This window comes from Schistocerca nitens, chromosome 4, assembly GCF_023898315.1.
Source record: "Schistocerca nitens isolate TAMUIC-IGC-003100 chromosome 4, iqSchNite1.1, whole genome shotgun sequence".
NCBI classification, from domain to species: Eukaryota; Metazoa; Arthropoda; class Insecta; order Orthoptera; family Acrididae; genus Schistocerca; species Schistocerca nitens.
The window spans coordinates 701,832,926-701,977,104 of record NC_064617.1 but is presented as its reverse complement, the minus strand read 5'-3'; the positions used below and the strand labels follow the sequence as shown (position 1 = coordinate 701,977,104).

Genomic DNA, 144,179 nt, shown 5'->3' with positions numbered 1-144,179 from the left:
TATTGCTGCAGCTGTCTATCAATATCCTATGGAGTGCTGAGTTGCTTGCAAGGAACTGTGCACAAGGTAGCTTTGATTTGTGACAAGAAATCAGCTACTACTTTCTCCAACCCTTTTATGCACCTTATGTCTGTGGTGAACTGGCAGATTATCTCAAGCTAGTAGAACTGTCGTTGGGGACAGCTATTCTTGTGTTTTCTAAAGGTAAATGTGATAGGATCATGATCCATACAAGATTACAAAATGCCTGGCTTCGAGATGCGGGCAGAAGTGTCATACAGCTTCATAAGTAGCTAATACCTCCCAGTTGTGTGCCCCCCACCTGGTTTGAGCCTCCATGAATGTATGAGAGAAAAAATCCAAGGCTTGCCAATGCTTTCCTATATTACTGCTGGAGAGCTCCATCAATTGTTTGGTGACTAGTATCTACCACTATCACTAATGGTGCTTCACATACCAGATCGGTCAAAAAAACTTTCTTGCACACTAGCAATTATCTTTTCAAAGGCTCATTGCTTTCTCAGTGTCCATGGCAACATGCACAGTCTGTTGCATCATTACCTGACAGCCATCAATGGTGCTTCAATTTTTGCTGCTCCTGGTAGCTGTAAATGATAAAGATTGACGACTCCCATGAATCTTCTTAATTGTTGATACTCTGTATGGCATGGTATGGCCTTGATGACATTGATCTTGTCTTTTAATGGATAAATCCCACCACCAATCTACATGTCCAAGGAATGTTACTTGCTTCATTGACTGCTATACCGTATCTGCATACTCTGGCGAACACTGTTCTGAGGCGTTCCACTGCAGTGCCATCATCAAGAAACACAAAGCAGAGACTGAGTCCTGTGAATGCCTCATCTACAATACTTTGCGATGTCTGCACAGCGTTCTTCAAACCACATGGCATACGCAAATGTTCAAACAGACCAAACACAGTTACACCACAGTCTTGGGTACATTCTCTTCCACTACCTGTATCTGATTTTAAACTTTATTACAATTGATAATGCTGAAGAACATTACACCTGCTAATATACTTGTGAAATCTTTTATATTCGGTACTGGGGAGTTGGCTGGAATGGTGCAATAATTTCAGCAGGGCCTCCAGATGCCATCTTTCTTCTTGACCAGATACAGTTGTGATGCCCATGGGCCATATGGTCTGTGTATAACCCTTGCTTGCACCATCATTTCAAATTTCACTTTTGCTGGGGCAGAGTGGTAGGATGCCAGTCTTCTTGGCCACTGAAATATTGGCTGGCCAAGGGATGTCTTAATATGATGGGCTGAATCATGCATCACTTTTCTTATCTGGTCCCCACTTTTTTGTCTGTCCTCCTGCATAACTGAACTGCAGGGTGGGCAAATGGTGTTTGTATCACTTTGGCCCATAGAACCAGTTATGACTTTCCCATCCATTTTAATTTGCATATTACTGAGATTTACCTCTAGTCCTTGCCGACTAATAAAGTCTGCATCTTATATCGGCTCCACCACATCTGCAAGCATGAATTTCCAGTTGCACTTCTTGCTGCAGTCCAGATCGACTTCCACTTTTCAGTTTCCATATCGTTGTTGGTGAATTGTTTCCTGCTGTAAGATGAATGGGAGTGGCTATCATTGTGTTCTTGTCTTGGCCAACTGGTAATGTGCTCACATCTGACTTGGAGTCCACTAGGCCGCAGCTGCTCACTTTTCTGTCTCTTACATACAACTGCCGCAATAACATAAATAAGTCTGATTGGCTGTCTGTGCACTTGGGTGACTTGCCATTGATTACTGGACCAATTTTGAACCCGGTGTCCTGCTGAACTTTGTTCAAATGATTGTTGGCTTTTTCAAGATTAGTGTTGATTTCTTCTTTCTGAATTAGGCACTCTTGCAGAGTTTTGTGGCCTGCTGCACTTACTGCTGGCCACTGAAACCATTTGAGTACATACATGGGGGTGTACACCCTTGGCCCACTCACAGAAACATTGGGATACCAACATACTGTATTTGGTCAACTCTCTTGTGTCATTTGCCCACCTGCTTGATTTTTTGAAACAGTGCCTTCCTATGTCCTTCATTCCACCTAGCTGGAGTCCTCCCATCCACTGTTAGTGTTGACATTTGATTTTGCAACATGGCTATTTGATTTTTCAAACAGCTAGGCTGCTTTGCTGCCAAATAGCAGCTGGTTCTTCTGATTCAATTTCATTGGCTACATTCATCAACATCGATGTGCTTGATGGTCTATTGTCACATAGATCTCATCTGCTATTGTGATTACAGAACTAATGTTGGTTCTCTCACACATCACTACAGCTGCTTTCATTGGTGGTGGGAATTGTGCCAACCACACATACCATAACATCACATCAGACATTTCCTCCTCTCCAACAATGCTTCTTAAGTACCACCAGGACTCTGAAGGCATTCGATCCCCAATACATTCACTGTGTAATATCTGTTGTATGCATTATTCCAACGGTTTGCACAGTCAACTGATTAGTGTCTCTCTCTAATGTAGATAGTCATTTCTGAGGTGGCTTCAATGTAATATCTGAGAATCTAAACTGTTCACTGTTATTGAAAATTTTGTGTGATCATTGGTAACATTGTTCTGCATTAATGTTAAGTGCAACATCATGGATGATAACTCTGGTTTTTCGAGAAGGAACTTCAGAATTTGTACCTCCATCCATGGACTAAGATTTATCTCATCCTCATCGGACAACTTAATCAATTACTGACAGTGTAGTGTAAATGGATAGATAAAAAATCTACTCACCAAGCGGCAGCAGGAGAACACACACACAAAAAGGTTTAACTTTTACAACCTTTCAGAGCCAGTGGCTCCTTCTTCAGGCAGAAGAGTTGAAGACCTCCCACCTGGCCTTAATCTACGTGAATTCCTTCTGTCTCAGCATTTCTTCAAAGTAACTACTCCTTTTTCATTCCATTTTAGTGTTCTATATCTTTCATTTTCTGACCTGTCTGTTTTTTGTCGTCCCCCTTCCCACCTCTGTTACATAAAATGCACTTAGCTTTTCACACTTCTTAACTCATGCACAATGTTTTAGTAGTAATGACTGTCTTGCATATTATCCTGTCTTCCAACTTTAAGCTCTTAGGTTTTCAAATCTCATCTGGTGCAGTTCCCAATAATCAGTCTTTCCTTTTCATGCTGTCTGGTAAATCTCCCCTGACCCAGGGTTCTGGGTAACTTTTCTGAACTGTACTCCTTTCCCTAAACCTCTCCAATCATTTTACTTCACCTCTCTTCTTTCCCCTTCAACTCTTCTGCCACAAGAAGGTGCCACTGGCTCCAAAAGCTCATAGAAGTGTGTGTGTGTTCTCCTGCCATGGCTTGGTGAGTAGATTTTTCATCTGTCATTTACACTATATCATCAGACAAACTGTTTACCAAATTTATTGTGTTTCATCACTCAAGGAGATTATTCCATATTTTTCCACTTTTCACTTTTACCTTGGAGTATGTCGAAGTTGCATTGCCATGTGAATTTGTCTGGTGTCTTGATGTGAAGTCACCATATTCCCTTGCATGATCTCTGGGGTTTTTAAATATTTTAGTGTTCTTGGAGTCACCAAGAGCATATCAGCGTGGCCATTCTTGGACAGTACTGCAGCTGCAGTATCCAGGAGTGGCAAGAAAGGCTTCATGGGGTATTCAACCATTATGTCAGAGTGCTGGTATCCTAGCTAGACAACATACTCTACAGATGGAAAGAAGACAACTAAGGACAGAAACCACAGAATGAAGTGGTTTCTTAAAGATTAACATTGTGGTGGTGCAAGTATTTGCAGATGTTTGAATTCTAAGATGTAACAGGGGGTAGTGGAATAGCTTGTTATTGCAGAATATTGTTGATGTGCTGTGTGACACCCAAGGAATACGGCAGATAATGGATGCTGACAGGGTGTATGAGGGCGGATCCGGTAGTGGAAACAATCATCTACAGATAAATGCACCAAAATAAATGGAAACAGAAAAAACGTATTCTGTAGTGCTAACAGTAGTATTAGTAGTGGAGTAACTGATTACAGATTTTATAGTAGTTTTGTAGCAGTAGAAGTAGTTGTAGAAATAACAAAAATATCATAAATAAACATTAATATATAAATTATCATTGAAAAAAATGTGATTTGTATAGCCTATTTTAGCTTCTCAGATAATAGGTTATAATTGTGAGCAATAAATAAAAAGCCATCAGATTATACTGTGTTGCAGTTTTCTCAGCTGCTGGACTGATCAAGAGTTTCAGAGGCAACAAGTTTCCTTTTTCTTACAAAGCTGCTCTCATTAAGGGCAAGGACTTAAAAAATAATGACCACAAGTAGCAGTTTGCAACCAAAAGCATCTCAACTTACTCTTTGGGATTTAGGTTCGAAAATTATGCTCGGCATTACATGTACTGAAACACCTGCTGTTGGTGATATTTGTCAACTGTGTGGTCAAACATAGCTTTTCCTTAGGATTTATTCAACAAATTTTCTGCCTTTTTTACAACTAGCTTTTTATGGTTGTTCCACTTCAGATTCTGATGCATGCTGATGGATATTTATCAATTGTACCTGTTTCATGATAGATGATGAATCGTTCAAATAACCAAGAATTGATTAGTCTTTGTACCTATTTGCTGAGTGAGCACTAATTGTGTAATCAAATAGTAACTGGTCTTACAATCTGTTTGTACACAATGCGTTACATTTTCTTTTCACAATGTCAACAAGCAGTCCCCCACTGAGTGTTAATTCTCAGTATGTCTTCCTGCATGTTGCTACAATTTTCTGGGACCACAATGAAAGATGGACTGCACCTCAATAGCTTAGGCTCTGTGAACATCAGTAAAATGTTCACAGAAGTATCTAACATCCTAAAAATCAAGGAAACTGATACATTCTGATGCGGGTGACAAAATAAAGGCAGAAACTGAAAAAATAGGTGTAGGTACCAGAGAGAGGATGCACATGAAATTACAGTCAAAACAAAAATTTCTACTGATGCACTGGAATATCAATGGCTTAACAGCAGGACTACCAAATCTTAAATACTCTGAAGTTGATGGACTTAAAATTCTGCATTCTGAATGTGTAAATATCAAAATAATCTACCTAAAAGAAAACTGATTAACAGAAGGCTGTATACAAGTTTTAAACAGTTTTAATAATTTTAAGCTGGCTAGCATCTTTTGTGGGAGAAACAAATCTTGTGGAGGCTCCTGCAATCTTGTTGACTCTTCAGTAAGTCATAACTTAAGTATTTCAGAGTTTTATTACATGCCCTAGCACAACAATCCCGTGTTGTTTGGGCTCCTATCAGAGTTCATTCAACACTAATAGCCTTGAATGAACTGTGACAGGGACCTGAACAGGGAATTGATGTACTAGGGCATGTGTTAAAACTCTGAAATGCTACATTGATAGTGGCTAATTAATAAAGCCTGAAAGGAAAGGACAACTGATTGCTATTCTCCATCACTTTGAAAAATCTATTTCTTTAGTCATTTACCTGTTGTTTATGGAGGACTTGAATGCGGATCAAATAGTGGCAGCTGTAGCTTATGGTCATCCACAAGTGAAAGTTGTTCCCCCATAAAAAATACATCATTTTTTTTACAGCATACATGATACCCAGGGACTCTCTTTTCAATTTGTGAATAGTTTAACTGTGCAGGAGCCTAACATGCCAGTGCTGTGAGCCATCAGCATTTTTGTGCCTTCGTGCAACTCCAACACTACACTGCAATGTACATGTTACTGACACCATTTGTTTTCCTGGAGTGATAGTTGCCAGCTATAGCAATTACAATTGACAACACCAAAAATAATAAGTCGAGGCACTAGATTCTCATACAGTGATTGTGCTTGATGAGCAAGCTGTTGCTACCTCGAATTGTGATCTGCTGCCTCTGATTAAAATAGTTAGGCTCTAGACGTTATTTCATCTACTGTAGGGTCCTTAATTTGTATGGTATGCTAATGGATTTCCCTGGGAAGACTCGAATAGACAATGTTTCATACTAAAACATCCTTGAGGAAATATAAAGAACCATGATTTGTATGTTTAAAACTGCACTTAAGACTTAACTCACACAGATTGGCAAACCAAGCTAGTATGTCAGTCCAAGAATCTTCAAGTAGTTTGTGGAATCTTAAGATGACAACAACAGTGCATCTCTTCATGTGATAATATGAATAGAGTTTAATAGAAATTTGATTCAAAGAAAAGTGTGATGGGGTCTTTAGTGCACCCTCTTTAACAACTCATATGAGTGTAATCACAAACATGAGAAGAAGTAAGCTTTCTTTGCTTTAGGATCATATACAGGGTGGCGCACGATAAGCCACCTGATTTGCTTCATGAATAATACATTTGTTGTTGATAAGACCTGCAATTTATTGGTGTAGAAGTAAAGAATACAGCTTTGAAATACAACCTAATGAATCACATGTTCAATATGACTGCCGTTTTGGTTTACAACGTCTTCAAGTTGCACACGTGCATTTGTGACGACTCTCCGCACAAATCTTCTGGATGGTGCTGCATTAGTCCACAATGACGACCCTAAGTTGCACTGCATTTTCAGTTTTTCTGTGGTACAACTTCTCTTTAAGGAACCCACAAAGGAAGAAGTCACTTGGGTTAATGTCCAGGCTATGGGGCGGCCACATTTCTCCTCCTGCATAACATTCTCAAAATCTGTTTGACAATACCCTAAGGCCAAGTCTTTCATGTAGGAAATCAAGCACAGCTTTGGCAGTATGGGGGTGTGATCCATCCTGCTTGAACCATTGTCTCTGCAATAGAAGACATGAGGCTATGAGAAAAGACCTGGTTTCACAGCATTTGTAAATAGCATTCCCATTTACTGTGGCATCAAAGAAGAATGGACCGACGATTCCATGGCTCGACACCACATGCACACTTCTCCCCATAGGTGTCTTTCGTATGGATTATTCGCAGATGTTCATGTGCCCAGAATCGAACATTCTGTTTGTTCACAACAATGTTTATGTAAAAATAAGCTTAATCAGAAAACCATGTGTTGTGTAGCACTGCCTCTTGGTCTTGCTCGACTGCCCAACTCGCAAACTGCAGTCTCCACTCCTTACCTCTTGCAGTAAGCTTATGCACACCACAGTCATCTTGTATGGGTAGAAGCGAACGTCAGATTGAATAATTCTTTGTAAAGTCGGCATGAAATTTTCAACTCGGCACTAGCTCTTCTTGTTGATTTACTCAGACTACGAGTCAAAGCCACTCGAACTGCTTCAAGGTTTTGCAGCGAACATATGGTATATGCATGTGGCCGCTGACACTCCAAAATAGATCCGATACCCTCAAATTTTTTATGTAATCTGCATATTGTCTGTGGGCTGGGAGCCCAGAGTGTGCCAAAATAAGCACAAAACCTTCTCTGTGTCATAGTAATGCCGTTTGTTGCCACAAACAGTAACACAGTCTTCGTCTTTTATGCAACAGTCAACCATCCTTTGTCCGCCATTGCAGCAAACTGAAATGGCAGACTCACAATGCCAGCGACATCTGACCTAATTTCCATGAACTGCATGAAGTTGAATGCAGAATTTGAAAGTTATTGCCTCAATAGTATACTTGTAGGATCAAAATTCAGTCGGGTGACTTATCGGGTGCCATCCTTTATATGATAAGTATTATTGTAGGTAGGAGTCCCACTTTTCACAAACCTCTCAACAAAGGCCTTGTTGGGCGAAAGCTCATTTTGTGACAGCCTTTTTGTTGTGTCTATCTGCGACTCCGCACCTCCTTTTCGTAATATTTTACATTCTATCCTGGGTTTTCTGTTGTTTGAAATGAAAATTAAATGGACCAAAGTAGCTTACAATGAGCTGTTGTGGATGAACTGGTGCACTAACTGCATTGCTGTTTAACTCAACACTTCTGTTTGTTGTTGCTGAGCCTCCCATTTGCAACTGTTGCTGTTGCTAAATAAGTTGCATAACCTGTGAATCTGAAAGCTCTGTTTTAAGACTGAGTTTATTTCACAAGATATATTACAAGAAAAGAAAACAAGTAAATGAACGCGCTGCCTGGCAGTCACAGCACAAGTGCTGATATGTCTCGAGTTCAAAGAAATAAGTATACATGCTAGCATGAAACTGAGTCACAGCTAATGTAACAAAATTAAATTTCTACATGAACAGTTGTTGCTAAGTGTGTCCTTGAATTATCACTGTTTCAAACAAACAAATACTGGATTGTGATACTTGAGAGTGCCTCAAAATGATTCTAAGCTTTCATTTTTTCCATCTAAGGGCCACAAACCCCATTGGGAAAATACAGAGTTTACATAATTATGTACCCTACTAGTAGCATACAGTTAACATATGGTTTGTTAACTCAGGTAACTATTACGGAAGTAATTGCCATACGTATACACATGTTTATACCACTATGTGACAAGATAGTTGATGCTCTTATGGAAAAATGTTTGCAGTTGCCTACAGAAAAAAGATTGTATCTAGGTGTGTACATCTACACCCGAAGCAAATTGGTGGCCTCAAATGTCTTTCTTCAGAGCTCCAAAAATATGGAAATCACATGAGGTGAAATCGGGACTGCATGGAGGATGTGTAAGGGCCTCCCAACAAAATTTCTAAAGCGTAGTCGAAACAACCTTAGCACACATGTTGCCATGGTTGTTTCGACTACACTGCAAAAGTTTCACTGAGAAGTCCTTACACATCCTGCATAAAACCCCGATATCTCCCCATTATTTCCACATTTTTGGAGTCCTGAAGAAAGACATTTGTGACCCCTGATTTGCTTCTGATGATGATGATGATGATGATGATGATGATGATGTTACGTAGCATCTTTGGTTGATAAGTGGTGTATATTCAGAGCTCTCGTAGAGATAAGTCTTTAATTGCATAATAACAATTAATTAAGGCAACATTACATCATAAATAGCTAAATTAATATATATTGTAAGCTATCAATTATAGGTTTCACATTTTTTGTGTATTTTCTGGAAAAAGAAAACATTTCATAGGGGCGAATTTTGGACTAAGATTTATTTACGTTATTGTATATTGTAAGTTACGTGATTATTTCAATAAAGTAAAGTTTGTGTTGTTAGTGTATTCTTACACGCTATCCATTTGATTCTCTAGTAAGCAGTCAAAATAACAAATTCCAAAATAAGTGAAAAGTTTACATAGTGTGGGCTCAGTTCTTTGTTTACTTTGTGTTTCATCATGTAAACAATACAGGTTAAATTGTTTTTGTTTCTCTGGAAGTTTTGAATTAGTATCCAAACTTTAGGCCTAAACTTTCCAAGAAATGTAATACATTAATTAAGTAGTTTATGAAGTTATTCTTGTTTAACTTAGCTAAAGCTAAAATTTGTTTGCCATGAGTGAGAAGTGTATGACTTGCCATAGGATTGTTAGTTCTGGGGTGTGGTGTGAGAGTTATTGCAGTTTCTTTCATGTGGGTGACTGTAGTGGCGTGGGAATTAGGGAAATAAACAAGGCTCATTGGTTATGTAGTATTTGCTGTAGAGATAGATAGGAAGATAATGGAACAGGAGGAGAAGATTGCTGCCCTTCAGGCAGAAATAGGTAAAGCAAAACAAGATCTGGAAAGGTTGAGGAAGGAGAAGGGAAAAGAGAGGTGGAAAGTGACAACAGATTATAGAACAAATAGGAATAGGACTTCCTCAGACGGTGTTGTTGTGAATGTGGGAAACAGGTTTGATCTGTTGTCACAGTTGGAAACTGGTGAGCCACAAGTAAATGCAGGAGCAGACAGGACACAACAAACTTTCAAAAAGTGTTTGAAAAGTAAGAGGTCAGAAAAAGTTGTGAAGAAGAAGTAAGTTTTGTCGTTAGGTAGTTCACGTGGTAGACATGTTGGCCAACTGTTGCAGGATGAACTAGGGTCAGGTTACCAGGTCACAATTTTTTTTAAACCCAGTGCAAGTCTGCAAAGACTTCAAAGGAAGACACCATGGTAATAGTGGGTGGAGCAGGCAACAGCACAGACAGGAACTCTAATTGTTCAATTGAGAATGACCTGGTAAAGATAGCTTCAGCAACGAGACATACTGGTGTTGGGCTTGTGTCTGTTCTGGGGAATCATGACCAGCCTCATTTAAACTCTTCTGTTATGAGAGTTAATTTAGAGATGGAACGACTGCTTGGCTCAGGTATGGGGTCTCACATCAGTGTAATTCCTGTTGACTCTATCAGTGGCTGGGACTATACTAGGCATGGCCTTTGCAGGAAAGGGAAGGGAAAATTGTCTGGGCTATTAGCAAATAACTTAGGGGGGAGCGGGGGAGAGGCACTATCACAAGTGGTAAGGTACCAGCGGTTACAAGTGACAGATCAGCGATTTTTTTTATGGAGGGCAGAAACAAAAGTCTTTCGGAGACAGGTTGAAAATGACTTTCACATCGATAAAACATGCATCCAGAAAGCAAATTTTGAGGTACGCAGTTCATGCAGATAACCTCTGATTGAGATACTCAAAAGCTGACAGGGAAATTAGGTTCATCTAGTCGTAATTCAGCCAGTGCAAAAAATCAAGTTCATTTTGCCTCAGAATATCCGAGGATTAAGCAGTAAGCTTAATGAATTGCTTATTTGTGTTGAAGAATTAGGGTTGAGTAAATCGGTTGATATAATCTGCCTCTCTGAACATCATGTGACCACTGGTATAGATATGTTAAATGTTACAGGATTCAAGTTAGCTTCTTACTTCTGTAGAGAAAATATGGAGAAAGGAGGAGTTGCCACATTTGGCGGAAACTGTTTTGATTTCAAGAATATTGATATTAATAAATTTTGCTCAGAGCAGCACTTAGAAGCTTGTGCAACAGAAGTAAAATTTCATAATAAGTCCTTTATAATAGTAAGTATACACAGGTTCACCTTCATGAAATTTTAACCTCTTCATAAAAAATCTGGAATCTCTGTTGTCCCATCTCACAGTAAAACACAAGGAAATAGTGGTTGCTGCTGATTTTAATGTGGATTTATTGAAAAGCTCTGACAGTGAACAATTACTGCAATCAGTAACACTATCATTCGATTTAGTTCCTACTGTGAACTTCACAACTAGTATATGCAAATGCTCTGAGACTGCTATTGATAATATCTTTGTAGACAAATCTAGGGAAAAAAAGTCATATCACAAAACCAATCGTAAATGGGCTATCTGATCAGGACATGCAGCATCTTGTGTTAAATGCTGAAACTTGTCAGGATAAAAAGTGTATTAAATCTGAGTACAGGAAGGTAATAAATCAGTCAAAAATTGAGAAATACAGGAAATTGCTCAAAGACATGAACTAGATATATGTTTACAATATTGCTGACTCAAATGGAAAATAGAAAGCACCTATTAATTAAGTTACTTCCACTTTTGAAAATTATTTTCTCCGTCCCATAGTGCTCAGAGCCATTTTCCTAAAGGTAACTCAAATCACACAGAAAAAAAAAAAATAAACCTTAGATTACACAAGAAATAAAGGCATCATGTGGGACAAAAAGGAGACTCACTCTACTACTGAGGAACAGCTCCGATGTTAGCATTGTAATGCATCACAAAGTATACTGAAAAATATTGAAGCAAGTAAACCAGAAATGAAAGAAGCTTTATTATGAGGAAAAGATAATTACATCAGGCAACAAAATAAAAACTATATGGGATATAGTGAAGACAGATACAGTTGGGACCAAAAAAGAAGAGGAGCAGTTAGCTCTAAAAATAAATGAGACTTTGGTAACAAATGTATTTAGTGTTGCAAACCTCTTAAACAAGTGCGTCATTTACTAACAGCTTGGGGTTATCAGGTTGGGTGAACATAGCAATGGAGTATCTGAGACCAGTCTTTAAAAATAATTTCAGTAAAATGAGATTGACACCCACGTCTCCCGAAGAAGTAGCATCACCATAAAATCCTTAAAATCTAAGTATTCCAGTGAGTATGATAACATATCAAAATCGTTAATCAAAGAGTGCTCATGTGAGTTGAGTTCTATCTTAAGTTATTTGTGTAATCAATCTCTTATCAGCAGAACATTTCTAGACCGGCTAAAACATGCTGAAGTTAAGCCTCTTTACAAGAAGGGGGATAGAGAGATACCATAAAACCATTGACCAATTTCACTTTTGCCGGCTTTCTCAAATATATTTGAAAAGGTTGTGTTCAAACACCTTCTTAAGCATCTGGCTGTAAATAATATAGTCTTAGTCATAGTTTGGGTTTCTTAAGGGTTTTGATATAGAGAAAGCTATTTACACTTACAGTGAGAATGTACTTAATTCATTAGATAATAAATTAGAGGCTCCTGGCATTTTCTGTGACCTGTCCAAAGCCTTTGATTGCGTGAACCACAGCATTCTCTAAAGTAAATTAGAATATTATGGTGTCACTGGCAGTGCTGTGAAATGGTACGAGTCTTATTTAACAAACAGGAAACAAAGGGTGGTTTTGTGAAATACCTGTCCAATAAGTAGTCAGTCTTCATCTGACTGGGAATTACTTACATGTAGTGTTCCTCAAGGATCCATCTTGGGTCCGTTGTTTTTCCTTGAGTACATTGAATTACATCTCATCTGTTACATTGCCGGATGCTAAGTTTGTTTTGTTTGCAGATGATACAAATATTGCAATAAGTAGTACGTCAAGTACAGACTTAGAACTAGCTGCTAATCAAATTTTCACTGGCATTAATAAATGGTGTAAAGCTAATTCACTGACATTGAACTTTGAAAAGACCCACTACATGCAGTTCAGAACCTCTAAGAGATTTCCTTCCAGCATGTGTATATCATGTGAAGACATGAAGATCGAAGAGGTTGACAGTGTTAAATTTCTAGGATTACAACTCGATAATAAGTTCAGTTGGGAAGGGCATACCACAGAATTGCTTAATTGCCTAAACAAGTCTGTATTTGCAGAGAGAATGGTGTCATCAGATGTAGGGGATATATTAAAAAACCTTGCATACTTCGCTTACTTTCATTCTATTACATCATATGTATCATATTCTGGGGTAACTCATCAAACCGAGAAAAAGTTTTTAGTGAGCAAAAGTGTGTTATAAGAATCATTTGTTGTGTAATTTCAAGAACATCATTTAGAAACCTTTTCAAGGAACTTTGTATTCTAACCACTGCTTCTCAGTGTATTTATTCCCTAATGAAATTTGTTGCAAGTAATATATCTCTGTTTCCAACCAATAGTTCCATACATAGTATCAATACTAGGAATAAGAACAATCCACATAAAGACCTAAAATCACTTAACTTGGTCCAAAAAGGGGTCCAATATTCAGGAACATACATTTTCAAAAAATTGCCAGTAACCATTAAAAACTTGCATTCAGATAAAGCATGGTTTAAACCGCAGGTTAGTTAAACATAACGTTATTGGTATGTACCGCCCATCCAATACAGATGTGTTGTGCTATCTTGATAGACATAACAGGACAATTAGACAAACAGGCCCCACTGACCTTAGCATAGTTGGATACTTAAATATTGATGCAAACTCCTGTCGTATAACCTATTTGAAAATAATAGATATATTAAACGCATATAATCTCACAAATATCTGACACTAGAGTGACAGAGTCAAGCTCCAGTAAGATAGATTATGTAATAGTCAACAAAAATGTAAAAGACAGTGTTAACTTTCAAAGTGTTGATTATCTTTACTCAGATCACTATTGTCAGGTGTTAGAATATTTAAGGTTTGCTGTACCAACAGCAACTAAGATAATTGAGAAGAAGTGTATCCTGCACCAACTTCAGCACCTTCAAAACTAAGTTAGGAGAGGAGAAATTTGACACTATTTACCAAACTAACGGGTCAGAAAACAAATGGGAAAAATTTTATAGGACAGTGCTGAAGCATTTCGACTGCTGCTGCCCTCTCAAAAAAATGACCAGGGTATGAACCAACTCCCATCTTGAAAGTAATACTAGGTTGAAACTTACTCCTAGGCAGATTAAGTTAAGGCAGAATATATATTGATCTTGACTGTTCATACAAGGAAACAAAGCTACATATATTTAAGGAAAAGTACAATCAAGCCAAAAAAATTTTAAGACAGATCTCTTACACTTGAGGAAAACTATACAATGATGCAATAGAGCGTTCAGCCAACATAAGTAAGGCATTCTGGAGACTAATCAATAAACATCGAAAAGCCACAGCAAGGGACAGAGTGAATCAGTTAGCACTAGACACAAGGTGCATCTAGTAAAAGATCCAAATGAAGTATGTAATTTATTCAATAAGCATTTTATCTCTCCTTTTGACCAACCAGCCCCTATTATAGATCTACAGGCTGTCACACCAAATGATATCACGGATGGTACAGAGCTCGAATTTATGGAGGTGAATCAACAGGAAATATTTAACACAATGCAAAAGCTAAAAAAACAAGCACTCATCTGGATGGGATGGTATCTCACGTGTGGTGTTAAATAAATGTGCCAATGAAATAACTAAACACCTTACCTATTTTATCAACTGTAGTAGTAATGAAAACATATACCCAAATGCCTCAAAATGTTAAGTGTCAGTCAGCCAATCCATAAGAAGGGAAGTAAAGAAGTAGTTCCAAATTATAGACCACACTGCCCTACCTTCAGTAAAATATTTGAAATAGTTATCCAATCACAACTCAAAACATTTTTCTCAAGACACAAAATGCTTACCGAATCGCAGCATGACCACTGCTGTTACCAATTTCTTCCATGAAGTATATAGCAATATAGAATGGGGTATGCACACAGCCAGAATATTCCTTGACCTGAGCAAAACTTTTGACTCAGTAAACCATGAGCTTCTTTTTTTTTTTTAAAAAAAAAAAAAAAAAAGAGAGAGAGAGAGAGAGAGAGAGAAAGAAAACTGCGGGCATACAATATCAGTGATACATCAATGAAACTTCTAGCCACCTATCTGGTGAATCTGAAACAGTGCACCAACCTTACACATCAAATTGACAATAAGTTCTTAACCTATAAATCCACAAGTGAAGCAGTGCCACAGGGAGACCCTCAAGTTCAGTTCTTGGATCTTTTCTCTTTTTAGCATGTATTAATGATGTTGTACACCTCATTAACTTGCACATTGTAAATTATGCTGGCGACACCTCAGTTTATTTCACGGTAAACATTATGAGGAACTGAAATTCTCAGCAAGTAATGGGATACTATAATTAAGTTCATATTTTCGTGCACAAGGATTAAAGGTCAATGTAAATAAATCTCAGATGCTAATATTTACAACTGGCAGCTCACACCACTCATGCATAAATGAGGTAAGCAGTGTAGTGGCAGAGGAAGCAAACAAGTGTAAATTTCTAGGGGTCCATCTGGACTCAAATCTCCGATGGATTAGCCACATTACAGCTGTACGTAAAAAAGTCAGCAATGGACAGTATCTTCTTAGCCAACTGTCCGAAATGGTGCCCATCCACATGCTTAAAACTGTGTATTATGGGACAATCTATCCCCATCTTAGCTACTATATAGAAAAATGGGGGTTGTGCTGCAGACATTCACCTTAACAGAGTACTATTGCTAAAAGAAGAGGGTTAAGGATTATACATGGACTAGGCTCTTGCTGTGATGTTTTCAGACAACACAAGTAGTTCAACATATACTTTTTGTTGTTGTTGTTGTTGTTGTTGTGGTCTTCAGTCCTGAGACTGGTTTGATGCAGCTCTCAATGCTACTCTATCCTGTGCAAGCTTCTTCATCTCCCAGTACCTACTGCAGCCTACATCCTTCTGAATCTGCTTAGTGTATTCATCTCTTGGTCTCCCTCTACGATTTTTACCCTCCATGCAGCCCTCCAGTACCAAATTGGTGATCCCTTGATGCCTCAGAACATGTCCTACCAACTGCTCCCTTCTTCTAGTCAAATTGTGCCACAAACTCCTCTTCTCCCCAATTCTATTCAATACCTCCTCATTAGTTATGTGATCTACCCATCTAATCTTCAGCATTCTTCTGTAGCACCACATTTCGAAAGCTTCTATTCTCTTCTTATCTAAACTATTTATCGTCCATGTTTCACTTCCATACATGGCTACACTCCATACAAATACTTTCAGAAACGACTTCCTGACAATTAAATCAATACCCGATGTTAACAAATTTCTCTTCTTCAGAAACGCTTTCCTTGCCATTGCCAGTCTACATTTTATATCCTCTCTACTTCGACCATCATCAGTTATTTTGCTCCCCAAATAGCAAAACTCCTTCACTACTTTAAGTGTCTCATTTCCTAATCTAATTCCCTCAGCATCACCCGACTTAATTCGACTACATTCCATTATCCTCGTTTTGCTTTTGTGGATGTTCATCTTATACCCTCCTTTCAAGACACTGACCATTCCGCTCAACTGCTCTTCCAAGTCCTTTGCTGTCTCTGATAGAATTACAATGTCATTGGCAAACCTCAAAGTTTTTATTTCTTCTCCATCGATTTTAATACCTAATCTGAATTTTTCTTTTGTTTCTTTTACTGCTTGCTCAATATACAGATTGAATAACATCCGGGAGAGGCTACAACCCTGTCTCACTCCCTTCCCAACCACTGATTCCTTTTCATGCCCCTCGACTCTTATAACTGCCATCTGGTTTCTGTACAAATTGTAAATAGCCTTTCGCTCCCTGTATTTTACCCCTGCCACCTTCAGAATTTGAAAGAGAGTGTTCCAGTCAACATTGTCAAAAGCTTTCTCTAAGTCTACAAATGCTAGAAACGTAGGTTTGCCTTTCCTTAATCTTCCTTCTAAGATAAGTCGGAGGGTCAGTATTGCCTCACGTGTTCCAACATTTCTACGGAATCCAAACTGATCTTCCCCGAGGTCAGCTTCCACCAGTTTTTCCATTCGTCTGTAAAGAATTCGCGTTAGTATTTTGCAGCTGTGACTTATTAAACTGATAGTTCGGTAATTTTCACATCTGCCAGCACCTGCTTTCTTTGGGATTGGAATTACTATATTCTTCTTGAAGTCTGAGGGTATTTCACCTGTCTCATACATCTTGCTCACCAGATGGTAGAGTTTTGTTAGTCCTGGCTCTCCCAAGGCTGTCAGTAGTTCTAATGGATTCAAACTCTTCACGCAGTATCATATCTCCCATTTCATCTTCATCTACCTCCTCGGCCATTTCCATAATATTGTCCTCAAGAACATCGCCTCTGTATAGATTCTCTATATACTGCTTCCACCTTTCTGCTTTCCCTTCTTTGCTTAGAACTGGGTTTCCATCTGAGCTCTTGATATTCATACAAGTGGCTCTCTTTTCTCCAAGGTCTCTTTAATTTTCCTGTAGGCTGTATCTATCTTACCCCTAGTGAGATAAGCCTCTACATCCTTACATTTGTCCTCTAGCCATCCCTGCTTAGTCATTTTGCACTTCCTGTCGATATCATTTTTGAGACGTTGTATTCCTTTTTGCCTGCTTCACTTACTGCATTTTTGTGTTTTCTCCTTTCGTCAATTAAATTCAGTATCTCTTCTGTTACCCAAGGATTTCTACTAGCCCTCGTCTTTTTACCTACTTGATCCTCTGCTGCCTTCACTAGTTCATTCCTCAAAGCTACCCATACTTCTTCTACAGTATTTCTTTCCCCCATTCCTGTCAGTTGTTCCCTTATGCTCTCCCTGAAACTCTGTACAACCTCTGGTTCTTTCAGTTTATACAGGTCCCATCTCCTTAAATTCCCACCTTTTTGTAGTTTCTTCAGTTTTAATCTACAATTCATAACCAATACATTGTGGTCAGAGTCCACATCTGCCCCTGGTAATGTCTTACAATTTAAAATCTGGTTCCTAAATCTCTGTCTTACCATTATATAATCTATCTGAAACCTTTTAGTATCTCCAGGGTTCTTCCATGTATACAACCTTTTTTCATTATTCTTGAACCAAGTGTTAGCTATGATTAAGTTATGCTCTGTGCAAAATTCTACCAGGCGGCTTCCTCTTTCATTTCTTAGCCCTAATCCATATTCGCCTACTACATTTCCTTCTCTTCCTTTTCCTACTGTCGAATTCCAGTCACCCATGACTATTAAATTTTCGTCTCCCTTCACTATCTGAATAATTTCTTTTATCTCATCATACATTTCTTCGTCATCTGCAGAGCTAGTTGGCATATAGACTTGTACTACTGTAGTAGTCGTTGGCTTCGTGTCTATCCTGGCCACAATAATGTGTTCACTATGCTGTTTGTAGTAGCTTACCCGCACTCCTATTTTTTTATTCATTATTAAACCTACTCCTGCATTACCCCTATTTGATTTTGTATTTATAACCTTGTATTCACCTGACCAAAAGTCTTGTTCCTCCTGCCACCGAACTTCACTAATTCCCACTATATCTAACTTTAACCTATCCATTTCCCTTTTTAAAATTTTCTAACCTACCTGCCCGATTAAGGGATCTGACATTCCACGCTCCGATCCGTTGAACGCCAGTTTTCTTTCTCGTGATAACGACGTCCTCTTGAGTAGTCCCCGCCCAGAGATCCGAATGGGGGACTATTTTACCTCCGGAATATTTTACCCAAGAGGACGCCATCATCATTTAATCATACAGTAAAGCTGCATGCCCTCGGGAAAAATACGGCTGTAGTTTCCCCTTGCTTTCAGCCGTTCGCAATACCAGAACAGCAAGGCCGTTTTGGTTAGTGTTACAGGGCCAGATCAGTCAATCATCCACATTGTTGCCCCTGCAACTACTTAAAAGGCTGCTGCCCCTCTTCAGGAATCACACATTTGTCTGGCCTCTCAACAGATACCCCTCCGTTGTGGTTGCACCTACGGTACGACTATCTGTATCGTTGAGGCACACAAGCTTCCCCACCAACGGCAAGGTCCATGGTTCATGGGGGGGAATACTCTTTGTATATTTATAAATTAATTATTTTTTGTCTCAAAGAAAACTGAAGCAACTTAATGTATTGATATACATGACCACAACACCAGGTCCAAAGAGAATTACTGTCGACAGAGAACAAGATCAAAAATGATAGACCGGAGCCCATATACTAATGGACTGATGTGATATAATAAACTGCCATAGTCCATGAAAAACAGTAATAAAAAGCAATTCAAATCAACACTAAAAGCATTCTTAATAGGAAAGTGTGTGGATTCACTCAATGAATTTTAAATGGTTAAGTATAAGAGCTGTAAAATGATGTAAAAAAAAATTGGTTATATTAATATGTGTAAGATGTAATGTATTTTGACAAGCATCAATTTACTGTTTAATTACTAATTGTAAGGCTAAGATCTAAATGTATTTTATAACTGTACATATCGTTTGCAAAAGCCACCATATTGATGACTCCATGTGAAAAAATCTAAATAAATAAATAAGTCTGAAGGACTTTTTGATAGGCAACTCCTTCTACTCTATAGATGAATATCTTAACAGGGACTGTTAGACCAGCTTAATTAAAAATATCTGTTATATTTCAGTTTTGACAGCATGTGGTCGCAACAGTCAAGATTAATTATTTTATGTATGATAAATTTATTAAAGCTGCATAACAATGCTTCATTCTGACAGCATATTAATTCTGTAAACATTAGCAGTTCCAATTTACTGTAATGTAATCGCCTATTTTGACAACTCCTGACAATTGACCAGAATAGCAAGTATTATATTCAAATGTTTCATGTTTTTTATGTTATACTTTTTGATATGTTCCACGCCCACAAGAATCATCCCAATTTTTGGTCTATGGAACTAAAACTGAACTGAATCTAATCTAATCCCAAGTACAACCCTGGTTCCATACACAATTTCAAACATTTTTCCATGAAGGAACTGACCGTCTTGTCTCACAATGAGATAAATGTCTTAAGAGTTATGGTGGTTAATTTTGAAATAATAAAGAGTTTACTCACTTTTTTCTCACCTGTCTCATTTTCATTTGACTGCCCCTTATAGATTCGCCCAAAAAATTAACGTCTTGAGCTATTGTCAGTGCTGTGCTAAAAATGTTTCACATAACATAAAACTGCCACAGTATTTAAACAAGCCAACATTCAGCAGTTCCAGGTTTTTAAAGTGGTTTTTCATTGCATACAAGATGAATGTTAACACATAAACCCTGTTCATCATCATTTGCCTCCATAATCTGTTGAACATTTAACTGTATAAAATTTAGTGGCTAAAATTTATAAGTTTATTTTAACTTCATAACATATTTCCTTCACACCTAATGGTAATGACATAGAAGCAAATATGCTTAAATGTGGAAATTGGTTTGTATTTTAATTCATTTCAATTATGATAATGTCATAACTGATCATTTATTGAATTTTTGAAAAGTGTTCTAGCAAAACCTGGCAAGCAATTGCTGGTTAACACATCAAGTAAGGTATGTTAAATATCTACAAGTATCAGTTGCTTCCTGTGGCACAATCTGTAATTTCTCAATCTTCACATTGGTTTATGCATTTATTTTACCTGAAAAAACAAAAAATAATTAGAGACTTCAGGTCCTCTCGCATCTGGCTGGGCATGTTTGTTGAATTAATATTATCATGTGCATAATACATGAGCACTAAATAATAATAACAATGTCAGGCTACAGTACATCTGGAGAAGCTGACTTGTCTGGAGAAGAGTGAGAAATAACTGAGTAAGGTTAGCAACATGGGATGGAAGAAAGAAAGCTTGAGGAAAGCACAAATAATTTACTACGTTAAAGTAATATTAGTTTGTTGTTGGACAGAGGGAAGACAGCATATCCCAACTGAGATGTCCACTATGCTGATAACAATGGGTAAAGCTGTAAACGTCTCTTGAACGCAGCATGGTTTTGGACAAGACAGATTACTGGGTAATTTATTCCAGTATCATAGAAAAATGGAGGAAGATTTAGTGTTATGCATAGGAAAAGTCAAACTGCTGGCTGTATCAGATCTTGTATTAGGGTTATGCATTGTTGTTATGAGAGGACCTAAGTGACTAAGAAAATGAGGAAGGAAACAGAGCATATAAAAATCACGTCAACCATCCAGTCACATTGGCACTACTGAAGCATAGCAAAGGCTGATGTGATTGGACAACCGAATGTTTACACACACACACACACACACACACACACACCTAATTTTTCTTGTTGGAAATCTTTTTTTCTAAATTTTTGGACTGCATGTTAACATAAAAGAGATTTTACAAGTATGTCAAAAGCCATATTATTTTCTCTCTTTTGCTCCCCATATCACCATTTGTCCTTCACTTTGTTTTTTATTATTTGTTTGTTATCTAGATAAAAATGTTAACAATTTTCCACATCACTTTTATTTATTGGAAATGAAGTTATTTCATTTCTTTCATCTATTGTGAAAAATGGCACAATGATTTAGGAGCAAATCTTTATAATTCAAACCTTTGGCCAAATAACCTCACTTCTGTTTTTCATATAACATTGTAAATGGAAAGTAACATAGTTCCTTACAACAAACAATAGCTGTTTTCTTCCCTCAGCTAATCCTAATGACTTGACAGCAACAAGAAAACTCTCTCTCTCTCTCTCTCTCTCTCTCTCTCTCTCTCTCTCTCTCCCTCCCTCCCCCTTCTTATTTTCTCAAGCCTCTTAGATTTCGACATTTCTTAATTCATTATCCCCTCTGTCTACCAGTTATTTCATACTTGAGTGATAACCTAAGTATTTTGACAGTTCTTGAAACCAGACTATTCACACTGTGCCATGAGTTCTCTCTCTTTTTTCCAACCATCTACAGCTGTATCTCACTGAAGGCACTGTCAGCACATTACTTAACTATTGTTTTAAGACATACAATAAGTAAATAATCTGAAAGATCCTGTCGTTTTCTTTGAAATAATAATTCATTTATTTTTTGACACTGACAGAATAACAACATGTACCATACACTTTTATACAACAATGTGACAAAATAGCCAATGCATCTGATAAATATTTTGAGTATTTTGTAACTAACACAGGTTTTTTTTTCAGTACTAGTGTTTTGACAAAAACACTTGACAGTCTTTACTGGATGAATAGTATTTTTGCTTACAGACAATGCTTTATTAAATTGTAAAAATGTGTATAATGTAACAATATCACATTCAAAAAATAGTGCAAGCTCTATAATATGTAAACTTAAATCTCATTTCTCAGATCTAATGAAATGGTTATCTTACTGTGTAACCAAAATGTAAACTCCTGGATGGAGCAATATGTAAGACAAGGGAAAGGTAAAGGTATCTGTGCTGCTGTGTGTGTGAATGTATGTATTTCTTGAGAAGAAGGAGAAAAACAGTGTCTTCTGTTATCTGTTTCTGTGGTATACACATCTGCCCACTATAGGTGAGTGGTTGCTTTTCCCTTATTTTACATACTGAAACAGTTATCTTCATAGCTGTGCATATATTCACTGCCAAAACTATGTGAAAATGTAACAGAGGACTGGACATCAAAATTGAACTCTTTTCTTTTCCAAACATCCACTGCTTCATAATCATTTTATAATTATTCTAAACTTTGAAGGTTTATAAAAAATCATGGTCATAAAATTAAAACAATATCTTGAGTATTAACAAATTAAAATGTGTTTTATGAATCTGGCACAAGGAACATATGACCATTTGTATCAGTTATCATTAAGAAATCAAACAGACATCAGAATATTTTAATAATTTACAGAGAGCATCACAACCAACAATTTTTTCCTGCTTAATTTATCAAATAATGGAATGACCTCTGTCTGACCTAGAATGCCTTTTGCAGAGATGATAAACTCTACATCAACATACAAATAGCATATCAAGAAGTGATATAATTAATATTAGGTCAAGCCAGTGTGTCCAAGCACTGCATAGTCTGCATAACACAATTATATAATATAGATCAAACAACAATTTAGACTGAGTAATTACATTTTACAATGGATAAGAAGTCAGATCACAACTCTCACAAGCAAACAAATAATAATAATTAATTTAACACAGTCACATATGTGCAGGAACAAATGCTTATATCTTTGAGAAGCACAAAGTCAATTGTTGACTCCATTTTTGGCATGCAGCTGTACAGAATCTTAGAAAATCAGGTATTGCACAGTGTGAAAAAATACCTCACTGGTAATCTTTAACATCACAGCATGCACTGGAATAGTATTCCTTAAAAAGTAATGTCCAGTGTTACATAAAAATGTTAGATCATGCCATGCTTCACAAAATCACCAACACAATTCTGAATGTATGGATTAACAATTCTGGAACAATGAAAGAAAATCTTCAGAAGAATATCTTCCCAATTTGACATTAGTGTAATAAGCTGAAAGTATTAGCTGTGATAGGATAAAACTGCCTTCCTGAATAGAAATTAGTGAACAAGAGATTCAAAAGAAATTTGTCATAGACACTGTAGAAATTATAGTAAACCCCCTTATTTCAGAGAAGAAAATCACAACAGCAGATTTTATTCCAAAAAACCATTCACTCTCAAGCAATAAACATCTTGGTATACCACCAGTACTTACGTACCAGAACACATATTTCACTCCAAAACAGCAACAATATACTGTAAAACTAACAGTCCCTTAATAAAAAGGACGTGCAAACATTGCTACTGTTAGTTATATTTCAGCTGCAAAAGCCTTTTATAAACAAAATGACTGAAGTGTTAAAAATAACAGTATATATTGCTGATGATGGCACAGAACTGAATCTTGCTACTTGCTTTCATCATTTACCAATTAAATACATTTAGAATACATTCATAAGAATTTGAAAATTAAATTATCCGCACATTTTTAAATGTTACACTGGACAATAACAAAATTTTGTTCCATTCTTTTTCAATTTCACTTTTGCATGAACAATAAAAAATAAGTGCTCATCACTAAACAAAAGTTTGTTTAACAAACAAATTTATACTACTTTCACCACACTGATCTATCACATTTGCATATTCTAACGGTGTTATGTTGTGAATCACAGATTGCACTACAACTCATGTAAATAATCATGCATGTGGGGTACATTAAGCAATAAGACTGTATAACATAATAATGGAATAAATTTCTTAGCTGCTATTATATTTAAATTAACAGGTTACTTCACTACGCTGTAATCAGATAAAACACTTTATCACTAAACATGAGCTAAAGTTGTAACCTATTCCACTAATACACACTCCACAAATACAAAAACCACACTGAGACAAACACAAAAGAATAACTTTCAACACACCGCAAGTATGTTAACAGGGAGGTAATGGGTGATGGCTCTGAGCACTATGGGACTCAACATCTTAGGTCATAAGTCCCCTAGAACTTAGAACTACTTAAACCTAACTAACCTAAGGACAGCACACACACCCATGCCCGAGGCAGGATTCGAACCTGCGACCGTAGCAGTCCCGCGGTTCCGGACTGCAGCGCCAGAACCGCTAGACCACCGTGGCCGGCAGGTAATGGGTGACATATAACAACTTCTTTTTGAGAATATGAGTCAAATAACAGTAATACCACTGATACGAGAGTAACTCTGGAGTAATGCCCAAGTGAAATTAGAGGCACAGATGAAATATTTTACACTTACCTACTGAACAGCAAGACATAATTATATGAACATCAAAAATGTCACAAAAACATAAAAGAGAAGAAAAGTTTATTTTTTACTTTGAAGAACATTATTATAATAATACTATAAGGCCAGACAAAGGAAATGTTTCATGATTCATGAACAGGGAAGACTAAAAGAAAATCAATGAAGTGACAGTTGGCAGAGTGGGCATAGTGTTAATCCAAATCATATTCCACTATTTAAGATCAGGCCATTCAAGAGTGGAATGGTATGAAAATGGTTCAATGAACCCTCTGCCAGGCACTTAATTGTGAATTGCAGAGTAACCATGTACATGTAGATGTAGGTGGGAAAGTCACAGGTACTCTGAATGATTCAAAACTGAAATATTTTAATTATCCTCCTACTCCTATGTGTAACAGTTGGCTTTGTTTGCCAAATTATATTTACAAAATTCTGCTTTCAAAGGCTGTGAAAATCTCAAAACAAGTAACTACAACACATATCTGTAATCTGGTCAAGTGTTGTGTTGTAACACCCACAATTTCTAGATATCAATACACGGTACACTGAAATCCAATGAATACCTATCTCAGGTGAGCACACACCAACAAAGAGGACAGAATAAAGTGATTATTGGCACATTACCATATCAAATGTGACAAAAAACTGATGCTGCTCATACTGAAGGGAAACTGCTGTTTAACAATGATATAAACTCCTCAGACAAAACGTTTAACTGCAGAAGCAATTATAATTAATGAAGAAGAGAACTAGTTCATTTAGGATATATGCAAACAAGCATTATCGATTTTAAAGGGGTGGAAATTATGACCTACTTGGAGGGGAAAAAAACAGATATTTACAATCAGATCTGTGCAATAAAGTATAATTAAAACCTGTTATGTTCATAGTCCCACAGTGTCTGGTGTGCTACATTTCTAGTACACAGCAGTTAGGGTAAAGTGAGGATAACTGAACCACATTTGGAAAAATTAACAAGTAGAGAAATTTTAATCATTAGAAAATTTTGCTGAATTGGATGCCTTTCAAATCTCCAATTCATCTCAATTCAGCTCAGTACTTAAAACCACATGTGCTGTATTATTATTATTATTATTATTGATTTAACAAGGTTAAAAGTAATTTCTTGCCATTTTTATTTTTATTCTATTTGTAGTTATTGACTACCCATTACACGTGTGACAATGTCATTGCAAAACATGCTTTTAAAGGTTTCATTTCACATATCATTTCCAAATGTTCTTTTGGCCATGGTTACTCTGATGCAAAATTTATTTCATCAGTGTTTGTGAGGTTAACTGAACCACACACCTTGGGGTTAACTTGTCAATAGTTCATTTAAATTCACAAAAACTGTGTGGCCTAAGTAGAATAAGTGACACACTACTTAGTGTGAAATTCAACTTTGTGTCCTGAGTATACATGCACTGTAACTCACAGATGTTGGCTAGGCAAAAAATGAGGGTATTGTGGAAACTTTTAAAATAAAGTTGTCCACTGCAGAAGAGATATCTTTGACAATGCATATTTGGTCTGATACTGTAAATAAAAAGCTTTTTAGGCATGACTAACCATTTCAGTTACTTTGCCATGTATGAATAGTTCAAAGATACACATCATAACGTCTCACTGAAACCCTCAAAAAGACTGTAGCCACATGGTCAATGCAGTAGAATTAATGTTTGATCAAAATAAACACTTTTCATGTTCCATGCATGCATTAAATGTGTTAAGTAAGGGGGTCATACCATGCACCAGGTGGCAAAACCTTATTTCTAAAATAATAATAATTACATCATTAACAGTAACTAGGTTTTAACAGCATTACACTATTAGTAACAAACTGTGCAAAGCTGCTGTTTCGGAGACATAACTGCATCCACTAACTGGAACAGTACTTGCTACATGGTACAAAGCTTTTTAAAGCTGTGAAATGTTGAAAATGATAGTCTTTTTTTTGTCACACTAATGCATCTACAATGCTTATTACACATCACAAATATCCATTGTTTTATCAGTTCGCAACATATTTCAACATTTAGAGGCATCTACAAAACAAATTTCTGGTGACAAATGTTGGACAATTAGCAAAATTAGACCCTTAGACCGCTGTATGCTTTATAAAATACTATTCTTTTCCCCTGAGTCTTCGTTTGTGTAAGCATTCGACACATATATTGCACACATCTGCTCCTCCCCCCTGTGTGTCCACCTCTTCCTCCCATCACTACCTTTCCATCTCCTCTCTCCCCCCCCCCCCCCCACCCCCGGTTTGTACATCCCTGCCCCCTCCCTTTTCACCCTATCCTCCTCCGCTCCTCCTTTCCCCCTCTTCTTTTCCACCAGCCCACTCCCCCTCTACAGCTTCCACCTATAACCCACATCTCCCTCTCCCCTTCTCTGACCACCTCTTGCTCCCCCTTCTCTCTGTCTGTCCTCTCACCATCCCTCTCTCTGTCCATTTCTTCTGCCCCCCCCTCAATCTCTACCCACCTCCTCCTCCCCACCTCTCCTATTCATCTCCTCAAGCCCCCTCTCCCTGTCCACCTCGTCCTGCCTCTTCTTCCTATCCATCTCCCTCTGCCCCATCACATTACACATCTGCTCCTTCCCCTCTCCCTATTCATCACCTCCTGCCACCTTCCTCCGGCCCCCTTGTCCTAATTTCTCCCTACCCACCTCCTCCTGCTCCCTCTCTCCACCCGGACCCTCCTCTAACCATCTCAAACACCCCCCCTCCCCCCTCCCAACCATTCCCATCAGTACATGTAGACCCTACAAAACAGTTCGATAAAGCAGGCCTATACTATAATCAGACAACATGCATGTTGTCCAGGATAATCTATATGGCAGGGGCTGAAAAAATACATTTTTGCCCATATTTCCACTCCTATTGGAACTAGGAGGTTATAAACCCCACAGCGCTGATACTCGAAGTTTACCGTTGGTGTGCCAAAGGTGATCCCAGACATACATACATGGAGTCTGCCTTATATTACTTCACCCATTGTTGCAGATCCAATGGTCAGAAGAGATGCAGAAACTTGCTCTAAATGAAATAACCACAAGAATGGGCCCCATACTGAAACTGCCAACCACTGAAAACATTTTACGCTACACTTTAAAATACTGCACTTTATTGGTGGAATAGCTTGTGCAAATGCTGTAACTAAAATTTAAAAATTTTGTCCACACTGATCTGCATAAAAAAGAAGAGACCTTTTTACCACAGAGAGATGATCATAAAGTAATACATGAAATTGGAAGAGGAATAAATGTGATACAGTTTTACTGATGAACTTGCACTTTATCTAAAAACTCCTAAAGCAAAGACTAAATGAAATTTGGAAAGATCATAAAATACAATTTCCAAAATTATATAAAATCATGTTTAGATATTTTACAATGGTCAGCATATTTGTTCCATCTGACACACTATTTATCACAGTGGAGCAATTTTTGAATCTGCAACAAAATCAACAGGAGGATAAAAGAAAGAGTAAAATTTTGTTTTTCCAAAGGACAGATAAGAAATATTGGGATTTTTAAAAACTGAGTCAATTTAAGGCATATCCAAACCACATTTGCATTCAATTCCACAAGACAACTGATACATTGAAACTTTGATGTATTTTTTTGATATAGCATCATAGCACTGATGTCACAATGTGATGCATGCGCATGCGCACCCGTGCGGCCCCCCCCCCCCCCCCCCACACACACACACACAGACAGAGAGAGAGAGAGAGAGAGAGAGATTGATGTATTTTTTTTTTTTTTTTTTTTTTTTTTTTTTTTTTTTTTTTTTTTTTTTTATGCTGATCCCTACTTTACAAGGGCAAATTAGAAAGTTTACTCTAACAATCTGGTTTTAGGCCTGAACTGCAAGACGTAAAATCTGGATGATACAATGGCAATCAATGTTTGGTAGCCACCAAATGTAAACAGTCAGCCTTGCTGCAGCAATTGTATAGGCTACATGGGCTGAAAAAGGTATACTAGTGACAATGGTTACAATAATTACTGTGTCAGGAAGAGATGTACCATATTCATTGTTTCCTAGGGTTCATTTTAAAGATACTGCCTGCTGCACAGTGCCTCACTTCATATTGGGGGTGAAGCTACAGTCTTAGGTTGGATGAACAGTGAATTACTTTCACAATTTTACAGCATTCCATTAAATACGAAAGGCTCACAAAAGAACATCCTAAACTCATGATACTGGACAGTCATGAAAGCCACAAAACTATAGCTGAAGTATCATGTGCAAAAGACAATGCTATTATTTTGTCTACTCTATTACCTATTGACTGAAAATTTTTGCTTTTTTCAAAAAATTATGTAATACAGTGTGTTGTGCTCTTATTGCAAGCACTGCAATCACTTTCTCCAATCAAAATATATGGAATGGTTGTAGAGCATGCAGTACTGAATCACAAACAGACACACTTTTGAGCCTGAGGACTATCTGCCAGGTTGTTTTACTGATAAGCCTTGGCCAAGTTAATCAGAACAATGAAATGATTTGCCATCTAATCTCACTGTTGATGTTTTTGAGAAGATCATAACTGCAAATTCTGAGCACTCCTCAGTCTAGTGAATAATTGATTATCAGTTGGGGAGGGGCTGGGGAGGGAGGGGACCTCCCAAGACATTCGCACTCAACAGAAAGACTATATCCAAACAAGAAAACAAGCAAATAACTAAAGCAAAGATTCTGACAGATGCTCCCACCAACAACTACTTTGAGAGGAACCTGCATTAACAGAAGGAAATAAATGAATTAACCATGTATAAGAAAACAATCCCTAAATGAATGGAATAAAAATTTAAAGAGAAAGCTATTTGACTTGGAAGAACATGAAGAATATGACAGAGCTGTTTACTTATGATAATTCATATTCAGCAGTTAATCTTTCCCTGTCAAAGGCAGCATGCTCTATTCTGTGGAGTACTATGTGATTGTGAAAGTCTATACCATACATTTGAGGACTTTCAGGCGTGGTTGCTAAGTTTTTGCAGATCCTAAAAGTTGCAGCTCAAGTGCCTTTTTCTGGTGTCTGATTGGAGCAAAGACATTTATGCTGACATATGAAAGATCGTTTGCACGAGTCTGATGTTATATTGAAATTACATAACCGAAATCAACTATGAGCACCTCGATACACTAACCTGTTGTCTTTACATTGAATCTGGGTGCCTTCACACTGTATTAGCTATTTACTGGCCTCTTTTTAAGTTGATATTATTCTGTAAGATGTAGTCTGGATGTAGTATATTGTATTCTATACACTACACTCACTAGCTTCTTTAACATCCATTATACTTTTGAACTTAAGCCAGTTAATTGCAGTGGTCCATTTAATGCTATTGCATGGCTCAGTTGCCCTCCAACATGATGTCAAGTGTACCATTTCTAACTATATTACATTCTGTTCTCCCTTGTGACATGTTGAACATTTGCCTATTATTATGAGGCCACAGTTGGTATTAGTGCACTGTTTCCGTTGGCAATAAGAGTTGAATAATAAATAAAGTAAGTCATTCTTTATGGCCTGTACTTTATTATATTCTTTTTAAAAAGATAAATCCCATATGGTGTCTCAAAGAATGAAAGACAATCCCAGATTTTAGAAGTTAATGCTGTAAATCTGGGGAAGAAAAAATTGAAATTTGCAAGTGGAAAAAAAAAATACTGTGCTTCTCCTGTTCAGGTCATTAGGTGAGTGAGTGTAAAAAGAAAAGATAACAAGAACAAAACAGAATGCTCTAAGAGTGGTAAATACCATCTGGGAGAGTGTTGGGCAATCGAAGGAATTGTTTCCATGTAAGTTGTGCAAAAACACAAATCACCCAGCTGGAAAATGTTACTATGAAAAGGAACATGAGGAAGAAAACAGCGAAGACAGTTTATCTTCCAGAAGTGTTTGCGACAGAAAATCGAGAAGAGAAGCCTGATAAAATAGATAATAAATTTAATGTGGGCACTGGTAGTAACAAGCACATGTCACGTGAAAGGAAAATTGTGACAGGCTGTGAAGATACAAAAATTAAGACTGCAAATGGAAATTTCGTGTATTCTTATTTTGTTGGTGAAGTTGAAGCAAGTAGACTCGGCCTCTGCAGACAAGTGGAAAACAGTGATGGGAAAAAAATGCATTCACGAAGTAAAATCTCCAAAAATTGTGAAACTTCAGTGCTGCAACCAAATGCAGCAAATTATGGAAGAAAGTGATCACACGAACAACTACAGTGAGGTAGTGGAAAATAATGACCAATGCCTCACAGTAATCTCTAAACTCCATAGTGAAAAATTCTCAAAGAAACTTTTTGAATGAACCTAATATTATGTGCACAAACAGATCTAGTGTGTTATCAGAAACAATGAAAAGCCTAAGTGATGCAAACGTGCAACCGAAAGTTTCCAAATTGAATACAAAAAACAATAACAGTCAACGTGTAGAAGATTCTGGCATTATTTACTTGCTTTCTGATAGTCATTATGAATGAAAAACGAATAAATCGAAGTGTTGTTGGATTTGTGAAACCATGTGCTCCACTACGAGAAGTTACTCAATACACTGACATGTACGTTAACCAAGTTGTAACTCTTGCATTATTTTAGCTGGAGCAAACGATGTTTACAAAAATGAGACACAGTTTACTTTGCTATCTTCTTTAAGGGAAGTCACCCAGAACAGCGGGTCGGGGGAGACTTACCACACGGGATGAGAAGGAAAGTCTTTCCTTCTCATCTTGTGCAGTAAGTCTCCCCTGACCCACATTTCTGGTTGACTTTCCTGAAATCTGCCCCTTTTCTTAGACCTCTCCAGTCCTTTTCCTTCATCCCTCTTCCTTCCCCTTCAACCCTTCTGCCTGAAAGAGGAGCCACTGGCTCCAAAAGCTTGCCAATTACAACCGTCTTATGTGTGTGTTCTCCCACCACTTGGTGAGTAGACTTTTTATCTATCCAATTAAATTATGTTGTCAATAATTGAATACAGAAAAAAACAGAAGTGACAGAGGAGGAGAGAGTAGAAGTACTGCCCTTAATGAATGGTGTAGAAAGAGAGCTATAGTGATTAACTACACAGTTAGTGTGCGTCCTCAAATGAACGATAAGACAAAGAATAAATTTTACTATCATGAACAAATAAGGATCATGTTTGATTCAAAAGTCAGAAACAACATGTGGGGCTATGTAGATCTGACCGGAGCTTACCTCATGAACAGATGTCACACTACAGCTACTTATGTGACACTATCTAATATGTGGTATGGAATAAAATCAAATTTGTCAAAATTGGGTTATTTGAATATGTGACATTCATAAAACTTCTTGAATATTTACAAAAATAAGTGTAAGGGGTGAAACGTGTTCTAGTAGGATATACAGACAATGGCTATGTATTGTGGAATCCTAGAACTGGAGAATTTTCTGAAGCAAGTGATGTTTACTTATCAATATGAAGAAGAGACAGACAACATCAAAGAAGAATGAATAAATCTACCTATATAAAACCAAGTTTTTGAAGAAGAAGATAAAAAATCAAACAAATTTTACAAAGAGATATGATTAAGTAATGCTCATATACAAGGAGTGCATTAAAGGTGAAGGCAAGGAAAACTTGATGAAGGCTGTCACGGAATAGAAATTATTACAGGAAAATGTATTTTCAAGAAAAAGGATAACAGAAAGTACAGAGCTACACTAGCTGCAACAAGATCAAAGAAAACTGGATTTTGAAGACATTTTTAGTTCTGCTGAATCCTTGATTTCAGTATGCTCCCCCACAAAGAGCAACCCACGAATCATTTATTTTTGAAATCACAGATTTATAGAATTAGGTGCCCAGAATGTCCATCAAATATACTAGACAAATGGAAGGGTCATTTACTGTTAGATTCAGTGAAGGCCAAATTAAAAAATATCCCCCCTTCATTGAACATCTAAAAGTTTTAGACCCTCAGTCCCCTACTTTGGAAAAAAATATTTTTGGAAAATCTTATGATCAAGCATGTAGAAAATAAAAGGGTGAAAATTAAATTTGCTTGAGGAATTCAAAATTTTGAAACATACTTGCTTCAAACCACTGAAGCTTTTAAATGAACAGCTATTGTTGAAAAACCAAACAGTTTTCTGTGCTATGATGTGCATCTTCAAATTAGTTTATGAATTTCTATTACTTCAGACACTGGGCATTATCCATTATTATTTACACACAGCCTTCCATTGTTTGAAACTGTAGTATCACCGTCTGGCAAGCTTCCCAGTACTATGATATAATAGTCATTAGTTTTCATCTAGTTAGACCAGTGCTAGCACATAAGGTTGTGTATATATGACAGATGTAAACAGGTCTTATTTTGTGTTTTAGGGGTGTCACCTCCGTATGGTAAGTCAAATAATGTCTGTGTCTTGCTCTTTCGGCATGCAGACAGTTCGCTTCTTTCTGTTGTATAAAGTCATGGTTTATATATTTTAACAGTGTGCTTTCCTTCTCCAGATGATTTTTTATGTTGTGGAGAGAACCTGTATTTTCAAAGGTCACATTTCATATTTCCTTATGAGAGTTCTCATTTATTAGCATTATTGGCTTGTGGTGTTACCACATTACTGTAAACCTTTACAAGGTAAACTTTTGCCTGTTTCTCTTTTATGGCTATTTGAAAGCTTACTTGTTTAGCAGTCTTTTTGTCATGCCTGTCTGCGACTCAACTTCTACACTATATGGTGAGTAGCAATCTGTCCTTTTCATAATAGTCGGAAGACTAAATAAACATTAAATAAAATGAGTTGCTGGTCCTTTATACCAACACAATATTGGGATCACTCAAATATGTTTATTTACTTGATGACTTAGTACATAATGTTATCCTGTAACACACAATCTCAACAACTGGCACACTTATAGAGGTCAAATGAAAACTAGAAGGAAGTAAATACAGCATAACATCAGATTGACTAAGTGGTCATTAGAGACGAAGCACAATCTTGGATTAGGGTGAGACAGAGAAGGCAATTGGCTGTGCCTTTTCAAAGGGGCCTTCTGGAACATCCTGGAACTTGCCTTATGTGATTGAGTATTTGGATATATGGAACATCTATATGTGAATGGCTGGAAAGAAGTCTGAACTGCCATCATCCTGAAGATATGTCTAGTTCTTACCACTGTGACTCCTCATTCAGATTGAAATATGCAAAAATTAGTTATGATTATTGGATAGAGTTATCAATTTTTGAATCCAAATGTCTGAAAAACTCCTCATATTTGCTGTATCCCTTGAATGGTTTGGAGAAAACAGCATGTACTTCTGCAGTCATGAAAGATACATGTCATAATGAGTATTATTGCTGAAAGTATGGCTATTTTCTCTCATTCATTTGAGAAATATGCCAAATTTAAGAAGTTCTTCACACTTTTGAGTACAGAATTTGGTAACTTAACATGACAGACACTGACAGTACAGCAGCATGTGGAGCAAAAACTTGTCGAGTATTCAAAGTCAGCACCAGCAACAGTGCAATAAGTACAATGCAGAAGGAGTGCAGATTTGAACAAGATGTACATTTTATAAAAACAAAAACACATTAATTAAACAAAAGTAAGCATATAATGTTTGGTTTAAAAATGACAAGAGTTTTGAGTTGTCAGCAGCTTGGATCCAGACGAAAATCAGGAAATAAACTAGAAGTGCTGATGAGGGTCAGCATAAATGTATGAATAAAATCTGTGAAGAAAAAAATGTCCTTTTTCACAGAAGCTGCATTCACTGCATCTGGTCAGTGTGAGCTGTGCCAATAACATGCAGTGAAGAGATATCTATTCTAAGTAAAAAGCATTTTGACTGATTACAAAATAGTACAAGTACTCTTAAGTTTGTTGTGATAAATATATTGTCTTCACACAAGCAAGTACATGTACTCCAGTACAATGTGTATTTCGCATAGTGAGTGAAATATTCGAATGAACACCCAGTGACAAATTAGCTGCACTAAAACTCTGGCTTAAGTTTCACATGTACACTTTTCATAAAGCACACAACTGTCCAATTCTAATTTTACCACTCCTCTTTCATTATACTAGAACCTCTTAAAAATTATTTTTATAGCTCTAACAACAAGTACCCTTCAACATAAAAATATAAATTTTTATATTTTACTATATTTTAAAATGACAAGTGAATATGTCGATCAACATTAACATAATTGAGAACCACAAAAGGAACATCCAGTTAACCAACACAACAACTCATTGTACTTACTCTACACATATGAGATTTACAGAGAAAATATCACAGAACAGAAACTATTTTCTGCATAATAAAGAGAATTGAAATAGCTACAGGGTGTAAAAATATTACAGATTAGCTACTATCACACTGTAATAATTGCAGTACATATTGAGAAATAAAAAGAAGGTGGATTACCGTGCACTGCCTTTCCTTTCACATACAGCTGGAAAAAGTTTTCATAATTAACACAACTTAATGCTTTCAGTTTCTTCTCAATACAGTGAACATTCAAACAACAATGAGGAGGAACAGCATAGAAATTTGCCACTTGAAAAAATATAGTAACAGCACCTCTTCTTTCCTCAGTGCTTATTACACAAGGAATACTAAAAATTTATGTAATTTCCCTGACCATATCCCAGAAATTTATTACCTGTGTATATTTAGAAGTAATTTATCATAGCTTAGGTGCCTTATATTTCTTAGTACAACACCAGTTTAAAGACCACCCACAACATAACGTAACTCCAGTGTGAGAAAACAGTTCAAATAATTATGAAATATCAGTGAATGAAATTTATAACATCCCCCCCCCCCCTTGCTGTCAGTTCAGCTTCAATAAAGTGACTTAAGTGATTGACAGATATCAATGGCCAGCTATTCCTGCTATTCCTCCCTCTTCCACATCATATAATCTGGATCACTTATCAGGATTCTGTAGTTACCTACTAAACAGTGAGCATGTGGAACCATAGAAAGAACTGTAGTTTACTGACACCTCAGCCCTTGCTGACTGTCTTGCTTAATGTCAATCACAAAATTATTATAATCAAAGTATAACAATACAAATGTACATACAAGGCAGATTTATCAAACTGTGCGCTGTAAAGTCTGATAACAACAACTATACAATGTCAACAGTAAGTTCACCATTACAAAATTATTAATGCCTTGCAGTCACTTCAAGTGAACCAAGAAAAAAGTAATTTTAAATCATTCAACATGAAGGATAGCCAAATTGTAAGCAGCATGCCTTTGATTCTCTGATAATAACTGACTTATTTTAAGACTACCGAAGAGTAATCATTCCTCTTTACTCGATGGTCCTGGCAAATGCCCAGTGGCTTCCACAACACCTTTACTGGCACCAATAGCTGTTGCCTTTGCAAGCCCTTTAGGTGAAAGATGTCTGATATCACGACCAGCTACCCAGACGTTTCCAACAGCATCCAGAGCTTCACCTGTGACCTGACCAGCAGAGTTGCCATATCTGGAAAAAAATTGTTTATATATATATATATGATCTTACAATTACAATAAAAAAATCAGTTGCATCTGGACAGATTATACTTCAACTATGGTGCATGACTGCATTGTGTAAGAAAGGACATATAGCCAACATTTACTTTTGCAGGAAAAACAACTGTCTTTATGAACACATCTGGTAAACAGTTACTATGTGACTTGGGTTAAATATGACACAGTCACTGACAAAGGGAATTTCCTGCCCTGCTTGAAGAGAATATATGTGAGAACTGATGCACTGTTAACTCTAATTTTTTAAATGGTCAAAAACTGATACATCACAACATTAATTACCTTCCCATTAAAGTATGGGAAATAGAAGTGACATAGGAAAACATTCTAACAATGAAGAGCTTAATTTATGGACAAAGAAAAAATTACAAGGAAAAACAAAAGTATTTTTTTATCACTTCAGTACGACACTTGTCACATAAAGAACAAAATGAAGGTAAGGTATTGCAATGTGGCTGACTGGGAAGTAACATTACGCAGTTACCAATACCAGGACTGATTATCAATGCAATCCAGTAGTCACATATTTTTCATATATATTATAAGTATATGTTAATTTGCTCATTCCTCTTTCCACTTACATATACATTTTATTTCTACTTTTGTGTCATGCGGATACAATTTCAACCTTTGAATCATTAATTTTTATGCAGATTTATTTCCTTTAGAACATTTTAGAAATACTGCCTTATCATCACTGCCTAGAATTGGGTATTATTATTTGTTTTACTCATAAAGGTTAATTTCACAATAATCCACAATATACACAGACATTGAGTAAATGTAGGTAAGAAAAATAGCAATACTTAAAATGTAAATAAAGACTATTTTAAAGTGGTTGTTCAATGATGCTATTTCATTATTTTTCATGTTAAAAATGTAATTTAAGCAGCACTGTTATTGTACCAAATTTTTTTCTTTAGTTCTGCAAAACATTACACCTTGTATGAAATAGTGCTTTAGAAAATTTTGATTGTTAGTACATTATAAATGGCTCTACAGCAGAGACCATACAGATTGGTATGGAGTCAATATTCAGGGACTGTTTGCAGGGCAGTCTTGAACAGAATTTCAAAGTTTTTGTGCAATATGAAAAATTGTTTCAAACTTGAAATGTGTAATTTGGTGAGGATTAAGGCACATGTAAATGTGATTGCTATAAAGAACTGGGATTTATTTGAAGCAGATTTCTAAAATTGAATCCCTTGCTCTCCAACACCTGGAAGGGCATTCCAGATGCCACCTCCATAAATTATACATCCTGCTGACATCCTACTACTTTGGGGCACCACTATCCAACTACCTACACTACCCACAGTGTTCGTCCTCTTCAACAACTCATAGCACCAAGACACCACCTAGCAGACCTTTTCAGCTTGCCACATCCCCAAAACTTCCTACCCACACTCCAAATCAAGAGCATAAACAACTCTGACAAACTGTTTTTAACCTTTCCACCAATCCTCATCCCTACAGGAGTTTCAGTCCTATCGAAAGGCCTCACCTTTAGCCCTACACCAAAATTTAACCATCTTGGACTTGTTAAAGACCTTCTCTCCTTCTCCTTATCACTGCAATGGAAACATTTCTATGCCACCAATTCCTCCAACCAAAGCCAACCTAATTCCAACAATGAACATTACCTCTCCCAGTTTATACCACCATCCAACTGGATTCTCCCCTCCTCCCACCTAATCACCCTCTGGTCACCTTCCATGAATTCCTTACCACCAACTTTGCCTCACCATCCTTTCCCAGATCCCTTCCTAAGAATACCAACCTTTCAGCAGATGAAAGGACAGTATTACACAGTTTCAAAACAGATCCTGACCTAATCATTCTCCCGGCACACAAAGGGTCCACCAATCTCATGACGACTCACAGCGACTACCTGGTGGAAGGCCCCTGCCAATTGTCTCACTCATCCACCTACAAACTCTGCCAGTGTGATCCCATCCCAGAATCCCAACATAACCTTCAATCTCTGCTTAAAAACTTAGGCCCTCCCAGAACCTCTCCTCTGAATCCATTTCCCTCCTCACTCCTATGACACCCCTCCTCTCCCCTCTACTGACTGCCCAAAATTCACAAACTCAACAATACTGGACACACAATTTTAGCTGGTTATTGTGTCCTCACTGAATGGATTTCGGCCCTCATTGACCACCACCTCCAACCAACTGCCCATAATCTAGCCTTCCACCTCAAAGATACTAACCACTTCCTTCACTGAGTCTCCACTATATCCATCCCTTTACCTACTGGTCACTGGTGATGTCACTTCCCTATACACCAACATCCCTCATTCCCATGGTCTTGCCACGTTTTAACACCACCTTTCTCAACATCCTTCAGACTCAAAACCCACTACCTTATTCCTCATACCCCTAACTAATTTTATCCTAATACATAACAACTTCTCCTCTAAAGGGTAGGTATACAAACAAATCTGTGGCACAGCCACTGGCACCTGCATGGCACGCTCTTATTCCAGTCTGTTTATGGGCCATCAAAAAACATTCCTGGCCTACTCAAACCCCAAACCCTTGGTCTAGTTCACGTTCACTGGTGATAGCATCATGATTTGGACTCAGGGCCAAGACACCGTACCCTCATTCCTTCAAAACATCAACACCTCCTCTCCCATTCACTTCACTTGATCCTTTTCAACCCAGCATGCTATCTTCCCGGATGTTGAACTCCTCCTCCTCCTGTGTACCCAAGAAGGTACTTTTTAGGTTCATAATGTTATAACAAGAAAATGAAAAATGATCTCTGGCTTTTACATCAACTAAAAAACTTCTCTCCTTTTTTTGTTTGTATCACAGGTACCTGGATGTTATAGCATAAGCACTATAGAAAAGGAGGAAGATTAGTTTTTTAATGCTCTGCTGAAAGCAGAAGCTCTGAGAAGACCAGAGTGGGCCATGTATCAGGCAGTGACTTTCACAGGAACTGTTCCAGTACTGCCATAAGTGATTTAGAGATACCATAAAATACATGAATTGGATGGTTAGACAAGGATTTGAACTGCTGCCCTCCCGAATGCAAGTCTAGTGCTGCCCTACTTGGAAACAGCAACTACATGGGCATGGTTAGTATGGCTGTAAAGTACTATTTTGTCACCCTAGAAAACACAATTAAGATACCAAACTCTAATGACCAGCTTTTTCCTCTTTAACTCATGATAACTGAAGGACACCAGAAGAACAAATGTGTCCTCCCTTGGTAGAATACAGGTTCTCCAGTGCTATCTTTGAATGTACTAGTCATTGTATAAATCTGAATGTGATTTATTGGATTTACAATTGAAGACTGGAAGTGGGATAAGCTGAATGTGCCAAAAATAAATATTTAGGAAATTGAGAAGAAACCTTACGGAAGTTATATTACAAATAATTTGTAGTTAATGAAATATAAATTCTGATATTTGACATCACTGTTAACATTTCACACAAACACATTTTAAAAAGGAACAGACTCCCATAAAACTTAAGATTTTGGTAAGGCTGAATGTGCCATGCTACTTTGCCAAGAAAATGCTAAATGTCCATGTAAATTCTTACAATCTGATATCACTTACACAAAAATTCATAAAATGCTCTATATTTCATGTCAAAGAAATGTGACCATAACAAGTAGACCCTTCTTTTTCTCTTCACTTAATGTGCTTGGCAGTGGAAGCTGGTGCACATTTCCTAAGGATGGCAGATCATTGAAGTTCTGTCCCTTTTTTAACACAGAGAACTCAGTCCAGTCTGCTTCATCACAATGAGTTTTCATTAGAAGCTTTCCTTTCTTGTCTAAAGTGAAGTGTCTTACTGAAGCTTTGATGATCTTTAGTTAGCTGGTGCTAAGATATGTATTAACTAAGGAAGCCAGATCCAAGAAATCACCTTCACCCATGCTGATCACCTACAACAGGGGCGGGCAAATCTTGCACGCGGCTCATGAACATACAGTGCTGCACGTGTGCTGCTCGTGTGCAATCGTCGACCGGGACAGTGGCAACAGCCGGCAGGTTGCGACAGTGTAGTACCAGGCTAAGCTGCAGACGTTGAAGCGAATCAACCACTACGTAGTGAACGTTGTATTTCAAGAACTGTAAAATGCAAAGTGAATCAAGGAAACGGAGAATTGGAGATTTGATATCTTTTAAAAAGGAATGGGAGAATCATTTTTTCTTTGTACAAAAACGTGAAAATTGGAAATGTATAATATGTGACAGTATTCTCACTGGTCAGCGGAAGTTTAATATTGAACACCATTATAATAAATTTCAGTATGTTCCCGTTCTTAGTGCAATAAAAGAGGAAATTCTCAAGCGATTTGGGGATATATCATACTTATCCCAAGGTTTTGAATAGTTCTCGAGACAATCTGCTGTTTCTGTAGATGATATTCATCCCAGTTTGCAAATGGAATTAATAGATCTACAGCGTAATTCTCACCTGAGAGACAAGTTCCTTTTGGCAAGACGTGTAATAGATTTTTATCACAACTTTCCACAGCAAGAGTTTCCTCGTCTCCATCATGAATCCATGAAGATAATGTCAATGTTTGGCTCGACATACGTTTGTGAGAGATTTTTTTCTGTTATGAAAATTAATAAGTCTCGGTTAAGAGCAAACATCAGTTATGAAAATTTACGTAACTGTTTGTGTTTGTCTGTATGTAGAAATTTTGTTCCAGACATTAAACGTATTGTAAACGCCACCTGTGATAATTAAATAAAACGTGTCATAGGTAATAGGTACTTTTTCAAACCATGATTACTTTCAAGCACTCCTACTAACCTTATTCCTTCATTCAATACAGCAGGCTAGGAAACAAAACGCATTACAGAGGAAGAAGCGGAGAGATGGTATGGTGGCGGGGGGAGGGGGGGGGGAGAGAAGCGGGTGGCTAGCCTGCCCCCGTGTGCACGCAGAACATCTGTTAACTGCACATGTGCAAGTGCATCGCACACGTGCAGAATTCCTGCCCGCCCCTGACCTGCAAGGATCTTTTACTCTAGCTGTGGCCACCATATCTCCCAGTTCTTCAGGCGCCATGATTTTAACCTTCTTTTTCCTTTTCTCTATAATACTCAAGTCTTGATCAGAAGGCATGTAACTATGACCAAATACTAAACACTTGATTTCAACACTTTCAAAGATACCTTCTGAAACAAGCAAAATTAAAGCCATCAACATTATACAGTTTTTGTTCTGTCTGATGCAGTTGTCACACCACAAAATGAGTACCTTTTTGTGCATCATCCCATAGCTATAACCTCTAATACACAGGACGGCATTTCATTACCTCCTTGGCCAACTAGGTCCTCATACCACATGCACATGAATAATTTGCCCGAAACAGCTTGTATTCCCAAGTTATAATTTGAGAGTTGTCTTGAGTAAAACATGTTGCTGAGTGTCCATGTAGGTGTAAACAAAACTTTTTGCCAATCTCTGGATACAGTGCATGTTTTACTTAAAGACATCTGTTGTTGTTGTGGTCTTCAGTCCTGAGACTGGTTTGATGCAGCTCTCCATGCTACTCTATCGTGTGCAAGCTTCTTCATCTCCCAGTACCTACTGCAACCTACATCCTTCTGAATCTGCTTGGTGTATTCATCTCTTGGTCTCCCTCTACGATTTTTACCCTCCACACTGCCCTCCAATACTAAACTGGTGATCCCTTGATGCCTCAGAACATGTCCTACCAACCGATCCCTTCTTCTAGTCAAGTTGTGCCACAAACTTCTCTTCTCCCCAATCCTTTCAACACCTGCTCATTAGTTATGTGATCTACCCATCTAATCTTCAGCATTCTTCTGTAGCACCACATTTCAAAAGCTTCTATTCTCTTCTTGTCTGAACTATTTATCGTCCATGTTTCACTTCTATACATGACTACACTCCATACAAATACTTTCAGAAACGACTTCCTGACACTTAAATCTATACTCGATGTTAACAAATTTCTCTTCTTCAGAAACGCTTTCCTTGCCATTGCCAGTCTATATTTTATATCCTCTCTACTTCGACCATCATCAGTTATTTTGCTCCCCAAATAGCAAAACTCCTTCACTACTTTAAGTGTCTCTAATTCCCTCAGCATCACCCGACTTAATTCGACTACATTCCATTATCCTCGTTTTGCTTTTGTTGATGTTCATCTTATACCCTCCTTTCAAGACACTGACCATTCCGCTCAACTGCTCTTCCAAGTCCTTTGCTGTCTCTGATAGAATTACAATGTCATTGGCAAACCTCAAAGTTTTTATTTCTTCTCCATTGATTTTAATACATAATCTGAATTTTTCTTTTGTTTCCTTTACTGCTTGCTCAATATACAGATTGAATAACATCCGGGAGAGGCTACAACCCTGTCTCACTCCCTTCCCAACCACTGATTCCTTTTCATGCCCCTCGACTCTTATAACTGCCATCTGGTTTCTGTACAAATTGTAAATAGCCTTTCGCTCCCTGTATTTTACCCCTGCCACCTTCAGAATTTGAAAGAGAGTGTTCCAGTCAACATTGTCAAAAGTTTTCTCTAAGTCTACAAATGCTAGAAACGTAGGTTTGCCTTTCCTTAATCTTTCTTCTAAGATAAGTCGGAGGGTCAGTATTGCCTCACGTGTTCCAACATTTCTACGGAATCCAAACTGATCTTCCCCGAGGTCAGCTTCCACCAGTTTTTCCATTCGTCTGTAAAGAATTCGCGTTAGTATTTTGCAGCCGTGACTTATTAAACTGATAGTTCAGTAATTTTCACATCTGCCAGCACCTGCTTTCTTTGAGATTGGAATTATTATATTATTCTTGAAGTCTGAGGGTATTTCGCCTGTCTCATACATCTTACTCACCAGATGGTAGGCATCTATGAATTTGTAAAGTCGATTTTCATCAAGTCCTGAGCTTTCTTGGCATTTTCATGATGAATTAACAGTGCAGAATTGGCAGATTCATCAGAGATAATTTTAGTTTGCAAACTCAGCTTATCAAATAGTTCACACGTGCTCTTTCTTGGTTTGCTGAAAGAAACATAACTGAAGAATTTCTTGTAGATGGTAGAATAATATTTGTAAGTCAGTGAGGAAGGCACATGTTTTTCTTTAAAAGACGCATACAACTGGTTTTTATTTAAGTTCAGGCTGAAATATTTCTTTACCCAACTTTCTTCTGCCACAGTGACATTCTTCTCTGGGAAAACTATTAATGTCTGCTTTGATTAGATTCATGTCTTCATCACTGAACTTTTTTTTATAAGCATGAGAAACCTGCAATGTTTCCTCTACAGTTGTCATACATTGTTTCTCCCTTTTCAAGTTTCTCTTCAAGAGTCTGTAGTTGTGGGAAAAAATTCAAAAAAATATTTTAGAAATTTTCACTACATCATTGCACACATCTTCCTGAAGCATTAGGTACTGTGCAATACATGCTGGCTTGGTTCCTGCTCTCTTAGGGCTTATCGTATCTACCGTGATGTCTTCTGTCAACACAAGTTACTTAAAAGCACCCTATTAAGTATATACCCTGTTGCTCTTCAGAGAGTTGGTAGAACTGCACAGCCACAAGCTCTCTGTGTTCATACAATAATGACTTGCAGGGATATCTGCATTTGCACAGCACCTGAAAACAAACCTATATAATATCAAAGAGAATAGTAATAATGAAACTAAAATGGCAATATTCCTCATAGATATTTTATTATGTAATGCAAAATACAGCACAATACCTATGGTCTGAACTGCTTAGGAACAGAAGCTGTCCCTTTCTACGTTGAATATGGGCTTCCATGAATTATCAGCTCCAAGTTTCATTTTTAGTTAAAAAATGGTTTAAATGGCTCTGAGCACTATGGGACTTAACATCTGAGGTCATCAGTCCCCTACAACTTAGAACTACTTAAACCTAACTAACCTATGGACATCACACACATCCATGCCCGAGGCAGGATTCGAACCTGTGATCATAGCAGTCACGCGGTTCCGGACTGAAGCGCCTAGAACCACTCTGCCACCGCGGCCGGCCTCATTTTTAGTTAAAAACCTTTTCTTTTCTTTCCTTTCCTTTATATTATAGCAATTAACAGTATCAATGCAAGTACACAACACTCAAAGTACTACAATGGTATAGCTCACACCAGACACAGGTTACAACAATCACTGCCTTCAGGCACAACAAATTCAGCATTCACCGTGCCGCTGCCATCGAACATCCTTTCTCCTACATCTATTGACATTCTTGTGAACATTATGAAACCTTTGTGGTACTTCAACCTTTTCCATGTTATTTACCTTGGCATATACAACAGTTTCCATGAACAATTTGACACTGCATAAATTTTGACACTTTCAACATTTCTGACTTCCAGGCTTCAATTGTTGCTAGAACATGTACATTAGACAGACGTCTGCTAAACATCACTTTCAGTGAAGAGATTGCAGACCATAAGCTTGCACACAGAATCTGCCCATTTGTGCTGGAATTTTCTTCAGTAACATACAAGGTAGACTCTCCTGGAATTATTGTATATTCTTGGCTGTTGGTCTTTCAGCAGGTTTGGAATAGTCTTGGTGTGTCTGTTGCTGTATCCAGATGACAGATGCACTTCTAATGCTCTAGGCAGGTCTGTGTAAACCAGCCTGTACTGTCCCTAACATACATTTTGCTTTCAGAGACTATTCAATAAATGGATTGAGACTTGTTTACACAAGTGAGGTGGTACATGTTTATGTACATATATAACCTATGTACTTTGCAAGTCTCTGTACAGGAAATGGTGGAGATTACATTGTTCCAATGTTAGTGATTTTTTGTCCTGTCTCGGATAGTAGCCAACAATATAGTACAGTATCGAATATCTTTTGGAAATCCAGGAACACAGAAATTACACATTCATTTATATCTATTGTTTGTATGACACTATGTGTACACAAAGCAAGCTGTGTTTCACTGGGTGGTTTTTCCTGAATCTGTGCTGATTCTCTCAATGAACAGAACTTCATAAACTCTGAACTGAGAGTAGGCTCTAGGATCCTGCAACAGATTAATGCATGTGATACCTGTTTTAATTCTGTGCAGCTGATCTCTTACACTTTCTGTAAATAGGAATGAGCTGTGCTCTTTTACAGTCATGTGGGATTATTTGGAGTTCAAGAGACTACTGATAAATACGATCTTATAAAGGAGCTAATTCTGCAACAGTCTTAACTGTTTTTCAGTACTGGGGATGGTACTATCAATATCTCTCATTTGTGAGTCTGCACAGTGGTCAAACATTGGTACAATAGTATCCTCATGTGTGAATACCTCTTTAAATATGGAATTTAATATTTCTGCTGTTTTCTGTTTCAACAACAGTCAGATTCACAGGAGAATGCATGGAAGATTTGAAACCATTCATTGACTTTACCTATGATCGGAACTTCCTGGTATTAAGAAAGATATTCACCTGGGTCTGATTGTGAACATTACTGTAGGCTTCAAACACAGATACATTGCTTTTAATTTTCTTTATCAGTTTCCCTGCAGTCTTTTTTTATGAGATTGTAGTGCTCTCCAAACAACACAATTATTTAGAATACATCTATGCAGACTGTGGATGTCTTTCAGCTTTAACCACAAAATATTCTCTTAGGTTTCTTGATGGCCTTTCAAGCTTTGGTGACCGCTACTCCTGTAACAGTATCACGATTGCTAATCCCAATCTCACTGGTGACACTGTCTAGAAGATTGTGTCTCTTTTTAACTGGGAATCAGAAATACACTCCTGGAAATTGAAATAAGAACACCGTGAATTCATTGTCCCAGGAAGGGGAAACTTTATTGACACATTCCTGGGGTCAGATACATCACATGATCACACTGACAGAACCACAGGCACATAGACACAGGCAACAGAGCATGCACAATGTCGGCACTAGTACAGTGTATATCCACCTTTCGCAGCAATGCAGGCTGCTATTCTCCCATGGAGACGATCGTAGAGATGCTGGATGTAGTCCTGTGGAACGGCTTGCCATGCCATTTCCACCTGGCGCCTCAGTTGGACCAGCGTTCGTGCTGGACGTGCAGACCGCGTGAGACGACACTTCATCCAGTCCCAAACATGCTCAATGGGGGACAGATCCGGAGATCTTGCTGGCCAGGGTAGTTGACTTACACCTTCTAGAGCACGTTGGGTGGCACGGGATACATGCGGACGTGCATTGTCCTGTTGGAACAGCAAGTTCCCTTGCCGGTCTAGGAATGGTAGAACGATGGGTTCGATGACGGTTTGGGTGTACCGTGCACTATTCAGTGTCCCCTCGACGATCACCAGTGGTGTACGGCCAGTGTAGGAGATCGCTCCCCACACCATGATGCCGTGTGTTGGCCCTGTGTACCTCGGTCGTATGCAGTCCTGATTGTGGCGCTCACCTGCACGGCGCCAAACACGCATACGACCATCATTGGCACCAAGGCAGAAGCGACTCTCATCGCTGAAGACGACACGTCTCCATTCGTCCCACCATTCACGCCTGTCGCGACACCACTGGAGGCGGGCTGCACGATGTTGGGGCGTGAGCGGAAGACGGCCTAACGGTGTGCGGGACCGTAGCCCAGCTTCATGGAGACGGTTGCGAATGGTCCTCGCCGATACCCCAGGAGCAACAGTGTCCCTAATTTGCTGGGAAGTGGCGGTGCGGTCCCCTACGGCACTGCGTAGGATCCTACGGTCTTGGCGTGCATCCGTGCGTCGCTGCGGTCCGGTCCCAGGTCGATGGGCACGTGCACCTTCCGCCGACCACTGGCGACAACATCGATGTACTGTGGAGACCTCACGCCCCACGTGTTGAGCAATTCGGCGGTACGTCCACCCGGCCTCCCGCATGCCCACTATACGCCCTCGCTCAAAGTCCGTCAACTGCACATACGGTTCACGTCCACACTGTCGCGGCATGCTACCAGTGTTAAAGACTGCGATGGAGCTCCGTATGCCACGGCAAATTGGCTGACACTGACGGCGGCGGTGCACAAATGCTGCGCAGCTAGCGCCATTCGACGGCCAACACCGCGGTTCCTGGTGTGTCCGCTGTGCCGTGCGTGTGATCATTGCTTGTACAGCCCTCTCGCAGTGTCCGGAGCAAGTATGGTGGGTCTGACACACCGGTGTCAATGTGTTCTTTTTTCCATTTCCAGGAGTGTATGTCTTTTCGCGTGTGAATTATTAGACTAGTTGTTCGAGGCAATTGTCAGAGTTTTTCAATATTACTTCACAAGACTGATTGTTCTTACTGTTGATAACACGTCAGTGGTTTTCCCCTGTTGATGATAAACAGGTTAAAGTCGCCAACCACTACTACTCCTACTCCTACTACTACTACTACTACTACTACTACTACTACTACTACTGTATGCTCAAGGTATTTCCTTGCTATCTTTAAATGGCTGTATCATATGTGTGAATCAGGTGGTCAGTAAAAACATCCTGTTATTAATTTAAGCCCAAAGAACATCGTTACTGTTGTTCATAGTAGTGCACAGAGGACAAATTCCTTATTAGACTTAATGCTTCTGCTTACTGCTGTAAACATTCATCTTCCTGGGAAGCCTAGCCAATATTTCCAATATATGTTCCATGTATTGTCAAAAATTTCCCTATCTCTACTTTGGGTTTCATGCACCTCTCAGTTAGCATGTGGGATGACTGCTTTCTATGAGAGTTGTGAGTTCTGGGATATTGTTGCGAATACTCTGGTAGTTTAACAGTGAATATTTTGAGATTCTCCTTCCCTACATTTGCTATCTGGCTTATTGAAATAGTGGTTTATGTGATGCTAGTTTTTCTAATGAGGGTCTCAGTAATGTAAAAATGACAAACATATGCATTCCACATTTCCCTGCCACCTGAGTAGCCATGTATAGTAAATATTGCACACCTGGCCAATCCACAGTGACTCTATAGTTCTCCACTGAGCAACATAGGTCAAGGAATCTACTGCTAATCTTGTTGCAGACCCAGCAAAGCCTTGGGTTTAGACCCCCATGCAGCTCACAACTGGCACCCAATTAGTCTTAGGATTAATGCTGGAAATTGATCACTGTGCAGAAGCCTCACAAATGAGGCTAACCTTCACCACCACGTCCACCAGTCTGTGCAAAGAGCTGGAAATTGTCTCAGAATCCAGGTGCCAACATGAGTGAGGATCTGCATGTGATACAACTGGTGCTTTCAACTGTTACTAAGATAAACACTTCCAACTGGCAGACAATTCCTTCCAGAATAACAATGAGTGCACACTTGGTTCATTTCATTGTTGTGATGGTCTTTCCCCAAGAGAGCTCATCACACATCTAACACTGGAACTGACCACCACTAACAGCCTTTCCTTTCCCTATGCAGTTGCCCTAATCATGTCAGAAGTGAAACCACTGCATAAGCAGGAGAGGCAAGACTCAGTAGCTGTCTCATTTTTAAGCTGGAGGCAATGCCTCAAACCATTTGTTAGAGGTATGGAGCTAGCCTCACAAGTGCCAGCTGTATTATGCTATGTGCCTACTGTGAGGGAATGCCTCATGCAGCAGTTTTAAATGTGTTGTGACTCCACAGAATAAAGGTGGTTCAAATGGTTCAAATGGCTCTGAGCACTATGGGACTTAACATCTGTGGTCATCAGTCCCCTAGAACTTAGAACTACTTAAACCTAACTAACCTAAGGACATCACACACATCCATGCCCGAGGCAGGATTCGAACCTGTGACCGTAGCAGTCGCGCGATTCCTGACTGAGCGCTGAGAACCGCTAGACCACCGCAGCCGGCAATAAAGGTGCTTTACCCACGTTGCATATCATGTAATCCCATACCAACTTCAATTACTGAAGTCTATTAAATGAATGAGATTGGAATGCATGCTGTTTGTTGAGATTTTCCACATTTGGAGGATGTGGAACATTTGCCAAAATACGTGCCCCATTGTAGCTGAGTACATCATCAATGGGCTGCATCATTTTATTCTGGCTCTTTTAGGACTGTGTTCAATACTATGACACAGGGATTTCAATGTATACCAGGACAGCAGCCATGTATCTGCAAACAAACTAACTAACTCACTAACTAACTAACCAACCAGATTTGGGTTGAAGCTCTTCTGTCCATGTTTGCTTACAAACAGATTTGTTCTTGGAGAGGGTACACCTTGAGCAAAACATAATTTCTTTTTATTCCCCAGACATATTTTGCTGAAGTTACAGCATCAAAGTGGGTTTTATATTATCTTCTTGTTACAACATGCTGTGGGTTTCCTGGATTTTATGTGATTCAATGTAGGTGTTTTGTTTCAACAAACAACTACAATTAATTACAGAAAATCCAGAATTTGAGGAAAGCAATTTCCTACAAAGCTATGAGTAATTAAGTGTTATTTGACAGACATGCATTCAGTATTAAGATATTTAAGATTTCCAAGTCGCAAGAGGAAAAATCATCATAATAATTACTCTAATGAGAGACATTTTGCTAGGACTGTCAGTGACTGAACTGTCTACGTTAGGGATATTTTTACTAGTAATATGCCATCATTTATAGGCATCTCTAAAATCCAGTTGTCATAAATGACCATCACAACTACAATTCTTAGGTTAACCAAAATTTTACTATACTTTTTGTAAATACATACTGTAAAAAGAAAATAGAAAGTAAATCATTTACGCACCTGTGTTTCACAATTGTCACTGTGGAGTTAGCAAGGCTGCTGCCTAATATGGATGCAGAACGTTCTAGTCCTTCATACACAGTGCCAATGCCTTGCACTGCGCCAGCTGCCACTTCCAGCACTCCCTCCATACGTGCCTTGGCTTCTTCCTCTCCTGACCCAGACACTTTTGTCAGTAACTTCGTTCCTTGTTCACGAACATGTGGTGCGAGGTACCTTCCAAGAGCCACAGTTGCAGTTCCGACTTTGCAAGCTGAGGAGAATGTAAAGGTTTAATCATTACTTTGGTGATAAATTTTAACTTTTGAATATACAGGGCTACTATACATGATTCACTTGTTTTCAAAGTTCTGTATTTTCTAAAGTACTACATGTACAAATATGAGTAAGATTGATGCATGAATAATCAATAGAGCCATAAACTTATCAAGTTTGCATTGTGACCACCAGTTGACTTTTTGAGACCAGTGCCTTGATAAAATGGTGAAAAGCAGGGAAAAAAGTTTCTCGCCCCCAAGCTGATATTCAGTGATGAAGCAACCTTCCATTTATAAGAAAAGGCAAATTACCACAATGTGAGAGTGTGGGGCACTGAAAATCCTTATAAAATTGTGATGTATTTTGCTGAAGTTAAAGTTTTCTGCACAGAGTCACCGATGAATCTGTATGGGTGACTTTTGTAATGTGAAAAGACTGTGAGGGGTACCTCTTAACTCAATACGTTGCAGTTAATAGTTGCTTCCACAACTGACTGCTCAGTCCAAGAATTTCATCCTCCAACAAGGCAGGGCACCCCCCTCCCCCTCCCTCACCTTCCAACAATACAGGGACCCCCCCCCCCCCTCCCCAATTGGAGTATTGATGTTCATCACCTCCTAAACAACAAATTTATGCCCCACTGGTTTGCACTCAGTAGTGAAAATGATGTGGCTCTGTTCCCTTCCACCCCCCCCCCTCCCCCCCTGCCCTCCAGGTCCCCTGACCTAGAGCCTTGTGACTTTTCCCTTTGGGGGTACATTAAGAGCTGTTTTCACGTACCCCCACTGTCAAGATCACTGGAACACCTCAGAAAACACCTCAAGACTGTTGTGATGATTACTCACAGGACAATGCTATACAAGATAAGGAATGAACCCGATTACCTCTTGGACATGCATCAATTGACCACAGGCAATTACAGAACATTTGTAAAGTGCAAAATGCAACCTTGGTGAGTTTACAGTTCTGCTTACATATCGATCATATTTGTACGTGTAATACTCTGGACAATATAGAGCTTTGAAAATGAATGAACATAAAGTGTGCCCCTCCTATGAGTTGTCAGGTGCATTTTCTCTAGTGTTACAGCAGATATTTGGAATTTCCCTTTTGCAATGTGTTACTGGAGTTATTCCAAACAAATACTCCTCATCATGTCTTTCATGTCGATGGAAGGCATTGGATTGTTTCCTGTTACAAATAAAATTATTTTTAAACAGAATTTTAAGTGCATATTTGACATAGTGCTCCCAAATTAGTCAAGTGTGATACTTGGTTAATCGATATACAAGGGTTCCATTTCTATTTCTATCTGCGGCAGCCCTATGATCGCAATTCCAAGCACGCACAGCAGTTACTCTGACTCAAGTAGAAGACATGTACACCATTTTCAGATCACTGCTGCCAGACGCATGCTTTGTAGCGCTTCTTTATAATGTCAGCTGTAATTGAAAATGCTGTCGCATGTGAAATCAGATCTGCGATTCGTTTTCTAAATTCAAAGAAAGTTAAACCAAAGGAAATTAATTTGCAAATCTGTAAGGTTTACAGACAAAATGCTATGAGTGATTCAATTGTTAGAAGGTGGGTCAGACTGTTCAATGAAGGACGTGATCATGTGCACGATGAAGAACGAAGTGGACGTCCATCTGTGGTTACTGATGAATTGGTTCACACAACTGGAGAGAAGATAAGATATAACCGTAAGTTTACACTTAGTGCCCTTGCTACGGAAGTTCCGCAATTCTCACAATCACTAATTCATGAAACTGTTACTGAAAAAGTGAAATTTTGAAAACTTTGCTCACATTGGGTACTCAAAATTCTTACTGAACACCACAAAAGACAATGGATGCACAGTGCACTTCAGTTTTTAACACACTATAATGAAGAAGGCGATGGTTTTCTTTCTCAGATAGACATGGAGGATGAAACTTCGGTATCGTACGACACCCCTGAAACAAATGGCAATCAATGGAATGGAGGCAAACTTCATCCCTAACAAACCTAAGCAAATCTTGTCACCTTGGAAAGTCAAGTGCACCGTTTTTTGGGACAGAAAAGGCATTTTGCTGATTGATTTCTTACCATGAGGCCAAACAATGAATGCATATGGTTACTGAAAGACCATTAAGAAATTGTGCTGTGCAATACAGAACAAGCGCCGAGGATTACTGTCAAAAGGCGTTGTTTTTTTCCATGATAATGTCCGACCTCACACGGCGAATGTGACCAAACAACTATTATGGGAATTCCACTGGGACACATTTGATCATCCTCTGTACAGCCCGGACCTCGTTCATAGCGACTTTCATCTCTTCTCTAAAATCTGACCTTGGTGGTCAACACTTCAATGATGATAACGAGCTGAAAGAATATGTTACCACATGTTTGAAAACACAGGTGGCAACCTTCTATGAAGAAGGCATACAAAAACTTGTGCCACATTATGACAAGTGCCTACAAAATTTCGGAAGCTATGTACAAAAGTAGTTTAATGGTTGTAGATTTTTGTACAATAAATATTTTTTCTGTATCTGTGCACATTTGTTTTATATAACCAAACGGAACTTACTTTGTGGACGTACCTCGTATATTAACAGGGACAGTAAAACATGAAGATAACCAGTACTGCAGCAGCAGCAGCAGCAGCAGCATCGCCCTAGCCGTGATGATTGCATCATGGCTCAGTTGCTCCTGGAGTGTTTTAATGTCACTGTTAGTACTTGCTGATGACACTAATGTCACTGTTAGTACTTGCTGATGACACTAATGTCACTGTTAGTACTTGCTGATGACACTAATGTCACTGTTAGTACTTGCTGATGACACTAATGTCACTGTTAGTACTTGCTGATGACACAAATATCACTCTAGAGTGATTTGGGACTACTCCATCAAATGGCATTTGAAGTTACACTTACAAATAATTTTGTTTGTAATGGGGAAACAAACCAACACTTTCCATGGACACTGGGAATTGCATCAAAACACAAGAGAAAATGCACCTGACAACTCTTAGGAGGGACACCCTTTAACAGAGAATATGAACAAATTCAAAAGAATGAAAAAAGGAGTCAACATATTTGCAAAAAGAAAACACTAATGAAGTGTACTCAAAATTAATACAAGGCTTCAGGAAGGCATCGATGACACTTCATTAGGTTGGGTACAGAACAAAGAAATAATTTACTATCAATATACAAACCACTACAAGTGTCGAAAAATTGCTTCAGTGTTTCAGTGAATGAAGGGTAGGTAAGTTTGAAATAAACAAAGTAAAGGAAGCTGTGACATTCTTTTATACATTATGTGTTGAGTCGACAACCTTACAACACTTCTAAACAGATAACACAAAAATTCAAAAACAAGAAAGGAGTACCAAAATTACCTTCAGAATAAGTAAAGGGTACAAAACATCTTTGGATTATAATTTGTACCACACACTTTCTGCAAAACATTTATTGCAATATGTATAATCAACAACTTCAAATTGAAGTATGATCATCATTAAACTAAAAAATGTTCAATATTTACATCTGTTTATTACAGTCTTATTAAAAAGTATTATGTATACAAAATAAAATACTCCAAGAACAAAGCAAAAATAATTTGGACTATTTCTAAAAACAGTAAGAAACATCAACTTCCAAAGTACAATACATAAAGAGATTATAAAATTAATCATAAGACTAAAAAGTATTAACAGGGAAATTAAAATGTTATGGAATTTATGATTTCCTCTTGTGTGTCTTACCTTTACAACAGAAAATAGAGAGTTTCATTAACACACTGTCACAGTGATGAAACAGACTGGAGAACACAATGTGTGGTGTGCCACAAGTTTCAATTCTGCGTCCACTTTTGTTCTTAATCTACAAAAATAATTTCCAGTGACTCTAAAAGAAGGCTCAAAGAGCAAAACTCAAGTTTAGCAGACATAGCCCAAATGATAGCTGAATAAGCCTACAAATGACTCAGAGAAAATAGTTTATAATCTTACAGAGGCAATTTCAGATAGGGAAAAAGGATCTGCTCACATCAGAAACAGACATTATTGGCCATTCACTAAATGAAACATTGGATGTAAAATTCCTTTGTGTCCAGCTAGAAAGTTAAAATAATGTCAACAAAATGATAAAATAGCTTGTTTTGCTTCCACTGAGTCAACCTAAAGGAAAGGGTGCTTGTTTATTTTGCACATTTTCACTCCCTGTTGTCTTATGGAACTATAATTTGGAGTAACGCACCCAACATAAATAAATCTGTTATAGAGCAAGAGAGAGAACTATTAATACTGTGTAAAGTAAATAACCACACCTCTCACAGAGACCTCTTTAAGGATCTTTGAATGATTACTTTTCCTTCCCAGTAGGCCCTATATTTACGCCTTGATGATTTTGTTGCTGAAAACAGAAATCAATCTGATCTTAAATGTGACTTCTACAGTACGAGAGACAAAAAATATTTTCATATGAATTATGTCTCCTCCTTTAGGGTTTGGATTGGTGTTACGCACTCCTCTGCACATGTCTTGATCAAATGCCCACACAAAGCAAGAAACAGAGGACGTCTATCAATTCCAAAGCAGTTTAAAAACATTTCATTACCAGTCCTACAAATTATGTGATAATCTAGATTTAAGAACTGGAAATACTTATTAACTGGACAGATTTTTCAAAGTTGGTGTTTTCCTGGTAATTAAGTTGCAGATATTTAATTGACATAAGCACAAATTGTGTCTCATAGAATCTACATCAATTACCAGTTATGATAGAAGATACACCAACAAAAATTAACATTTCACACTGAAAGCACAATTATTAAGCATATTTTAAATTACAGGCAGAGCTGAACTGATTACCTCAGCAGAAAGTGCTCCTATCTGTACATACAATGTACAAGTAAATCCCAAAACCTTCTATATGAGGTGGAATCCAAAATTTTCTGGACTGGTGCTGCCATCTGGAAAGTAAGAGTAGTAGATCTTTGTGCCACTAGGTGGCAAGAGCTGCATATCTGATGAGTCAGTGTGTGGAGTGGCATCCAGCTGGGAGGACGTGCTGCGTGTCCACAGTGATTTTTGTAACACTATGTGTCTGGTGTGTGGCGATTTTACGATGGATTCGCGGACAGAGCAGCGTGTGTATCAAATTCTGTGCGAATCTTGGGAAAAGTGCTACGGAGACCCTTGCAATGATTCAACAAGAGTTTGAGGGATAGAGCATGACCGTACGTATGTGTTTGAGTGGCATGCACGGTTCAGGGCCGGCCGTACAGACGTCGAAGATGATGCTCACACTGGAAGGCCCGTTGCCAAACTTCAACAACTGGTTCATGAGGATCGGCGTCGAACCATTCAAGACCTTGCGTATGAAATGGGTATTGGTTATGGGACATGTCAACAAATGTTGACTGATGAATTGGGCATGCATCGTGTCACCGCAAAATTTGTGCCGAGGATCTTGACTGCCGATCAGAAGGCACAGAATATTGAGGTGTGCACAGACCTTCATCAGATCTCATCTGATGATCCAACCTTCTTGTCACAGGTTACAACTGGTGACGAGAGCTGGATTTACGGTTATGACCCATAGACAAAGCAACAATTGTCCCAGTGGAAGAGCCCAGGCTCTCCAAGAGCCAAAAAAGCGAGACAGGTAAAGAGCAAGAAGAACATGACCATCGTTTTCTTTGATAACAAGGGAATTGTGTACAAAGAATTTGTCCCACCCAACCAAACAGAGACTTTCGTGTGCTACTGTGACGTTTTGCAATGGCTCTGTGAAAACGTGCGGTGATGACAGCTCTGACTTTGGCATCAAGGGTACTGGATGCTGGGAACTGGCTGCTGCATCATGACAACGCACCCTGTTACACGCCCTTGTTCACCAGGATCTTATTGGCAAAAAACAACATGGTGATTGTACCCCACCCACCGTACTCGGCAGATTTGGCACCTTGCGACTTCGCACTATTTCCAAAACTAAAACTCAAGTTGAAAGGCCATAGGATCGACACTCTAGAGAGGATGGAAGAAGCATTGCTGGCGGTGATAAACACCCTCAAAGAACAGGACTTCCAGAAAACGTTTGACCAGTGGCAGAAGCACTGGGACCGGTGTGTACGTGCGGATGGGAACTACTTCGAGGGCGATGGTGACCATTAGTCCAAAGGTAAGGTTTTCAACAGATGGCAGCACCAGTCCTGAAAATTTTGCATAGCACCTTGTAAACCAACCTTTCACACATGTGTAAACGTTCACACCATAGCCTGATTACAATTACTTGATAGTTGACATGCACTCAACATTAGGTCCAGACCATTCACCATTGCCAAACTGGCACAAGTGGCCAGTTCACTTCCAGTTCCTTGTCCGGCATTCTTTCTTGATGAGTTTGGATCCTAAATCATTGGCATGCCAACACATTTCATACACAGCAGCAACCAAGCGCTACTGGGTACTTCCACGTAAGACACGATTCAGTGTCTCATATACAGTTACCATAATGACATTTGCCTTACATTAGATAAGCTTCACACGACATTACAAGAAGCCAAATTTTTGAAGTCTGCAATTCATTGTTGTGATTGGACCACCACAGTCATAAATATAAATACTACACCTAGTGTTGTGTCTTAGTGCAATTGTTAGCCTATTATAAACTTGATGTGCAGAAGGTTGTAGGTCTGAATCTCATCAAATGTAGTGATTTTTTTTTTTAATTTCTGAATTTAATGAAAAGAGCTTGATTATTTTTTTATTCAATTAACTGGTTGTTGGCCTGCAGTCAGTCTTTCCTTCTCATCCCGTCTGGTAAGTTTCCCCTTACCTGGGGTTCTATGGTGACTTTTCTGAACTCTACCCCTTTTCCTAAACCTCACCAGTCCTTTTCCTTCACCCCTCTTCCTTTCCCTTCAACACTTCTGCCAGATGGAGGAGCCATTGGCTTCAAAAGTTTGCAGACTTTAATACCTTTACACGTGTGTTCTCCAACTGCTTTGGTGAGCATATTTTTTATCTATTCAGTTACTTTATGTTTTCAAAAATGGGTTATTTTCATGGATGTATTAGCCTGCATGGTCATAATTGCTTCTTATGTAACCATCTTATCAGTCTCTCTTGTCATCAATCTTGTTCAAACTGTCATCTGTTTTCTACCTTATGTGCTATCTTGTCCCTACATCTTTTCTAGTACCAATTTCCATGCATATAGTGCGAGCTAACACCCCAAAGATGTTCGGACTCACAAGCGGTTCCTCTCCGTTGAAATGTCTTGACTCAAACTCGTCTGGGGGCTGAACTACACGTGTCGCATTACACCCCCTCAATTAGACACTTGTGACCTTTGGTTAAATTGTCTGGCTGATGGCAAGTTTGCGAAATACAAAGTTAACACAACATATAATAACAGTAATAATAACAATAATAATAATAATAATAATAATAATGGGAACTAAATTAATGACCCATAAATGATGTAGGCCACACAGTTGCGAATTTGTTAGAATAATGTTTATTCAGAAAGCAAACTAATAGCAAAAGCGGTCGTATTTAGAGTTACTGTTACACTCGAGCGCATATCCATTGACACAGTTCGATCATTCACAATCTCATCGTGAATTACAAGTTTGGTACCCCACCCCATTAACTATGCAAAAAGTTAGAGTTCACACCAGGCATGTGGCTGCTCACTGCTCAGAGACTAAGTCTCACGATACCACACAACGTGAAATATTCTAAGTCGTTTCTCTTCTTAGCTATCTAAAGACCGACTGTACGCTTTCGCGTCTCCATCCAAATTGTACCCCTTGGTGTCTCCAGCAAAACTGTCCGCTTTCGCATCTGCACCAGCACTGTCCTCGGTCCATCCACGGCTGCATTTCCCACGCACCGAGTATCCTCGCTCACCTGACTAGAGCAGTTCCCTGAATCTGTCTATCTGATTGGCTACAGTTTATTCTACATTATTTTACATTTTAACATATTTAAATAATCAAAGCTTGACCACTTTCACATTCTAAATAACGTAACAATAATATCCATTACATAATAAATGTTAAATTCTTTTACATAAAACCAATACAATTTCCTTCTTAGCTTTAAATGCCACGGCCAGTAGCCTTGCACCAATGTGCTTTCTATAAATAAATAACAAAAGTAACTATTATGCACTAAACTTTACAACAAATATTCTGTAACCTAATAATTCAATAAGGTGTCATGCTGTCATTGTTCAATGTGTTTTGTGTGGAGGAAATGATGATCTGACGCTTAACTGAAAATACTGATAATTCAAATTTACTATATCTTTTAAACAAATGAAGTTACTGAGTTGATATTTACAACATTCATCAATTTAATGATGTGCTTCTATACCAAATGTCGATCTTCAAGATCTTAGATTTTAGCATTCAGGTCTTTGTTATAAAACTTGTGAATTTCACTTTAACAGTAAATCCTAAACTATTATAGATATGATCAATATTCAAGTTTTATTGGGATCACCATGAAAATTTATGGAGGATGGCACACTACAGCACTTACGTCTCAATAGACAATAGACGCCTGTGAGTTTCCCCATCTCGTGGTGAATCTGCGCCCTTGGTGGCACGCGGTCCTGGATGACAGGGTTCATTTCACAATTCCTGTAGGCTGACTCTTTCGGCCATATATTTAAATGAGAGCCCAATGCTCGTTAACTCACAATAGGCAGATCCACTTATTTATGAATTTGCATGGAAAAAATTATTTGCAGTTCACTACACTGCAAGGCCTTCTCCCAATTGTCTTTTGTTGGTTTACTTGTAAATTTGAGAGCTATTTTATTTCCCATTGTCCAATTACCTTGCTTATACATAATTCTTTCATGTTTCTGTGCATTTATCACCAAACCACTCTGATTGACTTTTACTGCCATCTACTACATTATGTTATCTGCCAAACACAACTGATTACATTTCCTCCAATGACTCCATCTTTCTGTTTCCCTAGTTTTTAAAATTTTGTCTGTTTTCATGACATTCCCAACCAATCTTTTTTTCCATTCATATTTTTGTATCATAGGGCCACTTTTCTGGTGAGAAATTATCACCCACTAATCACTTCTCATTAGTCCTAGTCTGTTCTCATGATTTTTGTATGAATTTTTCCAATTTTCCCATCTTTTCCTTTCTTTTCTTCCAATTTTCTATCTTTTTCCACTCTCCACTTCTGTGGTTTGACACTCCCACCATCTGTAACACTCCTAAGCCTCTTCTCTTGCCATGATGAATCCCATCAAATATTACATCTGTTCCTTTTGAAAACATGCTTTTGCACTATCAAAACTAAGGTCCCACATTCTGTTTCTTGAAACCTGCTTGTCCCTAGAGTTACTCCCAAAGGTCTAACATTGAAAGTCCCTGTTTCTGGATGCAATCCTGCTCTACACCAGCCTATTTACAGTTTAAAATACAGCAAACTCTAGCTAAATCTGGCTAATCTGTGACCTACATGCCTCTTCTCTGAAGTCCCAACAATCAGTTTTTCTTTCTCATCCCATCCAGTGACTTTTCCAAACGCTACCCCTTTTCTTATACTTCACCAATCCTTTTCCTTCACCCCTCTTCCTACCCCTTCAACACTTCTGCCACAAGAAGGAGTCACTGGGTCCAAAAGCTTGCAAACATCAATACTTTTACATTTGTATTCTCTTGATGCCACTTGGTGAGTAGATTTTTTAGCTATCAAATTACATTATATTTTCAAAAACTGATTATTTTTGTTGCTATAATAGGGAGTGTTGTTCATGCCTTGTGTGTGAAGATGTACCCCCTTTGGCCATCAACAAAAGTTCCATCATTGTAAAGACAATCCAACTCTAGAATTACTTCATGATCAAACAAAAAACTCATCTTAGACAGATGCGTCACTTACATGTTTCGGCCAGAATGACAGATCTAGACAAAGTTGTTGGCATGGGACACTACAAGGGAGAGAGAGTGAGAATGATTGAGAGAGAGGCGTCAGACACGTCGTATAGTTCAGAGAGGATGGATTGAAGATGGGCTACAGCAGGACACAGATCAAGGGTGTTTTGTAGATGCTATGCATGTCCTTTTATTTGTGAAGAGAATATAATGGTTTGAATATACACGGACAGCACAGTTAAGTACTAGTTGGAGCCATCAAACCTGTGAGGGTGATATGCACACCTCTCAAGTGGTGTTAAGGCACCTGTGAACGGCACCACCTCCACGCTCACTTCCTAAGCCAGCCTGGTGAGTAAAGGCTTTAGGTTTTGTTGTAGTATCCACTCTCTCTTTTTTAAAACAAAATGTGAAAATGTGGTTGGCACCCATTGTGTTGTCAGATAGCTTTTGATATAAGGATATGTCCAATTTCAATTTATCAAACAATGGAAACTCAAGGTTGGAATATCAACAATCAAGAGAAAAGAGAGATTGCTACTTATCCTAAAGATGACACATTCAATTGCAGAGAGGCACAACTAAAAGACAAGTACATGTAAGCTTTCGGGCAAAGCCGTCATCCGGAAAGATAAAAGAAAAAAACACACACACACATATTCATTTACATAAGCAAGCACATTTCATGCACACATGACCATCATCTCTGGTACCTAAGTCCAGAATGCAACTGTCATATAGAACAGAAGCAGTGATCTGGACGGGTCATGGAACCAGAAGGGATAGCAGTGTACAGTTGGGAGGGGAGAGAAGAGCACTGTCTGGCGGAGTGTGCAACCGTGGTGTCGGCAGGCTGCAGGGTAGGGAGGTTGCAACAGAGTGGGGAAGGGGGGGGGGGATGAAAAGGGAGAGGAGTGAGGAAAGGGAATGTCAGGCAGGTGTGTTGGCCGGAGGTGGAACACACAAGGTATGAGAAGAGAATAGGAAGGAGGTGATAAGACAGAGAGGGTGAAACCATTTGGTGGAGTGCGTGGGGATGGTAGGTTGTCATAGTTTGAGACTGGGATAATTTCAAAAGCGAAGAATTTGTTGTACGGGAAACTCCCATCTGTGCAGTCAGAAAAGCTTGTGGTGGTAAAGGAGAGGATCCAGATGGCTCGAGTAGTGAAGCAACCATTGAAATCAAGCGTGTTACGTTCAGCAGCATGTTGTACCGTACCAGTGTCTACTTACTTTGCTCATTGCAACAGTCTGGCAATGATGTTCATCTTGCTGGACAGCTGGTTAGTGGTCATACCAATATGAAACACTGTGCAATGATTGCAGCAGAGCTGGTATATATCCCTGCTAACTACATCACATTTCCAAAATTGAATCCCTGCTCTCCAGCACCTAAAGGAGCATTCCAGACACCACCTCCGTACGTTATCCAACCTGCTGACATCCTACTGCCTCCTCGTAGTGCCACTATGCAACCTCTATTCTACCCAGGATGTTCCTCTTTGTCACCTCTCATAGCTTAGCTGACATTTTCAACTTACCAGATCCTAAAAAACTCCCTATCAACACTTGACCAAATCCACGGCCAAAATATTCCCGGACCAATGTAGTTAACCTTCACTCCACAGAAGCTTCAGTCCTATCCCAGGGCCCCACCTTTAGCCCTACACATAAATTTAACCATGCTGAACTTGTCAAAGACATACTTTCCTTCACCCAATCCCTGCACTGGAAACACTTCTTTGTGAGCAGTGCCTCCAACCAATGCCAACCCAATCCCAACATTGATCTCTGCCTTTCCTGGTTCATACCACCATCCAACCACGATCCCCCCCCCCCCTCCACTCCGCCGCAACTAACCATCCACTGGTCACCTTCCAGGAATTCCTTACATCCAATTTGGCCTCACCATCCTTCCCCCCACGTCCAAGACAGTCATACATAACCTCAAAACAAATACTGATCTAATCATCCTACGTGCAGACAAAGGTTCCACCACTGGTGTTATGAATCACAATAACTATCTGGCGAAAAGCCTCTGCCAGTTATCTGACTCCTCCACCTATAAACTCCTCCACAGTGATCCCATCCAGAAGTCCAAAATAGTCTCCATCTGTACTTAGTCTTAGGCCCTTCCCAGAACCTCTCTCCTGAATCCACTGAATTCCTCACCCATATGATGCCCCATACATCCACCTTCTACATGCTTCCACAAACCCAACGATCCTGGACACCTTTTTGTAGCTCATTATGTACCCCTAATGAAAGCACCTCAGACCTCATTAACCAACACATCCGACCAAATGCCCGTCTGTGTCAAAGATACCAACCATTCCATTCACAAACTCTCCATCAAGAATACCCTTTCAGCTAGTGAATCCCTACTCACCACTACTGATGCCAATTCCTTATACACCAACATCCCTTATCCCAATGGCCCTGTCACTGTTGAACACTATACTTTTCCCAACATCCTTCAGACTCCAAACCCACTACCTCATTTCTCATATACATCACTGACATTATCCTAACACACAACAAATTCTACTTTGAAGGGAAGTAAAGAAATCCATGGCACAGCCATGGCCATCCACATGGCACTTTCCTATGCCAACCTGTTTATGGGCTATCTAGAGGAAACCTTCCTAGCCTTCTAAAATCCCAAACCCCTGGTCTGGTTCAGCTTCATCGATGATATCTTCACAATCTGAACTCATGGCCAACACAATCTACCTTAATTCCTTCACAACCCCATATCTTCTCTCCCATTCAGTTCACCTGGTCCTCCAATTGCGGGGTCGGGGGGTCGAACCCAGGGCTCCAGATGGCAGAGCTGAAGCACCCACCATGCTGTATTTTGTCAGGAGGCTGAGCAAGTTCAAGACCGTCAAGGGGCAGTGCAGAGTGATACAGCAGTATTCGGTAACATTGCTTTATTCAGCTAATTTACAGTACTCGATGGTGAAGCATAGTGTCAACATGCTGGCCGCTGATGTCCTGCGAGTACAGCCAGCTCAACAGACTCCTGGTATGCCGATGCCGCTGCTGTCATCATCAAGGTCGCCCGCCGATGGAAGTTGGCTGCCGCTCTCCCGGTCGCCGTCCGCCGATGCGTTGTGACTTGCGCCGTGCTGCTGCCCACAATTCCGGAGACTGCTGCAGACGCTGGTCCTCGCCGCCCTCCGCCCCATTTGGCCTGCTCTGTATGACCATGGGACGAAGGTGGATGCCTTCGGGCCGCCGCTGCTACCAGGACAGGACCAAACTCGAACCCACACCCTCCTCGATGCTGTGCCGCAACTTGCCACTAGTGGTGCTTGCCCGGACCCCGGTATGCCAGGTGGGAAGCGAACGTGGCCCATAGACTGGAGTGGAACCAAGCCCATCCTGGACCCACTGCAGACCACTGTCACTGCCCTCTTTCAGGCAGACTGTGCGATCTCCAAGTTCCAAGCTGCCGTTCTGTCCCACCCCAGTGTTGTGTGCCCGGAAGCGGAATATAGCCAGAACAAGAACATAGAAACAAAGCACAAGTTTATGCCGAATACTTATAACATTGCTGCCAGACTGGCCCCCATAAGCGTGGACCAGCACAGGTCCGTCCCGACGCTCGACTGACCTGGCACACCATGTCAAGCTAAAATTGCCCGTCTATTTATATTGGTTTCTCCCTTGCTTCTGATGTAGTGTCAGAGAGAGACAGAAACTATGGCAGGGATAAATTCCCACATGTCAACCATTTACAAATCGCCACTCCTGGCTCTGGCCTAGTGCCCAGCCTCATACATCACAATAACTCAAAGCAATGCTGCAGTTTCCTGCTTCATTGCTCCACTCAAAACAAATTGTGTGTGCAATACCACCGTCGCAGATCCGCGCCCACGAGTGCCATGTTTATCTTGTCTGGCCTCCTGGCTGTCGTCTGTTACCACACTCTGCCAGCGGCCCTAGATTTCATTGCCCAACCCCGCCTTCATTGAATTTTGATAAAATTTTCCTTTCCCTCAACTAGGACTGACACTAGCGCAGCACACCTCCCTCCTTTCTACAAGACTCGCCCCGAATTGAGATAAAACAGACTTGGCCTGTGGCCGCATAAACATACCTTGTTCACAAAACTTACATTCTACAGACTAAAAGTAATGAGAATATCAAAACATTAACTCTACACCTATACACTGTTTAAACTGGTTACCCTTGCCATAGGCAACTGATGTATTGGCACCTCCTCCACTGGTGTATGTTTCCACATTCTCCACAAAGCTATACTCAAGAAAAATAGAAAAACGGCACACCCTGTGGCTGAAATGCTCACTGTCATTATCCTGTTGCTCCGATGCTGTTGTACCATTTGAACGTGTTCCAATACTTCATTAACTGTCATAGATCCCTCCTGTGCATTAATAAATGAATACATTTCCAAAAACTCTGGGTTAATGTGGAGGTCAAATATGTCAGATTCTGCACTGGTAATATCTCTAGAACCCCTTCCAGATAAAACAAAGTTCCCTGTGACAAAGTTAAAGCTGTTTCACCCATACGTGATGCTGGAAGACGGAAATCCTCCCCCACAATCTCACAAACCATACCTTTTATAATTATTCCACTCTCCCGGAGTTGCAACCTCCTTATTTTATCCGCTCTCTGATTGGTATAACAAGTGACTGTCACCCATATCGGCATAAATACCGAATATTACCAATGCCTCCCTCCCTTCTGGTAGTAGGAATGTGTTGATAACACCTCTTTCTCACAATCTGAGCCATTCGTAATCCCCAGGAACAATCCAACTTTGCATGTACTACTATCTGAAAAAACTGGTCAATTAGGGCAAATCATCACTCGTCCTTGCATACAATGCTCCAACTCCGACAATGGTAGTACCCCATGAGCTTCCCTGTTTGCCAAAATAAAATGTACGTCTAGCGTCCTAATCTGCACCCATTTATTGATCTCCTTCCATTTCACTGGGTATGGGTGAATCATGTAACACTCATAACGTGAGTCAACTCCGACTCGCACAAACAAAAAAATGGCTGACATCGAAATAAGGGTCCAAGGAATAGAAAAGCAACTGGAATCACTCAACAGAGGAAAGTCCACTGGACCTGACAGGATACCAATTCGATTGTACACAGAGTACACGAAAGAACCTGCCCACATTCTAACAGCCGTGTACCGCAAGTCTCTAGAGGAACGGAAGGTTCCAAGTGATTGGAAAAGAGCACAGGTAGTCCCAGTTTTCAAGAAGGGTCATCGAGCAGATAAGCAAAACTATAGGCCTATATCTCTGACATCAATCTGTTGTAGAATTTTAGAACATGTTTTTTTGCTCGCGTATCATGTCATTTCTGGAAACCCAGAATCTACTCTGCAGGAATCAACATGGATTCCAGTATCAGCAATCTTGTGAGACCCAATTCGTTTTATTTGTTCATGAGACCCAAAAAATATTAGATACAGGCTCCCAGGTAGATGCCATTTTCCTTGACTTCCGGAAGGCGTTCGATACAGTTCTGCACTGTTGCCTGATAAACAAACAAAGTAAGAGCCTATGGAATATCAGACCAGCTGTGTGGCTGGATTGAAGAGTTTTTAGCAAACGGAACACAGCATGTTATTCTCAATGGAGAGATGTCTACAGACGTTAAAGTAACCTCTGGCATGCCACAGGGGAGTGTTATGGGACCATTGCTTTTCACAATATATACAAATGACTTAATAGATAGTGTCGGAAGTTCCATGCGGCTTTTCGCGGATGATGCTGTAGTATACAGAGAAGTTGCAGCATTAGAGAATTGCAGCAAAATGCAGGAAGATCTGCAGCGGATAGGCACTTGGTGCAGGCAGTGGCAACTGACCCTTAACATAGACAAATGTAATGTATTGCGAATACATAGAAAGAAGGATCCTTTATTGTATGATTATATGATAGCGGAACAAACACTGGTAGCAGTTACTTCTGTAAAATATCTGGGAGTATGCGTACGAAACGATTTGAAGTGGAATGATCATATAAAATTAATTGTTGGTAAGACAGGTGCCAGGTTGAGATTCATTGGGAGAGTCCTTAGAAAATTTAGTCGATCAACAAATGAGGTGGCTTACAAAACAATCGTTCGACCTATACTTGAGTATTGCTCATCAGTACGGAATCCGTACCAGGTCGGGTTGACAGAGGAGATAGAGGAGATCCAAAGAAGAGCGGTGTGTTTCGTCACAGGGTTATCTGGTAAGCGTGATAGGGTTACGGAGATGTTTAGCAAACTCAAGTGGCAGACTCTGTAAGAGAGGCGCTCTGCATCGCGGTGTAGCTTGCTGTCCAGGTTTCGAGAGGGTGCGTTTCTGGATGAGGTATCAAATATATTGCTTCCCCCTACTTATACCTCCCGAGGAGATCACAAATGTAAAATTAGAGAGATTCGAGCACACACGGAGACTTTCCAACAGTCATTCTTCCCGCAAACCATATGCGACTGGAACAGGAAAGGGAAGTAATGACAGTGGCACATAAAGTGCCCTTCGCCACACACCGTTGGGCGACTTGCAGATTATAAATGTAGATGTAGATGTACTGGAAAACTGACATCGATGTAAACTCGTGTCCCATCCGTCCTCACCTGTACCAATGACACATGAAAGAATATTTGTATAGTGGCCCGTGTTACCTCCACTACATGTTCTATATCTGGTGGGTATTGCCTCTTCGCTAATTGTAATCCTCTAAAAAGATCATCTGGCGAGATTAACACTTGACTAACACTTGAATAAGATGCCCGTTTACCGCATGATATACTGCTTCCTGTAACATCGTAACTTCTGAACATGTGTCAATTAATCAGTCTGCTAATGCCCTGAGCAAACTGGCAATAGCCAACTTACCATCCAATATCTTCAATCATTTCCGCAAAATCTCTAAATCGCTATTTATAATTTCCCATGTATCTCCCATGTATCGAGTCAACTCCTCCGCTAAGGTCCGTCCGAGCTTGGTGTTATTCAAGACCCTCATTTGTAAGCTTGACAAGCGTGTTGCGTGCCACTCTATGGTTCCTCTAAGCTCACTGACCGCTTGCTCCACCCGCATTACCAATTGATTCAGTGCTCGGACATCCTCATCATCATCATCATCATCATCATCATCACATCATCATCATCATCCGCTGTTCCGAACACCATTTTCAGTATCTTTCACCCCGCATTTATCCATCCCCTCTTGCGCCTAGTTACCGCCTGTTACTCTCTCCACTAAACGAGACAATTGTTCCCTAACTTTACTATAAGTCAACTGTAATTCTTGTCCGCCCCAGTAGCTGAGTGGTCAGCGTGACGGATTGCCGTCCTCTGGGCCCGGGTTCGATTCCCGGCTGGGTCGGAGATTTTCTCCGCTCAGGGACTGGGTGTTGTGTCGTGTTCATCATCATTTCATCCCCATCCGGCGTGCAGGTCGCCCAATGTGGCGCCGAATGTAATAAGACCTGCGCTATGGCGGCCGGACCTGCCCCGCGAGGGGCCTCCCGGCCAATGGCGCCAAACGCATTTCCATTTCCAACTGTAATTCTTGATACTCCCCTTGTACTTCTTTTAATATGCGATTCCTTTCCCCTTCGGTATACAATTCCAAAAATGATTCCTGTAATTTTCGTACTTCATTCCTGATCTTTCATAACTCTATTGTTGTTCATAGTGACCACTTATGACTTGTTACTAATATATCTGGCTGCCGTGAATACAGTAACCCTGATTGCAAGGTCTAGATCATTATCCGTTGATGTCCGGCTCCACTGCTGTGACCACAGATCAGCATCCCCATGGCTATCATCCAGCACATCCACATCTGACCCTGCGCGAAGAAAAGGAATGAAACATGCGTGCACCACCTCTTTTCTGCCACAAGTTACTACAACATCACACGACATCCTCAAAAATTCCCGACAGTTCACTTTGCCCCCTATCGACTTCTCTGGGGGGGGGTTAATAGTCTCCCCCATACAATGAGAAAACTAAAACAACAAACAAGAAAAATGCAACTCTTATTGGACCCACCAAAATGCGAGAAAAAGAGAGAGAGAGAGAGAGAGAGAGAGAGAGAGAGAGAGAGAGAAGAAAACACACACACACACACACACACACACACACACACACACACACACACACACGCGCAAAACAAAACAAAAACACAAATTATCGCTTGATACAAAAACACAAAATGTAAACATGCCATACAATATTACACATACAATAATTTACTCCCTCCATGACCGCAACGCATATGGAACGCTATGCATCCGCTGTTGTCCTTCCCCCAGAGACCACCTCCTTCCGCTTGCTTTGCCTAGCCTCTGCAATCGGGTCACTTCCCTGTAATTGAGGTAATCCGTCCACCATTCCTTTAAAAGGCTTTACTCTACTCATGTGGATAATGGATGCTTTTGTTGGCAGCTGCACTTTAACATTTACAGGCGAAGTCATCTCCATGACCTGGTATGGTCCGTGGTACTTCATCAAGAATTTTTTCGTCTTTCCCTTAGGTGTATATGGATTCATGATTAATACCCATTGACCTAGCCTGTACTGTCGTAAAGGTCCCAACCGCTTATTCGGTTCTTCCTGCCTCTCTAATGCTTTTGTACTGGCCTTCTGTACCCTCTTCCAGACTTCCCATATTGTTCATGCAAATTCCCTCACTGCGTTCCCTTTAGCTCCCAATTTTGGACATAGAATGTCAAATGGCGATGTTATTTCTCTTCCATAGGCCACCTCGAACGGTGACATTCCAACCTCCGAATGTATTTTAGTGTTATAACTCGATACCAAATATGGAAGATAACCGTCCCAGTTATCATGGTTTCCATTCACATAATAACTTCGCATTTTTGAAATTGTCCTATGTACTCGTTCGATTCTACCATTCGCCTGTGTATGAAATGGACTGGTACATAATTTTTAATTCTCCATAAACGACACAACTGTGACATTAATTCGAACATGAACTACTTTACCTGATCTGTAATTATGGTATCAGGCACCCCAAACTTCAGTAACCAATTATTGACTAAAGCTTGTGCTACCATACTTGCCTGTTGGTCTGGTATTGCGACCTTGGCTAGAAACCGCGAAAAGTGATCAATTATAGTTAAAATGTAATGATTCTTTGCTGGTGTTTTGTTGTATGGCCAGCAAACATCTAGCCCAATAAACTCGAATGTTTTCGAAGCCTCTGGTAACCGCTGCAATGGAATTCTTGTGCATGTCACATCTGCTCACTGCGCACATGGCACACAATTTGCTACATATTGTTCCGCTTCCCTTCTCCGAGTGCGGCATCAAAATCATTCTGCTACTCGTCTTCCCGTTGCTCAACAACCACCACCACCATGCCCCGAGAGCATATGATCATGGGCCTGCTTTAAAACTTCCTCTCTAAACTCTTTGGTACCACTAGCCGTGGTCCACACCTGGTAACTCTACCACAACAAATTTCCCTCCACAATGAAATGTGGTTGAGTTCTAAAACTCTGGCATTCCTCATCCTCTGCTTGTGCCCTTTGCCATTCCGCAACACTCTTACCCATTACTTCTAATGTGTTTGATTTGCGACTTAATGCATCTGCATTCCCGTGTTTCTTCCATGGCTTATAAATTACATCAAAGTCAAACTCACTCAATTTTAGAGCCCACCATGTTAATTGACTAGAAGGATCCTTGAGTCCCAGTAACCATCTCAACGCTGCATGATCTGTCATGACCTTAAACTTCCTTCCATAAAGGTAACAACGAAAACATATTACTCCATATATCACAGCCAATATCTCCTTTTCCATTGTGGAATAATTCCGCTCTGCCCTATTTAACTGTCTACAAGCATACGCCACCCGATGCTCCTGTCCATTCAGCATTTGCCCCAAAACACATCCTTCTGTGTCATTTGAAGCGTCACATGATAAGATGAAGTCTTCTTCAAAATTTGGATACACCAACACTGGACCAGAGACTAATCTCATCTTTAATTCATCGAAAGCTTCCTGACATTCCTCCGTCTATTGAAATTTAACCCCTTTCTTTAAAAGCTTTGTTAACGGCTCGGCTATTTTAGCAAAATCCTTTACAAATTTACGATAATATGAACATAATCCAACATACAATTGTAATTGCTTCGTTGTATGTGGTGTCGGGAAATTTTGGACTGCCTCTGTTCACCGAGAATTGGTTTGAACCCCTTGCTCACTAATTACATGACCTAAATATTTGACCTGTGTCTGCGCAAAATTACTTTTTTCTAAACTTAATGTTAACCGTGCCGATTGCAATCTTCTAAAGACTTCTCTTAAACACGATACACGTTCCGGTACATCCTTCAAAAATTCTAGAACGTCATCTAGGTAAACCATACAAGTCTTTGGTTTCAATCCCCTTAAAATCCCATCTAATAATCGCTAAAAAGTTGCCGGTGCATTCTTCAACCCGAACAGCATACGTATATACTAATAGTGCCCCCCAAGAACAGTAAAAGCTGTCTCTGTCCTATTCTCTGGCGCTACTTCCAACTGATTGTATCCACTCCGTAAATCTATTGTCATAAAATACTTACATTGTCCCAGATTGTCCAATGTGTCCGTCATATTCGGAATCGGATATGCGTCCGAAATGGTTTCCGCACTCAGAAACCTACAATCACAACAAAACCTATATTTCCTTGTACCATCCACCGACTTCTTAGGTACGAGAACTACACTGCTTGAATATGGACTATCGATATGCTCTATGATTCTATCCCGTAGTAGTTGTTCTATAAACTCCTCTAGTAGCGGTTGCATATGATGTGTTATCCTATATGGTTTCCTAAACACTGGTGTATTTTCCTCCATTGGTATGTGATGCTTCGTAATCAGTGTTGCCGGTAACCTACACTCCATTCCAAATAAATCGCTAAATGTCAATAACAATTCCTCCAATGCAACCCTGTCGTCTACCTGCAAATGCAGTAATTTTCCCCTTAATTGCACTGCACTGACGTTTTGCTTACTGCTCACCTCTAAATTCTTCCTATTGAGGTCATCTTCATCAAAAAACCCCAACGTGGCCAATAACAACCGTTTCGACAAGCAAAATTCCACTCTGCCGAAGTTATCTATACTTACAGGAACTCTATAGTCTCATTCCACATAACTTGTGTAAGCTAAACTCCTCCACACAAAACAGTGCGCGTTATCCAACTCCTCATTACACGAGAGTGGCTCCACCATGTACAACGCCTCCTTTGGTAAGTCCGTATTTATCGAAACCCAAACTACCTTCCCTGTAGCTGCCGGTATGTTATCCTACTGATCGACTTTTAATGAATCTGTTCGCAGTTTAGCTGATGTCACCTTCATGTTAAGTACGCATTGCGACATTTGTCCATTTGCAACCATTTCCCCCATGCGAAACATTCTTCCATTGAGTTCCACTGTTTGTTGCCGCACATCTATATTCGCACGATGTTTGTCAAGGAAATCCAGTGCAAGAATCACTGAATACTCCTCACCTACACGTGGTAACACCTCTACCTGCTCACTAAACTTAGTTCCTATGATAACGAATTGAAGTATCGTCGTACCCAATGACTCCACTTTATTATCGTCCACCCCATGTAACCTATAACGTGGTGGCTCTAGCCTTCTCCTGCTAAACAGGTCCAGACTAATAACAGACATGTGTGCCCCCGTGTCAAGCAGAAAGCTCCTCTAAGTATGTGGCAATCCTTAGAGCCACTGCAAGATCACTAGGATTCTCCATTCTCACCCGACGTGACATCTCCAGTGGTACGCCCTGCAAAAACACATCTAACACCCTGTTCTCAGCATCTTGTAACAGCACTGTATTAGTCTCCCCATTCTGTGACAGTTCGAACATTTGTGCATTCAATTTTCGAATCCTGTCTGAGGAAATCTCCACAGTCTCATTTCTCCTCATAACTAATGCACTTAAATTTTCACAAAAAAACCTGGTACTATTCTGTTTTTGGTACCTCTGGTGTAAACCAGCCTCAAGTTCTGAGAACATCCCCACATTGTTCAACGTTTCATGGTACAATATGTACGACTTTGCATCCCCTGTAAAGCATAATTTCGCCACTGTCAACATTACAACATCTGACCACCCATTGGCCTCAGCCATTGTGATAATGTCATTAAGGAATACTGACACATCCTCCATTGTTTTACCCAAAAAGGAGTTAATCAATGCTGTGATTGCCGGGTCAAACAGTCTATGACACTCCATGACCTGTAATTTACTTTCACCTGATGTCCCTTCCCCTACTCGCAATGCCTCAAATCTCCCTGCTAATTCTTCATAATTTTCTTTGTCACTTAGCCTCACCTCTGACAATACCCGAATTTTCTCTGTTAGAGCTGCTACAGCTTCCGCTGCTTGCCATGTTTCCACCATTCTTGCTTATAGCTCCACTGTTGCCATTAATTTCACTCTGCTACTCCTTAAACTTAGTTCTTGAAACGAATCATCGCCCATCTACATTCTGAACAATTATGCGCCAAATGATCAAATCTCTTACAAATAAAACAATATTTTGGCACCCACTTTGTACACGGTAATCCATGGCCTGACAGGTTACAAAAATTACATTGCTTAGGCGCTATGTTATCATGTCCCCCCATTTCCCCTGAATCCAGATAAATCTATGGCTCCTCCGGCCTTACAAAAGACACCTTTAAAAAGTCCAACCTAATTAACAAAAGAATGACACATAAACCACAAATCAAACGTCAGTCACCCCTCCACATTGTGCTCGCCTGGAGGTGAACAGTCCTGCTTTCCTCCCTATACTGGTATGGACGAACACCTCCCGATTGACAAGGCGTAACAAGAAGTGCACAACCACCCGTCACGAACACAACCAAACACCTCAACTACCCCTCTACACGGGCACACCACAAAGATGAGGGAATGGAAATCCGGTACCAGCATTTTAAGCAGCACCACTTCTGACACCACTGTTCCGGGGTTGAACCCGGGGCTCCAGATGGCAGAGCTGATGTCAGGAGGCTGAGAAAGTTCAAGAGCCTTGAGGGGCAGTGCAGAGTGCGGTATTTGGTAACATTGCTTTATTCAGCTAATTTACAGTACTCGACGGTGAAGCGTAGTGTCAGCGTGTCGCCGCCGATGTCCCGTAAGTCCAGCTGGCTCAGCAGACTCCTGGTAGGCCGACACCGCTGCTGTCGTCATCAAGGCTGCCCGCCGATGGAAGTTGGCCACCACTCTCCCGGTTGCCGCCTGCCAATGCATTGAGACTTGCGCCGCGCTGTTGCCCACGATTCCGGAGACTGCTACAGCCCTTGGTCCTCACCGCTTTCTGCCCCGTTTGGCCTGCTCTGTCTGACCATGGGACGAAGGTGGATGTACTGGTCACCCATGGCAGTTGGGTCAGCCCAAACAAGTACATAGAAACAAAGCACAAGTTTATGCCGAATACTTATAACATTCCTGCCAGACTGGCCCCTATTAAGCGTAGACCAGCACAGGTCCGTCCCGGCGCTCGATTGACATGGCACACCCTGTCAAGCTAAAATTCCCATCTCCCATCTCCTTTGATTCTGATGTAGTGTCAGAGAGAGACAAAAGCTATGGCAGGGATACATTCCCACACGTCAGCCATTTGCAAATCGCCACTCCTGGCTCTGGCCTAGTGCCCCGCCTCATACATGGCAACAGCTTAAAGCAACGCTGCAGTTTCCTGCCTCGTTGTTGCTCCACTCAAAACAAATCATGCGTGCAATGCCACCATCACAGCTCCGCGCCCGCGAGTGCCATGTTTACCTAGCCTGGCCTGCTGGCTGTCATCTGTTACCACACTCTGCCAGCGGCCCCAGATTTCATTGCCCAACCATACCTTCATTGAATGTTGATAATATTTCCCTTTCCCTCAACTAGGACTGACACTAGCGCAGCACTCCTCAACCCAAAGTGCCAACTTCCTGGATGTTGACCACCTCCTCTCTGACAGCTCCTCCAACAATTCAATTCACACTAAACCCACCAACCACCAACAGTATTCACACTTCAATGGCTGCCATCACCTCCACTACAAAAAATTCCTCCAGTACAGCCTGGCCACCCATATTGCAGTGACAAGAACTCCCTTACCCAATATGCTGAAGATCTCACCAAGGTGTTCACTGAGAGACACTAGCCCCTGACCTAGTCTGCAAAGAGACCTCCACTGCCATTTCTCCACACACCCCCAATCCCCCTGAGAACCAAATACAAAGATATGCCCCATTTGTCACCCTATAGCATCTCGGACTGGAGCAACTGAACCACATTCTTCATCAGGGCTTTGATTAACTATCACCCTGCCCTGAAATGAGGGACCAAGATTCTTCCTACCTTTCCAAAAGTGGTGTTCCAATGCCCACCCAGCCTCCACAACATTTTAGTCTATGCCTGTGCCACTCACAGGCCCAGTGCCTTGCCACTGGGAACACATCTGTGTAAGACCCCACTGCAAGTCCTGCTCACTCCACCCACTCAGTACTTCCTACTTCAGTCCTGTCACAGGCTTATTCTACCCCATCAGGGGCAGGCCACCTGTGAAAGCAGCCATGTTATGTACCAGCCCTGCTTTTTATAGCAGTATGACGACCAACCAACTGTCCACAAGGATGAATGACCACTGCCAAACTGTTGCCAAGAGCGTGGTTGACCACCCTGTGGCACAACATGCAGCTGAACATATCATACTGATTTCAATGGCTGCTTCACTACCCAAGCCATCTGGATCCTCCCCTCCGCCACCAGCTTTTCTGAATTGTTCAGATGGGAGCTGTCCTAATGAAACATTCTCTATTCCTAAAATTATCCCGGCTGCTATCTATGATATTCTGCTGTCCCCACACCTTCCACCCAACAGTTTCTGGCTCCTCTGTCCTGTCATCTCCTCCCTTTTCATGTCCTCTCACCCTCACTGTATGCTGCCATCTGCCAATGCATCTGCCCGTCTTTCTCCTGCCCTGGTCCCCTCATTTTCTGCTCCCTTTTTGTCCCCACCACCCTGCATCACAGTCTTCCAACTGCTGCTTGAGACCATCTTCTCATGCCTCCATCTAGTACTTGCATGCTCGACTAGACAGCACTCTTCTCTCCTCCCACCCATACCCTGCTATCCCTCCCCCTTCCCTGGCCCACTCCACATTGCCACTCAATGTGACAGTTGCATTCTGTGTTGAGCAGCTGGAAATGATGGTCGTGTGTGCTTTAGGTGTGATTGTTGGTGTGAATGTGTGTGTTTTCTTTTCTGAAATAGGCTTTGGCTGAAAGACAAGTACGTAACAGACTTTTTGTCATGCACGTCTGCAACTCAATGTGTCTTCTTTATAGTGAGTAGCAATCTATTCTTTTCCTAATATTGTTCACACTCCAGCCTGGAGTTTCCATTAGTTAAAATATTTATGTGTCACGAAGGTTTCATGGCAGGTCTCTCTGGACCATAGTACATGCATCAGCCTAATTGTTCTTTTCTGTAATACAAATATTCTATTCAGGTGTAGGTTACTGCATAACCCCACAACTCAGTATGATAATTAAGAAACTGGCCTACTCTTTTCTTCCATTTCCCACAATGGAAACACTTCTTTGTCACCAATCCCTCCAGAAAAAGCCAACCTGATCCCAACTCTCACAGTTCACACCACCATCCAACCATAATTCTCCCCTACCCCCCTCCCACCTAACCACCCTCTGGTCACTTTCCAGGAATTCCTTACCTTCAACTTAGTCTCACCATCCTTCCCCAGGTCCCTTCCCCAGAACACAACCTTTCAGCAGAAGAAAGGACAGCCACACACAACCTCAAAACAAAATCCTGTCCTAATCACCCTACCTGGAGACAAAGGTTCCACCACTGTGGTTATGAATCACAGTGCCGACCTGTCAGAAGGCCTCTGCCAATTATCTAACTCCTCCACCTATAAGCTCTGCCAGAGTCGTCCCATCTTAGGTTCAGCATAACCTTCTATCTCTGCTTAAAGTCTTAGGCTTCTACTCTCTTGTCCACATTAAAACTGCCAACCACCAACAGTACCTGCATTTCAATGGCTGTCATTGGCTCCACACCAAAAAATCCCTCCCATACAGCCTGGTCACCTGGCCGCCTGGGGATGCCCAACATGCTAAGAGTCTCACCAAAGCCTTCACAGACAGGCACTTGTCCCAAAACCTAGTCCACAAAATGATATCCCATACCATTTCCCCCCCACACCCCCAATCCTTCCACCACACCCAAGATTCAGCCACAAAGGAGTACTCCCTTCATCACTCAGTACCACCATGGACAGCAAAAACTCAACCACATTCTTAGCCAGGGTTTTGGTTATCTATGATCATACCCTGAAATGAGGTGCATCCTACCCAAGATCCTTCCCACCCCTCCTAAAGTGGTGTTCCTTCGCCCACCCAACCTCTGCAATGCCCTCATCCATCCCTATGTTACTCCCAATCGCAACCACTTGCCAGAAGAATCATATCCCTTTGGAAGCACAGGTGCAAGGCCTGCCCAATTCAAGCACCTAGCACTTCCTATTCCAGTCCTGACACAGGCTTATCCCTCCCCATAAGAGGCCAGGCCACCTGTGAAAGCAGCCACGCAATATACCAGCTATGCTGCAATCATTGTGTAGTTTTTTATATCAGTATGACTACTCCCAGCCGTCAACCAGGATGAACAACCACTGCCAAATTGTGACCAAAAGCCAAGTTGACTCCCTTGTGGCACAACATGTAGGTAAACATACCATGCTTCATTTCAATGGCTGCTTCACAACTCAGATCATCTGAGTCATCCCCACCACCACCAGCTTTTATGAACTGTGCAGGTGGGAGTTACCCTTACAACACATTCTCTGCTCTTGAAATTATGCTGGCCTCAAATTATGGTAACATACTATCCCCACACCCCCCATCCAACACTTTCTAACCCCCCTGTCCTATGACCTCCTCCCTATTCTTGGCTCACACCGTCTGGGTGCCGACCTTGGTCAACGCATCCACCCACCTTTCCCCTTCCCCGCTCCTCTCATTTTTCATTCCCTGCCCCCTTCCTACCCCCACCTCCCTATCCCACAGCCTCCCAACACTGTGACTTCTGGCAGTCTACTCCGTGTGCACTCTGCCAGACAGCACTCTTCTCTCCCCCCACCCATACATGCTATCCCTTCCCCTTCCCCTTTCCTGTCCCCTCCAGACTGCTGCTTCCATTATATGTGACAGTTGTATTCCGCTCCAAGCTGTCAGAGATGCTTGCCATATGTGCATGTGGTGCACTTGCTTGTGTGAATGAATGAATGAATGAATGTGTGTGTATGTGTTTTGTAATCTACCCCTCCCTCACATCATTTGCTGATCATCACTGACATCATAATGAACTCTTTTAACAAGCTTTGAGAGGAATAAGATTTTCAGTAAACTTTTTACTTATCTTCTTTTCTCATAGTTGGCCCCAGTTCTTCACGTCTAGGGGCTGATTCTTGAAGCTGAAATTTTTGATATTACAGGTTCTCATGGCTCCAACTGACATAATAACTTCTGAAAGAATTGCCTGAGCAATTAATTTTTATTCTCTCTTACATTTTTCTGTATCACACGGTCTTTACAATTTCCGCTTCAAAATTGAAAATTGCATTATCGCCAAAAAATAAAAACACATCCGATCACATCAGAGGCATGCCCACTACTAATCCATTCTGCAGTGCTAACAATATTCCAAAGAATTTACAAATTTTCTTGACAAGTAAATGTCAACCAATTTATATCATTATTTTATAAATGAATCTAGAAGTAAACATAATAATATCGTCAGATTGTGCTGTTAAATAATAGGAATGTTAAGTGTGCCAGATATTTCGTAATTTCAAATATTTCTTTAAAAAAAAATGTAATTTTAACTGTACATATAGAGCTAGTACATATCACTTGTAACAACGAAAGTAAAGTAATTTCTTTTTATGGATTATAGCCTGAAATATACCACAGCATGTACAAAATCATAAGAAATTCTTTTAGAAAAACAGCTGAGATAGTATTAACCTGTTTAAAAAGTTTTAATTATTTTTGGCATCGACTACTACTGTTGAGGAAAACTAATGTTAGAGAGTGTGTCTTAACAATACCCCCGCACAAAATTTGGAAACAATGTGTTTACAATATTTTGTGACAGACTATAAGGTTTGCCAAACAGTGTACAAAATGATGCCAAAAGATAGAACACAGATGTATAGAAGTATCTGGGACATAACATATTACAGAAAACATAAGAAAGATATCTACTATACAAGTCATAATCTATACATATATCAGGACATGGCATTCAGATTTTCAGATCTATGGAACATTCTGTCCCAGGACAAATAATACAAAGTCAAAACTACAACATTACAATACTAAACTATAGAAATAGGTGCAGTGACAATGTAACTTACTAGAATTACAAATCGCAAGTTTACATCCATAAAATCACACCTTCAAAATCTTACCGGAAGAATATACTCAAACATGAGTAGAAATATAACACAAAATCAATCAGCCACATAAACCAGAGTATTTAAGGATATGTTGACTTATGAAAGGACAAAATAATGAAAAAATATTAGGGCCTATGCTTACAATGTGGGGACTGATCCATGAATCGAAATAACACTGGGCACGAACCAGCATAAAATATTTCGACACAACAAAATGAATAAAGTTCATAATCATATCAATAGGTTAAATCATATGTAAAGAGTAATTATAAGAAGCATCTAGCCTCAGTCAATAGTTGCACACTCTCCTTGAGTACACATACACAGTCGTGATGACCAGGGGTACCCAACACAGAGTTAAGCATGAGTTTGCCCACAACTCAAGTTCCAGTCAGATCATCTGTGAATTTGCTGTGACCAATATGTAAGTGATATATTATGACTGGTGCTTTGAGAGAAACCTGGAGTGAAATTTTCCACTCATAAGTAGTCTCTCTGATCACTCAGAGTTTGTTGGTAAGGTCGGTATTTTGCCATACGGTGTCCCATGTCTTCAAGATATGGTGTCTGAGATATGACCAAACGTCAGTACATGGAGCTAATAGTTGTAACATTTCTATTGCAGTTGGGTCCATGGCAAGTCCGTATACATGTTCATGGTCTGGAATGCTCACATAACTCGAGTACACAGAAAAGTTAAGGACATTTCTGCTCTATGGCGGTCATATAGCAGGTCCTGAACATTAGAGATTAGCATTTTTCATGTTTAACATTGGTCTGTTGCTTGCATTCCACTTAAGGAATCATTACATACAAATAAGTTCAGGTTTGGGAGGTTTACAATATCAGAGAGCTCAAAATACAGCTGTCAGTTTGCTGTAAATGTACTGCACTTTTTCACTGAAGAGTGTTGCTCAAAACCTACAGTTAAATATTTGTCTGTAAGTGGTGGGATTGGTAGTCCCTTTGGTGTTACAGTGCTTCCCATCCATGTTACTGGCCTAGGGACATACCACAGAGGAGTCCGAGATGTGATTCTTTGCACACAAGCAAGTGGTGGATGCTGTAGCTTGCTACATAGATCCTCAAGCCATATCTCAGCTGATCTATCAGTGCAAAGGAGGTTCACAGGCAGAGAAATGCTTCCATTTTGGAACAGAATGAGCTAACAATGGTGTTCCAGTTGCTGGCTGATAGTGACTATGTATTTGATCAGGAACAGCTGGCTTTGTACTGTCAAGAGAGAGATGCCCACGTCTACAAGGCGGCTATAATAAAGCTAGTGCTACTGAACCAGAAGCAACACACCTATACTCCTAAGTAACATAAAATTAATGTTTTATAAAATCTACATAAAACCAAGAGTGGTGTACAGACTTAACTCTGTAAAAATGCTTCACATGAGATTTCATTGCTAAAACGTAGTACCTGTGGTTCTGGTCTCAACCTCATGTCCTTGATATAGAATCCTGAAGTTTCCATCCTGCCATATGGAATGGTGGAGAGGTGCAATATACATAGAACACTTCTACAAATAATGCCAACAAGACCATGAACCACACAGTGGTTGTGATATTGTTGATTGTAATTGCAAAGAGTGTAGCACTCAGCACAGGTCCCTGTGGGACTCTGTTCTCCTGGATACATTGGGTGCTGTGTGTCCTGCCAACTCATATCCAAAACAGTCTGAGTAATAAAAATTTCCATATTAAAATGAGCAGGCAACTCCAAAAACCCAACTTATCCAATGTAGACAAATTGTGATAGCACCATGTTGTATCGTACACTTTTCATAAATCAAAGAACACAGCAATCTGGTGTCAGCATGTGCAATGGCATTTTTGGCTGTAGACTCCAGCCTCAGAAAGCAGTCAGTGGTACACCCAGATTCACAGTAGCCATATAGGAATTAAGAAAGTAGTCTACATATACATCTATACTCCACACATTGGCTTGGGGTACTCTTGGTACTGCTACCTGATCCTACTTCCTCATTCCATTCCTGAATGGCACATATGAAAATGACGGTTGGTTAATCTCCATTTGAGCTCCAATTGCTTAGATTTCCTCTTTGTGATCATTACACGAGACGTGTGTGGGAGGAAGTAACATGTCACCCAACTCTTCCCGGAACACACACACTCAGAATTTAAGTAGTAAACCTCCCCATGATCTGCAATTCCTCACTTCTAAACTCTGCCACTGGAGTTTGTTGAGTATCTCTGTACTATCTTGTGGCAGCTAAATGATCCTGTGACAAAACGGGCCACTCCTCATTGGATCTTATCTATCTCCTCTATTAATCCAACCTGGTAAGGGTCCTAGACTGACGAGCAATACTCAAGAATTGATATGAATCTCAGCTTGGCATCTGTCTTTTTATCTGTTTCCTGTGGTCATTCCACTTTAAGTAGCTTTTGATTGTTACTCTCAGGTATTTTACAGTAGTTACTGTTTGCAGTCAATTGGCACTAATATTTATTGTACAGTAGTGGACTTGTTATAATATGTACACACAATGTTTGACACTGATGTGCATTCAGGGTCAGCTGCCAGTTTCTACACCATTCATTAATCATCTGCAGTCTTGCTGCAATTCACTAAAGTCTTCTGTTGCTGCTGCTTTCTTATAGACAACACATCATACGCAAACAGCCTGAAGGAGCTTTCAATATTATCCATTGGATCACATATAGTCCTATCACACTTCCTTGGGGCATTCCTGACACAGTCTTTACATTGTCAATTTTGTTCCATGAAGAGAGATGTGTCGAGTTCTATGAGGCACGTACATAAAGTGAGTTTCCCATTTGTTCCACAGCTAAGCAAACCATTTCGACCATTCATTAATTTGAAGTATGAAAAGAAATTTGCATGATTTTCTGATATATCTGTCTCCAGGATCTGAATGTGCAACTTAATTGTAGGCTTCACACATGCTCTTTGCTATGGATTTTTGAGTTGCTGTTAAATTTTATCTATCAGTCTCCATGCAATGTTTTTTGTACTAAGGACGTGCCGGTCTGTTTTTGCAGAATTTTCCAAATTTGTAATGTCTTTCAGCTTTGATCACGATTGTTTCGTGTTTGACAGATTTCGACAAAAAGTTCTCAATTCCCCCCGTAAGTAAACATATATCCCTTGCCCTTTTTGCATCATTCACATAACAGTTTAAAACAGTTGTTCAGGCACATGCAAGATACTGTTGTCCATGAATTACCAGAAAACCTCAGTTGGCTGCTATCTGAGTCCACTAGAAGACTGATAATGTATCATTATAGTTGCAGATTATGTCCCAAATAATTGTATATAGTCATACCATCTTTGTGTTTCCATAAATCTTCTGGATGGTGGTGATGTATGTTCAGTTGCTACCGGAATTAACTGTCAACTGCAGCAATATTGGAATCTCCACTGCAAATTCTGTGTTTTACTCCACTGATTCATAACTTGTACAATAAGCATCACTATGAAAGTGTCACTGTGTAACAGTTTCAGTTTTAGTTTCAATTAAATAAATCATTTCACATTACTGTCATTCATTAGTTTCTTACCTACTCAAACAAGGATAATATCGAAAAGCATTGCTATTTTTACATATCTGCAAACTAGAACAACTTTACATTATGATAGTCAATCCAGAAATTGATAATTTCTATCTCATCCAGCTTCCCTTAAAAATAAATATCACATTTACTTTATTCTTCCAGGCACCTACCTACAAATCCCGTAAACTGCACAGCTTTTCCAGAAACATCTTTGGCAAATTGGACACCCCTTGTCATGCCAGGACTAACTGGTCGTGGCTGTGCTACAGGCTGAATATGTGATACCAGAGCAGGTGTCCCACGCTGTGTTATCAAGTTTGCTGCCTTATTTGCTCCCCACACTAATCCATTTGACACATACTTGGCACCTAAAAATGTGATAACAAAAAATTTTAAAAATGCATTCTGTTCTAAATAAAAACTGTTCTACACTGAGGATAAGGTACATTGTGAGCAGGTGCAAATATTTTAATTCTTCCTATAAAAATTTCATCAAAGTATACACAAAAAATTAGATACTTGTGTTGATGTGATATTTACATAAAATAGCTATGATCATGATAAGTTATAAAACATTATGTCAACAGTTTGTAAATGAAAGTTAAGAAAATCATTCTGCATTGTAGTTCTACTCTTCTTGATATATCTCGACATGCAAAATTTTTCGTCCATCACATATGCATAAAAAATAGTTCCAATTTGTATATAAAATAAGATTTTATATCCACATGGCTTATAATGTTATCTACATTTATTTACTTACATATTTATTTATACTCTCAAATTATATGGAGCAGCCAAGCTGAAGCTACACAATTGTAAAACATGTCATTACATATGCAAGAAGTAAAATATTTACCAAAGAAATTAAATATGAAAGCAAGAGATCAACCATCAAATTATCAACAGAAGATTTGCACCATTATATCTACATCTTCATCTAATTTATACTCTGCAAACCACTGTGCAGTGCATGGCAGCAGGTACATCCCACTGTACCAGTTGTTACGCCTTTTTGCTATTCCATTGCTTAAATGCCCTTCTGCATGCTACAGTTAGTCTATTCTTGACTTTGTGATCACTATGGGAGTGATACATAGGGAGTTGTACAATGTTCCTAAGTTCATCATTTAAAGTTGATTCTAGAAACTTTCTAAGTAAACTGCACTTGAAACACCTGTATACCTACAAACGTGTAGGCTTAGATTCAAGAGGAACAAAGAATTAGCTCACAATAGAGGTTGTCTGTTCAGAAGTGTACACCTTTGCACATTGGAATATGTTGTTGGGTAACATTCAATAACCTTTAACTCCACATTGTTCACTGTAAAAGGTTTGGAACCTTCTTGGCATGTTGGCTACTATTTGGTTGAGATACGGCTGCTCAAGCCTGTCCCACTCTTTGGTGGTAACCCTTATTAGGTCATCCTATGTGTGAAAGACTTCCTGCAAATTTTATTGGTCCCAAGCATGCTCAGTCAGAATAATGTCAGCTGTACCACAGGTTGATTGCTGCCTCCTGTAGGATGATGTCACAAAATCGGTGTTATTTGCTTCCTTTATGAAATTCACAGTGGATATGGATCTGTACACAACAAAGACTATAGACAGGAGCAGGAATGGTGGAAAAGACTGAAATAGCATGCCACAAGGAAAGTTTTCTGGATAGATTTGAAAATCTGACTTTTAACCTCATTTTTCAGTTCTTTTGGAAGCTCATGGAAACTGTCATCAGCAGAGTATAATCCGTCCATCATAAGAATAAACCTGATGTAAACAAACATAAATGCAATGATTGGTCAGAAGCCATTGCACGCCGCACTGGTTTCGTTACGCTCTTGGAAGTAGGTCCTACTTATGTATTAGATATCTTATTACCAAGTTATGTTCAATGAAACTTTAAGATATTCAAATGAATTAATAGCCATCACACTTTTTCTTAATCACGCTTTAGCTACGTAGTTTTTATTTAAAAAATCATGTACAGTCACAGCCTCTGCAGCATTGTGCTCTGATTGTCGCACTGCTAATGTGCAGTAAGAAAATGGCTGAGGTTGCGCTCTGTTCCGTAGTGAAACACACACATGGAACACAGTTAAAAAGTGCCAAGAAATAGGGTGTTATTAAAGTTTTTCATAAATTTACGGAGATAATCAGCTTTGAAGCTTTCTCAAGTGTTGTATATAACACAGTTGGTAACTGAATGAGCATTGAACGTGTAGTGCAATCAGTAGTGGAATGGAATGTGATCAAAAAATGGTTATTCGTGCGGTGATTCAAATCTTCCCGATACCGTTTTTTTCATTCAATTTGAAATACCTACAACTCATGATTATAAAACTCATCATCATGCTTTATGAATAATGCATGTCTTCTTGTTTCTAATTACATATTGGACACGAATTTCCTGTTTCCATTTCAAATACAAATTCTTAATTACAGATTTTTAATGAAAGACTGTTCATAAAAGTTGTTAAAATTAAGAAAACATAACAACTTAATTTTTTAAGGCGAAAATGAAAAATCAAATCCTCTTTATTTGGACTGTGTCCATTGTTTTATACCACAGAGGTAGATAAGCATCATAGAAACATGAAACACAATCATTTTCACAGCATCAAGCACAACATACAAATGCTGCATTTTTACATTTTCTACTGTACTATTACAATATGAACCCAACAGAACTGAACTGGAGCCAAGCTGCGGGATTTGGCCCGAGAAGTAACAAGACTGTTAAGTTGCCAGACGTACTGGAACTAACGCATGCATCTTTTTCACACGTCACTGCCGAACACTGGTAGGATATACAACGGCTCGTCATAAAAGAAGAAGAGAAAATGCTGCACCTGGTTGGCTTCATGGATTCTGTTGTTGATAGGCTCATTATCATTTCACACGTCACTGCTGAAAGCTGGCGGGATATAGAATGGCTCGTCATAAAAGAAGAACAGAAAATACTGCGCCTGGTTGGCTTTGTAGATTCTGTTGTTGACAGGCTCATTATCAACATGGCAGGTGACACTTCCAGAACTGTAATGTATTTCTCGGATTTGAATTAGGAAGGAGCTAAGAGAGTACCAGACGACTAACTGTAATTAATACCTTCAGTAGCTTCAATATTTAACTATATGGTGAAATCCTTCAATACTCTCTTACGTTACACGTGGCTTATACAGAAGAAATTAACCTGTGGTTAAGTCAGGAATTTTCATCATTCTCGTTTTTAATTACAATAGTGCATTAGCTAAAACCAATAATGTGTTGTGGTTTTCGTCTAGTCATCTAAGGAACATATTGTGGGAGATTTGCAGTGTGTTATTTCATTCTGCTTAAAAATTAAATGACATTCGAAACTGTATTGCTCATCTCTTTTTACTTGTGAACTGCGGCTGGCCACGTCACTGCAGGCTAATGCTAGCTGTACCAGCTGACCAACCAGTGTTGTCCAAGGACTGACTAAGAATGTGAAAAGCATAGTACAGATTACTCAATTTCTTTAGTAGCTTTTCTCTGTGAATATTCCACTGTAAGTTATTATCTTACCACACACCAAGAAATTTGATCTCATTGACTAGCTCTGTTGTTTCATTGTCAGTTAGTATGGGTTCCATTTACATATAGTGATTTTTAGAGGCACTGAAAAGCGTATGGGCAGTTTTGCTTTTTTTTAAAATTGTAGTCTGTTTTTGTGTACCCAGAAAATTAGTCCATTGAAGCGTATGGGCAGTTTTGCTTTTTTTTTTAACTGTAGTCTGTTTTTGTGTACCCGGAAAATTAGTCCATTGATACAATCTATTGTTACATCCTTAACAATCTGTAGAGATAGATTATGAAAAAGGAGATTTGTGTCATCTGGAAACAACATAGGTAAAGCATTAGGCAGATTTTGAGGCAGGTCATTGAAAAATAGCAAGAAAAATTAAGGCCCTAGAGCTGAACTTTGAGGGGCATCACAACTGATCATAGTTTCATTGGACAGAACTCTGATGCCATCTTTCTTTGAGAATTCAACCACCTCCCTCCTGTTACTGAGGTATGACTGAAACCACATATCGCAATTGCCTCTGATGCCAAGAAATTGTAGTTTTTCAAGCAGCAGAGAGTGACTGACTAAGTCAAAGGCTTTAGCCAGAACTATGAAAGGACCAGAGACAGAACGTTTAACGTTTAAAGCACTTAGAACTGGATCAGTAAAAGAAAATAAAGCTTCACTTATGGACCTGTTATTGAGAACCTCAATGTGAGCAGTAACTGGGCTGCAGACTGATTGGTGGACTCAGACTTAGTGGATATCTGTTGGACTCCCTTGCTGGCCCGCAATAGTGATGCCCATCCACTTCAGATTCAAGTTGTGTAACCAAGGCCATCACACCCTGGAGCTGAGAGCAAAATGTCACCAATTCAGCTTGCATCTGCACACTGCAATCACAGTCATACTAAAGACTATGGAAAACTACACCACACAGACAAACAAGGGTTATCAGCACACACTACAGAACTCTACAGTAGTCACAGAGGGAAATGCAAGAACTGTACCCAATAAATTAGATTAATATGCAGAGATTCAAAAACTGAACTATCAAAGTACTCAGGTGAGACTAAATAATTCGCTCCTTATTAGGAATAAACTACCACCATAAATTAAGGAAAACAGAAACACATTTAGGAATAAATAAAAAAAATATCTTAATAATGCATTCTTTTTATTCTGTTGATGAATATCTACAATTGAATTTGTCCTAAAAGTTCTTGTACTCTTAGTGGCTCTGAGCACTATGGGACTTAACTTCTGAGGTCATCAGTCTCTTGTACTCTTAGTCTACAATGTGGCTGCACTGTAGTATGTACAAGTTTATAGTATATAATTTATCTGAATTGTGCTGTTATGCTTTTGTGTTTTATTTTTAATTTTTAGTATTGTTCATGTGCAGCTGACTAAGTTTCTTAACTGTGATCTAGTCTGATGATCTGTGCTGTGCTAACTTAGCTGTGTATGATCACACATAAGCAAATTTGTGCAGCAATGTTGCATCATTTATAGCTAAAAATTTGTATCACATATGGTAAAGTGAAGCTTTGTTCTAAAAATTTTAAGTTTGTCCAACATCCAGGTGTATCTTGTACAAGTGAGATCTGATGGTCTAAATAAGTAACCAAGTATATTATTATTATTATTATTATTATTATTATTATTATTATTATTATTAATGGTCTAAATAAGTAACCAAGTATATTATTTATATTATTATTATTATTACGTTTGTCACTTTTGGGTGTCAGTTTGTTTCTAATAATTTCACAATGTTCTATGATATTTGTTACACTGTTATATTTTGATGTAAATTATTTTTTTATCCTAGTAGACTTGCTCAGGCAGACCAATGAAGCTTTTCCATCACCTCTGGAGTACAGTGTCAGATTTTCTGGTCCCTCTTGGTTATTAAATTTAAGCGTCATCTTCCCTGTAGTTAGTTTTAAAGGCTGTATTGTTTCACAAAATATGGTGTAAAACTGGAGATGATAATACATCTAAATAATTACAAAAATTACGTAAGTTCTTACAGGGGAAAATGACTACCATATTCTTCAAATGATTTCACTTGTTTTACACAATCTTTTCATACTTTCATTTTTGTACATATATACCTCTAGTATCTATTATTAACATGAACTGAAAATAATAACTGTGCTAAATCACCACAAGTTGACATTAACATAGTGCATACAATTTAACAATGATGATGATAAACTATTAATGCAGTCTATAAGTACTGAATACATGCTCACCTGAGATGAGAGCGCCTGAGATTCTCTGACTATAGCTATATGGTGCAGGTGGCAGAGCTGGTGCTGCTCTCGCCATGCGAGGCAGTGCCTGGGGTGCCTCCTGGCGCATGACACCTTGTAGGATGTCATCCAAGAGCTCAAGCAATGAATCATCTGCATTCTCGGGTAGGATCAGTCCGACAGCTGCACCTGTTTGGTGAACAATGATGTTGCGTATAATTTGCCAAAACAGCTATTGTATGGCAGCAGTTATTTTACACTGATTTAAACACAGCATGTAAACACAATAAAACTGCAAGTGAACAAAGGAAAATAGAAGAGCTATAAATTTTAAAAATGTACGTTGAAGTTGAAATTATTTTGGTCCAACACTGTAACAACTCATCAATTTCTTACGAATAAGTTAACTAGCCATTTATTTCTTCTAATAATAGTGATAACTGAAAAGACTATCAATTTCCCTATTTGTTTTTTCTATACCAGTCAAAATTTTCTGACATTCCATTCGTCCTACTGAGTATCGTATGATGCAGTACATGATATGACTGCAGCCAACCTCTCACCAAAAGGAGCAATTTTTGAGCTGAAGTGATGCACATAACTAATATAGTGAGTACCACAGAGCACTGTGTGTATCTCTGTCACCTTTTTTAAATCTGGCTTTAAGTAATTGGAAAAATAATTGCCACTGAGGAGCACATGCAAGCAGATCTATGGTTCTCCATTATGAGTCCTTGAATTCGTGAATTTCTGGGAATACGGTATACCCCCTGATCCATATTATCTTTGGCTGCTTGTGTGTTTCTATAGAAGCTTATGATTTGCTGCAAGCTGGCATCTACTTAACACTACACAATTAAGCAGAATACTTATGCTCAGTCCAAACTTGAGTAATTAAAACCCAATACTGTAGAATTTTATCTGTGGCCAATAGTAATCTTTCACATAAATTATATAATCTGAAATTAGTATTCTTTCCTTTCAATGTGCATCCTTTAAATCGTCCTAACTTTCATCTGCACACTATAAAGAGCATTCACTGTTCTATTGATTTTATTTTACACAAACACACATTATAACACTTACCAGGAACATCAGAATGCAAGTCAGGTAGTATCAAAGCCCCGTATTGTGTACGAAAGCATGGCGAAACACCAGGTATTAATGGATAAATCCATGTGCCGAGCTGCAAGTAATAACTTGGCACCTCTCCTTCTGCATCTGCAACATAATTTTCCTTTGACTTCAGTTGTTAATCCAGTACATATAGGAATATTATTGAAAAGCAAATACATTACTCAATATAAAGCTGAAACAGTCATTATACCATTAGCCCTTTTCTGCAGAAATATACAATCTGCCAGATTCCATTAGTGGCTAAGCTTGCATTTGGGTACGATAAGTTACTCAGTCTTATCACTGCTGGAGAAATGTTTCCAATGTAATGGTAGTTAAAGTTCACAAAACAGAAAGAAATTATTGGATGTCCTATCTGGAAAATAGGGCAAATGATGTATAATTTCACAACCTGCAACCTGCGTAAAAGACAGTTTCACAGGCAATAGGGAAAAGGGGGGAGGTGGAGGGGGGGGGGGTGAGAGGAGCAATTCCTCGTAATGGAGAATTCAGACCTCACAAGTGAATTTTCTTTTGACAGAATTCAAATCCCTTTTGATAAACTTTCTCATCTACTCCATTTCATCTGACAGCACTACTCTGACAGCAAACCTTCATAAAGGCCTATTATGTTTTATAAAGTTTTGCTGTTTAGACACCACCCTTAGACAAAGCAGCAAAATCTCAGGAAATATTAACCATCAGCTCTCTGGACAGGGAACTCTCATTCCCTTTTACTTCCGTATTACTACAGTGAACGCAATAGTCATCTATTGCCACAAAATCATTGAAAATGTTGTTTTCAACATTCTGCACAATTTCCACACTGTCAGAAATAATGTGTCCATTGGACCACTATTTCTGTTGTCTATGATACTGATCACCAATTCTGAACTATTGCCAACCAAAGACAATTTCCTGAATAATGATGTGTACAATGGACAATACCAAAGTACTCTTTCTGGTTAACTGTTCTCACAGGGGCAATCATTATAGCACATCTTCCACTGTAGATTGGTGCACCGAAAATATTTTTACTTATTCATACCTGTATATTGGTATATCGTTGTCTTACACCATCACCACTGTTTCACAATATCACTTGCAAATTTAAATACAAAATTTTATAAACCAAAATAACACAGCAAAAAGTCTCACTGTACGTATCCAACATTCATGTACTCCCTTTCCTCAACAGTTCTTTTCAGTTTATGAACCACTTGCTTAACTGGGAAGTTTTTGCTAATGATATAGCACAAATTTATTCATTAGCACTCAACAACCAGATGTGAGTTCGCAATGGAATAACTGAGGAAGCATTTTCTAGTATATCTTAAGTCTTAATTGAAGGAAAACATGTACAACACCACAAGCTTACTGGATGATAGCAGTTTCTTATTATTTTTGTTGTTGTAAAGGATTTTGGTTGAACATGGAATGAAAGTAAGAAAGTAGAGTTTGTTAGGGTTCTCTTACACTGAGGGAATCAAACAATTCACTCCAACGTCCGACACTTTGCTTCCAATTCAAAAGTATCTGACAACATCAAGATACATGAAAGCAGAAGCTCTGCTGCCTAGGAATAAATGAGTAACACAAATTCTGCAAAAGTAACTCCATCATAAGCATACCTTTCACATGTACAATCTGTAGTGATGCAGGGTCTGATGGAGATGTGACAGAACCATCAGGTGAGATAAAGTATATTCTAACTCCATCTACTGTGAACAGTAGCTCCCCATGCATCTCATCACACAGCTTACTGCTATCAGGCTTTAACCTCTGCAGGGCTTTTCCCAAATCCTCATATGTCTGGATCTGAGATGGCTCTGGAACGGGTGAACTGGGTGCCGACATTGCCTCTTCATAAGAAGGTGGTGCCTGCTGAGATGATGCACTCCCTGCTGCACTGACCTGTGCATCACTAATCCGGTGCAAGACTTCTTTCCTTGATTAACAGAACAAAATTTGTCAAATCAAGAGTCTGCTTAAGTTGTGAAGATTCTATTTTACAAGCAACATGTGGAAAAAGCACTGTAAAATTGCTATTTGGTGCAAAAGTTAAATAAGAAAGCATATGTCCTCTGACCATACACACATTGCTTCAAAGAAGCAATAAAACCTGAAAAAGGGAAAGTCAATGTCATAAATATTCTCCTTATTAAGGCAAGCACGGAACCTGACAGTAAAAATACAGAAATGTGAACCATCACGAAGAGAGAAGTTGGTGTTAAACTAACTGTAGTATTCCTGACATGACTGGTCAGAAGAGCTGTTACAAGCCTCATCAGTGTCGAATCAGTGTAAGTGACAGCAAGTACTGTGCAGTATTTCACAGGATTTTCTATTTCGTGTCTGGTATCCACTGTACGGTATTATTTAGTTTTATTCCTGGTCCACCTTGATTGCTGTATTTGATTTCCAATGTATATTGCAGTTATAAGTAGTATACATGTATGCAAATGGGTCATCTCTTAACAATGGCACTTTATGTACAATTTGTGACAAAGGATGATTGCTTGAAAAACGCATACATAAAAACACATTAACTAATAAATACAGTCAAGGCGAAAATATGTCTTAAGAAATATACATTGGAACCTAACATGGAAAAAAATGTAGAAAAGGTAAGGTCTCTAGTGGTCCCATCATTTTTCCTCTCTCAACACCGATGTTATTAGAATCCATACAACTCTCTTGTTGGGAAAATGAGCTTAAATCTCATAAACCTTTACTTTCTATACATTAACAGTAGTAGTGATGAGGCGCAATACTTCACAATTGAACATTCACCACTAAAATGAAAGTATTTAAAACAACATTTCAGAAATGTGGTTGACTGACCACTGGTATAAGGAACAGTGAAGAGTCAGCATGTACAAAGGGCATTCAGAAAGTTTCGCAAAGTCCTCTCTGATTTTTTTTATTTTTTGCAGGAGGAGAATGAAATTTTTTGTGAACATACTTGGAACATTTAGCTATATGTTGGTATTATAAAAGTATTTTATTTTATTTACAGGTGAGCCATAATGAACCATGAAGTAGATGTCTGGTTGCAACAACGGTCGGTGATGGAGTTCCTCTTGAAGACCGGCAATGACTCTGTCACATCGATACACAGGAAGTTGCTCCCTGTTTATGGGGAGGACTCAGCGGATCACAGCAGTATCCAGTGCTGGTTGCAGAGGTTTAAAGAAGGTGATTTCTCTCTACTGGACAATCCACAATTCAGTAGACCATCGATGGCAGTGAGTAATGTGAATAAGGAGACCGCTGATCAAATCATCCAAAATGACAGATGTGTGACGACACGACAGCTTGCTGAAATGACTTGTTTGTCATTGGGTAGTGTGGTATCACTGGTACAGTCACTAAGGTACAGAAAAATCTATGCACGTTGGGTGCCTAGATTACTGACAAGAGAAATGAAAAGATGAGGAAGAATGTGTGCGAGGGTCTAATGAAGACCTTTACTGAAGATTGGAAACAGTGTTTTGATGGCATCATTACCCAGGATGAAACATGGTTGTTTTTGTCCGAACCTGAGAGCAAGACCCAATCCATGGAGGGGTGTCATCCAGGTTCCCCTCTGAAGAAGAAACAAAGACTTTCATGAACAGCAGGCGGAAAGGTGATGGCCTCCTCCTTCTAGGATCAGTGTGTGATGAAGCAAGCTGGGATAATTTTAATTTTCCTCTTATTTTGCCATCTGCCTCCTTAAATTCATTTCTTCACTTTGAACTATTTACCATTAGCATACATGAATATAATCTGTATTTTCATAAAAGAAAAAGGTTGGCCCTCAGTTTCAAAGAATATAACACCAGATCAAATTTTGTGCTTAGTTTTATGTACGTAACTGATTTTTCTAATTTATTTTGACTATTCCCAGTTAGTATCTTTCAGTATAGGGTGAAATCAGTGATTGTTTCATAACTTAAATTCTATTGTTGACATATAAACAAATATAAATTCTGTAATAATTGTAAACATTTGGAAGACGAAATGCTAGCAATCTTTAAGTATCTATTTGGCTCTATTCGAAAACATGTTAGCAAAATCAGCTCTTCATTAATTCCAAAGTAATTAGCAGTTTTGTCAAAAGTACTGTTTGCATAACTACACTCCTGGAAATTGAAATAAGAACACCGTGAATTCATTGTCCCAGGAAGGGGAAACTTTATTGACACATTCCTGGGGTCAGATACATCACATGATCACACTGACAGAACCACAGGCACATAGACACAGGCAACAGAGCATGCACAATGTCGGCAATGGTACAGTGTATATCCACCTTTCGCAGCAATGCAGGCTGCTATTCTCCCATGGAGACGATCGTAGAGATGCTGGATGTAGTCCTGTGGAACGGCTTGCCATGCCATTTCCACCTGGCGCCTCAGTTGGACCAGCGTTCATGCTGGACGTGCAGACCGCGTGAGACGACGCTTCATCCAGTCCCAAACATGCTCAATGGGGGACAGATCCGGAGATCTTGCTGGCCAGGGTAGTTGACTTACACCTTCTAGAGCACGTTGGGTGGCACGGGATACATGCGGACGTGCATTTTCCTGTTGGAACAGCAAGTTCCCTTGCCAGTCTAGGAATGGTAGAACGATGGGTTCGATGACGGTTTGGATGTACCGTGCACTATTCAGTGTCCCCTCGACAATCACCAGTGGTGTACGGCCAGTGTAGGAGATCGCTCCCCACACCATGATGCCGGGTGTTGGCCCTGTGTGCCTCGGTCGTATGCAGTCCTGATTGTGGCGCTCACCTGCACGGCGCCAAACATGCATACGACCATCATTGGCACCAAGGCAGAAGCGACTCTCATCGCTGAAGACGACACGTCTCCATTCGTCCCTCCATTCACGCCTGTCGCGACACCACTGGAGGCGGGCTGCACAATGTTGGGGCGTGAGCGGAAGACGGCCTAACGGTGTGCGGGACCATAGCCCAGCTTCATGGAGATGGTTGCGAATGGTCCTCGCCGATACCCCAGGAGCAACAGTGTCCCTAATTTGCTGGGAAGTGGCGGTGCGGTCCCCTACGGCACTGCGTAGGATCCTACGGTCTTGGCGTGCATCCGTGCGTCGCTGCGGTCCGGTCCCAGGTCGACGGGCACGTGCACCTTCCGCCGACCACCGGCGACAACATCGATGTACTGTGGAGACCTCACGCCCCACGTGTTGAGCAATTCGGCGGTACGTCCACCCGGCCACCCGTATGCCCACTATACGCCCTTGCTCAAAGTCCGTCAACTGCACATACAGTTCACGTCCACGCTGTCGCGGCATGCTACCAGTGTTAAAGACTGCGATGGTGCTCAGTATGCCACGACAAACTGGCTGACACTGACGGCGGCGGTGCACAAATGCTGCGCAGCTAGCGCCATTCGACGGCCAACACCGCGGTTCCTGGTGTGTCCGCTGTGCCGTGCGTGTGATCATTGCTTGTACAGCCCTCTCGCAGTGTCCGGAGCAAGTATGGTGGGTCTGACACACCGGTGTCAATGTGTTCTTTTTTCCATTTCCAGGAGTGTATATTTGTTAATTTCATGATTTAAACAAATAATTTGGCTTAACCCTAGTAGTAGAAGACACTGTTAAAAAGATGCGATTTGTCAATGTATTCACTTAATTTAATGAGTTAAGTTTCAATTGTAATTTCTGTAATTTACACTTCGAACAATGTGTAGTTTCAGTACCTATTATTGTGATGATATACAAGGGCCCGATTTTTGGTCACGAGACAGTCAGTCCATGGCCAAGTTTCTGACAAGTAACCTGTGCTGGTTAGAGCAATAACAATGATTCAAATTAACTGTAGAATGAGTGTTAAACAATTAGGCCATGTGTCTGCTCCATATGTACCTGATTATTCTTCAAGAACTGTGAACTTTGTGGTTATGTTTTTACTCCTCGTAGATGTTTAACAAGAAACTATTGTAGCAGTATGTGGAGTTTCACCTGCTAGCTATTAATGAGGCTTATCAAAGGTTAAATAATAGTGCACTGACCACATAATTGTGTATTATTGGGGGCTTGTGAACAGTGAAATTAAAGTACTATGAAACACAACTGTGCACCTGTTGGCTACATAATTTGCGGTAGTCAGTGTCGGAATCCACAACCCATTTTTTCTGCCAGTGTAGCAATGTAGTACATCAACACCAAGGACAACAAACGAAGAGATAAATAAAGCAGGAGGAACTGCCACAGGTGTGGTGTCATTTTCATTGATGTTTTGGAACCTGGCTCCACAATTAACCGGGACTGTTACTTTTTGTCATTGGACAAGCTGCGACATGCCATCAAGACCCACAGACCACGGCTTCAGGGTCAGATCATCAGACCACACCATGACAATGCCAAACCCCATACAGCCCTTGTGACACAGGAGAAAATCAGGAAAATGGATTGGAAAATTGTTCCTCATCCTCCCTACAATTCGGACTTGGCTCAGTCTGATTTTTACCTTTTTAGTCGTCTCAAGGCCCACCTCCATGATAAAACATTTGATGGCAAGAAAGACCTTATTTCCTGTGTCAGGCAATGGTGTAAAAATCAATCCCCCAGAATTTTACCAAAGTGCATGGAAAGAGTGTTGGGCCAGATGTGTCACAGCTGATGGGGGCTACATTGAGTAGGTTCAGTGTATAGCTAAATGTTCCAAGTATGTTCACAAAAAATTTCATTCTCCTCCAGCAAAATATAAAATTAGAGAGGACTGTGCAAAACTTTTTCAATGCCCTTTGTACCACAAGTCATGATAAAGCTGCAACTGCTGTCTCACAGTGAAGATGCATGATGTTCATCCATACCCATGTACATACAAAGACAGATGACAAAATCTTCCAAACAGTTTGTGATCCTAAATTGCTTGACTAATAAAAATACTTTCAAGTGTCACAACCATCATTTGTAATTTAGGTAGACACTGAGTGACACATCACTTTACCAAAGCATACTGTGGGTATGTAAATAATTAAGAGTTGCAATTCTCTGTGGCAGGCAGAAAGGTAACCACAGAGCACGACTGTTGTTCATGTTTAATTTATTACCTGGCCCAGTAGTGGACATAATCATCGTGGAAAATGTCAAATGTTGAGTGATCACTGATAAACATGGAGATGCCATTTACTCATGAGACAGCATTATCAGACCCTGACAGAATTTGGAAGGGCCTCATTGTGGATCTCCATTTGGTCATCTGATCAAATAGTGCAATATCCAGATGACAGTAGCTCAATATTTGACTGCACGGGAATGTGAGGGCATATATATTCATGATAAAGGTTCCAGTTGACCACATCTGACCACCACAAAGTAGGATCACCAAACTGTGAAACCTGAGAAAAGTAATGGACTCACTGCAACATTTTGTATCACTCCACATCATTTGTCAGAGAAAAGCAGACAGCTCCATATGGAGTGATAGTGAGGCTAAAGCATGGACTGCTGGGGGTTTGCAGGTTTTGTTTTAGGGAGCAAAAACAACTAAGGTCATAAGCACCCACATCATAACCTTACAACAGTAATACATGAAAGAAGTTAAAAGCGAGTATACATGAAGCCCAATCAATGGAAGGAAAGAGTGATAAAAACAAGGATTTCCTCTTGGAGAAAGGTCCACAAAATACGCCACAGAGACAGCAGAGGTCCCAAGCCAAAAATTAAATGTCCTTTGCCCACATTGCTACGATGTATAAAAGTAAAATGCAGTTGAGAGCCTCTGCATAGTTTACTAAAATGGCCCATAACTCAGACAGCAAACATATAATAGAACATAAGTGGTTAAAAAAATGGCATTCAGTCAGGAAATGGTGAATTGTCAGAGGCTGACAATAATTAGCACAAAGTGGTGGGGGATCATCGCTTAACAAATAGTGATGGCTAAAATGACAGCGCCCAGTACACAACCTGGCTAAAATTATTTCCTCGCAGTGAGAGGGCCGAGAGGAGGTTGGCCAAACAGCTCGGAGGGGTTTAATTTCCAGAGCTTGTTCCTGTGAAGAGAAGACCAGTGGTGATGCCAAAGTGACACCACCTGCTGACAGATGGCAACACACAGAGATCATCCCAATGCTGACATAGGAGGACTGCAGCCTTGGCAGCAGCATCAACAGCCTCATTTCCCGACAGACCGATGTGATCAGTAACCCACATGAACATCACAGTGCACTAAGGGTTAAACTGTGTACAGCACACAGACGCTGTGTATGGCACTAGGAAAATTGGAGCAAATGACATAATTAAAAAGCCTGGGTTACTGGATGTAATGGGTGGTCTGATAGAGGGTGAAGAGCTCTGCTATAAATACTGAGCAGCTGATACCAAAAATGGTCCGTGCCAATGACAAAGGCACACCCAACACCACAGTTAGTCTTAAAGCCATAAGTGTACATGAAGCTGTTATCGCCAAGTTGCACTGAAGGTCTAGAAACCTACAGTGATAGATCAAATCCAGATTAGTTTCCACGGGAAGTGAATGAGGTCCAAAATGAACATGGGTAGCCGCACAAAGCCAAGGCAGTGAAGGGTTCATACCCACTGGGAACATGGCAGGTAGTGTGGATTTAAGCTAGAGACTCTCAAACCATGTTAGTGTAAAAGTTGCCAATGGCCAAACTTTTCCATGATGGTGGATTGTATTAAGACAGCATAAGATGGACGGATGTACAGATTAATAAAAAAACACCCATAGTCTAGTTTCAAATGGGCAATGGATCGGTGGAGGGTGGTCTGATCTGCTCCCTAGGTAGTAACGCTGGTAACAAGTAGGACAATGGGGAACAGGGAACAGCATGTGGCCAGGTAAGACACGTGGAAGGATCAAGAAAGTTTTCTGTCAAGCATGAGCACCAGGAATTTCATAGTTTCAGCGAGAGGAAGAGCAACATGTCTAAGATTTAAAGATAGTGGAAGAAAACCACAGTGCCGTCATAAATTCATAAAAATGGTTTTTTTTAGTGGAAAAGCAAAAGCCATTGTCCTTGGAGAACTGCAATAGATCACAAAGCCATCGATAAAAAGGGAGCTGGAGCTGTCTGGTCAGAGAGAGGCCATATTAGGGTTAATGGCTATAGCAAAGAGGATGATGCTGAGGACGGAGCCTTGATGCACCCCATTCTCCAAGAAAGAGGTGTCCGACAAGACCGTACCCACATGTACCATAAAAACTCTGTCTTTTAAAAATTCCTGAAGGAAAAGGGGCAGGCGGTCTCAGAAGCACAATGTATATAGAGTACGGAGGATAACAGTCCTCCAGCAGATGTTGTAGGCATTCTCCAAATCAAAAAACAGCCACAGTCTGGTATTTGCACATAAAACCATTCATGACATGTGTTGACAAAGTGACGAGATGATCAACTGAGAACAGCATGCTCAAAATCCACATTGTGGAGTTGTTAGTAGAGTGCAAGACTTGAGCCACCACATCAGTCGGCCAGGTATCATATGTTCCATCATCTTGCAAACACAGCTGGTGAGAGAAATGGGGTGGTAGCTAGAATGAAGGTGTTTGTCCTTACCATGTTTAGATATGGGTAGTCATACCAGCATCTGGGAAACATGCCATCTGACTAAATACAATTGTACATATGAAGTAGAAAGTGGTTGCCCGCAAGAGAAAGGTGCTGCAACATCTGAAGGTGAACTTTGTCCTTCCCTAGGGCAGAAGTTCAGGATGAAGTGCATGCATGGTCTAGCTCCCTCATAGTAACAGTGGCTTTGTAGCATTCACAATTCTGAAAGGAGGAGGGTATCACCCAAGCCTCCTCAACATGTTTCTGAAAGAGGAAGGAGGGTTGATAGTGGGTGGGGCTCAAAATTTCCACAAAATAGCAGCCTAAGGAGTTGGAGATAGCAATAGGGCCACAATGACATCATCTGCTATGGTCAGGCTGGAAATCAGGGAATAACCTTGGTCTCAATGAGCTGAAGGAAGTTTCTCCAGACAACAGGAAAGAGGAAGTGAAACTGTTAAAAAAACTAGTAAATGAAATCCAGCTACCATTTTTGCTATCCTGCAGAATGTGACGACACAGCACATGCAACTGTTTATAATGAATACAGTTTGCCATCATAGGATGACTGGTAAAAACACGGAGAGCATGTCTCTATACTCAAATCGCATCGTGGCATACCTCAGTCTACCAGGAGACCGGAACATGGCACGGTAAAGAGGAAGTATGAGGTATGGAATGTTCTGTGGCAGTAAGGATAATGTTTGTAATGTACACTACCTGGTCATCGGAACAGGGGAAATGTTGTTCGTCGAAGGTTGCCAGGGAGGAGTAAAGCCTCCAGTCGGCCTTAGAAAGCTGCCAACTGGGTTTATAAGTAGGTGGGGTAGGAGTCAGCACATGGATAAAGCTTGGAAAATGGTTGGTCGAGTACACATCAGGGAGAAAGAACTATTTGAGATGATGGGCAAGCTGGGCAGTGCAGAATGAGAGGTCCAAATTAGAATAGGTGTCTGTGGAGTCTGAAAGGAACATGAGTGCTCCAGAGTTAAGGCAGATGAGGCTGAGTTGATTGAGGTCAGCCAAGACAGCACCTCTCGGACAGGTTCTTTAAGATCCCCAAAGAGGATGGTGCACTTTAAAGTCACTAAGCAGCGAAAAGGGATGAGGGAGTTGACCAATAAATTAGGGGAAGTCTGTCATGGTGACAGCGAATGACGGAGGGGTGTAGACATTACACTGGGAAAAGGTGTAGCGAGGAAGGAAAATATGGACTGCAACAACTTGCAGTCAGGTGCTCAGTGAGATGGTCTGGCTATGGATATCATCCCAAATGAGCAACACGACTCCTTCATGAGATGGAATGCCATATTCAGAAGGAGGTCAAGGCGGAACAGGAGGAAACACGGGAGGTGAAAGTGGCAGCAAAGAACCAGATGATGCAATTCCAAGAGCAGCTGTAATTCCTCCTTGTGGACCTAATGCCGTGAACATTCCATTGGAGAAGGGTAATAATGGGGAATGGGGAGAAGGGAAGAAAGGAAGGCTAGTCACCTTGGTGGCTGCCAAGTGCCAGGCTTTAAAGACTCACTGCTACAGGGCACAGAAGCTGGAGGAGCCTGGTCCATGAAATCTACAGAGGCATCAGCATTCTTCCTGGGTTGGCCTGTGGATTCCACAGCAGAAAAACAATAGACGATGTGCACCAGTCAAATGGAGGTCAGCTGGGTGAGGGTATCACATGGTGAAACCGTTGAAGAGGCTCTCCAAGTCAGAGAAGGAAAAGACCGTTTGCCTTTATTTGATTTGTTAGAGCCTTTATCATAGCAGGTGAAGACTCAGACAGCTGTTGGCTGGAGGCGCATAACAAGTCTTTGCAGGAGTATTCCTTTTGCCCTTCTGGCCTACCAGCAGTGTAGCAGGTGATTTCAAAGCTGGGGCGAAAATTTGGTGGCTTTTTGCACAGCTGTAGGAGGAGGAGATGGGGATGCTACCATGGCATTAGACAATTTTACAACTGCAGTGCTGAACTGGACGTCACAAGACTGTGTGGCCATGTCCTCCGTGGACCGACAAGGCATAGCAAGAATGGAACTACAGTGTCAGATGGTAGAATGAGGGCTTTCGACTATCCAACAACTTGTGAGTTCTATTTTGTAATCACTGAAATATCATTACATACTCTCTAAGTCTGTGAAGTTTTGTTTCCTCCTCCAACTCTGGGTGCTTCACATTTTTTTGCAGGCAGTATAGAAGCCAGATTCATGGATAGTTGTAGAGATAGTCTCCTATGACATCTGTTATCTGGGAGAATGGTACAATTATCTCCTTACCTGCAACGGGCAAAGGGTATCCTGGGTGCTTTTGTCTGACTTGTGCACGTGGTACAAATGCTGAATGGTTGGCATAACATTTGAGGAATCAGATGAGATGAACAATCAAGCCAGATGACGTTCCATTCAGTCCATTGCCCTCAACACTGAGCAAAACATGACATTAAATATAGCAACTGATACACTCTGATAACACAGTTGGTGAAAACAACTGGGCAGTTGATTGTTTACCACATAATTAAAAAACTTTGAAACCAACCAGTCATCATAATAACATGTTTGGTGTATTTACATTTATTAGTCTATGGGATAATTTTCTGGGGAAACTTATCACTTACAAATACAGTATTCATAGCAGTCCATTCAAGAAGAATAGTACTGTCCACAGCTACAACACTTGAAGAAAAAAATATCATTATTCACTATTAATGCTGTTAAGTCTCACAAAAGGTAAATCAAAATGCAGTCGCAAAGTAACAAGTTGTTGTTGAAGTCATCAATCCAAAGATTGATGTGATGCAGCCCTCCAAACTCACCTGTTTCACGCAAGTCTTTACAACCTACACCCATTTAAACCTTCTTACTGGATTCAGTCCTCCCTCTACAATTGTTGTTATTGAAGTCATCAATCCAAAGACTGATGTCATACAGCCCTCCAAACTCATGTGTTTCATGCAAGTCTTTACAACCTACAGCTATTTAAGCCTTCTTACTGGATCCAGTCCTCCCTTGACAATTGTTATCAATCACACTTTACTCTAGTACCAGCTCATCTGTCCCTTGATGCCTCAGGTCCTACCAACCAATCAGTTACTTGATCTATCCATCAAATCTTCAGCACTAGATTTGAAAAGGTTCTGCTCCCTTCTTATCTGAACAGTTTATAATTCATAGTTCACTTCCACATAAGCCTACATTCTGAACAAATACTTTCAAGGAACTTTCTTACAGATAAATTTATACTCAATATTAACACTTTACCCTTTTTCGAGAAAGAGTTTCTTTAATTCTGCCATCATCAGTTATTTTCCTGCCAAATAGCAAAACTTTTCTACTTGCATCAACTCAGTTTCTGACATAATTCCCTAAGAAGTACTGGATTTAATTCAACTAGAGCTATAGACTGTCACCATGGTCTAGGGACACCGTGTTTGGCTAATAATCAAAATGTCCTGGTTCCCAGGTTTGATTCTAGCCATTGCTTAAATCATGAATAAAAGTCAACAGCAATGGCAACTGAAGACTCCCAGTATAAGTAGTCAACCTTGTTCTGACAATGGACAGAGGACAGAAGGAGGTTCAGAGTACCCTCTTGCCCTCAGGGTGGGAAACCATGCCTAAAAGGCAGAAGAATCAGAAATGATCAATAGTATGAGGATGCAAGAGGCAATGAAAACCACTATATTAAAGATACATAATGCATGTGGCCTGTAATTGAAAAAGTGTCATGGAGATCTCTCTGTTGGCAAAAGATTCTGGATTAGTCCCCATTTTGATATCTGGGAGGTTGCCATGAGAAAATAATTGAGCAACCAATGAAAGAATAACATTCTTCATGTCAGAAGTCTGAATGTGTTAGGGAAGCTAGAAAATCTGAAGAGAGATATACAAAAGCTCAGTTTAGATATAGCAATTAAAAAAAAAAAAGTCAGTAAAGAAATATTTCAAGTGACTGACAAAAGAAGGGAGCACATAAATGCTTAGGAAAAGGCAGGACTATACCAATACAAGTCACCTATAAATGAAACAGATAGGAAGTACATGGACAACAGGGGAAAATGGTTGCAAGTAAAATGTGAAGAAATTGAAAAAGATATGGTCATCCGATGGACTGAATCATGACATAGAAAAATCATGACAGCCTTTAGTGAAACTAAAAACAAGGGCATCAACATTAAGAGTGCACAGGGGAATTTCGCTGTTAAACATACAGAAATAAAAGGATAGTCGGAAAGAGTATACTGAAGGCCTCTACGAGGGGGAGAATTTGTCTGATGATATGATATGATATGGAAGACATAGAGTCAGAGTTTACAGAGTTTTGGAAGACCTGTGGTCAAATAAGGCAGAAGGCATAGATAATATTGTGTATTCAGGGCTGCCCCCTGCATATTTCGGCCACTGCAGTAACATGTATGCTTCATGGGCAATGTATGGCCCCTGCCTCAACATGGAGGTTGTTTATAAATAAGAGTCATGGTACAGTGTACAGTCACACTGGCAACAGCCACCACAGCCTCCAGGGACGCCAACCTCACTGACAGGCAGCAGCCTGTCGCGTCAGAGAGAACTGTAGGCAGGGCACTACCTCTATATGAAGCTATGTCACCTGCACTCACAGCACCACATGGGTATCCTTCTGTAGCAAATTATTTAGGCCACCGCTGGACCAAGCTGGAGCAGTTATGTCCCAGGGCTTCACACCACCTACACTAGCAGCTCACCATACCAAGTCATCGCCCTTGCTGTGAGCACCTGTCACCAACACTACGCAGGACTGCTGTTTGCTGCTTCCAGGTGGCATGCCACACCACATGTCATCGTACCGGTAGCTTATGTCATCCAAGACTTCGCCTCCAACATTTGCCAATGCCCGACGTACCAAAAATATCATCATCTAATGGACATACATAAGAATGCCAGGTTGGATCCTCGTGATCCAGAGCCTACCATGACCTGCGGACTTCTTCATGTAGGTGCATCTCACACAATACCCAGGAGAAACAGTTCTGTTTGTACTTCAGCTGTGTGGACATTCATCCAGGGACATTGTATTGTGTATTGTTAATAAAAAGTTATTACAAAGATTCTCTCACTCCTTAGTATGAGGTTACTTCAAAAGCACTTCTGTGAGGTCTTTCATTGCTCTTCTCCAATCTGCCATGCTTCATTTGCAATGAGTCTCTTTCACACTTGTGGTACTAGTGCATTTTGACTCTGGCTTCTCCCCCCCCCCCCCCTCCCCCCAATCTGCCTTATGCTTCAATGATGATGAGGTAAAAGGTTTCGTATTTCAGCACTCTTAAAGTATGTTTTAGTGCTTCTGCTGTGTATTGGTTCATTTTGCTGAACAAGTTTCACTTCAAGTTTGTTAATATAGTTTTTAAACAGCTAGGTTTTGGGCTAGGTTGTTTTGGTGGGACAGTGTTTCCACACTTCTTGCATTGTCACGCAGTCAGAAGGCAGTTGGTGCTCATTGCACTCCACAATTCTAATTACAGGACAAGTTTCTCAGTCTATGCAAGTCAGAGAAACAAGTTTCTTGGTCACTGTCTTAATTTCTTATGTAGTTCAGGCTTTCCATTCACACGTTCTACAAGTGCGAATTCTCTTAGTTGACAATATTGGTGTGTATTATTTCCAGTGGTTCTTTCATGAATTTTTCGTACTCCTGTGACAGTTCACATTCCAGGACTGGCAGTGTATTTTCATGTAAGTTTTTTTGTGTGTTACTTTTTTCTTATCATGTCTGTCCCTTCATCCAAGTGGTCTGTCTCGACTCATTCAGTTACAGGAGCAGTAAATTCAGAAACTGCTGCAGGGTGTAACTCAGCTCACTTAGGTTTTGGCTACTACAGTTGCATCTACATCTGCACCGACTTTTTGTGTGTTTAATGATCAGAAAGATTGGTCGTTGTACCATCAGCAGTTGGAGTGGCATTTTATGGCCTACAGCATTAAGGTGTGTAACACAGCGTTCATTTTAGTGCTAGTATGGGTGCAGTAATTGTTCGTTTGCATTGTTAGGTTTTCCCGGGCTATGACTTGTTAGTGAAACAGATGTACACTTATGATTGTCACCTCCGGCCAAGCAGTGTGTGTGCCACATTCTTGGTCAATGTCCGACAATCTTCCCCACAGTGAGCTTGTTCGTGAACAGTGTCCAGACTGGGTGTCCAGAAGTTGTGTGTGGGGCAAGCTGGGTCTACTTCAGTCAAGTTGTTCGCAAAGCCGTTATACGTGTGGCCCTCGGTTTTGTGTTCACAGAGGTCTACGGTGGTAGTCCCATCCTCTCGCCATAGCCCTTACCTGTGACATCATTGTACATCAACTCCCTTGTTGTTGGCATCAGTCCTGTTAGTGCCAGCCCCATCATGACCGGCCCTCCCATCGGTGCTGCCCTTATGTGACTGACTCGCCTCTCAGTGTCACTCCTTTTGGTGACAGTCCTGACATGGCTGGCCCTCTAGTCATCACCAAGCCTGTCAATATTGACTTCGGTACATTTGTCAGGCCTGTCAAAGCCAGCCATGTCTCGACTGGCCCTCCAGTAATCACTCAGCCTGTCAGCGATGCCAATCCAGGTGTCAGTCCACGTGTTGCCATCCCTGTGCTGGCCAGCCCTCTTGTCATCAGCCGCCCTGTTGATGATGCAGCAAGCCTTCTAAATCAGTTTGGTCATCACCAGCTGTTTTGGTCAGTCCACCTGTTATCACCCATGTTGACAACAACGCCATTCCTGTTTTCGTCAGCCCTGTTACGGCCAACCCTCCTGCTGTTGCCAGCCCTGTTGACATCAAACCTAGCTGTCGGATCAGTGTATCTGTTACTGGTCCTGTCATGGCTGACCCCCTTGCCGCAGCCACCACCATCCCTGCAGCCAGCCCATTTTCCCCGCTGCCACTGACCACACCAGGGGCCGCTCTTGTTGTTGCTACCAGCCCAGCACTGTTCCCACTGGCGCCACCAATCCAGTCGTGTGTTCTTCCAAGCTTTGGGCTGCCTTCACAGAAATTTTGCATAAGCTCTGCCTATGCCCAGTCAGCCCCACTGTTGCATGTGGAGGCTGGTTGACTTAAGAGTGCATGGAATATTTGTTTTACTGGGATCAATTTCCTGTGTTGTTTAGTAGTTTGTTTCAGTATCTTCACGTGCCTGAGATTTTGGAAGCTGTTATGCACTGCTTATGTGATTTTTCTGTTCTCATGTATAAGGTGTGGTAGTCTTACACCCTCAGCTCAGCATCCATGTTCACTGTATATTTAATTCTTATTAAAGTGTTCGTGCCATGTCGGGGTTCTTTTTATGCATTGTGTTATGGTTCTGTTCAATGTTAGTAGACTGCAAGGTTGTGTTACTGTGCTTAGCAATGCACTGGTCAGTTCCCAGGCAGATGCTTACACATTGACTGACTCTGCTGTTGTTTTATTCCAGCTGTTTGGACAGTCTGCACTGGTGGCTGTGTTCAACCTACTCCCTTGGATGCAGCACTTCTTTGAGAGGGTTGAACCATCTCTTTTTAAGGGGGGAGGGGCACGGTGTACGCAGGATTGCCCCTGCATATTTTGGCTGCCACAGTAATGTGTAGTATGCTTCACTTGCCAGGTATTGCTCCTGCCTCACCACAAAGATTGCCAGGTATTGCTCCTGCCTCACCACAAAGATTGTTTATAAATAGAGTCATGGTTCTGCATACAGTCAAGCCACCAGTAGCTGTCACAGCATCAGGGGTGCCGACCTTGCTGACAGGCAGTGTGCCTGTCGCAGCACAGAGGACTGTAGGCACAGCACTACTACTCTGCGTCACTTGCCATAGCGCCATTTGGTCGTCGTTCTGTGGAAGATTATTTAGGCTGCCGCCAGACCAAGCTGGAGCAGTTACATCCCAGGGCTTCACATTGGCCAATGACATGCTGCAAAACATCCCCCCAGCAGCTATAGTCATCCAAGCCATCATCCCCCATAACTGTTGACACCCATATTCTGGAAGTATCATCATCTCAAAGACTTACTCCAAGTGCCAGGTTGGATCCTAATGACAATCAACCTCTGCTCCTTCTGTTCCACTGCCCACAATGACTCGTGGACTCCATTGTGTATGCGCATGTCATGCAGCATCTGAGAGAGATAGTTCTGTTTGTACTTCAACTGTGTGGATTTTCATCTAGAGACATTGTATTTTAGTTCTGTTTTCTATACCATTACAAACAGTTATTATGAAGTGTCTTTCATCCCTGCACAGTACAAGGATACTTCAGAAACATTTCTTCAAAAATTCTAAAGTGAGTGGGGAAGCGATAATTGAACAACTATTCAGCTTGGTATGTAGAATCTATGAGATTGGAGACTTACGATGAGACTTTCGGAAAAATATCATCCACACAATCCTGAAAATAGCAAGGGCAGATGAGTGTGAGAATTGTAGCACAATCCGTTTAATAGTTTCCACATTCGAGTTACTGACAATAATAATATGTAGAAGAATGGCAAAGAAAACTGAAGATCTTTTAGATGATGAGAAGTTTGGCTTTCAGAAAGGTAAATGCAGCAGAGAGTCAGTTCTGGTGGCACTTGATAAGAAAAATAAGACTTAAAAAGAATGAAAACACTTTCATGAGATATTTCGAAAATTCTGAGAAAAGTTGGAATAAGCTATAGAGAAGGATGAGTAACACAAAAAATGCACAAGGATCACAACGGAACGATAAGAATGGAAGACCAAGAATGAAGGGCTCAGATTAAAAAGGATATCAGAAACAATGCAGTCTTTTGTCCATACTGTCCAATCAGTACATCAAAGAACCAACGACAGAAATAGAAGAGTGGATTAAAATTCAAGGTGGAAAGATATCAATGATAAGATTTCTAGATGATATTGCTATCTTCAGTGAATGTGAAAAAGAGTTATAGGACCAGCTGCAGTCTAACTAGCATGGGATATGGTAGGTGGGTAAACCACAGAAAGACAAAAATAATTAGGAGCAACAGAAATGATATTAATGATGGATGTAATGTTAAATCTGGTGACCATGCAGTAGATTAGGTTAAGGAATTCTACTAGCCTGGAAGCAAAGTAACACATGACAGAAGGAGCAAGGAGGGGATAGAAAACATGCTAGCACAGGCGAAGAGGGAATTCCTGGTAAAAAGAAGTCTACTAGTATCAAACAAAGGCCTTAATTTGAGGAAGAAATTTCTGAAATGTATACTTTGTGCACAGCATTGTGTGGCAGAGAATCATGGACTGTGGGAAAATTGGAAGAAAGGAAAATCACAGTATTCGAGATGTGGTGCTATTGAAGGATGTTGAAAATTAGGTGGACTGGTAAGGTAAGGAATGAGGAGGGTCTCTGCAGAAATGTCAAGGAAAGAAATATGTGGAAAACATTGACAAAAAGAAAGGACAGGATCATAAGGCATGCATTAATCCCAAACAGTTTGGTTGTGTGGGGGCAATACCTGAATACTCGCACAAAGTTGGTGTGGACAACCGCATTAAATTCCATGAGGCAACAATGAAGTTTTAAAGGCTTATGAAGCCAGAAGGAGATGCTACCAAATCGGCAGTGGTAGGTCACCAGCCTTTGCACATCGACTCTGAACTGGGTGAGACCGAAAGGCTCCACCCAATGTCCCAGTGCCCTTATGGTGGACAGTGTACATCTTGAGGTAGGAAATATGTGCTGATCCATAAATGATGCTGTTGCAATGTAATGGTGATCTGCCAAGTGGTGTCCCATAAAACTGCAGGAGTGGGACAGGTCAGGTCCCCATGCCTTTCTGCTAGGCATTTCAAAATATTTAGTGGTTTGAAGCCCTCTGTTTGCAATTATTTCAGGTGCATGAACCAGGTTAATTTAGAGTCAAATAGCAGGCCCAAAAAGTGCACACTGACATTAAAATTTAAAACAGTGTCCCCTATTGTAAGCTCCACTGGGTGACAACTAAGATGAGCATGGGTAAAGTTGATGCAAGCAGTCTTCTCAAGTGAGAACCTAAAACCACTTTTATTGAAGAACTTTTAACTGAGATTCTGACTGCAAAGGAGATGCCACTGATAGTGACTGCGAACAGTGTGCACTGAATACACTGCCTTGGAGGACCATATTCTCCTGAACAAAGCAATCAGACAAGAAATCAACAACACAATGGTGAAAGCATGTGTCCTTGAGGAAGGAGTGAATAAGAAACACAAGATGTCCATGCAGTCCCCATTCATGAAATTGGTGAAAGATGTCCTACCTCCAAGTGGCATCTTATGCTTATTCAAGATCAAAATGCACACCAAGTAAATGGTTGAAGCTATGAAAGACTCCTATATCACCATCTCCAGTACAATTAAGTTGTCAAGTGTGGAACAGCATCACTTGAAACTACAATGGAATTGGTAGGGTGACCCCATGATTTGAGGAGCCAGAGGAGGTGGCATTTGACCACATGCTTGAAAGTCTTAACCAAATAGCTGATAAGAGTTACACCACTGACACTATTAGGGCTGGCACGATCTTGCCTGATTTCCATAAGGGAACTGATATTGCTTCTTCCAAAAAATAGGATACTGTCCATCAAATCAGATCTGATTGAAACAAGACAGGAGCTTGTCTTGGACACCAGGGCACAGATGACAGAGCATAGCATAATGAATTTGATCCAATCCTGGAGCAGCATCGCTGACTGCAGACAGAACTGATTCCAATTCCCACAGCGAGAATTGAAGATCGTATTTATTTAGCTTATGGCATTACATATGAACAGCAACTAACAATTGTGGATTACATAATTTTACAAAAATATATTAATTTCATAATTTACAATTTAAAAAATAAGTCTATAAATTAATATCTAATTTGTTGAGCCATTCAAGGGCTGCCTTTGTCGCTTCAAAGAAATCTTCCAAGTTTCCATGGTAGGCTCTTCTGCTACAGCTTGTTACATTTTGATGGATCATCTGGTGTTCATTTCCACAGCCACATTGAGAAGACAAAGCCTTTCACCATCAGTAGAGGTTTTCAGCACAGATGCCATGGCCTGTGTGGATCTGACTAATTTTTTTCTGAGCATGTCACTTTAATTCCATACTGGCTGGTCTTGTGTCAGGTCTTTGGAGGGTCTGATGTTCCTCATGGGCAACGGTGTTCCACATTTCTGTCTACTTGAAAGTAGCTGCCTGTAGCGATTCTGCCAATAGGACAGGTGATTGCCTAGATTTTAATCAGTTCATTCGGAGTGCAGGAACATCAGAGTGCATTGGAAGATTGGGGATTTTAGGCAATTTTTGGTATTCCCTGAGGAGGAAGTTCTGTCTCTGAGGTCTGGTGGCGCAATGTTGCTTAGAGGTGGTAACCAGAATAGAGTAGTAGATTTGATGCAGCCTGTTATTGTCCTCATTGCTGCATTTAGCTCTATGTCAATTTCTCTCAAATTTGTGCTATTAAACCACACTGGGGCACAGTATTCGGCAGCAGAATAGACCAGCCCTAAGACAGCCCATTGCAGTGTTGTCATAGCTCTTGCGCCCCATGATGTATGATGTTATTGTGTGATCTCAGCTTTGCTGTGGTGTTTCCTATGTGCTTCCTGTAGGAGAGGGTTCTATAAAGAGTCACTCCTAGATATTTTGGAAAGTCTTGGTGGTGAAGGACCTAACCGTTAAAGGTGACATTCAACTTCGCGCATTGGCCAGTCTGTTGTTAAGGTGAAAGCAGCTGACTTCAGTCTTCGTTGGATTTGGTGTCAGTCTCCACTTTTTGAAGTATTCATCTATTGTGCTCCAGGCATCTTGCCTGAAATCCACCTTGTTGAGCCCCAAACTCATGCAGTGGAAGTGGACTGATTAATGGAAGTCTCAAATTCCTTCCAGGAGTTCCTCTTCTGTTCTTTTATTACTTGCCTCAAATGTGCTCATGTAGACCTGAAGAAATGAAGATTTTCTGCAGTTGGGTGGTGTTTGAATTGTCACAAACCTATGTGACTGACTCTGATTGCCAAATGACATTTTAATTCCACCAAGGAACAAGCCATCATCTGAGGTGGTTGTTAGACTGAGGAACGGAATCGGCGGCATCTAGTTAGATCACGAAGGTGACATGGTCCACCATCTCCTAAGCACAAACCTACTGTTTGAAGGCAGCCTGCTGACTGTATCACAACCAACTTACCCTTTGAAGTATCCATCATTGCGGTCTCTAACTGACCACCATCTGAATCAGCAGATGGATCCACACCAGAAAGTGGTCACTGGAATGCAAATCTGTGATCACTTTCCATTGAACTGAGTCTAGAATGGCTGGTGAGAAAAATGGTAAAGGGATGAAGATGAAAAATTATCATTTGACTAGAGTTAAACATGGAGTTCTCTCTAAATGGATACTCAATAATTTGACCCCTGGAGCAGGTGGTAGCCAAGCTCCACAATACATTGTGTGCACTGAAGTCATACCTGAGGAGTAATGAGGGGAGAAGTGCCCGGAAGTGCTCTGTCAGTGAATTTGCATCCAACGGATTGTGAGGTGGAAGATAAAAGAACACACATTGTTCTTAAATTGTATGAGACCTTAACCCTCAAACAGCTTGTATGGCCATGGTATGAGGGACACGAGAGAAGTAGCATCCATCTTTGAAAGAAACAGCCACCCCACTTTTAGTCTTGTCACTCATAAGATTATTCTTCGTGTAGGAATAGTAGCCCTGTAACACAGGTGCGTTGGTGACTCTAAAATGAGTTTCTTGTAAGCTGAAGTAGAACAGGCTCTCCATGGCCAAGAGCTGAAATTCTTCCAAATGCAATTAGTATCCACTGAAGTTCCACTGAAACACCAAAGCCCCTGTGGGAGCCACTGATTGACATGGATTGTTCTTGGTCCTGCTTCCTCAGCAATGGCGATTTACCCAAGAGGTCAGGTGGAGGAGTAGCTGTGCCCAGCTCTCTGGTTCCTCCAAGAAGATATCAGTATCCTCAATCTTAAAATCACCTTTGGAAAGGGAGAGTGCTTGCCGATCCAACAGTCTTGCTGCCACTTTTGAATATCTTTTTGTGTGAGAGTTTTTTCTTCCTTATGAGAGGAGTTAGTCGCATGGGTAGAGAGGACAGCTTAGTGGGTCCCTGATGGTGTGCAGAGATATGTGGCCAATGTTCCAAGTCCATTGCTGATGACTTATGAATGGTTTCAGGGTCACGTTAAGCTTTTCCTCCCACATGGAAATTGACATGTGCACGTACTTATGCTTGAATCTGCGGTGTTGGTTTGTGTGGAGGCATCATACTTAGCGACTGGCTTTTTAAGGGCCAATGCAAAACAAGAAGCAAAAAGGTTTCAAAACTTCGATAATCATTTAGCTTCACCATAGGGTATGCAACTCTTAACTTTCAACACCTGAATTTTCCTTTCTTTGTTTTAAAACCCGTTCTTCCTCTTCCATACAGCATGATCCCTGTAGCAGTTTAAACATTTCAGAGGAAGTGTACAAGGATCACCTGATTCATCAGCTGGGTCTCGACAATTTCCACACATAGCTCTCCCCTTACATACCACACTGGTATGACCAAATTTTTGACATTTGAAGCATCGCATTGGGTTGGGAGCAAATGGTTGAACCATAAGATGGGTATAGCTCATACGAATATGTTCAAGTAATTCTGGAGTGCTGAAGGTTAGAATAAATGTTGTCATTTTTTACAGTATGCCAATGACTCTCCTCATATAATTCTGCACTTCCGTCACACTCCCTGTTTCTTCACACAACTCCTTAGGGTCCATCTCCAGTACATCCGAGCAATGTCAATGTGCCCTTACAGAAATTAAGAGTGTTAGGCAACTCAGCCACAATGGGTAGCCACCTACGGCCTTGCATCCCAGAAGCTTAGATTCTTCATGTGACATAGCAGTTTCAACTAGAAGTGTTCCATTACGAAGTTGTTTAATGCCTTTTAAGGACCCAGAAATACCATCCAGTGCCTTGTGAATATAGAAAAGGGATACATTCTCAAAGTTTCCCTTAGCTCTCTCAATTACAATTGTTGTGTTCTCCTTTTGTACACAAAGAGAACAGTCCAATGAATTAACAGATACCATCAAGTAACACAACTCTTTATTTAACACTGAAACACACTTATCACTCACTGCTGTGAGTGATGGGAATTTGGATGGAATTATTTATAGATATTTAATTCTTGATTTCCAAATTAAACAAAAAGCAACCAAAGACACTGAGCTGTGTGACACGGCAAGTCCGTAAATCTCGCAGTCTGAATGTTCTAAGCGCAGTTACCACAAACAGTGTCTGTTAGGCAGAATTAAATTCTATATATACAAGTCCGACATGAGCTCACCAGAGTGATGATGTGATGACTCTGTGGAATTCTAAATCTACTCCAACATGAACTCATGATCGAACTTCCATTTTCATCCCTGGTGGCCATATTTGATAATTGCTGTGCAATGTATTTATGCATATTGTTACGTGGTTTCAAATATTTTTGTGTTTTTTTATGTATTTGTGCACATTTTTACATATATGTGCGTATTTTTGCATATCTGTGTGTGTTTCTGCCTGTCTTCATATATTTTTTACATATCTTTACATCTCTTTTCACTTATCCAGCTCCTCTCACAACCATCAACACCTATTTTGCCTGTTTCTATGTCATTCCCATTTCCTTTACACCATTTCTGCCACAATGGCCCCTCTCTCCATCTTCCTGCATCAGTTCAGAAAAGTATTGTTTTCCTTGGCTAAAGCCTACTCCCACATCCTGTTTCTCAAATGCTGCCTAAACCATGGACTCCCCTCAAACAGCCTAACTGTAAAGATTCATTTCTCTGGACCCCACCCTTCCTTTCACAGTGACCGACATCTTTCCTAGCCCTCACCAACCAGGTACTGCACAAAACACATCTCCATATCATCCCAGAACCACCTCTGCTCTCTCTGCAAGATACTATTACTCTGCAAACCCTACTCCGTATAACAGATCTCTCAAATTGATTCCCTCACTCTCCAGCACCTGGAGGAGCATTCCAGACACCACCCCCGTAAGTTATCCAACCTACAGACACCTTACTGCCACCTTGGGGCACCATTATCCAACCCCTATCATACCCATAATGTTCAAGTGTTCTTTCTCATCCACCCCTCATAGCAGCTAAACCCTGCCTAGCTGACCTTTTTAACTTGCCACATCCCGCAAAACTTCCTACTATCCCTTCACCAAATCCAGAGCCAAATCATTCCCATAACACTGTTGTTCACCTTTACCAAAACCCTCAGCTCCACAGAAGTTTCAGTCCTATCCAAAGGCCACACCTTTAGCCCTACAACCACATTTAACCACGCTAGACTTGTCAAAGACCTACTCTCCTCCTCCCAATCTCTCCAATGGAAGCACTTCTTTGCCACCAATCACTCCAACCAGAACCACCCTAATTCCAACATTGAACACTGCCTCTTCCAGTTCATACCACTATCAAACCATGATCCTGCCACCCTCCCACCCACTGGTTACCTTCCAGAAATTCTTCACCTCCAATTGAGCCTCACCATCCTTCCCCATGTCCCCTTCTCAGAACACCAACCTTTCAGCAGAAGGCAGAACAGCCATACATAGCCTCAAAACAAATCCTGACCTGATCATCCTATCTGCAGATAAAGGTTCCAACATTGTTGTTCTGAATCACAGTGACTACCTGGCAGAAGGCCTCTGCCACTTATCTGACTCCTCCACCTATAAATTCTGCCAGAGTGATCACTGGGATCCAACACAAACTCCAATCCCTGCTTAAAGCCTTGGGGCTTTCCCAGAACATCTCCCCTGAATCCATTTCCCTCCTCACCCCTATGACACCCTGCACACCCACCTATGTGCTCCACAAAATCCACAAACCAAACAATCCTGGATGCCCCAAGTGGCTGTTTATTGTGCCCCCCCCCCCCCCCCCCAACTGAAAGAATTTCAGGCCTCATTGACCAACACCCTCCAACCAACTACCTTTCCCAATGTTCTTCAGACACCTAACACACTACCTCATTCCTCATACGCCTTTCAACTTTAACCTAACCTACAACTACTTCTCATTTGAAGGGAAGGTATATAAAAAAAATCCATGGCACAGCCAAGGTCACCCGCATGGCACCCTCCTATGCCAACCTTTTCATGAGCCATCTAGAGAACACCTTCCTAGCCTCCCAAAACACTAAACTCCTAGTCTGGTTCAAGTTTACTGATAATATCTATGTTATCTGGACTCAGGGCCAAGACACCCTATCTTCGTTGCTTCACAACCTCAACACCTTCTCTCCCATCAGCTTCACCTGGTTCTCCTCAACCCAGCATGCCACCTTCCTAGATGTTGACCACCACCTTTCTGATGGCTCCATCTGCACCTCTGTCCACATTAAACCTGCCACTCACCAACAGTACCTGTAATTTTGATAGCTGTCATATTTTTCACACCAATAAATCCTTCCCATACAGCCTGGGCACCTGAGGATGATGTATCTGCAATGACAAAAACTCCCGTGCTCAGTATGCTGAGGGTCTCACCAAGGCCTTCACATATATATACTACCCCCAGACCTTGTCTGCAAACAGCATTTCCTGTCACACCCCCAATCCTCCCAGCACCCTCAAGAACCAGCCACAAAGGAATGCCCCCCTTCATCACTCAGTACAACCCCTGACAAGAACAACTGAACCACATCCCTCAGTAGGTCTTTGATTGCCTATCATCATGCCCCGAAATGGAACATCCTACCCAAGATACTTCCCACCACTCCTAAAGTTGTGTTACATCACCCATCCAACTTTCACAGCAACATCCTAGTCCATCCCTGCACCATTCCCTATCCCAACCCCTTGCCACAAGGACCATATCCTTGTGGAAGACCCAGGTGATAAACCTGCTCAATCCCCCCACCCAGCACTTTCTATTTCAGTCCTGTCACATGTTTATCCTACCCCAACAGGGGCTGGGCCACCTGTGAAAGAAGCCCTGTCATTTACCAGCTCTGTTGCAATCACTGCACAGCTTTTTATATTGGTATGACTACCAACAATCTGTCCATCAGGAGAGCAAAGTAGACCACCCTGTGGCACAACATGCAGCTGAACATAACACACTTCATTTCAATGGCTGCTTCACTACCCGAGCCATCTGGATCCCTTCCCTCCACCACCAGCTTTTTTAAACTGCGCAGATGGATGTTATCCTTTCAGCACATTCTCTGCTCCCCTAATTATCCCGGCCTCAACCTATGATAACATACTGTCCCCACACCCTCCACCCAACAGTTTCCACCCCCTCTGGCCTATCCATCATCTCCCCATTATCATCTCCCACCCTGTTTATTTGCAGCCCTTTGCTAATGCATCCACCTGTCTTTTCCTGCTGATCTTCTTTTTTGTTCCTTTTTTCCCCACCTCCTTGGCCCACAACCTCCTGACACTGCGCCTGTTGGCAGCCTAGTCCCTGCGCACTCCACCAGACAGCATTTGTCTCCCTCCCCACCTGTACACTACCATCCCTTCCCCATTCCCTCCAGATTGCTGCTTTCATCCCATGTGATAGTTGCATTGTGTATGTGTGTGTGTGTGTGTGTGTGTGTGTGTGTGTGTGTGTGTGTGTGTGTGTGTGCACGCGTCGCGTCTGTTTTACTGATGAAGGTTGTGGCTGAAATCTTTATGCAAGTGTCTTTTAAATGTGCCTGTCTGCATCTTGACATGTCTTCTTTATGGTAAGTAGCACTACGTCTTTTCCTACATTGTTAATAATTAAAAATGGTCATTTTCATGTGTGAACACGAAAAAACATTTTAGTGTTGTGGCTTTTATCTAAATGTGTTTTTATTGGTGTACTCCATGAATTCAACACCACTCATACTCACATGGTGTACGGTTAGCAGCTGTATTTATGGCTGTCTACATATTTGGATTTGGAATTTCTGCCTGGATATGAAATTGCAACAAATAAAAAAATACAACAGTTTTCGACAACCATAAGCAATATTGCCCATGTTTAATTGATAACTATTGTTTTGTTACAATATATGTGCATATTATCAATTCAGGCAGTCAGTAAACAGTATTGCTTATTAAACAAGCCAATAGCAGAGGTGTGTTGTCATACATTCTCAGACTAAGGAGAGACAGGTGTTGTCATTATTTTCTCAGACATAGCAGTAGATGCAGGCAACACAATCAGAGGGATGTGCACAGCATACAAGAGTGAAAAACTAAACAGTCAAGACCAAGAACATAGTCGGATTGGAACAGCAAACTGACAACTCCAAAACTATCTCAGAGAGAGAGAGAGAGAGAGAGAGAGAGAGAGAGAGAGAGATATGGGAGTTTTGCACCCATTACCTGCAGAAGAAATGTGATAACACCACCAACTCAGGCCACAGTTTTGGAGGTTTCCTCTTGCTATAAGGTGAGTACTACCCTCTCCCCCTCAATAAACCTCTAAAAAGTACCTAATTAGGAAAACTAACCTACCCAAATTAGTCCACCAACAAAACGGGACAAAAATTAAAAAAAAAAAAAAAAAAAAATGCCGCACAGAGCTTTTCATATCGCACTAATTTCTGTTGCTGTTGATAGTTTCCTATTTTCATCTGCCCAGAAATTCTTATCTTTTCTTTTCATTTCGCTGCCTCCTCCTAGATCTAGAGCATGTCTTAATATTTTCATTTTCAGAGTTACTAGATTTTCTACCACATTCATAGTTCTGACATTCAGCACACTGATTCTCAGAATGTTAACATTTAATTGGTTTTTCAAACTTTTTCTCATGATCACCTCTCCTTTTTTGGCAAACCCATCCAGGATATTTGAATAAGACACATCCATTGTGACACTTTTTCAGCTACAGGTCACATTTGGTGAGGATTGTAATGTAACAAGTTGAAACTCAAATACTGGAGTGTATGATACATCTCATTACTTATGATCATGATGCAAAACTATCGATGTATTATGTGATACACAGTCTATGATGTGTTACTCAATACAATGCACCTTTTATTATGTTGTCTTATATTTATGGTTGTGTTTACTCCTTTTGCAGTTATTATTCTTTATGTAACACTGTTTCAGATAACTAAATTGCCTGTAAATGACAAATTACTGTGCTATTTCATTTGCAAGAGCGCAATACTTTGAAATTTCATGTAGCCATATCCTATTTTGGGTAAAATGATAATGTCTAATCCAGAATGCTTATGGTTGACTCACGTATTACAGCTTCGTAAAATTAACAAATAGAAAGTTCTAAGAAAAACCTTAGTAATTTCGATTCTGATTACTGAAATTTCATAAAATATTTAGATGCAGCACATAATGTGTGTATAGCATTGTGCTTATGTAAATGGTAATAAGCCGCATAAGTGTGTGCTAGAAAGGATGCAAATCATGTTTACTTTATACATGTGCTGTAATGGTCATGAGTGTTAGTTGCCTTTGAGACTGGACTTGGTGAGTTGATGTCAATTAAGAGTGTGCTCAAGGCAACAAAGATACCATTATCAATACCTCACTGAGTTTGAATGAGGTTGCGTAATAAGGCTACAAGAAGCTGGACGTTCTCTCTGTGACTGAATGTTCTTACTGCAATACTGCAGAGACTTAATGGGAATGTAGCCACCATACATGATTGCTGGCAGTGGTGGTCAAGAGATTGTGAGGTCACGTGTCACTACCAAGAGGGAAGACTATGGTATTCAATGTATGCCTCTGGTGCATTGTACTGCATCTATAGCAGCAATGTGAGTAGCATTTGGCACCGCAGTATCGTAATGAACGTAACATGCAATCCACTGACCCCAAACCAACTGCCAATTTGTGACTTCAGTGTTGTCATGCGAAAGCTCATTCAAGGGTAGGGTGGAGGTCTGTTGTGTTTTCTGATGAAAGCTGGGTCTACCTCGGTGCCAGAGATAGTTGTGTGTTGATTACGAGGAAGCCAGTTGAGGGTCTGCAACCAACCAGTCAGTGTGCTAGACACACTGGACCTGCACCTGGAGTTATGGTCTGGGCTGCTATTTCATACGGTGGCATGAGCACTCTCGTGGTTATCCCACGCACAGTGACTGCAAATTTTTATGTCAATCTGGTGATTCAACCTGCTGAGCTGCCATTTATGAACAGCATTCCAGGGGGCGTTTTCTAACAGGATAATGCTCACCCACATACCACTGTTGTAACATGCTGTACAGAGTGTTGACACATTGCCTTGGCCTGCTCATCACCAGATCCGACTCCATTCGAGCACATATGGAATATCATCAAACAACAATTCCAGCATCACCCACAAACAGCATTAACCCTCCCAGTATTGACTGACCAACTGCAACAGGCATGGAAATCCATCCCATAAACTGACATCTGGCACCTGTACAAAACAGCACATACATGCTTGCATTCAACATTCTGGCAGTTACACAGGTTATTAATACAGGGTGCGAAAGTCAAACCTGAATTTTTAAATGAGTGTAAAATAAACACAGATGCAGATACCATACAATCATACAATCTTATTCTACATTAAAAAGTACTTAAGAAACATCAACACTTTTTTTTCATTGTTTGAAAATAACATCAGCAAAATAGTGTCCTTCTCAAATCACGGCATTCTCGCAGGCGATTTACGAAGCTGTCCATCACATGACGGAGCATACCCTGAGAAATTCTCTCGATTTCCAGCCGGATTCTTGCTTTGAGATCACCACCATTACGAAGTCTTTCTTCGTATACTTTTCTCTTAAGGTAACCCCATAATAAAAATTCACAAGCTGTAAGGTCAGGTGAACGGGAGGGGGCAAGCAGTCGCTCCACGAAGTCGTCGTCATTCAAAGCATTAACCACTTGGACACTTGGATTTTGTGTGGGTGGGTGGTAAGTCCGACCTCAAAATCATTCCGACAGTCCTGTCAGAAATTCCAAGCTTAACACTCTGTCTATGTGCTGATCTCCAGGGGCTTCTGCCCACAGCAATTCTTATACATTCCACATTCTCAGGAGTACACATTGTCTTCGCTCTGCAATCTCTTTTCCTCGTTATTTCACCAACGTTTTGAAAGTTTTCGACCCAAGTTTTTATTGAGTTAACCGAAAGCACCAAACTATTACAATTAATTTGAAAACACGCCTGGAAATGATGCTGAGCGGCTAGAAAACTACCACTTTTGTAGAACACTTTGCAAACAACTGTTGTTGCTTAGTCCACTGCTCCATGGCTACTGAAATGCTTTGTGCTGGGGAACGCAGTGGTGACCTTCGTTACTCTTCCCCAACTACTTCCAATGCTTCCGCGCACTAATAATAAATGCAGGTCTGACTGCCGCACCCTCTATATCAGCATTTCATATTTGCAATCACATATCTCACGCTTACATTAACCTGTAATCTTGCAATGTTAATCACTTACATATGTTACCTAGACATATGTATTCCTGAAATTTCATTACTCTACATTAATTATTTTTTAGTGCTGTGATTTTTTTCTGCCAGTGTATTTAATAAATCGTATGAAGCACTGGAAATGTTCAAGAGCTGATCTATGACTTCCATTTGCATCACATAAAAGCCCATGGAAATATCCTGTCAGCCCAGACAGAGCCCATTTATCAAGAGAAACTAGTACGAAGCAAGTGTTCACTAACGACTGACTCTCTGCAACAGTCATAAAAATCAGTGGCACAGACCACACCATGAACCTGAGCTTCTTTTATTGTCATCATCTGGTCAGTTAATATAAAATGTTCATTTGCTATGATACATAAAATTTCACCATTCTACTGCATGGCAGTCCCTGGCCCCTGTAGTTTAGGATGGGGCTAGTCATCTTAAACAGTCCCCAACATAGAAAAAAACACACCTAATGTAAACTGATCAAAAAGAAAGAACTCATGATATTAAATTAAACACAGTGTGTTTTGCATTCTCCCTTCAATATCTCAAGGTACCCCATAAACTACAAGAACACCCACAATATCTACAAGTGGAATTCAGTAGCTTGGACCTCAATTTCCAGTTTTGGAGCTCACTACCCTATTTTTTCATTGACTTGTTATCAAAACCTCGACTTTGACAGTGAAATTCAGCATTGCAACAAAAACTGTAGAAAAGTTTGAATTTTTTTCTTCATGTTCAGTAAGGAAATTCTACTTTTACATCAGAGAACACAAAGTCATCATTCTTATCTAGCAAATATTAAATAAAAAACTAATCCATATGTATGAACAATTACAAAAATAATTAGCAATTTATGTGAAACACGAGTTATCACACTAACCTGGTCTTCCTCATTTTTTGCATCATCATGCATGCTTTTTCCCAAGAAAAGTCTGGATTCTGCGGACAGTCGAGCTGAATACTTAGTGCTCTATCTATTAAGATTAGACCTTGTTCATACCTTTCAACTGCCTGCAACATTTAGAGAGGAAAAATTCATATAACCTCTTCCACAACAGATTCTGCTGACTATTGGATAGAAAAATTTTAAAAATGATGATGATGGTGTGTGTGTGTGTGTGTGTGTGTGTGTGTGTGTGTGTGTTTTATAAGGGGGGGGGGGAGACACCAGCAAACAAATAAACAAGCACCCTCCCTCTCTTCCCCCATCCCCTGCGCTCTCTCTCTCTCTCTCTCTCTCTCTCTCTCTCTCTCTCTCTCTCTCCCCCCCCCCCCCCCCCCACCTCCTCCTCCCACTACAGCACACATTCTTCACTATGAGACCAGAGACACAGTTTCTGCATAACACTCGTATCATACTCCACACAGGCTCTACCATATTGTTATGTGAAAGTAGCATCTCTAATGGAAAGGGCATAGCTTTTCGTCAGACTGTAATTTATCTTTGTTAAAGTGTATCTTTTATTAAGTGAGATTAGTTTTTCTCCCACATTATTTTTGCAGCATGACATTTGTTGGCTGCATCAAACACAGTTAGTTGGTTATCATAAGCAATCTATGGTGTGATAGACCAAGGGGGAAAAATGTGTAAATAAACAACAATTGTTCTGACACAATGAATGTGTGCCAAACACATTGTTATATAAAACAAATGACAATACCTTCTCTGACTGAACTTACACAAATGATTACACTGAAGGTAAGTGACAGTACTTAGCTAGGCATGCAGGACACTAAAATTAGTTTGATTCTATGCACAGTTTGAGACAGTAGAGATGATAATTATAATTCAACAATAATATTGATAATGTTCATCAATGTTCAGTCCTTTTTTTAAAATGCTTTTGTGGTTGATTCAATGAGTTGCAAGCCAGAGAGGGAGCAGCCAGAGCTAAACCTCTGGGACATTATTTCAGTTAGCAAACATTCACAGCAACATCAGTCCAGCAAAGTAGTGTTTGTAGCAACAGTATAAATAATGACACAAAGGACACATTTCAATTGGCATCCCTTGGCTGGCAAATGTGCTGCTTAGAATTATAGTCTTTGGAATAGAAGCAACAGGAAATGGAACAAGCATTGAAAGACTGTAGCAGGGAATGTGAATGGTCAGCTTCAGTTTATTAGGACAATTTTAGAAAAGTGTGGTTTAATTGTAATGATGCCGCATACAGAAAACTAGTGCAACCGATTCTTGAGTACTGCTCGAGTGTTTGGGATCCCCACCACATCAGATTACAAAAATATACTGAAGCAATTCAGAAGCAGGCTGCTAGATTTGTTACCAGTAGGTTTAACCAACATGCAAGTATTACAGAGATTCTTCAAGAACTCAAGTGGGAATCCCTGGAGGGAGGATGAAGATCTTTTTCAGAAACAAAATTTAGAGAACCGGCAGTTGTAGCTGATGCAGAACAATTCTACTGCTGCCAATTTACATTTCATGTAAGGACCACGAGGATAAGACAAAAGAAATTAGGGCTTGTATGGAAGCATATAGATAGTCATTTTTCTCTCACTTTATTTGCGAGTGAAACAGAAAAAGAAACAAACAGTGGTATACAACATTCCCTCCACCACACAGCATACAGTGCCATGTGGAGTAGATATGAGGTCTGTTCAAAAAATTCCCAAACATTCATAATTTCGTGCCAATGGTATGTTGGAGCAAAATGCGATTGGCATCCCTACACACATCTGTGTTTAATGTGTAGCTGCCGGAAGTTTCATAGTTGCATGTCTGTTAGTTACTGTTCAGTGCTGTACTGAGTAGAATATTGTGTCACACAGTTTGCGTTTTCAAGATGACACAGCTACAGAAACAATGCTTATGCATTAAATTTTGTGTGTAACTCAAGAAAACCTTTACAGAGACAAACCAAATGAAGCAGGAAGCCTACAGTGATGAGTGCTTAAGCTGTATTCAGTGTTACAAATGATTCACATGGTTTAAAAATGGCCCGAGAGAATTTAAGGATGACCCCCATTCAGGATGCCCTTCGACATCTATCGAAGCAGCTCATGTCAGGAACGTCAAAGAAATGGTGCGTGCCAATCGAAGACAGCCTGCCCAAGAGATTGTAACATTTCAGTCAGATCATGCCATGAAATCCTGATGCATCTTGGAATGCATGGTGTTGCTGCCACGTTCACCCACGGCTCATAAGTCAAGACCAGGAAAACCTTCACCTAACAGCCTCTGAAGAGCTTTCGGATTGTGTACATGAGAACGAGATGCTCCTTAAGACAATCGTAACCGGTGATGAGACGTGGGTCTATGGTTATGATGTTGAGCCCAGGGTTCAATCTTCACAAGGGGTCGGGAACGGTTCTCCTGACCAAAGAAAGCTTATCAGGTCAGGTCATATCAGCTGTCGAAGTCATGACAATAGTTTTCCTTGACTTTGAAGGATTAGTTCATCATGAATTCATGCCACAGGAACAAACTGTTAATCGATAGTACTATCATGACTTGTTGCAACACCTGCGAGAAAATGTCAGAAGGAAATGACCTGAAATTGATGAGACAATTCATGGCCCCTGCATCATGATAACACAACCACACATTCATCCCTTTTGGTGTATGACTATTGCACAAAAAATGAAATCACTGTGCTGCCTCCTCCTTCGTACTCTTCAGACCTGGCCTCTGTGGACTTTTTCTGATTTCCAAGACTGAAAACCCCACTGAAATGATGAATATTTGTAATGACAGACAAGATAAACGAAAATTCACTGATGGAGCTTCACACAATCCAGCAAGAGGCGTATGAAGACTGCTTCCGAAAATGGAAACGGCATTGGAAATGGTATAGCAATTGAGGAGGAGAGTATTTCGAAGGAGACCATGCACAATAAGTAAGAGGTAACTGTAGAAAAATTTTGTGAACAAAGTTCCAGAATTTTTTGAACAGACATTGCATGCATATGGTAGAAATGTTATGCAATGTCAGAATTGTAATATTGTGGACTGATTACTGTATTATGAGTGACAAGAAATCCACAGCAATATACCTCTGAAATTTGATTAGAAGGCAACTGTGTAGGAAAAATGCTGATGATTCCATTGACATATAGGGCAGAAAATATTTTTCAGTGAAACTGTTAACCTTGAAAATAAAGAGTGCAAATACTTGTAAATAATCACTGAAGTACAAGAGGTAGTGCACATGACCAATTTCATATTTATCCATAATGGCATTGAAGAAAGAAAAGTGGAAGCAGTCTCCTAGTAAAAGTAAAGTGACTGAAGACAAAACACAGTAGAGCAGTCACAGTAAGGACTTTTACAAAAGACAGGGGGCAACAAGTTGTGCATTAAAAGTGAGGTCACATGAACATATCAAGCAGCAGCTGTAGTATAGAGTGTACAACAGATGCAAGTATCAGGGTGTAGAAAGCTTATTGAAAACAGATAGTGGAGGTACATAAAATGTTAGTGATTGCATGGTTCAATAAAAATGTTATCATTACAATCTATAAATAATGCTAGTGAATTAAGTTTTATTTCATCTATAAAGGTAAATTAGATAATATGTTTTCTTTGGAATAAGCTAAGTAGGGAGAAGAAAATTTAATAGTCATGGGTGACTGGAATTCGAGAGTAGGAAAAGGGAGAGAAGGAAACATAGTAGGTGAATATGGATTGGGGGAAAAAATGAAAGAGGAAGCCGTCTAGTACAATTTTGCACAGAGCAAAACTTAATCATAGCTAACACTTGGTTCAAGAATCATAAAAGAAGGTTGTACATGTGGAAGAATCCTGGAAATACTAGAAGGTATCAGATAGAGTATATAATGGTAAGACAGAGATTTAGGAACCAGGTATTAAATTGTAAGACATTTCCAGGGGCAGATGTGGACTCTGACCACAATCTATTGGTTATGAGCTGTAGATTAAAACGGAAGAAACTGCAAATAGGTGGGAATTTAAGGAGATGGGATCTGGACAAACTGATTAAACCACAGGTTGTACAGAGTTTCAGGGAGAGCATAAGGGAACAATTGTCACAAATGGGGGAAAGAAATACAGTAGAAGAAGAATGGGTAGCTCTGAGGGATAACCCCGCATCTCGTGGTCGTGCAGTAGCGTTCTCGCTTCCCACGCCCGGGTTCCCGGGTTCGATTCCCGGCGGGGTCAGGGATTTTCTCTGCCTCGTGATGGCTGGGTGTTGTGTGCTGTCCTTAGGTTAGTTAGGTTTAAGTAGTTCTAAGTTCTAGGGGACTGATGACCATAGATGTTAAGTCCCATAGTGCTCAGAGCCATTTTTTTTCTGAGGGATGAAGTAGTGAAGGCAGCAGAGGATCAAGTAGGTAAAAAGACGAGGGCTAGTAGAAGTCTTTGGGTAACAGAAGAAATATTGAATTTAATTGATGAAAGGAGAAAATATAAAAATGCAGTGAATGAAGCAGGCAAAAAGGAATACAAACGTCTCAAAAATGAGATCGACATGAAGTGCAAAATGGCTAAGCAGGGATGGGTAGAGGACAAATGTAAGGATGTAGAGACTTATCTCACTAGGGGTCAGATAGATGCTGCCTACAGGAAAATTAAAGAGACCTTTGGAGAAAAGAGAACCACTTGTATCAATATCAAGAGCTCAGATGGAAACCCAGTTTTAAGCAAAGAAGGGAAAGCAGAAAGGTGGAAGGAGTATACAGGGGGTCTATACAAGGGTGATGTACTTGAGGACAATATTCTGGAAATGGAAGAGAATGTATATGAAGATGAAATGGGAGATACAATACTGCGTGAAGAGTTTGACAGAGCACTGAAAGACCTGAGTCGAAACAAGGCCCCGGGAGTAGACAACATTCCATTAGAACTACTGACGGCCTCGGGAGAGCCAGTCCTGACAAAACTCTACCATCTGGTGAGCAAGATGCATGAGACAGGTGAAATACCCTCAGACTTCAAGAAGAATATAATAATTCCAATCCCAAAGAAAGCAGGTGTTGACAGATGTGAAAATTACCGAACAATCAGTTTAATAAGTCACAGCTGCAAAATACTAACGCGAATTCTTTAGAGACGAATGGAAAAACTAGTAGAAGCCAACATTGGGGAAGATCAGTTTGGATTCCGTAGAAATACTGGAACACGTGAGGCAATACTGACCCTACGACTTCTCTTAGAAGCTAGATTAAGGAAAGGCAAACCTACGTTTCTAGCATTTGTAGACTTAGAGAAAGCTTTTGTCAATGTTGACTGGAATACTCTCTTTCAAATTCTGAAGGTGGCAGGGGTAAAATACAGGGAGCGAAAGGCTATTTACAATTTGTACAGAAACCAGATGGCAGTTATAAGAGTCGAGGGGCATGAAAGGGAAGCAGCGGCTGGGATGGTAGTGAGACAGGGTTGTAGCCTCTCCCCGATGTTATTCAATCTGTATATTGAGCAAGCAGCAAAGGAAACAAAAGAAAAATTCAGAGTAGGTATTAAAATTCATGGAGAAGAAATAAAAACTTTGAGGTTCGCCGATGACATTGTAATTCTGTCAGAGACAGCAAAGGATTTGGAAGAACAGTTGAATGGAATGGACAGTGTCTTGAAAGGAGGATATAAGATGAACATCAACAAAGCAAAACGAGGATAATCGAATGTAGTCGAATCAAGTCGGGTGATGCTGAGGGAATTAGATTAGGAAATGAGACACTTAAAGTAGTAAAGGAGTTTTGCTATTTGGGGAGCAAAATAAATGATGATGGTCAAAGTAGAGAGGATATAAAATGTAGACTGGCAATGGCAAGAAAAGTGTTTCTGAAGAAGAAAAATTTGTTAACATCGAGTATAGATTTAAGTGTCAGGAAGTCATTTCTGGAAGTATTTGTAAGGAGTGTAGCCATGTATGGAAGTGAAACATGGACGATAAATAGTTTGGACAAGAAGAGAATAGAAGCTTTTGAAATGTGGTGCTACAGAAGAATGCTGAAGATTAGATGGGTAGATCACATAACTAATGAGGAGGTATTGAATAGAATTGGGGAGAAGAGGAGTTTGTGGCACAACTTGACAAGAAGAAGGGACCGGTTAGTAGGACAAGTTCTGAGGCATCAAGGGATCACAAATTTAGGATTGGAGGGCAGTGTTGAGGGTAAAAATCGTAGAGGGAGACCAAGAGATGAATACACTAAGCAGATTCAGAAGGACGTAGGTTGCAGTAAGTACTGGGAGATGAAGAAGCTTGCACAGGCTAGAGTAGCATGGAGAGCTGCATCAAACCAGTCTCAGGACTGAAGACCACAACAACAACAACAACAAGCTAAGTAAGTACAAATGATTTGCAGAGACGGTTCAGATATATCACTACTGAAGGAAAGACCCAAAACTGCTATATACATAGAGATCAGAAGATAAAGCAGTTCCACTGAAGATCTGGCATACAGTAAAAAAGAAAGGGTAAATACAGGGAAGGAGAATTTAGTATACGTGCTCCGAAAAATACTGAAAAGGAAGAGTTAAAAATTTTATTGTGTGAATCTCGTGGAGGAAAGTTATTTTCAAAAGATAAAAAATGTTATCACAATCAAAGAAGATACATTACTGGTGAACAACACTCAAAAAGATATTACACAATGGCACACAGGTGCATAAATAGAGTAAACGTCAACTCTGACGGTGCAGTAGCATAACTGACTGGGTGTTGTGTGTTCTTCATCATCATTTCATCATCACTGACATGCACAAGTTGCCGAAGTGGCATCAACTAAAAAGAACTTGCAATACGGTGGCCGAACTTCCCGCTTGGGGCCTCCTGGCCAACAATGCCTTACGATCATTTCACTTCAGTTTCAGCACATAACTGAATAACTGAAAATGTTAAAGCTAAACTGTACATAAATGTGTTTGGAACATTAACAGAAGACTTTAGCCCTTGCAATACCAGTACAATATCCATAATGCAGATTACCAATTGGGAGGGGGGGGGGGAGGGGGTGTACTTCACACTCACTCTAAAAAAATTTAATGAAGTAATTGTTGTCGGATTTTACTAACAACATAAATTTTAAAGAAATATTGATGGGTAAGGAAGCTCCTGCACCTGAAAATAGTGAATATGACATTACTGGAGAATGTGACACTACTATCGCAACTCAAATTTTTGGGTTGTTTTAAGTCAAAAATTTAAAACAACAATTCATTAAAAACAACATTTTTCAGTTTTAATATAAGAAAAAACAGACTAGATTACAATATTTTCAAACAGTGGGCATAAAGTACCCCTCCCCTTGAGATTGCAAGGGTTAAGACTAAACATTGAAGGGTGGGGAATACAGAAGGATGAGGTGCGCAGCAAGAGGACAATGTGAGCAAAGATTTGCACCCAGCAGAAGGAAAGATGGTACATATGGCTAATTATTGTGTGTGTGAGTCTCTTGTCTTTCATTTTTCAATATGGCGCAGATTTAAACATTCATTGGCTTCGTCAAGTCACTCCTTGCCACCTAACCTAGACCTCGAGCTGCGTAACAGATCACTCTGTCACAATCAAGACTTCAGGGCGTTCCAATACGAAAATTTAGCAACAAATGACAGTAAAATTATATTACAGGTTGTCTTTTTCTGAGAGGTTGCAGTGTTTCATATGTCCAGTGGTGTAAATTGATATTATTCATTTGATGTGATGCTCCTTGGCAGTGATTAATAAATGTGAGTCACAGTTTATTTAACTATTTTGAGTTACACATCAATTTTAGGGAAATTACACACACACACACACACACACACACACACACACACAGAATCATGTAGCTTATTACGTCAATAAAAAGACCAAGTTCAACTGTAGTAAATCTTCAGTATGGTTGATCCAAGTCCAATATCTGCAGTAGTTAAGAAGTTTAGGCCTTCAGTTAGACTAGTTAAGCTAAAATCTCTAGGATGTTAAAAAAATGTACAAAATAATGAAAGCAATAAATCATTTCACATGTGCGCACGCACACACATACACACGGGATTCTCAGCAGTACAGTGCGTTTTGGTTGAGAGCGCGTGGAAGCAGTCCCATATGTGAGCAGCCATTACAATATCTGTTAAAACTACACAACTGTGGGTTAGCTATATTTGAGGAAGAAACAAGCATTTCATAGCAGTGAAAGAAAAGGAACAGAAACAAGAATGAATAGGTCAGGCAATTTAGAGTCAATTATGGCTGCAGATACATAGGGAGTTGTTTATCCATGTGAGGGTATTAAGGATGAAAGAATTATGCAAATACTCTTCCATTTATCTGAACCCAAGCACGTTTCTTTATTTTATCATCCTTAATAACTTTCCACTTGATCAAGTGGAATACCATCAAATCAGCACACAATCACACATTATACACTTTTATAGATGCACAAGTTCAACATGTTTCCATCTGAGCGCCACTACACAAACGTTTTTTAAATTTTTTATTTTGCATAGTTACATGAATTCATGGCACATGGAATAATGTTCCGAGTAATTCTACACGCCCATATGTAAAGCATTCATTGCAAAAAGATATTAATAACTCTACTCTTCAATTTCTATGGAAAATGCATTTAGAAGCATCACACTGGATTTAGGCATGGCGACACTGGAAAACATTGGAGGTCATTGCCAGTTCGTAAGTAATGTTCCTGTGGTACATGTTACAGGCATTTCACAAAACATTCAATGTCTATGTTTAACAGACTCCCACCTCTAAATTACAATTGGAAATAAGCATGGTAACAGAACATCTGAAGCTTCATTGAAATTACCCCCATGATTTTGGGACTGCTACTGTGAGCTCTCATACCGTAATTTCCTTGTTGCTCTAATGCACAACATGGGAGAAGCATTGTCTAATTAAAATTGCTTGTTATTTGACACTTCATGCCTTAGAACTTAGGCCGACAAATCATAGCTCTCAATGTGACATGTAAACAGTCTGCTGTTGTAAACAAACATCAGTTCAGTTGCAGTGTTGAAGTACACACACTACTGGTTGCCCATTTAATGCTGGCCACAGCAGAGAAGTAGATGTATTGTCCACACTGGCAGCTCATTCACTGTTGCCAGTGTCTGACCTGAAGTGCACCTGGAAGCCAATGGTGCACTGCTTTAGCGCCACTTGGCAAACTGCACATAGGCCTAACATGTAACGTAATTATTTATAACAGATAACACCAGCACACACACACAGAACTACTTAGTTATTTCAGAGAAGACTACGCTGTACCATAAAGGAAGAATTTTAATTTTATGTACCAGCTATAACAAACTGCAAGACATAAAAATTGACATTTTGCCTGACCAGTATCACATCTAATCAACTGAACTGACGTTCAATAAGAGCACTCCGAATATGGCTCATGCGGGTACCCAATGGTGTCAATGAATTATGGTCTCTGACCAAAATAACGAAGCAATGAGTATCTCATAAACATTCCATTGACTTCTTCGCTGTAGTGTGCTGGACTGAACCTGGCAACACACCACGTCGATTGTCAATGACAACAAATTTGATATTAGGAGAATAACTGCAATTCATGTTATGACACGTACTTTACCCATACTGGATTAGGATGGTCCTTCTTTCATAATGTCATGGGTCAAAGCAGAATGGTGGTATCGGCATGTTCCTGATCTGCAGCAGCAAAGCCATTGCCCTAGTTGAGCGCAATATAAATGTATAATTTTTATCCAACAACGATCGGTTCTGTTTAAAAACTTACGTGTCTGTTAACATTATCATTTGAAGTGTTAACAAACTGGGAGTTTCACAATAAAGAACTTCGCTTTTCGGCATCAAACTGTCAAACTCATCGTACTCTCTATACGTTGCATTATCTTCCTGTCCTATAATTACCTCTCTGTTTTTTCTTTCCTCTTCCAGTTTTATAGCAGTGTCAATCACACGATACGCTTCGTCATGGTACTGTTTTAATTCAGCAAACAGCATAGGCCAATCGGTTCTCGTATCACCATGATACACAGCCATTATGTTATCAAACGTAATAAACGAAGAATGTAAACAACACTTTCGCTAAGCCTTGACAGCAATTGTAGATTAGGCGACTGCGCTAACACACAGCGAAGTCACTGCGCTCTTGCTAATCAAAATACACAAATGTGCATGTCACATGAGCAAATATAAGTGATCTCTGACAGAATTATCGCTGATCCACTATACAACATATCTTACGTCAACAAAAACGTCATCTCGTGCATACCGCGCAGAATACCAAAACTGAAGTTCAAGAGAACGGCAACAGTGCTCATAGTGGCCTGGCAGAGCACTTTGAATATGGGAGAAAGTGGCACGCAAATCCATATTTTTAATTTGTAATAAGTCATTTAGATCACAACATTTTTCATTTAAACTTTTATGAGTAGGCCTCGTTGTCTAGCAGTAAAGTGCGTGTCTGCTAACCGAAGTCTTCTTGTAATCTTGCAAAGTAATAGATTCCAGAAATCGCAATCAAAAACTAAGATATATACGATGTATCATGTAATAAGATTGCTATGCATTAATGTGACAGTACGAGAGAGAGAGAGAGAGAGAGAGAGAGACAAAGATATTCTTTATTACTCTGTGGCGTAGTGCGCTTAGACATTTATTCTTAGATAGTAAGCTTTTGTTTTTGTTAAACTTTAATTTCATGAGAGAGGAGACTGTTCTTTATTGTGTAGTACAAATCGACGGCATTACGAGATTTTGAAGGAAATTTGTATATACATCTGAATATATGATAGAGAATCGCTCATTCATGTGCGACAAGAATTTCATTGACACTAAGGTCAATAAAACTTCGTTCATTTCAAAAAGGTACGTGTTATTTCCACAAAGGACGTATACTCAAGTGTGATCTATTAATGAATACCAGCTCGAGACCAATCCCGACAGGAACATTCAGTTCTAATTAAATAATTTGATGCTTTCTTCGGAAAAGAAGCGATTTCATGGATCTTTCATTTTTTTGCCACCAGTGTTTCTAAGAACTGAAGGCAAATCAGATTGCAATGCAACAGAGCCCAGACAAATATTTCTCCGCAACTTTGATTAACAGCTTCAGTTTCAATACAGCGTCTGCAGCAGCTGGAGCAGATCGCCATAACTTCAAAGCAGCCCTGTGTCCGACCAACGGTGTATGTATTCACTACAACTGAACACACATACAATCACTCATATATATATATATATATATATATATATATATATATATATATCTCGGGGCGGTTAGTAGACCCGCAACCGAGCGCCTCCCCAGGTGGCGGATAGGGGAATGCCTCCTAGATATAGGTGGTACCGAGGAAATGAAATACTCGGGGCGGACCAAAACTACTAGTAGCGTCTGTTCCCACAGTGGGCGGCTACAAAAGGCGTCTGCTCCACATGTCAGTGGCGGCCTCAACCAACCTCCTGATCTGGAAAGTCAGGTTGTAGTCGGCAGCATGCCATACATCCAACTACTAAACATCATGATGGTACAACGAGAAAAATCTCACTACCCCGGGCCCCAGTCAATAGACTGGGATCGTCGTGAGCATCGGATTCCGGGGGCTCACGGACATCATGAGAAGAATCGGAGCTTCTCAAACTCCCTCAAGAGCAAACGCAAACACTACATCGGCACACTCAACGTGAACACACTGATGAAGACAGGAAAGATGAAACAACTGACAGACACTCTCGAAAAATTTCAAATCAAAATATGTGCACTGCAAGAAACACGATTCACAGACGAAGACCATTTCAACACGGAGAATTTCAGAATATACAAAGGAAAACCATCGAGACAACTGAAAAACCTAAGGCTTTTTGGCACAGGATTTGCAGTACACAGGTCCATCACGGACAGCATAATCGACTTTTCGTCACCAAACGAAAGAATCAGCACCATCACAGTGAAATCAGCCAATAAATCCTACACAATAATCAACGCACATGCACCGACTAATGACTACAACAGGAAAAATCCGGACGAAATTGATGACTTCTGGACGACAATGGAAGAAACTATCAGAAAAATTCCTGCACATAGAGTCAAAATAATACTGGGAGACTTCAACGCCAAACTCGGAAAAGAAAAGATATACAGACATATCACAGGAAAACATACTCCACACAAGGACACCAACAAAAACGGAAAACATCTGATAGACTTCTGCAAAAGCCACGACCTCGCCATTATGTCAACAAAATTCAAGAAACCAACACGAAAACTTACCACATGGAAATTCCCCAGCGGACAGCAAGAACTACAAATCGACCACGTAATAGTGCAGAAAGACTCACAAAAAGAAATTTTGAACATAGACACCCGTAAAGGCTACTTCGACTCAGACCACCACCTACTACAGATCAGGATTCGTCTTTTGCCCAAGAAAAAGCTCCAGAAGAACAAAATTGTTCGACCAGATCCAGAATACGTTACTTTAAACCAGACACAAATATTACACAAAATTAAAATGGAGAAAACGACAGACTGGACACAACTTTCACGAAGAATCCGAGAGGCCATGAAACTAGCACAAGCACCACGAACACGGAAACACCGTTGGTGGAACCACACATGTGACCAAGCTATTGACCAACGAATCAGTGCATGGAAAAAATTTAGTTGCCATAAATCCCAAGAGAATTGGATGAACTTCTTGAAAACACAGAAGCAATCAAGCAAAATCATTCGCAGTGAAAAACGACAGTATGACAAACGGCGACTGACAGAGATCGAATCGGACTTCATGAAGAACAATACAAGAAACTTCTACAGAACGTTCAGAGAAAATATGACTGGATATCAACCACCCAACTTGTGCTTCAGAAGACCGGATGGAACCCTAGAAACCAATACCAAAAACAATTGTGACATTCTGGCAAAGTACTTTGAAAAACTGCTCAACACGGACCCCCCCATGGAAGAAATAATGACAGAAACGAGCACATACAATCCAGATAGTGAACCTCCAACTCTAGAAGAAGTTAAAGAAATAATAAAGTCACTCAAGAATCGTAGAGCACCAGGAGAAGATGGCATCATCGCGGAAATCTGGAAGTTACAAGACCCAGAACTCACCAAAGACATCCACAGGATCTTGGAAGACATCTGGAAGACCATGAAAATTCCTGACGACTGGAAAACTGCCCTGATACACCCACTACACAAAAAAGGTGACAAGACTAACCCGAACAATTACAGAGGAATATCCCTATTACCGGTCACATACAAGATCCTCTCTAAAGCTTTACTGAACAGACTAGAATGCCAAACCGACCACTTGATTGGGGAATACCAAGCAGGCTTCCGTAAAGGGCGGTCTTGTGCGGAACAAATTTGGAACCTGAAAATGATTTTACAACACAAACAGAACCTGATCATTACCTTTGTTGACTTCAAAAAGGCGTACGACTCTATCGACCGGAAAACTCTCTTCAAAATTCTAGCAGAATACAAAGTAGACAACAAAACACGGGCTATCATAGAGCAAACTTTAACCAACACGACCTCCAAAGTAAAGTTCTGTGGGGAACTATCAGAGCCCTTTGAAATTCGCACAGGTGTCCGACAAGGCGATGGCCTCTCACCTCTCCTTTTCAATCTGGTGTTAGACAAGGTCATAAAAGAATGGGAAACATCACAACAGGGGATAACCTTAGGAAATCTACAGATTAAATGCCTGGCTTTTGCAGACGATTTGGCGATTGTCACGAAAGGTATAAAGGAAACAAAAGACGCTATTGAAAAACTGCACGAAATCGCTGCCAAAACTGGACTACAGATCTCTTACGAAAAGACACAGTTTATGAGCACAAAGAAACTCTCATCTCTGAACACAAAGTATGGCACGATTTACAAAACGGCAAACTTCAAATACCTCGGTGAAACACTACAAATGAGTGGACATAACAGAGACTCAAACGAAGAAAGAAAGACTAAACTGGACAAGGCATACAAAGTAGTGTGGAATCATTACAACAAGAAGTCTATCTCACAAAAAGCCAAATTACGCCATTACGACACGGTGGTGCTCCCCGAGGCACTATATGCAGCAGAGACCACACTAATCCTAGGGCATACACGTATCAGACAATTAGAAAAAGTAGAACGGAAAATACTTAGGAAAATATTTGGCGCAACTAACAACAATGGAATATGGATCAAGAAACCTACGAAGGAACTATACAAACATACGGAGACAATCACAGAAAAGATTAGAAAACGCAGACTACAATTCTATGGACACCTATACAGAATGCCATCACACAGGCTGACCAAACAGATCTTTGACTGGGTAACCACTAGAAACAACAAATGGGTGGCAGAGGTAGAAAACGACCTGAACCAGCTCAACATAACAGCAGACACAATAAACGACAGAATAAAGTTCAGAAACATCATTAAGAAAAGTAAACTACATGAGATACAATGCGACAAACGAACAGGCATAAAATGGACCGAAGAACGCAAGCAATATCACAGCCAGAAGATGAAAGAAATATGGGCAACCAAAAAGGCAATCAAGATGAAGCCGAAGACACAAAGCCGACAAGAAGCATGGACAGAGGACCGGAAACAGAAACACAGCGAGCGAATGAGGGAAGTTTGGGCAGCAAGGAAGGCAGCAAAAGGAACTGGCCATGTAGTTTAGTCCAAATGCGCTCTTTAAGGGCAAAACACCAATAATAATAATAATATATATATATATATATATATATATAAACCCACAACCCAAGGTTGTGTGGAAAACATATCAGTATAAAAGGCTCAGTATAGGCAAAATATAAATAACAGTAAGCGAAGATAGCTGAGTGATTTTATAATTGGCGACTGTAACAGGACTCGATTCTGATGCAACAGCACCAAAAAGGAACTATAACCTGCCATACCACTTTAATTGATGACAGTTAGACACATCACTAACAGTCAAACATGAAACTTCCTGGCAGATTAAAACTGTGTGCCGGACCGAGACTCCAACTCGGGACCTTTGCCTTTCGCGGACAAGTGCTCTACCAACTGAGCTACCCAAGCACGACTCACGCCCCGTCCTCACAGCTTTACTTCTGCCCGTACTTGGCCTCCTACCTTCCCAACTTTACAGAAGCTCTCCTGCGAACCTTGCAGAACTAGCACTCCTGAAAGAAAGGCTATTGCAGAGACATGGCTTAGCCACTGCCTGGGGGATGTTTCCAGAATAAGATTTTCACTCTGCAGCGGAGTGTGTGCTGATATGAAACTTCCTGGCAGATTAAAATCGCATTCTGGAAACATCCCCCAAGCTGTGGCTAAGCCATGTCTCCGCAATATCCTTTCTTTCAGGAGTGCTAGTTCTGCAAGGATCGCAGGAGAGCTTCTGTACAGTTGGGAAAGTAGGAGGCGAGGTACTGGCAGAAGTAAAGCTGTGAGGGTGGGGCGTGAGTCGTGCTTGGGTAGCTCAGTTGGTAGAGCACTTGCCCGCGAAAGGCAAAGGTCCCGAGTTCGAGTCTCGGTCCGGCACACAGTTTTAATCTGCCAGGAAGTTTCATATCAGTGCACTCTCCGCTGCAGAGTGAAAATCTCATTCTGGAAACAGTCAAACATATTTGTGATTACTGATAACTGTAACATACTTTGTAACAGATATAGTTCATATCTTTAGGGACGTTAGTTATCTTATTAATTAAGTAATTAATGTTTCATTTTTGTGCATGTATGTATAGCTAGAAAGTGTAACTACACTACGGCTCTTTGTATGTTTCATGCTAACTGAACGTTCAGGAGTATCATGTTAAGATTAGATTAGATTAGATTTACTTTCATTCCAGTTGATCCATCGTGAGGAGGTCCTCCAGGACATAGAACATGTCAGAAAAACAATAATACATGACAAATATTTACAACTGAAACAAATAAGCTAATGTACCTTCCACAGGTCCCAAGTGGAATGATCGTAATTTTTTTTAATGAACTCTATATGAAAGAATCATTTTACAAACACTAATGCACTGAATTTAAAATACTTCTTTTTAAATTTATTTGTAAGGTAATAAACATGTAATACAACTACTACAGTACTTATTTGCAATGACCACATTACTACACTCAAAGGGTGCAGAAGTTAGATTGTACTTACATACACACACACACACACACACACACACACACACACACACACACTTATTTACAGTGAATACGTTACTGCACTGAAATGTTGCAGAAGTTATATATACATGGCGTTACAAAAAGGTACGGCCAAACTTTCAGGAAACATTCCTCACACACAAAGAAATAAAATATGTTATGTGGACATGTGTCAGGAAACGCTTACTTTCCATGTTAGAGCTCATTTTATTACTTCTCTTCAAATCACATTAATCGTGGAATGAAAACACACAGCAACAGAACGTACCAGCGTGACTTCAAACACTTTGTTACAGGAAATGTTCAAAATGTCTTCCGTTAGCGAGGATACATACATCCACCCTCCGTCGCTTGGAATCCCTGATGCGCTGATGCAGCCCTGGAGAATGGCGTATTGTATCACAGCCGTCCACAATACGAGCACGAAGAGTCTCTACATTTGGTACTGGGGTTGCGTAGACAAGAGCTTTCAAATGCCTCCATAAATGAAAGTCAAGAGGGTTGAAGTCAGGAGAGCGCGGAGGCCATGGAATTGGTCCGCCTCTACCAATCCATCGGTCACCGAATCTGTTGTTGAGAAGCGTACGAACACTTCGACTGAAATGTGTAGGAGCTCCATCGTGCATGAACTACATGTTGTGTCGTACTTGTAAAGGCACATGTTCTAGCAGCACAGGTAGAGTATCCCGTATGAAATCATGATAACGTGCTCCATTGAGCGTAGGTGGAAGAACATGGGGCCCAATCAAGGCATCACCAACAATGCCTGCCCAAACGTTCACAGAAAATCTGTGTTGATGACGTGATTGCACAATTGCGTGCGGATTCTCATCAGTCCACACATGTTGATTGTTTAAATTTACAATTTGATCACGTTGGAATGATGCCTCATCTGTAAAGAGAACATTTGCACTGAAATGAGGATTGACACATTGTTAGATGAACCATTCACGGAAGTGTACCCGTGGAGGCCAATCAGCTGCTGGTAGTGCCTGCACACGCTGTACATGGTACAGAAACAACTGGATCTCCCGTAGCACTCTCCATACAGTGACGTGGTAAAGTTACCTTGTACAGCAGCAACTTTTCTGACGCTGACATTAGGGTTATCGTCAACTGCACGAAGAATTGCCTCGTCCATTGCAGGTGTCCTCATTGTTCTAGGTCTTCCCCAGTCGCGAGTCATAGGCTGGAATGTTCCATGTTCCCTAAGACGCCGATCAATTGCTTCGAACGTCTCCCTGTCGGGACACCTTCGTTCTGGAAATCTGTCTCGATACAAACGTACCGCGCCACGGCTATTGCCCCGTCCTAATCCATACATCAAATGGGCATCTGCCAACTCCGCATTTGTAAACATTGCACTGACTGCAAAACCACGTTCGTGATGAACACTAACCTGTTGATGCTACGTACTGATGTGCTTGATGCTAGTACTGTAGAGCAATGAGTCGCATGTCAACACAAGCACCGAAGTCAACATTACCTTTCTTCAATTGGGTCAAGTGGCGGTGAATCGAGGAAGTACAGTACATACTGACGAAACTAAAATGAGCTCTAACATGGAAATTATGCATTTCCGGACACATGTCCAACATGACATCTTTTCTTTATTTGTGTGTGAGGAATGTTTCCTGAAAGTTTGGCAGTACCTTTTTGTAACACCCTGCATATATAAATTGCTACACCAAGAAGAAATGCAGATGATAAACAGGTATTCATTGGACAAATATATTATACTAGAACTGACATGTTCTTCACACAATTTGGGTGCATAGATCCTGAGAAATCAGTACCCACAACAACTACCTCTGGCCGTAATAACGGCCGTGATACGCCTGGGCATTGAGTCAAACAGAGCTTGGATGGCGTGTACAGGTACAACTGCCCATGCAGCTTCAACGCGATACCACAGTTCATCAAGAGTAGTGAATGGCGTATTGTGCCGAGCCAGTTGCTCGGCCACCATTGACTAGACGTTTTCAATTGGTGAGAGATCTGGCCAGGGCAGCAGTCGATCATTTTCTGTATCCAGAAAGGCTCGTACAGGAACTGCAACATGCGGTCGTGCATTATCCTGCTGAAATGTAGGGTTTCGCAGGGATCGAATGAATGGTAGAGCCACGGGTCGTAACACATCTGAAATGTAACGTCCACTGTTCAAAGTGCCGTCAATGCGAACAAGAGGTGACCGAGATGTGTAACCAATGGCACCCCATACCATCACTCCAGGTGATACGCCAGTATGGCAGTGATGAATACACGCTTACAATGTGTGTTCAACGTGATGTCGCCAAACACAGATGTGACCATCATGATGCTGTAAACAGAAGCTGGATTTATCCAAAAAAATGACGTTTTGCCATTCGTACATCCAGGTTCGTCGTTGAGTCTATGATGCAGCGTCAAGGGTAACCGCAGCTATGGTCTCCGAGCTGATAGTCCATGCTGCTGCGAACGTCGTCCAACTGTTCGTGCAGGCAGTTGTTGTCTTGCAAACGTTCCCTTCTGTTGACTCAGGGATCGAGGCGTGGCTACACGATCCGTTACAGCCATGCGGATAAGATGCCTGTCATCTCGACTTCTAGTGATACGATGCCGTTGGGATCCAGCACGGCATTTCGTATTACCCTCCTAAACCCACCAATTCCATATTCTGCTAACAATCATTGGATCTCGACCAACGCGAGCAGCAATGTCGCGATACGATAAACCACAATCGTGATAGGCTACAATGCGACCTTTTTTAAAGTCGGAAACGTGATGGTATGCATTTCTCCTCCTTACACGAGGCATCACAACAACGTTTCACCAGGCAACGCCGGTCAACTGCTGTTTGTGTATCAGAAATCGGTTGGAAACTTTCCTCATGTCAGCACGTTGTAGGTGTCGCCACCAGCGCCAACCTTGTGTGAATGCTCTGAAAAGCTAATCATTTGCATATCACAGCATCTTCTTCCTGTCGGTTAAATTTCGCCTCTGTAGCACGTCATCTTCGTGGTGTAGCAATTTTAATGGCCAGTAGATACACAAATCAGGTGGTTGTACTGAGAAATTCATCAATGGAGTAGAAGGAGTTGGCCACCAATAAATCCTTTAGGCTTCTCTTAAACTGAATTTCATTGGTTGTTAAGCTTTTTATGGCTGCTGGCAAGTTATTGAAAATGTGTATTCCTGAATAATGCACACCTTTTTGTACGAGAGTAAGTAACTTTAAATCCTTGTGAAAATTATTCTTATTTCTAGTATTGATTCCATGAATTGAGCTGTTGGTTTGAATAAGTGATATATTTTTAATGACAAATTTCATTAAGGAATAAATATCTTTCGAAGCAGTAGTTAATATCCCCAGTTCCCTAAACAGGCTTCTGCAGGATATTCTTGAGTTCACACCACATATAAGTCTTACTGCACGTTTTTGTGCCCAGAAAACGTCAGCTTGGCTTGATGAATTGCCCCAAAAAATAGTCCCATATGACATTATGGAATGAAAGTAAGCATAGTATACCAGCTTTTTCATTTTTATATCCCCTATGTCTGACACAATTCACATTGCAAATAGAGATTTATTAAGACGCTCAAGCAGTTCTGTGGTGTGCTCCTCCCAGTTGAATTTATTATCAAGCAGTAATCCCAAGAATTTAACACTCTCCACTTCTTCTATCTGCTCGTCTGGTACTAGATTTCTCCTTCAGAGGCTGTTTGTTGAACAACTGTCTGAGTGTGCCTGCCAAAGATCCTCAGATTTTGTTTCTCATCTAGTTACAACATGGCGGCCATGAACTGTCGCTAGAATTCAGGAAAAAATTCTTTCAGAAACACATGAATCTATTAAGCTGGTGTTCTAAATAATTGGAGAAGAACTCTTTCAAACCAAGTTCTGTTATATCATTTTCAAACCCTCCTCTGAAACAGAAAGTAACAGGCTGATAAGAAAACTGATTCTGTTTTATTTCACTTATGCCTTACTCATACATTTCCACATTGTTGTGCCGTGAGGTACAGTAGAAATCGATAAAACAGGTATTATATAGGTATTATATTAGCCAAACCTTTAAGTGTGTTTAATACGTCAATTAAAATATCGTCAACAGTGCATACATCTCTCAAACAAAAATTAACGTTGTTTGTGCAAAAGTGCCACTGCTGATGATAAAAATTACGAATAAATCAAAAAAGTAGTGAAATGAAATGACCTTATAGTATTTTTGACCGAGACACCGTATCTGGAGTTGTTCGCCCGCTTAGTGCGTCTTTTTTATTTGGCGACTTGCGCGTCGACGATGATGAGGACACCACACAGCTAGCTACAATGACCACTCAGCAGTGGAGACGGAGTAAAGAAGTCCTAATTTAAGTAAATAAATCGAACGATGATGAAATTTTCTCCCTCGTAATGTGGCACCTATTTTTGTGTTCTGTCGAACACTATGGAAACTTCTCTGCTCTAAAACTGAGTATTGCTTTTAGAATGAATTTTTGCTCTGCAGTGGAGTGCGCGCTGATTTGAAACTTCCTGGGAGACATGCACTCTTCATTTTTGTTTATGCCTTGTCGAACTGTTTCTTGTTGTCTGACCATGTTGCTACATAAAGTGCACAATTATTAAAAGTATAATAAAGCACCATGTTTATCTCCTGTTACAACTGTATCAATAGTTCATTGCAACAGGTTTATGGGCCTGGGCCAGAACGCTTCAGGCTGCATTCGCTGGACTATCTTTCGGTTTACCAAGGATATTCATGCAGTGGCAAGATGTGTGGAGTATGGGCGACATTACGCATTAGTTGAATTATGACAGCAGTCATACAGCCATTTGCAATCTGACAAGAAACGATCAGTGGGAAACATGGAAATAGTAGTTTCAATTTCGCTTAAAGGAACATTGACTCTGAAACTTCCTGGCAGATTAAAACTGTGTGCCGGACCGAGACTCGAACTCGGGACCTTTGCCTTTCGCGGGCAAGTGCTCTACCAACTGAGCTACCCAAGCACGACTCACGCCCCGTCCTCACAGCTTTACTTCTGCCAGTACCACGTCTCCTACCTTCCAAACTTTACAAAAGCTCTCCTGCGAACCTTGCAGAACTAGCACTCCTGAAAGAAAGGATATTGCGGTGACATAGCTTTGCCACAGCCTGGGGGATGTTTCCAGAATGAGATTTTCACTCTGCAGCGGAATGTGCGCTAATATCCTTTCTTTCAGGAGTGCTAGTTCTTCAAGGTCTGCAGAAGAGCTTCTGTAAAGTTTGGAAGTTAGAAGATGCTACATGGAAGTAACAACTGTGTGACTAAGTTTGTCCTTATGGTAAGTCAACTGGATCACAGATTCACAGCCGAGTTGCAAGACGTCTTTACACGTCACCCAAGACATAATCACACATTAATCTCAAAACAGAATTGATATCCAAGACGTGTGGATGCCTCCCAAGAATATCCGATTATGCAAGTGCTGACACAGGAAGAGATTGGCGACAGGAAGCCATCGCAGTGCCTGCGTTATTTGCACAGTAAAGCTGACACAGGCACGATACCAGATAACTTGTTAACCGCATTATGGAGTACACCCTTGCCACCACAGATCAAGGCAATCGTCGTCTGACAGATGAACATGTCGCTGGATGCCATTGAGGAGCTAGCTGACTGCATTCGAAATGCAGTTGCCCCAATACAGGTCAGTACAGTCGTGGCGCTGGATAACTGTGCAACTACTGTGTCAACGGTAGTGCCGGCAGACCATGACTCGCTTGTGGCAAAAGTGGAAATGTTGTGCTCCCAAGTCAGCGCACTATTATTACGCAATGGAGCTCGAAACAGCAGAGGACAATACCGGTGACATTCTCGAACAGTTCCTGGCAGATACCTTGTACTTCTGTTAAGAGACTCAATCCAGGGACACACATATCACCGCCAGTTTGGTGAATAGGCGAAGAAGCGTTCACCACCTTGTTCATTCCCAAATGATGCCGGCAGTCAGTAATAGGCGCAACTGATTGCCAAACATCCTCCAAGCACTTATTTGTAACCAACTGAGATTCTGGCATAAAATTCCTGGTAGACGCAAGCTCAAACCTGAGTGTATTGCCTCGAATCTCTATATATCATTGTTGGCCGCCAGTCACTTTTCACCTCACGGCCGCTAACAGCTCTCCAATTGCAACATATGGCACTCAACGGTTAGGGCTTAAACTTGAACTGCGCCGCCCGTACGTATGGGATTTCACCATCGCAGACGTAACAGAGTCCATCATCAGAGCAGACTTCCTGGTGCACTACAGGTTACTACCCAAAGTGGCAAATGCCCACCTAGTTGATAGCTTCAACGACCTCACCGTCACTGGCTTCCGTCGCAGCTTAGCAGTTCACAGCGCCAAGTTGATCCAGGTTTCTGGTGGTGAGTACACTGCATTAGTGTGTGACTACCCGAATTTGACAGGCCACGTGGTGCCCTGAGACGCATACCACATGATACAGTGCACCATATTAAAACAGCAGACAGACCCCATGTGGCGTGGAGGCCTAGACGAGTGGCTCCAGTTCTTTTGGCAATTGCAAAGGCCAAATTTGCTTCAATGTTACAGGAAGGCATAATACGGGCATCTAAAAACCTATGGTCTTTGACACTGCACTTGGTGCCAAAGAAAGGTGGAGCCTTGAGCCCATACAGTGACTATTGTGCACTCAACTCTCAAACAATTCATGACATATACCCTGTACTGCTGTTAAAGGACTTAAGTTGCGCACTTCATGGGGCCACCATTTTCACCATCTTGGACTGTGCAGAAGCTTACACCCAGATATCTGTAGCCACAGAAGACATACTAAAGACCACCATAATCACCTTTTGGTTTATAAAACAGTGTGTTTATGACTTTCAGCTATGTAACACAGTTCAAACGTGGCAGAGATTCATAAATTTTGTTCTTCAAGGACTGCCATTCTGCTTTGCATACGTCGACAATTTCCTGGTGTGCTCCGCCAATCTGGAACAATCTCATCAACACCTGCATGAGGTATTCGGACGACTAGAACGGTACAGAGTCGTACTGAACGTAGCCAAGTGTGTTTTTGGGCAGCCAGAAGTGACGTTTCTTGGTCGTAAGATTTCAGTTGTGGGGTCCCTTCCTCTGACTGAAAAGATAGAAGCAGTAC

At 40.5% G+C, this 144,179-nt stretch overlaps 1 protein-coding gene across 1 annotated transcript; it reads right to left on the bottom strand.

Annotated features, from left to right (window-relative positions):
* Positions 1–33,472: 33,472 nt before the first annotated feature.
* LOC126252078 (protein spartin) lies at positions 33,473–131,032 on the bottom strand. Its single transcript, XM_049952930.1, has 8 exons — positions 130,772–131,032; positions 120,832–120,962; positions 90,655–90,971; positions 88,994–89,128; positions 87,908–88,096; positions 82,288–82,485; positions 49,885–50,137; positions 33,473–36,145 (listed from the first exon to the last, which is right to left on the bottom strand). The coding sequence occupies exons 1-8, from the start codon at positions 130,901–130,903 to the stop codon at positions 35,959–35,961; spliced, it is 1,542 nt and encodes a 513-aa protein (XP_049808887.1). The 5' UTR covers positions 130,904–131,032; the 3' UTR covers positions 33,473–35,958.
* Positions 131,033–144,179: the final 13,147 nt, after the last annotated feature.

Coding starts and splice junctions, on each gene's coding strand:
- LOC126252078 (XM_049952930.1), bottom strand. CDS start 130,903: ATGGCTGTGTATCATGGTGATACGAGAACCGATTGGCCTATGCTGTTT. Junction 120,963..130,771: donor AGGAAAGAAAAAACAGAGAG/GTAATTATAGGA, acceptor TAAATGTTGCAG/GCAGTTGAAAGGTATGAACA. Junction 50,138..82,287: donor GCAGTTTACGGGATTTGTAG/GTAGGTGCCTGG, acceptor CATTCTCCTCAG/CTTGCAAAGTCGGAACTGCA.